Below are 143,490 nucleotides of genomic sequence, written 5' to 3'. Positions count from 1 at the left end.
TGATGAGATTTATTGGCATCCCCTTTGAAACGGGGTGGCGACAAATAGTCACCTAGCCTGCTTGATTTAATCAGGTATACTACACATGTTCTTTATCTAGCATTTTTGTATACCTTTTTCAAAAATTTAGCTTGTACCGCTGCCTATGATTTTAAGAGATCAGGTCGTATCCATCTTTTCCCTGCTTTTTTTCCACCAGTACTCTAATCGTCTCTTGCTGATCTCTACGGCTGATCTGTTTATGTTTCCTTCCACTTTAAACCCAAGCGCTTCTGGGAGTTGCACGTTACCTACAGTTCTCGCTGGGTGGATCCCGTCGCATTCCATTAGGATGTGCTGAGTGGTCTCTGGATCTTTACTGCAGCATACACATATCTCATCTAGTTCCGAATATTTGTTCCGATATGTTTTCGTCCTTAGGCAACCGGCTCGAGCCTCAAATAGCAAGGCACTGCCCTTTGTGTTATCGTACAGATTTTCCCTTCTAATTTCTTTCTTCTCATTCTTGTAAATCTCCATTGTCCTTTTCGTTTCCATTCTTTGCATCCAATTCACGGTCTCTATTTCTCTCACTTTCTTTCTGATGACCCCTGGTTGTCTATTTACAGTTTCGATTATCCTGTACTTGGTTGCCAACTTCCTTGACCTCTTCCTCCATTCTGTGTCCACGCTTTTCATGTAGAGATACTTGTGCACTTTAGCCGCCCATTTATTTTCATCCATGTTCCTGAGCCTTTCTTCAAAACTAATTTTGCTTTGTGCTTCTCTGACTTCAAAAGAGGCCCAACCCATGTCTCCATGCACTGCCTCACTTGTCGTATTACCGTGTGCTCCCAAAGCCAACCGGCCTACTGATCTTTGGTTAACTTCCAAACCCGCCAATATATCCGATTTTAAGCATATAATGGCATTTGCGAATGTTAGCGCTGGCACCATTACTCCTTTCCAGATTCCACGCACCACCTCATACTTATTGTGGCCCCACAGTGCTCTGTGTTTCATTAATGCTGCATTCCGCTTCCCCTTTATTTTCAGATTATCTTGGTGGTTGCTTGAGTAATTCTTTCCTTCGTTTATGTGTACGCCGAGGTACTTATATTGCTTCACTATGGGTATTACTTGCTGTTGAATTGACACCACGAAGTTACTCGTGTGTTCATTAAAGATCATAATCCCTGATTTCTCTGTGCTAAACTTAAGGCCTAGATTTGTCGCTGCGTTCCCACAGATATTCGCAAGTATCTGTAAATCTTTTTATTGTCCGCTAGTAGCACAATGTCGTCTGCGTACATCAATCCAGGGACCTTCTGTTGCACCATTTGTCCATTACGCATGTAGGATAAATCAAAACCTAAGTTCGCTGTTTTCCAGTCGTCTTTCTATGCCCTTGACGTAAAGCGTGAACAACAATGGTGACAGAGGGCATCCTTGCTTCAATCCTTGGTGAATTCCCACCATTTCATTTCCTTTTCGGCCTTCCCATGCCACTTGTACTTGGTTGTCTCGATATATCTCCCTCAGCAGCTCCACGAAATCGTCATCTATGCCTTCGTATTGAAGAATATCCCACAACAATTCCCTGTCTACGTTGTCATAAGCTCCTTTAATATCTAGAAATGCTACCCATAAAGGTCTTTTCTGAGCTACTGAAATCTCTATGCACTGAGTTAGTACAAACATATTGTCTTCTAAGCGTCTGCCTGGCCTGAACCCATTCTGTAGTTCCCCCAATACACCGTTTTCCTCCACCCACTTCGACAGTTCTAATTTTATGGCTTGCATTGCCATTCTATATATCACCGACGTTACTGTAACTGGCCTGTACGAGCTCGTCTTATCCTTATCTCCTTTGCCTTTGTAGATGAGATTCATCTTGCTTTCACGCCATCCAACGGGAATATTCTTTGTTCTAATCACTTGCTCTATGGCATTAGTCAGCAGTGCCTTGCTTTTTGGACCGAGGTTTTTGATTAGCTGTATTGGGATTTCATCGGGTCCTGCTGCCGTGTTGTTAGGGACATTTTCTGCTGCCTTTTTCCAATAGAAGCTTTCTATGCTGAATTTTGATCTCTCAAGCCTCTCTGTTGTTGCTGGATCGGTTGTCTGAACTACACTTTTTCTCGTACCGAAGTTATGCCTGATAACGTCTGTGATGTACCGCAGCGCATCATCGCCTTCATAGATGTTACCGTCTTCATCCCTTATAGCCGTTTGCGAGTTTCTAGTTGGAGCTCCGAGTGCTTTTATATGGTTCCAGAATCTTTTTGGGGCGCCTTTGTCTCTTTTGTGAATGTTATGCACCCAACGTTCACTTGCGCATTTAATTTTCTCTTGCACGAGCTCACTCGCAACCCTTTTCTTTTCTCTGTATGTATTCCATCTAAGGAGCACCTCTTCTTCTTGTAATCCCAACTTTTTGGCTTCTCGATGAACCCTAGATGCCTCTTTACGCTCTTCTATAGCTTGTTTAATTTCCTTGTTCCACCACTTACGTGGTTTCTTCTTTCCAATCCAACAATTGTATTGCCGTGTCCGCCTTATTTCATGCTGCATAACCTCCACCAGTTCCTTATATTCCCAGACTGCTGTAGGAAAAGCCTCAATTTTCTTCTCTATGTTGTTTGCGATCTCTGTTATTTGCTCGTCATTCATTTTTAAAAACTCTGAGGCTATTGGTTCATGTTCTGCGCTGGTATCTCTCCCAAACTTTAATGCTAAACGTCTATGATCGCTTCCCAGGCTATTTTTTCCATTTTCGTCTATTATCATTTGTTCCAGTTGTTCGTAGACCATTTCTGAGACTAAGGCGTAGTCGATACATGACTGCCTGTTTCCGCATTGCCACGTTACCTGTCCATGACACTTATTCTCCCTGTTAACTACTATAAGGTTTTGTTCATCACACAAATCCAGCACTAGAGAACCGTTGTAATCAGTATATCCGTCTAAATCGTCCATGTGCGCGTTCATATCTCCCACTAATATCACCTGGCCCGAGTTACTGAACTCATTAATATCGCTTCTAATGCAATCGACCAATTCCTTATTTTTTTCCCTGCTATCACTACCTGTCCATAAGTAAGCTACTCCCAGCCACGTCTTTTTACCTTGCCATGTACCACTAATCCATAAATGCTCTTTACATGTCTCGTTTACCCTTCGCCACTTCAGACCTCGCCTAATTAGTACGCCTACGCCTCCGCCTTTCCTTGACCCGGTCATTCTGTTGCACCCTTCCCATACAAAGTTGTCAATAACAGGCGGCTGCTCCAAATCTCGTAGATGCGTTTCGGTCAAGGCGTACACGCTAATCGCTTCATCATTCAGTTGCGTTTGAATTTCCAGCCATTTTTCCTGCTTACGACCACCCTGCATGTTAATGTAGCAAATTTTACCTTCTCTATTCTTATCCTTTCTGCGTCTTTTCCTGACTCCTGGTCGCCTAATTCTGCCCTTTACTGGTGTTTCGCTATGTTCAATACTCAATCCTGCTTCCTGATTGCCTGGGGCCCGCCTAAAAAGCTACAGCTCGTGCCGCGAATCGACTTCCGACCGGTGTTGCTACACTTTCACTAAAATGTATCCCGTCACGCACAAAAGCGCCTTCGCGGCCTGCTCGGTGCACTTCTCGGTTGATGTCAATGACCGTAAAATTCATTGCTTTAGCTAGAGTCCAAATTTCCCTGTTTACTGCAAGAACTGCCCTTTCAATTTTATAACCCTGCCTTTCAACCTCTGGCACCGTGCACACCGCGATTTGTACTTCTTTTGAAACATTCCGCAGGTCGGTGACCCCTTTGGCTATTTGCTTTGTGATTCCTGCTCCTCGTCCGTTCAGTACGTCAATCACTCCGCCCATTATCACCACTAGGTGTCGCTCCTCCATTGTGTCCCACATGCGTTCCTTGGCCTTCGCTATCACCTCTCTAATCGGCTTTCCGGGAAGCGCGCTAACCTGGACTCGTTCGTCTGCCCCTACCCTCTCTGCTATCGCCGGTTCTACTTTACGCATGTTGGAATCCCCAACAAAGACAACTCGACGCTTTCCTTTCCCCTCATCGCCGAAAGCTGCCCCGAAGTCACAATGTCCAGGACGTCCAGGATGAATTAAGGCACTCGAGCCCCCGACCTCTGGTGGGAGTCGAACGCACATTTGGTGTTAATGAAGGCGAAGTTAATTAAGGCGCAGTTGATTAAGATATAATTAATTAAGGCACTCGAACCCACGACCTTGGGTGGGAGTTGAACCCTCGACCTTTGGAATGAAAATTGATGACTAAGCGAATTAAGAGGATAAGAAAACGATTGAAGCGGATGAGTATAAGCGAATTAGGATGATGCGTCAGCGAATTAAGAGGGCTGACTAAGCGAGGTGGACTAAGCAAATTAAGGGGGCATGTGTACGTCATGTGTCCGTCTTTAATGCATTGGCACTTGGGCCGACCACTCACGGCGTACACTTTCGCACTCAGGTTCCACCCAGGTGAGAGAGAGAGCTCTCAACTGAGCGCGCGTGTGTGTGTTGACCAGTTGATGGTGTACACAAAATATCTGCTTGAATCAGTAACAAAAAAAAGAAAAAAAAAGAACGTTTTCTTTTATCTGAATCAACTCAGAAGTTGCCTTGAAAGGATTCCTGTGTTTCACGTGTGTTTGTCCTGGTGCGTCCACTTTTTACGAGTTCCTCACAGCCCCAGTTCTCCTCGTCACGTATGAGGTGAAAGGTATGGGTGAGCGATCTAGCTGACAAACTAATAAGACCCACAATATTTACAAGCCCGTTTCCCTTTGACCGGTACATGGCCAAAGCCAAGGGATTATATCGTATCCAAAGCAAGAAACCAACGTTTCACGCAAACAAGCAAGCAAGCACGTGCATTTGAATATAACGAAAAAGCTCGGCGTTGACCCTGAGCTCAAGCTTCCTCTTAGATGAATGGGATGTCTTGGTATCGCTTTACTTCGTATAAGAAACCCTAAAGGCGGGCTAGTCGCACCGGTGCTCAACATGTCATCTCGCCATCGTAATACACTACATGTCGTCAATCGCGCTTTAGCGCTTACATCATCTGTCGGCCCGCAAGAGCTGGCATCCGTGTCAGTGGGTATGTTTCCGTCTCAGCGCCGCGCCAGCCCTTGAAGCGCGTGCTGCCAAGTTCCTCCTCCCGCGCCTTGAGCCGCGGTGCAAAGGCGACAAAATCGTGAGAGAGAGGGTGAAATGAAAAGAGACCGTGGAGAAAGAGAGGCGCTCTCTGCGTCACGAGGGCTTTTGTATGCGTGGCCTCTACGGTGCTCAAAGGGCAAGCGTATGGAACCCTGCGCGGTGGCTCTTTCCATGGATATTTGGCCTTCTGCTATTGAGAAAAAAGTCGCAGGCCCTTCCAAGCTGCGGCTGCCCCGTTCGCAGGGGGTCCAATTAAATGCAATACCACTTAGTTATCCGGAGCCCCTCTATACTCTGATACGTCTCTCCTGTAGAGTGAGTGAGTGTACAAAATAGTTATCACGGTGTAAAGGGGAAAAAAAAGTCAGAAAGCAGAGCGACAGAAGCCCCACCTTCAACCCCCGCTTGAGCCTCTAGAGAGCCTTATCAGCAGCTTGCGCCTTTCAGCCGATGTCGATGTCCGATCCCGTCTCTTCAACACTGAGCCAGTTGGCAGACGACGCAATTAATCTACGGGCCTCACACCTCGTTATCCATTTTTACCTAACCGCTTACGCCAAATTAGCTTCTTTCTTTTTCGAAGACCAAATCTTATATTTAACCAAGATCGAACGTGGCGTGTAAACTACCGGGAAAGCCGGCCGGGTGCCCAAGGAAACGAGAACAATGGGGGCATTCTCACCAGTTCAACCGCGGCGTCCATTGTGCGTGCAGTAACAGCATCGGACATCAAACAGAGCTTCGTGTATGCCTCCCGCATTCGTTACTTCGCATCACCGCTGACTGCTCATGGCACGACGTTATCAGCCGTAATCTGAACAAAACAAAAAGCGGTAGACAAGATGCGCGTGCGTGCGTGCGTGCGTGCGTGCGTGCGTGCGTGCGTGCGTGTGTGTGTGTGTGTGTGTGTGTGTGTGTGTGTGTGGTGTGTGTGTGTGTGTGTGTGTGTGTGTGTGTGTGTGTGTGTGTGTGTGTGTGTGGTGTGTGTGTGTGTGTGTGTGTGTGTGTGTGTGTGTGTGTGTGTGTGTGTGTGTGACACATATACAAAGAGAATTGACCCCGTCATCAAATGACAACTGGAACGTGCAGTGTGAATAAATATCTCCAATTGAAGATGAACTGACGCCCACGACGCCCTCAAAGCAAGTGTGAATGGTTCCACGTCCGGACCCGCCAAGGACGAGTCCAAGGTGTCGCCGCTTGTGGAAACGTATCTCATAAAGATAACAAATAACTTAGATAATTTTTCTACGAGGCATTCCTCAAGACGATGAGGAAAGACCACGTACCCGAAACGGAAGCGATGAACCTCTTCTGAAACCTTATCTTTTCCCGCACATGGGAGGAGCACGTACTACGCGTCTGTGCAGAGCGCACTCAAAATATTGACCTCAGGAGGTTAGTGCGGGGCCCCCGGTGAGCGTAGATAAGGGAACAAGAAAAGCGCGAACCGACGAAAAGTGTAACACGCGACGGTGATAAGAAGTAAAAATGGCAGTGCAGATTTTCCGTCCACTGAGTTCGGTATAACGACAGTTAGATGAGTTTCCAAGAAACCTATATATTTTCAACTCGTCAGCAGGGAACTCGAATCATGTAGTTCACCTTGTGGTTGAGTATAGAATACGACGTATACCAGATATTTTGGCAAAGACTTCTCTTAAAAAACAGAGCAGTAGAGATGAAAAGGCCATTTCTGTGGTGATCATTGATTCGTGCCGACGGACATCGGAAATTGTGTGATAATCGCGAGCAACCCAATAATTAACTATATTCACCAATCATCACTTTTAATAAGTTAACCAAACCTCGTTGTCACGAGGTTTGCATCTGACAGAAAGAAGAAAACACTTTCTTTATATATACTACTGAATTATTTTTCTAAGTTATATGTGTTTAGTATATGGTCTCGGCACTGGGAATGTGCCGCCCTACAATTATGAAAAAAATATTCCTTAAATTTCCCCGGTGCTGTGAGGAATTGAACCCACGTCACAAGGGTTCTTCGAGGATATCAACCCGACGCTTAATCAGGCTGCGCACGCCAGCGCTTTAGCGAGCTGTGCCATGAATGCACTAGGTATGCGCTCTTCAATGTGTTCTTGGGTCATTGGGTATGTGCCATTGGATGTGTGGCAAGAGGGGCAACAATTGCCAGCGTTCGCAGGCGCCGGCACGCCAAGCTTCTCGTCTCGGAGGCCACGCGCGGTCTTCGCGGCGGCGGCACTAGATGGCGCAAATCTTAGGAAAGCGCTAGAGTTACATGCAGTAACTCTAGAAAGCGCGAAAGAGGAATTCCGCGGCAGCACACGCTTCTTACATAGGTCGTTTCGATGGTGGCAATATACGTTAACAAATTAAATTATGGGGGTTTACGTGCCAAAACCACCATCTGATTATGAGGCATGCCGTAGTGGGGACTCCGAAAATTAGGACCACCTGGGGTTCTTTAACGTGCACCTAAATCTAAGTACACGGGTGTTTTCGCATTTCGCCCCCTTCGAAATGTGGCCGCCGTGGCCGGGATTCGATCCCGCGACCTCGATCGTGCTCAGCAGCCCAACACCATTGCCACTGAGCAACCACGGCGGGTCGGCAATATACGTTGTGTCGCTATATTGATTTAATGCTAATCGCAATTACCTTCGACAGTATTCATCAATTTTTTCCACCAGGCGATCGAATTCGCTCTCAACAAAAGGGCCTATATTCTGCGCCCATAATTCTATCGGAAAGCAACCGTAGCGGCTATATTGGTTCGAACACGGCATCCTGCTGCTCAGTAGCCGAATGGCAAAGCCGCTGAGTCACTCGCGTGGCTGGTGCACCACACGTCCTCACTGGCGAGTCAGTGATGAAGATACAGTTTGAGGAAACATATGAAGAGACAGTTTGCAAGGATTGCCCTGGAGCGGACAAGATTCATTCATTCATTCATTCATTCATTCATTCATTCATTCATTCATTCATTCATTCATTCATTCATTCATTCATTCATCATCGTTTCAGCAACGAGTAGCGTGGATCAGTGAGGTAAGCCAACAGCGCATTCGAGGTGAACTCCATCCTTCAAGAGAACTAGGTCACGTAAGTGTGTGGTGGTTTGAGCGAATAGGTAATCCATACTGTTGTAAACCATAGGGTGACATAGACGCTGACAGAGGAGAAACACACATTCATATATCGCCGTAGTCTCTGCGTGCACGTGTTTTCATCTGTGTCTGCTTCGAGCTATGGTTTGCAATAGGTGACGGACTCTACGAATGTCTGTCATTATTCGTAGAGTGTGCCTTTTCTCTTTGTTTCTTTCTTTCTTACGTTCTTATTCATTATTGATCCCAGACTACCTGACCTGGATCCGACCAACTGACGGGCTTGACAAGCATGCCGTGTGCGACACGCTCCTGAATTTAGTCAACGAGTCCGCGGTCTGCTGATCAGACCGTGAGGCCAACGCAGGCACCTGGCTGACTGCTCGTCACATGCTTACCACTCCCTTTCCACCCATTCCCATACTCCACTTCCCTTAGCCTCCAACATAGACCGAAGCGGCTGCATTGTCAATAAAATTACTCTTTCTTTCTTTCTTTCTTTCTTTCTTTCTTTCTTTCTTTCTTTCTTTCTTTCTTTCTTTCTTTCTTTCTTTCTTTCTTTCTTTCTTTCTTTCTTTCTTTCTTTCCTTTTCCGTGCTGACAGTAGCAGCGTGGCTTCGACAACACGCGGCTACAAAGAACCGGACGGCATTACCTCGTCATTGCTTCCGGTCAAATTCCACCAATAATGCGGCTCGTACGTTCCATGCAATGAAGAAAGAAGAAGAAGAGGAAGAACAAAAAAAAAAAGGGGAAAGCTGCAATGCTATGAAGTGAGCTGATGCGTCACCGACTCCGCACGTATACTCCACCGGCGTTGCGTGACAATATAACTGCGCGAGGCGCCCTTCAAGTAAATAAACAACAAAGGCGTGAAAGGAATTCAATTGTGCTGAACTGGTGAAACACAGCGACTCAACAATGCACGAGTGAGTCAGCGTGCACGAGTGGCTGTGTGAGGGCGAGCTACTTAATCAGGCGGAGGAAATTGCCTTTGCACCGAACAACACCTGAGCGGCTAATATGTACTGTTCCTAAATGGACACGACAACGTCCAAACGCTCACGTTTCCTCGTCACCCCTCTTACGTAGCTTCTTTTTTTTAGCTCTTTTTTTTTTTCCACATAATAGCATTATACAGGACACTCGCTAAGCTTCGTTATTGGTGTCCATAGCTACACAAGATAAAGCGGACTGATCGCGCGCGGAGGCAGTATAATCAAAGGCGTCGGTGGCCAAATACTGATAACAGTGCACGATATGCGTGTCGGTTTAATCAAAGGCATGCGTGCGCGCTTTTTTCCCCCTTCTTTTTCTTCCCCTTTTCCGTTTAGTTTAATGCACTCATTATATTTAGAGGCCCTCCTGAGTAAGCTACTGCTGTGTGTTACATTTGCTGAGGCTGTCAGTTTTCGCCGACTACATGCATAAACAGGAAGAGAGAGAGAATGGAAATGTAGCGACGTCAAGCAGATGCTCGTCTAGTTTGCTATCCTGCACACTGGTATAAATGGAATCGCTGGAACTATTATATATACGCGAGCGTCGCGGTATGAACGCGATCACGTTGTATGTACGAATTCCAACAAGCCATATGCTGGAACCATGCACGCATATACTGGAATGAGGGGTGACGTCGCCGCAGCCGGCGTATGTTTCGATGTCAGCCGCGCTCAGTTGATCAGCGTAATACGCGTACTGTCACATGCACGGAGCGCCGGTACGCGATGTACATTGCGCGGAGGGCAGTGGCCTCATTTCACATTTTTTTTACGCTTGCTAACACGTTGCGAATATAGAGCGCATGTGGCTGCCCGACACATTTAGTACAAGCAGCGGTCGAAAAGATTGCGTATTTTACATTAGAAACGTCGAGAATGACTGCGGAATTATAGGTTAACATGGCGTTGCCATAAGAAGCGCAGGAGAAGGAAAACTCGGGGCCGTTTTCTTTTTCTTGTTAGTGAAGTGGCAATCGTAATAGTAGTAGACCTTAGAATGAGATTTCGCCTCAACCGAAACTGGTTTATTTATTTTCACGTCGTGTCCATACTTCAACCTGGCCTCTTGAGCTCCGTCTTCCTCTCCTCCGGTCCTTTCCGCTGTCTCCTTCTTCTCCTCCTCTTCCTCAGTTTTACTAGCGACAATATGTAGGGTTAAGTTGGATTAGCAGTATGGTCCATGCTGTTCTGTTTCAGTTATGCGGAAATATATAATTACTATCACACACTGAAGCCAAAGGAAGTATAGGATAAATCGGTGTATCTGTCGGTGCATGAGGAAGCGTGCATGACCTGTTGGTCATGCACGCTTCCTCCCGGACACGCAAAGGAAGTAGTCATAAATAATATGACAAAAAAAAAAAAAAAAACGCGCAACCTCAATATTAGCTCACTCACTGCACTGCTGCTTCTAGCCTGCTAGTATGAAATACAAGTATAGTATAACTGATGTACTTGTAGTATGCGGCTAGGCCGTTTCGGGAAAAATAAATGTTATCATCAATAGCTACACACTGTACACACTATGTTCGGTTCACATAGACAATCTAAAAAAAAATGTAAATCCTTCAAGCTAGTTTCAGTGTTTGATGGCTTATACGACAGTAATTGTCTCTTTTTATCTTTTCTTTTCTTATTTTAAAGGACCACGCTGGTCTCGTCTTTAACCTGTCCGATAAACCGGAAGGATGGCTACAAGCGGCTATCGCCGTCCAGATCTACACGCATCCCGAATGCACAAATAGCTGTTATATTAATTACACGCAAGGAGCTCCGCTGCAATTGATATTGGTTTTTAATGTCGCCTATCTATTCTCAAGTTCCCCCGCAGCGCGTAATCGAATGCGCAGAAGCGGGTTTGCAAACAAACGCCCCGCGAAGCTGACCTTGAGTAAACCGGGCTTCCGCTTGTTGACATCCTGCCGATGCGTTTGCCCTTGTTTTGCCGACTCCCTCCGTTAAGCCGAGGCTCGCCTCGGGAGCACTTATCGCGGCCTCGGCATCGCGCGAAACACAATTACTTGCCGATCTGCTACGCTACAGTGCCTAGACACTGTAGTTAAGCATAGCTAACCGACGGTGCGCCCAATGTCAAGACACCAGCTGGCAACACTTTTCAGTGCAGGCGAAGTGCGCAACCATTAAATCAATTCGAACTGGCAAATTGTTGTTTAAATACTCTGTTTTCAATAATTCGGCAGGACATTGTTGATTGCTAGTTGACAAACCAAATATCAAACTACCATTCTTTCTTTTATTTCCTGTCGGAACCTCCTCGCAGGCAAGTCAGTGTGACGTCACAAGTTTCAAGTGAATCTTCTCGTATTCGGGTCGTTTTGGCGGAGGAAAAGTTGTCAAAACTTGCTGCAAGTGCAGTCTCGAGTTTCTTCGGAATTCGACGTAGTCCTCCTTTACGTATAAACAATTAATTACACCCTGCGATCCATTCTGTAAAGATCAATGACGTCACAACGAACTGGTGCGAGAGCTTCTGGACGGCCTCGCCACCGGTCTCTGGTTGTTAAGTCTTGTGTGGCTTATGAACACTCCTCTTAGGGTAAGAGTGACCGTTTTGCTATCGGAGAAGCGAAAGTTACTAACACACGCTAACTCAGTAACATCTTTAGTATACATTTAAAGGCTAGACTGCTGGTATACGCCTGACTTGCGTCGCGCGTCGCGTGACGAGAACGTTAATGCACGAGGTATAGCAACAACACGGAATTAGCTGCATGCTGGCCTGAACCGACTGCAGGTTGCATAAACACTGCACGCTGTTGAAACAGTCACACTTCCGCATATCGACAGCCGAACAAGATGCCGCCTTTATTTGTTTATTTTCGCTCCTCTCAAAATCACCCGCAGTTAAGGTCCAAGGAACGTTCAAACAGCTATATATATATATATATATATATATATATATATATATATATATATATATATATATATATATATATACAGCTTATGTGAACAGAGCTGTCAACTACATGGTCTATTTTTCCTATATATTGTACCCTCTCTCTGTCATCTTTCGTCTCTTTCTCCTCCCTTATACTGACCGATGTCGGCCGAGCGCTTGACAGTTAAGGTGCGGTCAGCAGGCTTTCTATTCCCCTGCCAAACATTCTATACCCCGTCTCTCATGAGGGTGCGCTTGTCTGCTCGTGGACCGGGCGGATTGCGTTCGCTGCGCCAATTCTTTTCACACGGCGGCAATCGTTATAAACACGAAGGTGATTACTTCCTTGTCGATAAGGCATACATACAGTGAACTGTTGAGAGCAACGCGCGCACTGACCATATTTCAGACACGTCAGCGGGCACTCTCACCGTGTGCAGACCAGTGCATTTCGCAAACAGTGATCCCCAAGAGAGTTCAAAGGGGTCCGCGGAGACCGCTCTAGAAACAGGCAATTCAGGATAAAGAGCGAGTGAGTCGCCTTGGGTCGAGATGTCGTTTAACGCAAACGCAGGTGGAATTGGGGACGGAAAAAAAAAGCGTGCAGGCAGGGTTTCTGTTGAAGCGGGCTGGCGTCTTCGACTGCCAATCGAAATCGACAGCATTACTCTCGTTGACGGCTATCAACTTCAAGCTACTAACTTCAAGTTTAACCGGCCCTAAACAGAAGGGAAGGGTGATTGCCAGCAAACAGAAAGGGAGACCTCCAACTTTGTTTATGTCTTCCTCTAAGATTTTTCTCGTCCCGCTTTTTGTCTGCAGGTAATCCACCCCTGTTCAAGAGCGGCTACGGTGTTATCCTGCTCAAGGGCGGAAAATGATGTGAAAATGAGTCGTCATTAGATACCGCCCTCGTTGTTTTCACTGCAACGAAAAAAAAAAAAAAAACGGAAGAGGAAGCTAACACTTGTTTACGGAATAAGAGCAATAAAAGCGTTTATTAAACATAAAAAGCAACCCCTGTGGTGCTTCAGGTAATTAAGGTTATTCCACGCAACTTGCCGCGGTGTCTTTTCGAAGGCTTGGGCGTCGTTGAGCTCCGCGCTGGAGCGTCATGGCGGCGGCTGTTTGTGCATGCGGCGTAGCGAAAACGCAGTGACTTACTCCTCCAAAGCACTTATTGCACGAGACCGACCGGCAATATTACGTAAGTCTGCACGTTTCATAACGTGTACAATGCTATAGCTGTGGTCGTGCAAACATTTTAGCCATTTCAGTCTCCTTTCTGTGGAAATAGGCAGCCATATGTATAGCTAGACAAGATTAAGTGTACACGAGGCTAGAGCCAGAGCTTTCAGCTGCAGTACACGCTCGTTGGGTAAGACCTTGTATTTCGAAATCTAGCGACGAATTGTTGCGGTAGCTGCAGTTGAAGCTAGATGAACTAATGGCCCTCATCGAGCGCCGACCTACGCTCAAACACGGCTGCATCTGGCGCACGGCTTCACCCATTTGTCTTTTTTAACCTGCTGGTCTTTTAGGGCAACGGTCCCATTTATAAAGAGACAGATGGGTTAAAAAAACACCGACGGTAGCTCCCAATTAGCTTAACCTGCAGCCTAATTTGTGGTTTGCCTGAAGGCTGTTGGCGGGCGCGGTGACAACGTGCTATGTTGTCGCGCAGGGGTGCGGTGGCGAAAAGAGACGAAGGGGAAAGGAGCCAACTAATGGTTGCGACGCGGACCTCTCCCTCTCTTTTCGCCACACGGTTTGTCATAGGCCTACTATGATTGAATAAATGCCTGCAGTCCTTCCTCGTGAACAAACTGTCTAAGTGGTCTGTGGAACCTATCGTCAGTAAACTTCCGCGGTCTGTGAGCTCGTCTGCCCGTATCCCGGCACCTCGAAGCACTTTCTCTCTCTTGTGGCCTTTGTCCCCGGACACAGCCACAAAAGATGGCGAGCGCTCTCTTCAGACGCAGGTCCAAAGTACTTTGGGCACTTCACAAGTTATTCTGGTGTTAGAATGTCATCTCGCACGGAATACTAGTGAAGTGCAAACAAGGCGAGGAGACGATATGAGCAAATGAACATGGCGCTGTGTCTGTGTTGCATATACTATTTTGAGAGGGAAAACAACGCCAGCGCGTGAGTGGAGCCAAGCGGAAGTATTACGCTCTGCAGTGGGAACGAACCAAGACGCCGGGTTTGCGACGGCATGCACGCATCGAAGAGCGCGAGCCCAAGCGGAAAGATAGCGTTCGCGACGGGCAGCGAGAGAGGTAGGCTGCACAGCGACGGGGACGCCCACGCAACACGTGCATGCTGAGCCTTGAGACGAACCACTAACTTCTCGAAGCCTGTGCTGGTTTGGCAACGTCACGTACCGACAGTGATGTGACGTACGTCTGCAGCGGAAGCGCTTAATTTGCGGTTGATCGCAAGACAGTGCGCACAAAGGCGGAACACCCACACAACACGTGCAATTGCTGGGTCATTAATTACTAAGCCTCGTGACGAACCATTGGCTTCTCTAAACCATAGTCGGTCTGGCAACGTCGCTAACAGTGCTGTGACGTCTGCACGCAGCGGAAGCGCTTTACGGTTGATCGCAATTAGACAGCGCGGAAGTTGACATACCATTGGAGATAACGTGCGCAGATCCGTCAGTGCCCGAAGGCGTATAGGTCTGCCCCGTAAAAAAGAAAAGAAAAAAAAAAGGTTTCGACGTAATTACTTTGACTTCCGCGCACGTTTGCCTGTGTGACAGGTCGGGGCGCAAGGGCACATGACTGAGTCACTATTTCGATCTTCCTTGTTTTTTTTTTTTTTCTAAGCGTGACAGAGGTGTACAGGAAGATATGGAGGCTTGAGGTGATTGACAGTGATCGAACGGGAATTCTCCTCCCCCTCTGCCACTGAGCGTGAGGGAAAGTGAGCTACGCGTACATAAACGCTGCTAAGGAAAGTAACTGCTGACTTGACAAAGTCAGCTTGTCGGATTCCTTGTCTTTTGGCAATATTGACTTATCAAGTTGCAATGACTATTATAATTTTCTCGCGAAACACTGTAGTAGACTTCAACCAAGATGAAGGGATCACTGGAAGATGGAGACAAAGTGATCAACAGCGACCCGTTATTGGGAAACCTCAGCCTGATGGACTCGATGTTTCAACTAAGGGACTTGCCTTCGTCAGAGGCTTCCCCTTGTTCGGCTATACTGGTAATCACCATTAGTAGGGTGGCGATGCTCGCTAACACTAGCTTTCATTAGGTCGCGGCAAACACCCGCCGACAGCGTAAGATCTGTACCAGGTGTTTCGTTTTATGCGGAACGCTTTTTTGTAAAAGAAACAGTCATAGCTATAAGTTCCTGCCGTTTTTGCAGACAGACAATATATTTGTGTCTATAGCGGACATCACCAGAAAAAAAAAAGTCAAAGGATTTCGCTAATTAACTAAAACATGCTAGTTAACTTCTTATTTACTAACTTTAGGGCAGATGTTGTAATTTGGAAATTGAAGCAGAGGAGGAGGGAAGCCATGTCTGCTTAGCAGAAATCCTCTAACTAGCACCACTTTCTAGATGACCGTCCCCAAAACTTGCTCAAAAGCTTCACGTTCTACTTTAGATCAACCCAAAATATTAGAGGCGTGGTTTTAGAAAACTATTAACTGCGCCCATGTATTTCGTAGCAAATGTTTAGAGGTGAGCGAATATTTTAAACTTTCGAATAAGGAATCGACTAGTCACTATACGTAAACGCGAATATTTTAAAAATAATTTTCGAATATTTCAAAACGTTAACGGCGCCCAATTAAACATAAAATTGGAGTAAAGGCATGGTAAAAAGCCAGCACAGTATAGACATAAAGCATCAGAACTTGCGTAATGGGGCAGGCTACGTCGCTTAATTAGGTAGCCATGCTTTACAGGTTATACTGTACAACGATCATTCACACTCCCGGAAGAGTCCTGTGCATGCGATGAAACTACTTGTTTGCTCCTAATGCCCCATTTGTGCTTTTAATAAACAACGCTTCATAACGTACTATATAATGACAGCAACTTGCTAACTTTAAGAATACTAGGATGTGCGCACTACTGTTCGTTATACGAAAACTATTCGAAAACCATTCGATATTCGATTCGCTTCTGGCGCTGCCTATTCGCATTCGATTCGGTCTCAGAAATCACTATTCGCACACCCCTGCAAATTTTAATGTTGCATAGCTAGAAAGTGGTGCTAGTTAGAGGATTTCTGCTAAGCAGAGGTGACTTCAATACTCCCTGGTTTCAATTTCGCAATTAGATATATATGTACCCTAAAATTAGTATCCTTTAGTTCATTAGCGCAATCGTTGAAACATTTCTTGCTGCGTCCGCATATATAGAAACATAGTATATCGGCAAAAATGGGGCCTATGTAAGACAATATCTTCTTCTTTTTCTTTAACTGCTCTGCATAAAAACAAACATCTGGTATATCTATAGATGCACGCTTTGCCGTTTAAGCTATGTCGCGAATGCTCCATTTCCCGGTCACAAACAGACGCCACCGTCGCCACTTAATTGTTCATTCAGCGCGTCCGGCTCATTTACTTTTGCAGGCCCCAAGCGGCTCGAATCAAGCTGCCAGAGACTCGTGAACAAACTTCGTTTTGGCTTCTTCACAAAAGCTACGACGGACATGAACATCACGCTTTCAGCAAAAACCACGTGCACGAACACCCCTGTGGCGTAATTCTCTGACGCCAGACTCGCACCCTGTCGAAAGCATGCGGAAGCGAAGTAGGCGTCGGGTTGCGGTAAGTGCTTTTCGAGAGAAGACGTGTACGGGAGAACGCCCAGAAAATTTTCGTGCTGTAGCTTGGTTGCGCACATTCTAGACGACACCTGGGTACAATGTTTTTTGCACCGGACGTATAGAAAATCACCCGGCCTTGCTGCACACATTACGAAATCTCGAGTGTATGTATATCGTGCAGACCTACGTCAAAATCATCTGGCAGGTATGTTTCCTAAGCAGCAACGGACCATTACCACCCCCTTCTCTCTTGCGAAACCCAACAGCTAGCTATAGCACATGAGTCAGCTGATGCATACGTCGCAGAGAACCCGTTTCTCTGTGCAGAGACAATTACTGCAGCGTTAAACAATGGAACTTCCAGGCCGGCTAAAAGAATATAAAAACAAGAAAGAGGACCCCGGCGAATGTCAATGTCGCTCGAGCATTGAGGGGCACCGCATTGCGTCACGCACGGCTCGCACCGCGGGCTTTTCAAAATTGTGTATGCCGTTTTCATCAATCCTCCTTCACGAAATGTGCTTTCACACCGCGTGCACTTTCGATCATGGGTTGATAGACACAACTTTCATATTAGGCCATCTTCATGCCGCTTTGTCTTACTGTCGTTGAAAAGAAAAAAGTGAACAATAATTGCATTCTACCGGTGCTAATATATGGGGCAGAAACTTGGAGGTTAACAAAGACCGATGAAACGAAAAATGTTAAGCGTAACGTTAAAAGAAAGAGAGCGGTGTGGATAAGAAAGAAAACGGTGATAGCCGATATTCTAGTTGACATTAAGAGAGAAAAATGGAGCTGGGCAGGCCATTTATTACGTGGGGCAGATAGCCGGTGGACAATTAGCGTTACAGAATGGCTGCCAAGGGGAGGGAATAACAGTCGAGGACGGCAGAAAAGTAGGTGGAGTGATGAAATTAGGACATCTGCAGGCGCATGTTGGAATCAGCTAGTGCAAGACAGGGGTAATAGGAGGTCGCTCGGAGAGGCCTTCGTCCTGCAAAGGACATAAATATAAGCTGATAATTATGCCGCTTTGAAATGTTGAACTATCCCTTTTCAGATTCTCCATAGGCGGCTCCTGGACACACCGTCGCATTAATGGGGTCCCAGCACGGGAAAATGTCTACACCCGGCGTGTGTCAGCCTCGCGCGTTGAAATAAATTAACCTATCGCGCAGCCGGCCGTCTTCAGGGCCCTCGAGACGCCCGGGAAAGAAGGGTGCACTGCTTCGAGCAATCGGCCCCTGGATACGCGTTTAGCAAGAGCAACGCGAAGACGGGACTCGTGGACAGAAGTACACAGAAGTGTCGGCTTTGGACCCGTCTTGCCAAACACGTTCCCGCTACGACTAGCTCAACTTCAAGCCGCCGTGGATACGACTGCTGCTACTGCGGGCGCTGGCAGGACGTCGGTGAGGAGTGGGCCAGAAGACGCACGTCCCTATAAATACTTTCAGCAGCGGGAGGTGGCATCACGGGAGTAACGGACATGACGCAACCGCCGCCCGGCAGTTATTTTCGGGCCGACGTCGCTGAGACCGCGGGCATTTATAGAAGGAGGGGGGGTTTCGGCCAGCGACCTGCAAAGGCAGAAGCGGCCACGTGGCGCGCGCACCTTCGTTGCGACACGCTCGCCCGCTCGCACGGGCGCTGCGCGTGAACAGCACGGGCCTAAAAACCTCGCAGTCTGGGCCGGCCAAAGCTGCACTCGCGGTTCCGCAACGGCGCACGCATCACGATGGGGCGCTACGGTGGACTCCGAGATAATAAACGAGCAGCGCGGCCATCTCGGAGCTAGGCCATGGCGCCGTGAACGATAAGGCTATTCTTTTTTTATTTTTATTTTTTTACCCACACTGGTGTAGAAAAGTGTAGCTCCGCCCACCTACATGAAGCTACATGAAGCTACATGAAGCTACATGAAGCTGTAGTGTAGCATGAAAAACTACCCTTTCTACACTGCGGTTTTAATGAGTGTAGGCAGCAGACGACAAACAAGCAGGCTGGCGTTGCAAACCCGTGGCGCCATTTTGTCTGCGACTGTCAGCGCCCATGGTCAGCGCTGATATAGATATTCTTTTCTCTATGATATAGCGACGATAGTGAATATTCGCTGCAAAGACGGTAGCGAAGTGCTGGCGTGACCATGTGTCACAAAGGAAGCAAGTGTAACTAATCTTCATAAAATTATCTTACTCACGGATGGTGCGGGCTGTTTCAGATTCCACGCTGTATTATACGCATTGAGCAGTTGTCTTCGTGCACTGCGCATTCGCGATGTATTTCGCTGCAGTTTGTTTAGATTTGTTGATGAAAGGAAACTCGTAAATTTGCGTTTAGCTTGAGGCAAGGGCATATACGCCGCCAGTAAGTGCGAAGTCAGGCTAGCCATTGTAGTCAGGCGAAGCGCGGAGTCAGGCGCATTTCGTCTGCTTATGCAGAAGACGACGCGCAGTCTGCTCTAATTGACTACAGCCCAACGAGCCAAGTGCAGCACACAACGTCATATAGCCTCTGTCCGGCACTACACTCGCCTACACGATCCTGCACAATGTGTAGGCCAAATATATATATAGCCGACTCAGCAGCGCTCCCACCTGTTCTGGGCTTTGGCTAGTTGGGTGAACCACAGCCGGACTAGAGGCACTCGCCTCCAGTCTCGCCGTGGGTGGTCATCATTTAAGCCAACCGCGCGACAGTAAATATTTTGCGCTGTCAATTTAGTAAAAGTAAGCAAAGTACATAATACAAAACAAATTAATAAATGACTAAAGAAGAAAATGAACGATGACATAACGGCGTACTGACGCGAAAATTTGGCTATTCATTTTCTTTTGCTTTAAATGAAGGTACGGAACCGCTAAACCCTAGAAGAAATACTGGCAAGCCTTGTGCCATAAAAAAAATATTATAATAGCTCTCCTACAGCCGCTTTCAGTGGGCCTCTTCGATTATCCGTTCCTGACAGTCCCGGACTGCCCGAGACGGTGCTTTCAGCCAATGAGCGTTGCGTGTGCAGTCTTTCCGACAGTCCGGGACTGTCAGAGACGGATAATCGAAGAGGCCCACTGTCATGTCTACTGCATCGTGACGTACGTAGTGACATGTGACGCAGAAGGTGTTCAGGTAGGAGCAGGACATAGCGCCGTTTTGGTAACTCTATTACGGTGGCTAGATGGGTAGGTGTGCCGACCGAGCCTAGTTCCCCACTTCTCCGCATCATGACGCAGAAGTGGCGCTGCGGACAGTAGAACGGCTGAGCTGCGCGCAACGTCGGCTGCGCTGTGTAGACGAGCATCGTGTTTGATATATATCGCTGCCTCTGCTCTAGCTTTGAAGTACGCGTTATACAATGCCGTTTCGAGCAGAGTAAGCAAAGCCAGAATGGGGAATTTGTTACTGTCGTCTACTCAGAAGACACGATATGCTGAAGTCAATTTTCTAGCTTGACGATGTCCCCATTTACTGGTATTTACACATTTACAATTCTATGCATTTTTTCCATGCATAAAACAATACTGCAGTGGTTTTATACGGTATATGGAAACGTGTTTATGTGATATTTAGTGAGTTCTAATGTTTCAATTTCGAGAAATCCAGCTATTGTGTTTATTGCTGCCTCTGTTACGGTATTTAAATTGTTACGAGACGAATTGTGTTGGTAAGTGCATATGGTTCACTGTTTGGTTGGAATAAAATAAAGCAATACGTCTTGGGCTAGATTCATGAATATATTTAAAATACAAGAAATGCTCTCATAACTTCAGTCAGCAGACGCATCAACATAAATAGCCTAGCGCCAGCAAGGTCGCAACGTTGGTCCATCACATCATAACATTATTCACAGCACACGCCTTCCGCTTCAGGTGATTCCTCTTCTCCCTGTTGCTTTCGCGCGCCATGTTCTTGCACTTGACAAGAAAGTAAAGGCGTGTAATTGAATACAACTTCACAACATCGTTTGTGAGCTCTTTCTTGTGCCGCTCACAGCCGATCAAATTCGGAGGATTCAGCTGCAGAAAGGATGCAGTCGGCGATACTGTTCCTTCGTAACTCATTTAAACTGAAGCACAGCTTGAAGGCGTCTTCGAGCGATGCTACCAGGTTGTTTTATTTATTTATTTATTTATTTATTTATTTATTTATTTATTTATTTTTAGTGCTTCAAAGGGGAGCAACAGCCCTGACCTACTCATTCTGTTGAATTCAGTAATGTCCCTGAGCAATCGGAGCACTTGGTTCTTTGCAGGAACTTCCTTGCTACATAGCCTGCTATATAGAATATAAGCCTAGAGTCACTTTTCTTTTCCCTGTAGCAGCGCAGCGGTGCTCGATGTCGCAGGCGCTGAGCACTTCATGTGCTGCTTGCAAATTTCCAATGCCGAGGAGCTCATCGACGGACGCGTTTCGGTGTACGGCTTGCTCATTAACGTCGCCGATACTGAGCAAGCTACTGAGCAGCCCGGGGCGAACATTTCCGCAGTCAGACAGCGGAACATTTTCGCTGTATTTCTCACAAATTTAGAGCCCGACTTGCAGTTCGGAGCGAAGCACTAAGTCTCCTTGGTGGTCTTCTTTGGTGGAGCAATGCCGCCACTAATCTCGCTGGTCATATTTCCGACCTGAAACATTCCACATCGCTTAGGAACTTGTAAACAGTACGAGAGACGCGGAGCTCTTCACCTTCGAAACTGACACGAACAGACGACATACAACTATTCAAATACGGGCTTTATTTTTTTTGCTCGCCGCCAGCCCCCTGTAGCAGACGACGCGCGCTGCGGAACCGTTCTACTGACCGCAGCGCCAATTTTGCGTCATGACGCGGAGAAGTGGTGAACTACGCTCCAGACGCGCCGGTCGGCACACCTACCCATCTAGCTAGCCACCGTAACTCTATGGACGTTTTGACACTCATTCAGGTCAAGCATAGAGTTTCATACGATAATATCATTGTATGAAACTCTATGCTGCCAAGGACGTTAAAAAAAAAAAAAAAAGAATGCTGTAGTGGAAATAATCTCTTTAAAAGTGAAGCCGGATCGCCGTCATCTTAGAAGGGCACGATGAACGGTGAAAAGAAGCGCTGGTTTTGAGATGAAGCCTGAACGTTCTGGAAAATTTTTTGGGAGATATCGTCGCCGATACTTTCGTCGGTTAGAACGGAGCTAAAGCGCTTGATCTGTAAGCGGAGACCACGCGACAAGGGTCTATTTCAGAGGTGAAGTAAAAGCAAACATTGGCTTCACCCCGTCATAAGCGACGGGAGCTTCCACTCCAGTAATTTCTTAAAAACTCCTCGCCTTCGGCTCGCTCGGTCGTCTGCTATGCTGGTACATCGGCCCCCACAATCGAGTAGCAGCACATGAGGCGAATGAGCGAGCCGGAGCTGGTAAGGCTTTATTTTTTTACCTATACACTGTCTACACGAGTGTAGTTAGTGTATGAAGTCGCAATTTTTTAATCGGTGTATAAGAAAAGTGTAGCTCCGCCCAACTACACGGTTATTTTTATAGCAGTAGTGTAGTATTAAAAATACACTTTCTACACCGCAGTTTCGATGTGTGCAGGTAGCAGACGATAAACAAACAGGCTGGCGCTGCAAAGGCGTGGCGCCATTTTGTCTGCGACTTTCGGCGCTGATATGGCGACGACAGTGAAGGTTCGCTGCAGGGACGGCAGTCAAGTGCTGGCATGACCGTGTGTCACAGAGGAAGGCGAGCTAATCTTGCAGGATGAGTGTTATTTTACTCACAGATATTGCAGGCTGTTTGACTCCGCGCTGCATTATATGCATTAAGAGATTGTCTTCGTGCACGGCGCATTCGCAGTGTATTCTGCTGGAGTTCGTCTGGATTTGTTGCTGAAAGGAAATTTCTACATTAGCTTTCAATTTCAGGCAACGGGATATACGCAGCCAGTAAGTGCGGAGTCAGGCGCTTTTCGTCTGCTTATGCAGAAGACGTGCAGTCTGCTCTGATTGGCTAGTCCACTCGATCTGCCAAGTGCAGCACACGACGTCATAGTCTCTGCTCGGTGCTACAATCGCCTGCACCAAGTGTAGGTAGCCCTAGGCCGCGATTTAGAGCGATGCCTTCTCCCGATAATAATTAATGCATGCCTTTCGGCGCTTCCCGCGTTCGCGATAAGGTCCCTGTACTCCTCTCCACGCCGTTTCCTCCTCGCCCCTCCCTCTCGGCCGCGAAGCGCGCGGCCGCTACCGCCCGCTTCATATCGTATCGCATGCGGCGCGTTGAAGAGCTTGCTTGAAACGCGACTGTTCTGGGCGCATTTTCACAAGGCTGTTCGTGCGATATCTACGTAAGATATGTGGTACCTTCAATTATTAGTAGAATCTGCGTCACTCAGACGAGGAAAACGAAAGGTCAAGTTAAACGCGATCCTATGCAGTCTTTACTGCATAGCATTGTTTCTCGAAATCGAATGGTGTTCTGCAGGTTTACCTGACGCATTTACGAAAACAAAGAGCTACATCAAACTATGCACACACAACAGGGCGGATACATTTATGTGCTAAATACTTTCAACGTTTTTTTTTTTTTTTTTTTTAAATGCATCCGCGTGCTTTCCTTTCCCCCTCAGTTATATGCCTTGGTTCCCGGGTGTGGGCGCTATTTCTGCGTTTTGCTTTTTAATTGGCGACTCTTCCATTATGCTAATTTTTTGAGAAGTCATGCTGGTATTCATATTGCCAGAATGCGCCCTTTTGTTCGCCGCAGAGCATAAACCGGGACTTTTTTTATACTCAGCCGTTGGCTGATGGTGAACTCACGAGCGCACCCACCTTCCCGAGTTCATCACTAACTGGATGTGAACAGTGATCAGAACTTCCCTCAGTAATGACCTCCCTTGGTGGCAGTCAAATTTCTTTCTTCTGATACGGTGGAGCCATATCCCTCGCCGTTTGAGGCTTCGTTTGCCACGATTAACCGCAAAAAGCTTGCCCCCGTTGGCAATGCTATTCGAACATCCAACAGCACAGCAAATTGGCATCGTGCTGCTGCCAAGCGCGTCGTCAAAAATGTAAAAAGCCTACGTTCACGCACAGCGCACATGTGTCCCGGTGTTTCTACGCTCACTAATGGCGCCGTTTTCACGCGATAACGAAAGCCGCGCGGTTTATTCGTCACGTGCCAAGCCTCGTCCAATGGGAGAGCGGAAAACGGCGAAGTCAGGAGAGGGGTAGACGGCGGGGAGGAAATTCTCCTTTCCTGTTTGAACAATGGTTTGCGCTACCTTTGGAACATACAGGGAACCTTAGTTCGCGAGTGGTCAAAGCGACGCTCCGCCCTGGGCGGAGTGTTGAAAGGCATTGGCATCAGAAGGCATCGCTACAAAATCGTGACCTTAGTGTCAAAACGTCACAATGCCCTGCATCCACGTGACCTTTCTTCTGCACCATGACGTCACGACACAGTAACCTCCCGGGAATTGAAACCGAAATTGGCTGCAGAAAAGCTATATTAAATTACACGCGTCAGAGTAACGTCACAGATTTCAATTCGGGACACTGTGGCTCAGCAAAATTCCTGAAACTTGCCAAGTACAGTCTCTTTCAGAATACAATGAGGTCCATCTTTACCTAGGCCCAAGCAGGCGCGGTCAAAATGCATGATGTCACGGCTAGCTGGTAGCGGGAACTTGAAGGCGGCGGCGCCACTCACCTTTCGTTTCTGCATCATTTCTGGCTTACCAAGTAGTAGTAGTAGTTAGCGACTTTTAAACAAGGTAACTGCAGAGAAAAGTGCAGCACTGTTACTGTATCTCATTGTGAGTACACCTCAACGACACTGCATAGGGGAGGGGTAAGGGGAATAAAAGAAGAGGAAGGAGGTCTCCCCAGTCAATCGGCAGGGCCAACCACCCGAAGAAGACCCTTACCAAGTCTCCTCTCACAGTAAGAGTGAAGTTTTTTTGGAGTTGTAGAAGGATAATTTATCAATACAGCTTAACTTATTTTTTCTCTATAGTGTCCATTTAACACATTTTCACAAAGCATGGTTCTCAGTTTCACTTAGTGCGTTGGTCTTGCTACTAGCTAGGTCTTCACACCGATGAGCACATGTTGCAACAATGACCAGCCTGTGACCAAGAAAAGCGCTTGTTGCTTATTTTTTACCTCCATGAGCTACAAACACACAGATGAGTAAAAATGCGACAGTCTGCAGGAAAACATGGCCAACACGATGATGGTGCACACGAACCACACCCAAAAGTGTTCCTCCAGTGGCTAACTACATTGCCATCAAATGACGATTATTGTTCGTCATCTCATGACAGCCCCACCACAGAAGTTGGCTGTTGCTATCAGCTCACAAGAGATCATGCCTGTTCACACTTTCATATTCCTGAGAATCGCCACGATGTTGAACTGAACTTTCGAGCTGGTATGTCCTCCTCAAAGAAGCTGCCGACGTGCATTTGGTATAGAAACTTCAGCACAAGATTACTTCACTAAACAAATCAAATTAATGGACGGGCTTCAGAAAAAGCATTTTAGGGCAAAAAAAAATTATATCGACAAGATGGAAATTTCCTTAAATTGCGGTTCGACTGTATTCATTATCTGGCTGACCACGCAGACCACATGGAGTCTTGATGCAGTTGTGTCTACATGTTGCCAACACAGAAAAATTTCCATGCCAGTTATCACATATGCACAGTGTTCATGCATTTTTAGCTGCGTAATCATAAAACAACAGTCACTCTGCACTTCATTTTACAGTACACACATTCACTGACAAAGCTCATTAGTTCTACACAAAGGACATCTATTGATGAAGACAGGTACTTGCGAGTTACTTTAATTGTATGACGATTCACACACGAGAAACATATATTTACAAGAAAATGATCACTGTTGCTCCACTGCTCAGTTCACTTGACTTGTTATCTTTTGCGGCCGAACGCCCTCCAAGTGGCGACACCGCTTTCTTCTAGTAGTGCATAAACACAAAACGTGAAGAAACAAATGTCTACAAATGCCCACAACTGTTCGCTCTTGCCCGTCCCAAATTGAGCACAGCTTGTAGCTGAGATGGCACAGCTTGGCTGGAAGAGCAGCAGCCAGGGCACACCGATTGTGAGAGTTTTGGCCATCTCAGCAGGCTTATCACTTAAGTCCCAAACAAAAAGGGCAGGTGCAAGTTGTTCTTTGGTAGGATCCGGTTCTCCCCAAACAATAAGCTTACACCCCCCACTCACACACCACAGGTGTCCGGCAACAAACACAACTGATGCTATGACTCATCGGATGAAGATTCTTCCTCGTCGGAGCTCACTGGCAATTTCATTACAATGCAAGTGTCACCATCTCCTGAGATCCACTCTGAAGTGTCTCCCAAATCACCCTCATTATCGTCGACATTGTCCTCACGAGAAACTTGTTCTCCAACACATTCCGGCAAGCTGTCCTGACTGTCGTCACCACACGCAACCTCTGGCATTTCAACGTCTGGACTGGGTAGAAACTCTGGCTGAGGCAATGAGCCGGGTGCTGCTAGCTGCAACGTAGACACCTCCTCATCATTCCATGTTGCCAATGCTCCTGATGACAGAGGCTGGTCATTATCTCCGGCACCACCACTTGAGCAGTCTTGTGCTGTGGGTGCACCGTCTGCTGTGGGTGCACCATCTGCTGCGGGTGCACCGTCTGGTTGGCGATAGATAAACACGGTCTGGCCTGAACGCAGCTTGACCCGCTTGATGACACAGGGCCCAATGATGTGTTGCGCTGCGGCAGCAACCTTTGACAGGTCCCCGAGCACGGTGCCCTTGGCAGGGTACAAGGTGTACTTCTTGGGTGTGTCCGTGGGTGTTGGAATACTGCGCAAGGCGCCAATGTGGCCATCGTTCAGCTTGTAGGTAAGGCGTGCCGAGTCATCACTCCCAGTTGTTGCCGTTTCCATGTCGCGCTCCTCGCATGTAACTGCCTCTACCTTTGTTGGGCCAGTTGTTTTGGCAGCTGTGTCTTGAACCTTTTGTGGTGGTGGAGCTTTTGACTTGTGTTTCGAAGTCTTCTCTGCACCTGTGGGAGTTGTCAATGATGCATTACGAATACTATATTATGCTTTAGTCATTATTAAACGCTTTCATTGTGTGCCCACGGCTAGCATTCAGAAATCAAGATGGTTTCCCAGAGCTGACGAAAACTTGTGCCTGCTAGACCCTTTACCTCCTATTTTACTTTAAAGTTTAACTTTAATGTTTTTACCTGGTCCTCCTAATGCAGAATCAGTTTCGTGCAAGTTACTAGTGCATAAACAGAATTTAACAATTTGTGGTCTTTATCGCCCACCTGATAGTCCTAGTGACTTGTTCGATAATATTTCACATTTCGTACATGACCATAGCCTCGACAGTTCTAACTTAATTGTTCTTGGTGACTTTAACGTTGCTGGCATTCACTGGCCTTCGCTCCCAGATTCCGCCACTAGTGCCTCTATTTGTAGAGACTTAATTACATTTTCTTTGTCACATAACCTGATCCAATTAGTGGATAAGAATACGCGGCAGAACTCCATACTTGACTTAATTTTTATCAGTGATAGTCTTGCTCATCTAGGTTTTAAGTATGATACCTTGGAAGGAATCTCAGACCATAACGCAGTTCTCGTACACATTAACTGCCCTATCCTACATGAACGCTTTAGCTATTCCACATTTCGCGATTTTAACAAGGCTGACGATACATCTATCACTGATACTCTGGCAGATAGCTTTGACCATTTTTTGTCACTCAGTACCAAAAGTCATGTTGACAGTCGTGTTGATTGTTTTGAGTCGTTGGTGAAATCTTGCATCAATAACTACGTTCCATTAAAAACAAAAAGATAAATAATAAACTCCCTTGGATTAACTGGGATATTTTGCTCCTGTCACGCCGTGTCGGTAGACTACGTAAATTAAAGCAATCTAATCCTGCTTTGCGCTCCTTTTGAAAAAGCCAAGGAGGAACTTCATAGTCATACTAAAGACGCTTAAGATTTCTATTTTTCAGTGCAAGTTCTCATACTACTTAAATCAAATACTCACAGGTTCTGGACATCGATCTTACCTAGTGCATCAGGCAGCACCTCTTTCATGATAAATGACGCTACTACTAACGACCCCATCGTATATTTAACGATGAGGTCATTAGTAGTTTTTAACTCGAATGTTTTTAACTCGTACTTCCAATCTACTTTCACTCTCGAGGACCATGTAGTTCCAAAGTTTAATTATGATGCAAAAACTAATAAACTCAGCGATATCGTAATAAGTTCTGATGGTCTCTTAAACCTAATTTTGAATCTCGGCACTAAAAAGTGTACCGGTTTAGATGGTATCCCGAGTTCTTTCCTTGTAAGATACTCCTTATGGACAGCTCAGTACATTACCGTAACCTTCCAAAAATCCTTAGACTCTGGTGAAGTACCAACTAAATGGAAAACAGCCAAAGTTTTGCTTTTGTATAAATCAGGTGGTAAACCTCTCTAACTACAGGCCGATAGCTCTCACGCCACAGTCATGCAAGATGTTAGAGCACATTATTCACAAACACATAACCGAATTCCTTGACTCTAATGACGTTCTAACATCTGCGCAGCATGGTTTCCATCGTGGGTATAGCACGGTAATGCAATCAGTGGATTTTGTTCATGATGTCGCTTCTAACCTAGACATAGGTAAACAAGTGGATGCATCTTTATTGACTTCTCTAAAGCTTTTGCCTCTGTGATTCATTCTAAACTACTGGTAAAACTAAACGCCCTGTTCAATAATCCCCATCTTGTTTCATGGATAGCCAGTTTTCTTCACTGTCGCTCTCAATTTGTTTCTTTTAACTCAGGAGAATCAACTTCTGTTCACGTCACATCAGGCGTTCCTCAGGAGTCCGTATTAAGCCCTCTATTATTTCTCATATGATGATTTGCCTCGTAGCACCTCAACTAAATCAGACTTTATGCAGATGACTATGTATTATACGAATCTATTGACTCCATTGATGACCATCACCGTCTTGCACAATCTCTTATGTCTTTCTGCACTTGGTGCGAAATGTGACAAATGAACATCAACTGTAGTAAAACAGTAGTGATGTCATTTGCCAATAGACAGAGCCCCCTTCTCGTGTGATTATTCTCTGGATGGCATCCCACTTAAAAGAGTGTCTCAATATAAATACTTAGGAGTCATTCTAACAGAACATCTTTCTTGGTCTAAACACATCGAATATATAAACGGGAAAGCCTTAAATAAATTAGGTTATTTGCGCCGCACTTTAGCTAAGACCCCTTGCCATACTAAAATGTTATTATATACGAAGTTAAGAAATTCGCAGGCGCAAGTTGGAATCGGCTAGCGCAAGACAGGGGTGACTGGAGATCGCAGGGAGAGGCCTTCGTCCTGCAACGGACATAAATATAGGCTGATGATGATGATTATATAAAATGTTGATTCGCCCTGTTCTAGAATATGCATCTGTTGTCTGGTTTCCCTACAAACACTGTGAAATAATTTTGCTCAATAATGTTAAACGAAAATCTATTCGTTTCATTTGCCAAAATTATAGCCTCAGTTTCTCACCAACACAGGCTCGACAATCTCTGAACATCGAGCCATTACTTTCACGTTATCGCATTGAAGTCTTAAAACTTTTATACACAATTAATAACTGCACCTCTGGTCTTTCTGATTGTAACTATATCACATTTACAAACGCAAGTTGTACTCGTAGCTCCCACGCCTTGAACATAACACCTATCTCTGCTCGTACTAACACATTCAAATACAGTTTTTTTTCTACGTACAATAGAGCTATAGAATTCTCTACCCAGCAACATTCGTTCACTATCACTAAAAGGTTTTATAGCTACCACCAGTAAGCACTTCACTAACATGTAAAGCGCTTTTTTTTTTCATTTTCTTTGTGTATGTGTATGTTTTTAATGTGTAATGTATAGTGATGTATAATGCTCCCACTCCTGCTATAGCCCTATATTGGGCTGTGTATGTGTAAATAAAAAAAATTAATAAATACGGTCAAGCTGGGTTCACCCACGCCAAGAAAATGATTAATCTTTATAAGTGACAAGCTGATTTCAATCGCAGTCACTTGATATATTTATTTACTCCTGTTGCTTTGCCTGACAAAGTCACTGTCATCACAGTAAAGTGGTCTGTATATTATGGTTATGACAAAAAGGGGGGGGGGGGGGGTGAAGCCAAACAAAGGGTTCTCTTCAATCGTCTAATTCAGATAAAATGAACTTTCGATAAAAGGGTAATGCTGCAGCAAAAGATTCTTTCATTTATCTTTCATAAATGAAAATTCTCATGACGGTGAGTACACACACATGGTGAAAATAAACATAAAATTCGCAACCCCTTCATTCTTTATATTTTTGTTCACTGCTCTGACATTCATTACTAAGAAACATTTTCAGTGCCACCTCATGAAAAATAAACTCGTTCGTAGAGAAGCATTGCAATGAATCCGTGCTACTGCCTTTTATAATGATCTTTTACGTGTTAGTGCACGATACACTTTTGTGGTTTATTTTCCACTTTATTGTATAGTACATTTTATTAGGCAAATGGGGATAGTTGACATTTTTGCAGCAAGTTTTGTAAAATCTTTAGCATGTTTGGGTAAACGCAGTAGAACCCTGTTAAAAGGGCTCTGAAACACTTTTTGAAGTAATCATAGAATGGCCTCACTATTAAATGATGTCGTCTCAGCAATCTCATGCTATAAAAATGTTTTGAATCCTTCAAGTAGTATTTATCACACCAATACGCTGCTTTCTCTCTCTTTTTGTCTCCATGTTGGTGGGTCCAACTGTTTGCAATGGCACTGCATGACAACATTGCAAAATCGAGAGCAAGCGACCTTTCTGTTTTGGCATGAGATTGTAAATTCCCTGCTGTGAGAAGTGCTATTATTTGGCTCACACGTTCACAGCAGCTTCAACGACAAAACGGCAATGTTTTCTTACTATCATCAAGAGCATCAGGGTCCCTTCAATATGTTTCTATAGGAAACGCATAATAAGCAACGTCGGAAAAGTTCTGTGACAGTGACCCCTTTGAATGCCTAATATGTTTCATTGCATAACACAGGTGTATTACCGAGAAGCTGACTTTAGGAGGCCAGAAAAATTTACAACACCGTGACACGCTTATTGTACTTCCAAACTTGCCTCTGCATGCTAAATTTACGCGACTGCCGCATTTAAATGCAATGTAACATGCGGGAACATTACATAATGGTGACGTATCAAATGAGTACATAACACCTGTGTGTAAATGGGCTTTTTAGATTGGGACCACGAAAACAGGACGTAGCAGCCGGGAAAACACAACAGCGAGGAACTTATCAATGGGGTTCCGCTGTAGTTAACTAAAACCCATGTATTTATAAATGGTTAAATCATTTGCAAGGTTATTATCTTTATTCATTTTTTTTCCTATTGAAGAGCAGAACATTTTATAAAAGCCACACAATTTTCGGAGTTCATTTTTCGAGAATTGAGCACACTTTTCTGGGATTTTTATTCAAGATACAGTAGTATCTTTCTTTCTCAGTATCAATTCACATTAAATTAGAAGTGTTTTTCGGTGACATATTTTGTTCTTTTAAAAATTCATTATTGTTGAAATTTCAACCAAACATGTAATGTTACACCTGTTTTATTGGTAACACACGACATTTTCAGTAAGCATTCATTATGGCCTCGAGGACATACCCTTGAGGCAAGAATGGAAAGGTGCATTACAATTCAACAAAAATAGAACTCTATGCATCACGCACACCAAACGGAAAAGCATGCAAAGGAAGGCAGCACCTACCAGACTTGGAAGAATGCTTCTTTTTGCCATGATGTTGTTTGCTGCTAGTGGAACCTATGCAAGAGGAAAAAATTAAAATAAAATGATGGACTCAAGCAAAATATAACCAAATGCAAGTGTTGTTGACAATGGCCGGGTGGCAAAACAATGTAACAAATGGAAAATAACCCCTTAGGTGCCCAATTAATCCTGTCCATTGAAAATTTAGTTTCATCACATTTTTTTGTACCTTCAGAATTATGAAAACTGTACAGCTGCCAAACAAATTAGGAATGATCAATTCTGCAGTGAATTTTCCCAAGTTTACAGAATGTGGACCATGCGAGAACTCCTGATAGGAACCTCAGATATGAGAATCTCAACTATTTCATGTCTAGCATGCTTGGAAAACACTTATCCAGTCACTTGAAATATACGCCTGATGTAAAACCTTCTGAAAAGAATGAAAGAAGTGAACCCTCTACATGAAGACAAACTGACATTGCAAGGGCACCACATCCAGCTGTCTACCTTCCAACTCATTTTACACCTCATACTATACAAACACTTTACACCTTGCATTTAAGCTTGCAGCACAGGTCCAATCAGAAGTGATGTCTGAGACATGTATTTACAATAATATAATATATAATTTTAATCAGTGCTTTTGATTTTAATGCAGTACTTTCACGTGCACAACTGTTCACACAGCGTCTGAAGGGGATAAGAGGGGCCAAAAAGAAATGGTCCGCACTACAGAGTTTGAGCCATTACAGAAAACATTATGGCAGAAGCTAAGCTAAACAAAGTCATTCTTGACAATACCAGCCACACACTCAAGGGCAGCTCTGAAAGATGTCAACACAACACCAGTGCTACTGCCACTAATTGCAAGCATAGGGTGGGTAGTAGAAATAATCTCTTAGACAGCACAAATTTAGAGTGCACATGGCAACCTTTAAAGTTATATTTGCTGGAAACCTACGCAACTCTCAATCGTGCCTTTCACCGCACATGACTAAAGTGCCAAGCCAAGTAACCAATAAGAACTTCACTGGGATCCGTACGTGTAAGAACTCATGGGAATTGCCCTTTAGGTGAGGAAAGTTGAACAGCAGTCTCCTTTTAGGATGCTGTACTGCTCTGCAGGCTCTGCTTCTAGGCTATGCCGTGCCGTGTGTTAAGCAATTTGCACAGTTTTCATAATAAGAGTTTAAAAAATTCAAGCTTGAACCCCATTGTAAGACATCTGCTTGTGTGCACTTTCTTCTCAGCACATTATTTTGTCTAGTAGCATTTGTTTGAAATTACCCTATACCATGATTACACCAATCACCCCTCGAACACACACACACATGCACGAATGTGGCAGACTCTGATAGAGAGGACAGATATGCTCCAAAACTCCTCTCGACAGCTGATGCTTCTTCTTCTTTCTGGGGTTTTACGTGCCAAAACCAGTTCCGATTACGAGGCACGCCGTAGTGGAGGGCTCCGGATTAATTTTGACCACCTCGGGTTCTTTAATGTGCACACATTAACGCAAGCACACAGGCTTTCTTGCGTTTCGCCTCCATCGAAATGCTGCCACCGCGGCCAGGATTCGATCCCGCGATCTCGTGCTCAGCAGCGCAACGCCTTAGCTGACTGAGCCACCAGACAGCTACAAGAATGACTTCACTGATTGACTAACTGACTCATGGAGTTTAACGGCCCAAAGCAACCCCAAGGCTGTGAGGACGCCGCAGTTGAGGGCTATGTATTAATTTTGACAACCCAGGGTTCTTTAACGTGTGCGTAAATCTAACTAGACAAGCATTTTTGTATTTTGCCACCAAAATGTGGCCATGGGGGCCAGGATTTTACCACGTTCAGAGTGCACACGCAGCATCCCTGCCGGCACCATGATCACAGTAGTCCTCTGCACTTTCTCATTGTACTTGTGATTTAAGGCTACATTGAAGGGAATGCTGAGGACAACGCAGCGAACCTTATGGAGAAGTTGGGGGGGGGGCACGGAGATGAGTCATCTCAGCCTGCTGTAGATTGTTTTTACACTCGCCTCCCTGCCTTTTGATCTCGAGGGCGAAGCGAATTTGTCATGGTACAAGCACAGCATCCTTTCTGACCATAGCTGCCCTTGAGCCCACTAGGTACATTATGTGCATCATACTCATTTTTCTTGAGTCTTATGCGATGAAGCAGACTTTTGCCTGTCGTATCTCCGTGTGTGCATTATTTGATATGTGTAACTCCTTCATCTGTACACCTGCTCATCTCGAACTGCACTGCAGCCTCGTGTACGAGTTTGGAACTCTGTATATGCGTATATGTCGGGAATCAGCGTAGTGTGCGAAGCAACTTGTCCTTGCCTTTGGTCTCTGCTATTTTCGTGAATTAGGGCTGTATGCGAATTTCATTTATTCGTTTTAGCAAACTCTGCTCTAGATATTTAGAGCCTACGATGTTGTTTCTTATCTTCTAATATTTTAAAAATTACTTTTGCTATATTAAGTGAGAAGGAGAAGTCATCACCATTGTAGGGTGACTGAATCTCCTTATATTATCACTTCAACAATAATAAAAAGGACTGTTACTACTGGCATGCTTTGCAGGAGTGGTGACATTGTGAAACTCGTCATGGAATCGGTCTATTAAACATGTGACCTCGTGCTCAGCAGTGGAACGCCATAGCCATTGAGCATTCACGGCAGGTGAGAATGACTTGCACTTACTCGCATTCTCCTTCTTGCTTTTTGCTGGCAATGCAGAAAGTGCAGTAGGAACACTGCCACCATTGACCAATTCATCGGTCGCCTCCCGGATGGGAGGCACAGTGGAATCACTCAGGTCACACACTTCACGAACAGCGGTGGGCAGTGGAGTCGGCTTCGGCTCAGCCCGTGGCAGCAGCGGGGGCTGCTTGCCCTGATGGCTGGCCTGCAAGCACTGCTCAAGGGCTGCACGACGCCGCTTCAGCCAAAGCTTCTCTTCGTGCAGGTGTGCTGACAAAACCCTCAGGCAGCGGAGGTACTGGTTGGCCTGAAACATCCAGACAAAGTGGCCGCCACTCAGGTTTGCAGTCCACAACACTGCTGCACTCTTTTCTATCATTTCAACAGCTGCGAAAGGTGTTTTATGTAAATATTCTCAAGGCCGACAGGTGGGGAGCAAATAAGACAGTTCACAGTACAAACATGCGGTAATTTGATCAATTCTGAAAAATGATTAAGGAAAGGCATTTTTCTGACCTTCCACTCAGAAGAGTTGCCCAAACACCTGAGAGTGAGACAAAAACAAGACGGGAAGATTGCCTTCGTGTCTTCTGGTTTCTGTCTCTTAGTTAAATGTTCACGCTTTACACAAGGAATGATGCACCACCAACTAGCCCAATCAGTTACGATACTGAGAATGAGAGCATGTGCTCAGCCCAGCTGAGAAGATACAGCCATGAACCAATAAACCGAACACCGGTAATTTGAACATTTTTGATTATTCAGACAGCTCTGTGGCACCACGACGTTCTGCACATGAGTGTATGAGGAACAACGTTCTGACCACTCATGAAGCATGAAAAAGAATAGCATAAAAGGCATTGCTAAAAAATCACGGTCACTGAATTTCTTGGCTAAAAATGTACATGCAGCAACGTGTTGACAAACTTGGGCCTTATCCTTGGACGCTCACTTTCAAAGATACTTTCATTTTTGCAATATTTCGCATGACTTGCATTGGACACCTTGACGAGCGGCAGCGTTTCCACAGTCTGCCAAGAACACATTCACTCGAAGACATTGATGGGTCTTTCACTGGTCATGTGGAAAGTAGCATGCTTCACACTGTGCCAAAAATGCCGTCACTCATAAACTCTGATGCGTCTTGCATTAGTCACGCAAAATATCTGTCACTCTGATACGCAAGTTGTAGCTCAACAGTATATTTGTCCATCCGAACAGGAATAATTGTGTTTCTCAGAGCTTTCTGTGCCATAGTAGGAATAATATATATAAAACTCAATCTGGTGCTCATCAGGAATTCTGAAACTTACAAGTGTGGAACTTGTTGCAGAAATTCCAAGCTTGCTCAACTATGGCCCTTGCATTTGACACGTACAGTCCAGAATTGGCATGAGGAGACTTGAGCAACAAGACAGAAGGATATCCGACCCGTCTGACCACGGCAAAACATGTCAGTCTCGATAGGGAGCACAAGCGCAGGAGCCTCAATTATCTACGAGTGCAGCGGGCTCGAGCCGCATAGGGCAGTCTCGGGCGCCACCAGCAGGGGGGTCATTTCTATACCCTAGTGCTCAGAGACCCTCTGGAAAACAAACGGGCCTACTACGAATAGGGAGCAAGCACGATAGCAAAATTGGATCGTAAGACCACCACTAGCTGTAACATAAGATAGGCATGTAAGCTTTTTAATGCATGAATAAATGTAACTTGTGTATTTGGTTACATCTTTTCTGTACCCTGGTGCCCATACACCCTCTGTGACTGCACCCCTGATACAGCCTACCCAAATTTTTTGTGGGTTTTTGCATAGAACAGTAACTTATGGACGTAAAGCCTAGGCTCTGCACGCAACTAGCTGCCGCCATTAAAAACATATTGCGAGCACATGTAGCTGATACACTGCATGATCCGGTGTCTATCTTGTACCAAAAACTGCATAACGGTGATTTCCAATCGTATGCACTGTCCCCAGTGTCACCTCCGCCGACAGCCGCCAATCTCTGGTAGCCAAGAGGCCTAGCTTGAGGGCTGGCAGATCCGTGGCTGACAATGCTAGCAATCTTGCAGCAGCTTGTAATAAAGTGCTTCTGTTCGTCGACACAATCAATGCATGCACCGGATGTTCTTTCGACACCGTTGGTGGCGAAGAGCAAATAAGGCAAGCCGCTTTTCAAGAGGCGATCACTGAGGTGGCTGCACTGAACGTTTTGCTAGTCAAATCATGCCAGTGGGTTTGATAACGGGCACTCTTTCAACGTGACTTTATTCCATTAGTTATTTCCGGTCGGAAACAAATTGTAACTGATTTTTATGCTACTGTCAACAATGATAGAGGCAGGTGCCTCTGCCAATGCAACCGGCGACGAAACGGCCTGAAGGCCTAATTGATGCTGCATCTTTGAGTGTCATCGACTAAAGTTATGGCCTGGTTGCCAAATCAATGCAGATCTATTTGCAGCAGTCCCGAGACATTCAGGAAGCTGACTAACCACCTCACCAATAAAAGTAAGTGTATGGGATGACTGATGGTTCAGGGCCGCCATCCTTCTGAAACACTGTTCATCGGCGCACATCGGTCTCTTCTTGTAGCTTTGAGCGAGCCGTTATAAGACTAGCTTTGGATTTATATGGCAGGCTCAAAAATATCACATGACTATTGCGCTGACCACGCAGCTGCAGATGCATTTAATCAGACAGCAAACAAAAGTGAATTGAGTAGGAAAGGGGAGGAGGGGGGCGCCGTGCGAACTTGCCATGCACTTCCAATTTGAGAACCTACGACAGGCAGCAAACTGTGCTAAACCCGACAGTGAAAAGGCACCTGCGTTTTACTGTCGGTACCGACAGCAATCGACACGTGCTCTGCCAACAACCGAGCAGAGCGGTGCTGAGGTATGTGAAGCGCAATCTTCGCTTTTATCTATAGCACAGATTGGCCTTAATGAGCCGACGATAACCCACAGGAACCACAGCCAAAAAAATGGAAAAACCCTTCTGTTGTCTTCCACAAAACGGAAGATCGCCAGACTGTCAAAAAAAGTCGCAGTTTCGCCCAAAACGCAAAGCATCTATTGCGATAGCAAATTAGTGGAGAGCTGTATGAAGCAAGGATAGTAGTTTAATGGGCTGTATAAAGTTGTAAACATGTGCTTACTAACTAAAGACACAAGCACGGTGTCACACACACACAGGTAAACATGAACACATAGAGCTCGATGACTAAGAAACACATTGTGAAAACGCCGGAGTGAGAATGCACGCCAGCAGCAGCGGGCAAACTGACATGCGCACTGTCTCTTGTCTCACTTCAAAGCAAACGTTGAAAGCAGAGCGCATACGAAGCTACCGGCACTCGGCGCATGCACATTGTCCCCAATGTAGATCACTTTGAAGATGAGGCCTGAGCGGGCGTGCACTTCGCCCACATTGCAGATCGCTTTCAAGATACGGCACCCACGCGGCCGCGCTGTGAGCAGCAGCAGCAGCCAACGGAGCAAAGCGCACCCCCCCCCCCCCCCCTCCCTGCCTCTCCGTCGCCTCGCCCCTGTGACTCGTGCGCGAATGGAATGCATCGGCTTGCACGTGTGACAGCATTCTAAGCGCATTCCTCGCATTAGCTATGCCAATGCCAGACAACAGCCCCCGACATGTGGCGATGTGGCGGATCACACCGTTTTCGATGCACATGGCAGGCCGCATTTTTTTAAATCCAGCGGCCATGAAACAGTACACTAGGAAAATCATAGAAAACCTCAGTATTACAAGTCAGTACATGAGTACCCCATCTATCACCCTAACAAATGGTGAATAAGTGTTGATGCGAGTATATGACTGCCAATGAGAAAGCTCCCCATCAGCTCCACTTGTGGTACATTTGTGCAGCAGTTCCTTGTCAACGGCACATTTCCAAATAAAGAGCTGATAGTTTGCACTTGTGTGTGCCTTCCTTACGGTGCCTTTAGTTTTCATCTCCACCTCATGCAGTTAGCCAATATGAATACCAACCAGGTAATTTCTTTCGTTGCTCTGTTGGCATAAGTAATGCTTATACTTACCAAGAGAACTGCCCCATCTCGAGGAGCTTTTTTGGTAATGAAGCAAGGTGAAAAGGCAGCTAAGGGTAGTAAGAAGTGTGGAAAGGGAGGGCCAGACAAGGTGTTTCATTGGCATGTTCCCTCTGAAGGGCACTTGCCATGCGCTGTTACTGACTGCCAGATTTTGCATAAACATAACAGCCAATGCTTTGATCTCACCTGTGACAGGACAGACACCTTGGACACAGGCTTTGTGGAGGGTGTCCTAAAGACAACATTCTGAAGCTCCATTAACAGGTTCTGCATCTGCTGGCGTCGAATTCGTTCACGGCAGGCCTTGATCTGCATCGAGTTCTCCACGTCCTTGGCGCGAGGCTCTTCACCCACAGACAACTCCTCATCCGAGTCTGCAACGAAAATGGCCAATGCCAGGAAACAATCATTCTCCACAGTCTGAACTAGGCAAAACATGGTTGTTGCTACAGTCGCTGGCTGGCAAATTCAGACTCGGTGGGGACTGCCTATAAGTCGGAATAATTAGGAGTCCCAAATAGTCAAACCTCGATATAACTGTCAGGGTCGGTACTAGTGCACCGCAGTACCCGACTTACTGGTGGCGCCATCTGTCCTACTGACGCTAGTATATGTCAATCAATAAAGGGACAGTCTTCGTTCTGGTCTCGAACTGGCTGGACACCTCATTTTTCGCTCCCCGTCTCACACCTCGTTAAGCCTTCTTAATGTGTACCCCATGTCCCGACAATAACGAGCCTTGATTTAACGAAATTTGCAATGTAACAAACTATTCTTATTTCCCGATCTTAATTCCATTGAAGACCCTCTATATTATTTTGTGATTTAAGGAAGTAATTGCTTGACACAGTAATGATTTAACGAAATTTCTGGCCATTTCAAGCATGTATTAGGAGCCTGTGGCTCTGGTAAATCCAATAAAACTATCAAAACGTCGCCCGAGGAAAAAGTTATTTGCAAGCATCCTTCGGACATGAAAAGTTCGAGTGGCTAAAATGCCGTCAAAGTGCACGCGCCGGGATGCAGTATGCAGGAAAGAGTGTTGCGCCATTTGTCTCATAACTTACAGAGGCCACGGGGCGCACAGCAGCTCACAACGCTCAGAAAAACGCAAGAGCTGACGATTCCATCAGCGTAAGGGGGTTGGGAAGGGGCGAGCATGCACTAACGTGATCAAGCACAAGCTAGAGGAGGGATGAGGGCAGGTGACGCGCGCCTATCCGCCTTCTCCACCTACCGCGCGCTTCTCTTCACCTCTAACTTTGCTGTAGCTGCGCATGGCTGTTCACATGTGGGCCATGCGCTGTATTTTGGAGTTAATCTTCAGCAAGTGCAAAGGTGGAGCCGAGATGGTTGGTGCGTTCATGCGCATTTTGTTCCCGTGCATCTAGTGTTGGCAGCTGCATAATCTCGTTTCCGAAGCACAGTGCAAAGCATTCGCTTGTGTTGTGAAAAACAGTTAGTGGTCATCGAGTGAGATCTGTTAATGTTTGCCTGAGTGCATGTGACACTGATAAAACAACGATAGTTTGTGTAGCTGTCTCTCTGCTATCGCCATCAATGCTTCACTTTTCTGGCAAAACTATGACTTCCGTATCTTTTTACACTTTCATGAGCATGAGGGTGGCGCTGCGCGAGTTTCCACGTCGAATGTATCGAAAAATCGAGTAGATATTCGAATCGCGAATCGAATTATTCATACGCTCACTGTGTTGCGCGAGCTTCGCTGAGCTAGCGAATGTGCACTGAGCTAGTGAGGCTCAAGCGGCCCGAAACAAGTGTTGTCGCTTTTGCGGCTTTGGCAGGCTTACATCTGCAGTCCTCGAATTTGACCTGGGTCAGCAGCTTCTTCAAGTGGGGCATTTTATGGGAAGTATTGACGTGCCCACTTGACACGAATCATTGTGGCATGAGACGCCGTGTCAGGCTGATGTGGTGCGAGCGATCCAAGATGCACATTGTAGTTTTTCTATTGCGTAGTGTTTTAAAACGGCGACAAGAAACCAAACCGAAATTGCAGTGGTGGGGGACACCAAAATACGATGCCACGATGCAGCCAGAGCGAACCATGACACTCACTTTGCGCCACCTGCAGCAGGGAACAGTGGTGTATTTGGGTTATCACCTATTAAAAGGGTGCAGTATGCTTCTAACGGCACTATGCCCCACGCACTGTGAATCAGATAGGTGGAGACGCTTATCGCAATAGGGTTGGCGGTGATAGCTGTGAATTCGGCATGCAACGACCAGGGAGGAAATTTACTGGTCTCGGAATAGGAAACTGAGTGCGCGGCGGCATTTTCACGTGAGCTGGGTGGGCGAGTATTGCGGTGAAGCAGCTACAATGAATGGGCAGCTACTGTTGTCAATCGCAAGCCTCACGCTTTTTGTTTGCATGGGATCTACTGGCCGCAAAACGTATCATGCGATCGCAGTTAGATGACATATTTGTGACGTATTCCTTGTTGGCAAAAGATCGTGTTTCCCGGGAACGTATGAACTGCTAAAGGGGAGTGTAACTGTCGTGGGTAATTTTTTGTGTTCTCGATGGTGAACGTTGGCGCTGGGAAATCGAAGTCACCCGGAACAGTGTTGGTATTTCACATGTAAGGCAACAAACACAGGACGCTGGGAACACACCCATGGGTAACCACAAATGTAGACTTTACAACCTAGCAACTTGGTTTGGCTGTGCTTGTCCCATACTTTGGCCATGATCGGCGACCACTGGTTTGACTAGGCTTTGCTACTTTTGGTTTCAATGCAGAACTGGCAATGTATTGAAACAAAAACACCACTCCTTCTTGGTGGCCGAATTAATGCACGGTTGTGCAGGCAGAGTTCGAATTATTGAATGGTATGCTGTAATGTGTCTAAAATTTGGGTTGTCCTTGTACGTCATATCACTAGTCCCTCAATACTTTTTCTGGTCCCGAAACTCCGCCGTCACTCTATGGGACGTGCTTCATGCTTGATATGTCGCATGAAGCCACCGCGCTGCGGCACCACCTCAGCTGAGAGGCCACCTTTCTCCATGTTAAACCCGGAGAGACTGCAGATGCGGCCGGCGTGGGCTGAAAGTTTTGACGCGAACTTTATATTTGTGTGTGTGTGTGTGTGTGTGTGTGTGTGTGTGTGTGCGCGCGTGCGTGCGTGATTCTACATTTGCTTCAAATCAACCTCGCGATTCAAATGCTATTATGCGTCGCAGTTCCCCAAGAAGGTAGGGTACTGAGTGCAACAGACCGTCAATTCGTTACTCTGCTCATGCGAGTTAGTGATTAATAAGCGCAGTGCTGAGTCAGTTGGGCATATTAACCCGTTTGTGTTTTATTGCGATAGCAGATTTCTGCCGTCGGCGTCGCCGTCGCCGTGAGGTTCCATATGACGTCAATAGAGATGAAATCGTCGCCGCGAGCCGCCGAACGCTGTATGTGCGAGTGAAAGGGCGCGAGGGATGCGCGCTTTCACGGGGAGTGAACGCACGGCGGAGAACAAACACGCGTTCTGCGCCGTGCTCCCTTAAGGGCTGCAGAAGTAGGCGTCTCTGTCTCTTTCCTCCTTTACAATCACCATATATGTAGAGCAAACGCGCCCTTTTCCGACGTGCGAAAGGCCGGGGGGGGGGGGGGGGGGGGGGCGAGGCGACGTTTAGCTGCGGCACCAAGTGCCTATTTATATCAGAGGCTCCGGCAACAGTCACCAACGCCGCACGCATTTTGTGCGAACGCGGGCAAAACGCCGACGGCGTCGACAACAGTTCCACGTGTTGCCGGTGCTGCTGCATGTCCAAGCTTATACAGCTGATTAAGCTACTATCATTACTCCGTATAGCTCTCTACAAATTTGCTATCGCAATTGATGCTTCGCCTTTGAGGTGAAACTGCGACAACTTTTTTATAGTGCATATTGACAACGAAAATAGGGTTTGAAAACTTGGTCGCACATTTGGAATAATATGCAGGAAAACTAGCAAAGCTTGCGATACATGAAAATGACAATACTTTTCTTCAAGCAAGCGTTTCATTCACAGCTACGACCTGCCGATGTACCTGTTCCAAAATAATTTTGACGCGCTAGAACATTTTATGGTACGTGCAATTAGAATCTGTCACCATCGCCTGAATGGCTCGAGTGCAATCGGAATTCGGTAACAGCACACGACCGTGAAGTCAGGCTGTAGTTTAATGGCAACGCCACTCCGCTAATGTCTTATTTTTTGTACAGCGCATAAAAGTCGCTCAAAAGTTTTTAATCAAAGCCAGTTGGGCCAACTAATAACAGATTTACCAGTAACAAGAATTCTATGCGCTTCGTCTGCTGACACACGGAGCTGCCAGCTGACTTTGAGACTGTTTACTTTTTGTACGTGCCTCGATTTTGGTTAGAAAACCCTCTCAGATGTTCAAATTTGGATACTGTAACTGCTACGACAAAACAGAGTGTAAATAAATTCGAAAAGAAGCTGGGCTTTCGGCCGCAATGTGACAAGAGAGGAAAAAATACCGCTGCCGCCTGCGGCGGCCATTCGGCTAGGTGGTCTTTCTTTTACTATGGCGCCCCTAGCGGCAGGCGCTGGGTCTATATTAAACTGAGGCGGGAGTTTCGGGACCAGAAAAAGCTATTAAGGGACTATGGTTATATCTATGGGGCGAGCAGCAGCGCAAAACTGTCTGATTAGTTGAGCATGTCCAAATTATCACTGTCAAAATGATTGTTTGGCAAGTGTATTCATTTGCAATCGCACATACTATGGGGTTTTATGTGCCAAAACCACGATCTGATTATGAGGTATGCCGTAGTGGGGGATTCCGGAATAATTTCGGCCATCTGGGGTTCTTTAACATGTACCTAAATCTAAGTACAAGAGTGCTTTCACGGTTTGCCCCCATTGAAATGCAGCTGGCGTAGCCGGGATTCAATCCTGCAACCTCATGCTTAGCAGCCCAACACATTCGCAAGCGCATAAATTTGTGGCCACAGCGCAAGACTGGGGAGAAAAAATAAATAAAGAAAGAAATGCACATCAGTTTTTTACATGCATTTCAATCAGTGACTGACAAGACATGCAAATTATTGTATTTGTATACACAACTGCATGAGATGACTTTTCCAGGACTGAAAAACTGCAGAAACTGTACTGCAATCACAAAATTATAAACTGACATGGTGCATCTAAAGCAACTACAGCCAAGTGTTGCATTGAGTTCATTCAGTCTACCTTCTCTGCATAGCTAGTTCTCATAACCTGCAAGTGACAAAAACTAAGGACATATAAAGTTGCCCTTGCAAACTCTGCATTGCTGGCACCAATGCACAGTACAGGTTCACAGAAAGTTCATCTAGGAATACTGCATGAGCCAATTTGTTTGCAGCCCCACTGCAGTTTGCAACAGACTTCACACAGATTGCACCACCACTAAGTTGCACCATACCTCAAAGACTCCCACCCCATCCAACTCACCAGACAAAGAATCTATGTTGACATCAACAGAGCCTTCAGGTGTAGAGGAGGCCTGGGAGGAGTCTTGGATTGAATTCAAGCTCACAAAGCCATCAGTCTTGAGGCGTGTCAGCTGCTTCAGAGTCCGGCCACCATTCATAAGTAAAGCCTGTGCAAAGCAAGGTATCTGTCTTCAGTTTCAAGCCTCTTGGTATGCGCACAAGAGGCAGCTCAAGTTTAGGAGTGAACACATGCAGAAAGCATCATTCACCATGCCACCCGGATGTCAGAGGGCATTAACCCTCTAACCCCCAAATTAATAAAAACATGCCAAATTCCCAAATTTTTCTTTATCTAGTCATAATTTTTTCTATGACATTCTCATTCTGAAATGTATTCCTCGATTTGTTTCCTGTTAGAATTAACACAAAAATTTAAAATCTGCTCCCCCATGATCAGTACATTTCAATTTCTTTTACATATAGTAAACCTCATCAAATTTGGTGCAGTTGATACCAAGCAAAACAATTTCTCTGTTACAATGCACAGTATAACCTCGCTGATACATTCCTGTTTGTCACATTTTCCCAGCTCTAAAGGCCAAGATATAGTCCAGCGTTTCCGGCGCGCCAGGCTGTGGCAGGCGAAGTCGGATACGCTACGCCAGCCACGACAGCCTGTGGAAGAAATTTGCCTCCTCTACAGTTCAGCGCGCATGCCGCGCGAGGCTAGCGCCATTTCTGTGTGTGGGAGCGCAACTTCACGGCCGCGCGAACAGCTATTTCCATGGCGCATGCGCATTCTCGCTTTCTGACAGCATATGCCCGTGCCGTCCGAGTTGTGCGCGCTTTTTTTTTTTTTTTACAAGACAAGACACTTTATTTCAGTCAACCAACATACATAGTCGCCTAGGGGATCGGCGTAAAGGCACATAAAGCCTGGCAGAGCGCTGATCACCCGCTTAAACACACATGAATAACCAGTCATGCATAAATATGACTATAAGTTCGAAAAGCAAGCACATCATGATTTTTTACATACGCAAAAAAAAAAAAAAAAATACCTTATACACAGCTCTGCCTCCCTGTGCTGTTTGACTGCCTTCACGGCATGGCGTTAACTTGTCCCGACAGCCAGAAGATCGCAATCCTATTGCTAGTGCGTCGGATATGTTAAAAGCGGAAGCGGACCATGTACTGTACATACATCCTCACTTGCGCTGTCATCCTCCACGGACGTTGAGAAAGCCACAGCCGCGCTTTCACTACGAGCGCTGTAAGCCGCCATTTTGCCTTCTACCCGCCGCCCTTACAGCGCGCAGTGCATTCTGGTCTAGCGGCAGCCGCGTGAATTAGAACATGTTCTATCTACGCGCCGGCGGCGCTGAGTGCGCCCGACGCAGCTGCGCACGCCGGCTATGCCGTGATGCCAAACTGTAGACTGTGTACTTTTCACTGGCGCTGCTTAACCGCGCCGCGTGTGGCCGCCGCGCACGTTACGCCGGCCTATATCTTGCCCTTAATGCTCTGAAGCACTGGTCTCATTTAGTTTTCATAGGTTCATGTGTATTAGCTTCCGGTTTGTTGCATTCCTCGTGGTTCTTACGTCCAAAAACTGCTGTGGCACATTACTGCTGTGGCACCGTCCGTCAGTAGTGCCTACGTTGAGCGCCACATGTAAGCGCTGAAAACAATCACATTGTAGAACCTGCCATGTGGCACAGACGGATCGCCATCACCGTATTTCGATCGTTGCTCGATCTCAACATGACTCACGATGTCAAAAGCCAAGAGGAGGGGGGCAAAGGCACAAGAGGTCACCCAACGTCCACACTCACAGACGCTGTCTCGTGCCCTTCGATACCTCATATGGTTATTTCGATATACAAGGCTGCGTGGAAACTGATACATAATGGGTTGCGAGTTCCAGTCCAAGGGTCCAATGGAAATGATAAGTTTCATTTAGTATGATTTATGGCTAAAACCGCTCAAAAGAATTGTTTAGTGTTCAATCTAACCGACACGCAGCGACACTAACCTTTATTTAGTGCAATCTCAATGGTTTGCTGGTTCTCTATTCAAATTCAAGTGAACCTTATCTATAGTGCTACCGAAAGAGTTATTAGATGTTAGTTCTCCCGGATCTTATGTTCTTTTTTTGATAGTCCCTTAAAAATGCATCAATAGGGTTCACTATATTTACACAGGATCTCCCAAAATAAATCTTTCTTTTAAGAAAGCACAGGAACTTACAGGGCACAAATTGCTCTATACACTGCACTGTAAAATGCTCAACACAGGCTGAGTTCTTATGCTAAAATCTTGGGTATGACAGGCCAGGGCCATTCACACATGATACATGTACAACTCTCAACAGAGGGCTGTATTTTGCACCAAATGGCAATAACAGGGTAATTTAGCATAGTGGTACTGTTACAGCTACTAGTTGCCTCCAGCAGTGCATGCACAAGGTTTACTGTGCATGTGCAGTTGGCTGCAAGCAGAATCATTAATGGTAATGCTGTGCTAAAATACTTTGATAGGCAGTTACCACACACACAAGCTAATCAGTTCACTGCCCATTCTTAGGCTTCCATCACGCGAGAGAATATAGAGGTACTGCCAGCAGTGCACCCTTACCTTTGAGCCTTCGCCATTCTTTTTACTGGAGCCCTGCGAAGATGTGGCAGCTTCACAGCCGCTGCCACAAGGAGACGATGAGCGTGATGACGATCGTGACGAAGATGATGATGATGACGAAGATGAAACACACCAAGATGAAGAGGATGAAGAAGACGATTGCACTGCATCTGGCTGGACGGGTGCCACAGGGGGTGGCGGAGGCCGTGGTGGTGGCTGGGCAACCTTTGAGCTGCTGCACCAGTTGCAAAAACAGCTTCAGCACAGCCCCACAACTATATCGGTAGCCCTATGCTGCGATGTCTGACACACACTAATGTTACTGACAGTGCTGCCAACTAAGCCACCTTTTAAACTTCAGTGACCTACATCTAAACAGGACAGACGTTTACAGTAAGATGCAGGCTTGAAATGATGAACAGGGGTTCAACTAAGAATGTCGCTGGAGACAACGTTTAGACAAAGGGACTTGTCGAAATGTTGAAGAAGACAGTTCCCATTGTAGAAACCTTAACTCCTGAGACATTCCTTGTTCAACCACTGTTCATCAGTGACCTACATCTATTTCCTGGTCTGCAGTATTGAGAAAAACACTTTGCCTTTTTGTATACCTGGTTTATCCAAAACAAATTTAAGAAACATCATTGCGTCCACACCTCATTATTGGAGAAACGAGGTCTTTACACGGACTGGTTTCACAGCCTTTTCTGCAGTACCAGTCTGTTTACCCAATCAAAATGAACTGGCTAAACAAGGGTGCCAAGCTTTTCTTGAATGACGAGGGCAATAAAATGCAATCTTGCTGCAGAATCGGAGCAATAACAAAGCAACGGTAAGCTCAAAACCTTATTTGAATGTTGTCAGAATAAAAACACAGACTAGTGTAGGGCTTGCTGCTATCAGATAAGCTAGTTAACAAGCACACACTTTTGCCAATGCCCGAATTTCGAAGCAGCATGTGTCAACACGCATCACAAGCAGCAGTCATGCTGCATAGAACATGATGCAGAAGCACTGCAACTTCATTAAAAGTGAGGTCAAATTATATTATCAGGATCATTTATCAATTTACCTTCCACATGCAGTAAATGTAGCCGTTATTCTCAATAAATGAATTCACAAACCTTAATTACAGAATGTATGTCACGGCCTCTGCATCATGTACAAAAAGGGCGCCAATCAAACACCTACCTAGCTGCGCTCGGCGGACGACCTCGCCGGTGTGGCATGGGTTGTGATGAAATGTCAAACAGGTCCCCATTTGGCGAGAAGTACAACGCCGAGTCTTGAAAGCGAGCAGGAAGTCGGATTGGCCGACGGCTGCGGGTGCTCTGCGTAGACTCGGTGGGTGAAGCCGGGATTGTGGGGCTAGGGAGTGGCTTTACATTGGGCTTGCGAGGCGTCTTGGATGTCTCTGCAGTGCTCTCCTTTGTCACTGCTTCCTTAACCAAAGATCGGGCCTTCTTCGTCATGTCTGCTCCCTTCTGTGCACTGGATGCATGCTGTGAGGCAAAAAGTTGCAATGAGTAAACAATACACAGGCAATGATAAGCGGTGATGTATTCACACTTATCACTTCAGTAAAAGCCGCAACAAGCATGATGCAGTCTACAACTACCGTACATACGCAATCAAGGGCTGCACTCCTTAACGTATTATGTATTATTTCAACCACCTAAAGTTCTTTGAAGTAACACTAAAGAGAAACACAATGTCAGCTTAGATTAATAAAGTGGCCTTGAAGAACTCTATTTTTGTAGATATTGGGGTAATAGGCTGATTATTAGAAGAGAAAATACACGTCTATGTTCTATTTTTCAAATTTCGTGTCGTAACATAAGGCTAGTACGTCATTGTGACGCCACGGATTTCAAAGTATTTTTCCGCATTTTAGTAATGCTGGTTCAGCAAAAGTTCTTCATTGCTAAGTTCAGTCTCTGACTCTTTTAGAACACAATGTAGTTAATTTTTACTGAGTAGTTAACCTTTATCAAGAAAATCAATGGCATCACGGTGAGCTGGTGCATGAACTTCAAGGCGGTGTTGCCACCTATCTTTCATTTGCCACCGATCTTTCAGCATCTCCTCACGGCAAAAGTATTGAATTTTTCCATTTAGAACCAGCCGGAATGTGACCGCTGCAGCAAGGGAATGAACCCGTGACCATGTCTTCAGCAGCAGAACACCATATCCATTGAGCCAACCAAGGCAGGTTTCCTTCCTATAAAGTTTCGCCGAACATCTGTAATGAGTCTAATGACAAATTCTAAGTACCCTGCTTTGGCAACACAAACCCTGTTCTTTTTCTTTAACTGAACAAATTCCAGCAGAGCTCTTACGTGGCAATCTTTGTAAGACTGTGGGGAAATGACACGATAATCCAGGAAAATCCAGGAAAATCCAGGAAAACGGACCAGCCAAAGGTACTGCTATGAGTTCAGAGATGACTCAGTCTTTTGCTTTACTTTGTTACAGAGACCAACAGCCGATCAAACAAGTTAGGAGATGACAGTAAAAATTAGATGCATGTGGTACTGATAGAATCAAGTGCAATATTAGAAATAAAAAAACTGAAAGTCAGGTTTATTGGTCATGATTCGTCTTTAAAAAAATTTTTGTGTGAAAAGGACCAGAACAACCACGCCATAAACGCCAAGTGCCATAATCGGTGACGTTGCAAGCAGTGCATCTGATGTAGAGACGTTTACGCATGCAACCTTGATTATCTGGCAAGAAGTGGGGCTCTCTTCAGAAGAAAGGTGCATGGGCTTTCACATGAATTGACAGCTATTTTCATGTCATGCTGAAGTTCAGAGGAAAAGTGCAAGGCTTTTGTTTGAAATAACAGCTGTTTTCATGCCATGTTACAGTGTGATACTTTGCAAACATGATTTTGAGCACATGATCTATGCACTTTGTTTTCAACCCCTAAAGCTGGTGAGGGGGCCCCCTCTGCCTTTCTGTAAATAAATGTCTCTTTCTCTCTCCCTTTAAGCACATCATTCTGACAAAGGTAATGATGTTCATATGAGTCCCTTCACAAATGCAATAACTAATTATTACATGTTTGTGCACAAGATCATTTGTTCTCAACCCTACAGTTTGTTTCCCTTTACAAGATTCTTCTTGAGAGGTTTCCCGAAGTAACCGTTAAGCTTCACGTATTGCTCCTAGGCGCTCTGTCACACTGTGCAACAAGTTGGCCAAGAGTGTCTGTAAACAATTCATTGTCCGCAGCCCTATCATACTGCTACATGCATATTGCGTGTTTCTTGTCACTGTACGATGCGTGAGGGCGCCCCGATGAAGAAAACAAACTGCTCCTTGCTCTCTAGCTGTCGGCTGAACTGGCCAACGCTGCATTTGCCATTTATAAATATACATTGTAAATAGTCTTCAGTGCATAACCCTTTGTTCGAGTAACAATACCAAAGCAATGAATTGCGGTATGTGCATTCTTGTCATGTATCCAAACTATTGTTGCATCAATATGGCAGGGCTGCTGGCAACCTGTAATCTGCAGACAACACTGACCAACTTGTTTCCTCAATTAATGGCTCATCTAGAGCCGAAGGTGTTCTGGCTGTGTGCATTAGAGGCAGAAAGCCACTTATGTGAAGCCTACTCTTAGCATCCTGTGGTCATGCAATGGCACTCTGACTGCCACAACAGCAGCATGCACTGCTGAACACACTAAACATTGGTGATCACTTCACAATTGCATGCATACCATGCATAGCTCTTAGTTGAAAACATCAGTTTTGATGCCACTGGAGACGGTAATACTGAAACAGCAACCTCTTACAATTGAAAAAACCACTAATAAATGAGTGGAGGTGCTAGGCAACGGTCCCATCACCCTGTTTATGCATGTCGATCTAATGATATATCCCATCCCATTCCTTCATTACAACCTTCGAATTGTATGCATCCAGGGTCGGTTTAATGTAATTATTTTCGCTCAATTCTATTTTTTTCATATCTACTGTTCAAGGCTGGCTGATCCTGGACATGACGTGGGTGGAGTGCCCGCTGGACCAATGTCGAAGTGCAAGAAGAAATAGCATTGGAATAGAACAATTATGCTATCCTAATCAAGGCTTCACTATATACAGAACAACATCTTACAGAAAAATGAGAAAGTGTGACAGCTGACACAGGAAACAGAAACACTGGTTGCCCTCACCGCTTCTGCTGCCTTCTGCACAGCAGTGGCCGGTGAAGGAGTGCTCAGCTTGCCAGTGGCGGCCGAAGTCTTCTGAGGCGTGCCACCATCAGCTGGTGAAAGTGCTTGTGCAGCAGCAAGGGCATCCTGCTGGTCCAGTTGCGGGCACACAAAGCAAGGCTCCACAGGCAAGGCAACTGTGAGCGGCCGGCTACACTGGGTGCTTGTGAGCAGCGCCTGGAGCAGCCGCTTCTGCTCGTTGGTGAGCAGCACTTCAGGCACCAGCGGGTAGTCGCCGCTGTCTTCATAGGAGCCGTAAGGCAAGGGCTTGTCAGGAGACGCGGGTGTGGCTGCAACCGGTTTCTTTGTGGCTGCCACGCTAGTAGATTTCGAGGGTGTCTCGGCGGCAGCACACTCCTTCTTCTTCGGAGTTTCCTTTGGAGTAGAGGGCTCCTTCTTTTTGGGCACCTCCTTGGGCACCTCCTTGGGCACAACAACGGCCTTGTTTGAGGAAGTATCTGGTGCTGCCTGACCACCACGTAACCTGCGGCTTGTCATCGCCAGGAAAGGCGCATCTTCTTCGACTTCTGTCTTCACACGCTTCGCCGGAGGCTAGACAAAGAAAAGGAATGAACAAAAAGTTGATGCAAATATAGAAAGCACGTCCTAAGGTGCCCTTTGTGTGTGCTCTGTTGCAGGAAAAAAACCTGGGACGGTATAGCGTAAAACTATTCCAAATCGGCCATTAGCCCTTCATAATCGGCCAGAATGGTTTAAGTCCAGCCCATATGAAGGGGTGCCATGCCCATACGGGCAGAGCCCGAACCATTTTGACCTATCAGGGAGGGGTAATGGCCGATTTGGAATAAAAGCAGATTGCAATAGTTTTACGTTATACCGGCCCTGGTATGCGCAACTTTTTGGTCATGAGTCCAGTGCCGACTAGTTCTAAATGAAGCAGTGATCCAAGCCGACCCTGTCAGCTTTTCTCTACTTCGTTACCAATAAGGCTTTGTCACTGTAGGCAGCATTAAGCAAGCCTCAGGGAGGATGTGTGAGAGGTGCTCGGGCTAACTGGGCTCTGCAAAAGTGTCACACTAGTGCAAATGGTGGTGCACAAGAACAAATTAAAATACTTCCATACAAGACCAATGTTGATTTGGGATTTTGGTTGTCACCATCCTAGGCCAGAGGAAGATAATGTAAAGTTAATCTGGATGAGTAGGTTACACTTCTGAATCAGCAAATAAGTAGGTTGCATTTGAAGAGGACAGGTTTAACTCAGTGTTGCAACTCCCAGTGATGTCACAACAGACTGTAGCAAAAGAGTTATGTGACAATTAAAAAATATATATATTTTATGCAGCAGCTCAACATGGCTGTTTTTGCATCATGCTGTTCTGACCTAGAAAGAAAAAAAAAATGGGGGGAGGGAGGGGGTTAACTCCACATAAATCTTATCGAGTTAGGCCTTCAAAAACAATTTTGTCTGTTTATAAGCCACCTTTTGTGACTGTACACACTGCCAGAGGCTCCCAAATGGCTGAACATCTGTAATACATGATCTCTCCATCAAAATTAAAAATGTCAGCTGGACCTGCCCAGATAATATCAATTAAAGGAATGCGCTTATCCACACACTATAGTGCAAGCGAAGCTTTGGTGAGCGGGCAGGACGTAACACCACAGCATGATATGAGATGTGGTCTTCTTAGGACACCACAAAATAAAGCTTCACTAAAGGCGGCCTCCCAAATGCAACCAGTTTTGTCCCACTAAACTGTAGAATCGGTGTTCAGCAGATTTGGGTAGGTATAACGTAAAACTATTCGAATCTGCTTTTATCCCAAATCAGAGCTGGAGCCGTTTTGACCTATCACGGAGGGCTAATGGCCGATTTGCAATAAAAACAGATTAGGTTATGTTATACCGGCCATGGCTGCGAATGAATGGTAACGTGGCTGCAAGGTCTCCTTTTTCAGGCATGGAACTTCTATCCTTACTCTCAGCTAGCGGAGTGTGTGCAATGCAATGATCACACCAAGCATCTTGAAGCTCTAGCTTGCACGAGGGAAGGACTAATAAGGTTGTTATTCTGTCATTCTATGGATGTGTCTTCAAAGGACTTTTGAAAAACACTTTGATATGGTGCTACTTATGGGGCTGCACAGTTTATGAAAAACTCACATGTTAGATCGAATTCAGAATCGAATTCAGAACAAATAGTTTCTTCACAGTCATATTTCATTAAAATAATTGTACAGCTGAGAGACTTTTACGATCACAGTGACTTCCCACAAGACTGGTATCCACTGTTGATGAAGTGTATCTGTTTGCCTCGCTTTTGGAGAACTGTTTGCTTTATTAACCCTTTCCTTACTGTAGATGAACTGAGCTAGTCCACACAGTTTGTACCACTCCCACCAAAGAGGAGCTGAGTTTGTCCACGCTGAAACAAGCGCTTGTGCACTGCTGCCTTTAAGCTACCCTGATGAATTTTGCTTATTTCTCTTTGGCTTCAACAGATGGCACAGTAAAATAAATAAAAACGCGCTCAAAGCTTGAATTTTGGCCAAGAAACATTTCGATTCTGGCAACTGGGATTTAAAAATGACGTCCTCCTCTGTGCGTGCGCATGCCTACAACGGCTCCAGTCCGAAAAAAGAAAAAAAAGGGGGAGGAAAAAATGTTTGTTTGCAGACGTTTTGTCAGACTCAGACAGTGAAGAAGAAGTTTGGTTCTCCTCCAAGAGTAGCACCGACGAAACTGAGCAGCTTATCTTCTCGGGATCATCGGATTCTGACGATGACAGCGTCTCGACGTGTAGGCAGTGGACGCCAATAGATGTAAAGAACCCCACCCCCCATCTCCGCGTCCTAGGTTTGTTTTTACAGCCGCACCTGGCATAAAGGTACCCGTGATAGAGGATGGAAACTGTGCGTGGTATTACTACAGAAAGTCGGACAATCTCCACTGTGCAGTGCAGTGAAGCCAACCCTCTCTCCATATTTTCAAAACAATATTTTGTGTGTATCTTACAAATAAAGTGCCTTAAGGGATATATTTTGGTTGTTTCAAAATACGTAGAATTAATTAGGCAAATAAAATTGGTATTTTTGTATTATTTTTGGCCAACAATCTCGTTAGGAAAGGGCTAACTGTCCTATGAAGTGTTTGCTTTGTGCTTATAGGCGCGGCTACGGCTGTTTTGGCTGCTGTATATGTACTTTATGCACATAACTTTTTTATATTTGGAATAAATACCAGGAAAAAAAAAAGCATCTGTGGCCTATTGGGTTCTCCACTGGAAGACCTGGGTTCAACACCTACCCTTGGACACAATTTCTCTTTTAATTGAGTGGCAGCTTGTGATGAGTCATTGAGTTGAGAAACCGACTCCGGCATGCCAAACCTTCGGGAGGTAGGCGAAGCAAGGTTAGGTTTTGTTTTACACATCCACGGCAGTCAAAAAACACCTCTCTTACCATGATTCGCTCATCTGCACTTGGCAGTGTTCGTCGCCACACAATATATGCAATATTGTGTGGCGCTTGCACACTTGGTAGATATGACGAGTTGCTTATGCCTTCACGACGGCCCCACATCTTGCTTAATATATCGACTACAACACTGACCGCAACATGCTGTGCCGGCAGAAAATTATGTGCATGACGCTGAAATATAGTGTGCACAGAGTACTTCTTATTCATTTAGTCTGCAATAAATATTAAGCTTACCTGTTGAGAAGATACTTAAAAACGGCCAAAGGCTTTTTTTAACCCTCTATGGTGCCATTTATTAAAAAAATATTCCTGGCCCATTGCGCTTACTAAACCAGTTGTAAACCACTGTACAAGAATGAACTTGTTTATGTCATTAATAAACGAGAAATTGGTATGTTACCGTTTGATAATATTGCACCATAATGTAGTGCAAATCTATGCTCATCATTGTCACTAGGTGTGCACCGAAATCGTACTGATGGCCGTTTGTAGCAAACTCCGGCAATCAACTGTAAAAATTTATGAAGAACCAATTCTGGTTGCTATCAAAGAATGCATTTAGCATGCTTTCAGAGGTGTTTATTTGTGCCACTATATTGCACTATGTGTTATGGGTGATGTTATCGGTTTTATAGGTGGAGTACGATGGGTAGATTATTTATTCATTTAGTGCGCTGGCACTGCATCGGGTTAGAATTGGCCCTCGAGGAAGTGGTGTTCAAAGTAGTACTGGCTGTCTTCTGCGTTCGGGTCTGGTTAGCCTCTGTGCAATCTTCTGGGTGAGCCCACAAAAACAATTAGACAGTCATGCGAAATTGGGGTAAGCTCCCAGAGAATGCTAAACACATGAGATAAAACTGGACTGCACTGATTCAGAGAAGAGAGAGTCAAATCGGAACATTTGAGAAAAAGTCAAACGTTAAAACCACCCAGCGCACCATGTTACCAAGCGATCACAAACACAAATGTGAGTGCCTAATTTTCCTGTGAGAAGCTACGCTCTTAAAAAGTTTGGGCCTTTATTTCTAATTGGTGCCATCTCGTACAACATTACAGAATGCCTGTAGCCAAAAGCAGGGTTCGTACAGGTTTCCAAGAAAAAAATTCAAGGACTTTTCAAGGACCTTTCAAAAAAATTTTAATACTTAATACGGTAGCTCACACACGTTACATTTTATTGGACAGAACAAAGGAAAGTGATTTCACTTAGTGCACGTACAGTTTCATTCGACTAGATGAAATTTTGAAGCTCAGGGCAGGTCTTTCAGTTTCTTTTCTATTTGCGTCTTAATGCTGCTCAGTTCTTCAGCTTTCGCTTTTGCGGTCTTTCTCAAGCTGTTTGATTTCACCACATGCGTGATGTCACCAGTTCTCTCAGCCTTTTCTGCATATCCATCTGCAGAGGCCATTAAATCGGCAACAACTGCCTCAAGCTTCTTTTTCTTCGTCTGCAACCCTTCAACTTCTTCCATGATTGTGCGCCTTTTTGTGTGCTTTGAGTTTTCCTAGTACCATTACTTTTCGGTTTCCAAGTGTGCACCGTAATGCTGCCTCGCTGCGGACACGGCTATTCTGAGTTCTTTTGTTATAGGAACATTCAAAATTCCACCTGCCCTGTCCACTGCGTCATATATAATGCGCTGTGAAATGTATGACAAACCATTCAGATTCTCTACGGAGATCTGGCTTTACTGCGAGCACGCCATGGCTATGCTACAGGGTCCGATGTATCCGGCGCAATCCAAAGTTTGTAATCGTCGTTGCTGAGCCAGGCGCTTTGGAATTTACATTTCCCAGGCATTATTCTGAACTATGCGCACCACAACAGAAACGGGGGGGAAACGCAAACAATACTACCAAATTCAACTGTTCAGATTGTTGTAACTACTTTTTCGTTACAAATAAGCATGAAGGCACAACTTGTATTTTTTCAGAGGAGATCGAGACGCTCTAGCCTCATTGTGGCCAGCAACTTATGGCTTTTGGCCAACCCCGAAGTCAAAGCAAGCCAGAGGGGAAAAAAATTGTGCGGCAGACGTGCGCTGGCCTCTTCCTCGCGCAGGAAGTTTACTTCGCGGTCTCGGCGTTGCGGAAAGCAAGGAAGCTTGCCGGGACCACCCTCAACCGCCATATAATGTGAGTCGCACAGTCGGACCCCATGAAAACCCTAAGAATTCAAGGGTTCTCAAGGACAGAAAAGAAATTCCAGGACTTTCAAGGCCTTGAAAATGGAACTTTCAATTTCAAGGGTTTTCAAGAATTTCAAGGACCTGTGCACACCCTGCAAAAGACAGCCAGAAATGCAAAAAAAGTAGAAAACTTAAGACCTCTGGGCCGAATGGTACACACTATCACGCCATGTTACCATATGGTCACGGAACAAGAACTGGAATGATTCAAGTGCATAAGGAATGCCAAGGCATTCAAATTATGGTCATGTGTCCGATTTTTGTTGCTTTTTTTGTAGGTAATTTTAGTGTTCATGCAGCTAGGGCAGGCATAAAAATAGTAACGAAAGAAAACGTGAAAATAATACAAGTGCGCGAGCTATTTCCTAGATGGAAAAGTCGCAGGCACTGCTCCCTCGAGGAGAAAGCGTGAACTAGCAACATTAACATAATATGTCAAACGGCCGCTCGGCGCATTAGTAAAATGATACCAGCCTGTGGGTGTTTGAGCCTGCGTAGAACACGGTATGTTACCAAACGGTAGTGCCGCCCCATAGAGGTTTAAGTGAATGAACGAATAAACTAATCCATGTTTACTGAAAGGGATGCCACTTCAGAAGGATGCAATTGGGAAAGGAGTTTGACAATCATCAATAGACACTTAAAAAAAGAAAGCGAATTAACACCAACCAATAGCTTTTGTCAAATTCTTCCAAAATAATGCGTGGGAACACTGAAATTCTAGCTAGTACAGGCCAATGGCAGAGTGCCTGTTTAATTCATCTGTAATTTTTCCCCAAATGCGTGAGGAGCCAAGAAGGACTGTCACCTTGGGCAAAGAGGCTGCCACCGTTGCAGCGGCAGGTTTGGATGGCGACTGGGAAGGTGGCTCCAGTTCCTCTGCTGCTTTGTCGGTGGCCGCACTGCTCTGACGACGGCGCCGAGCAGCAGGAGTCGCACTGGTCTTCCAGTGCTCAGTTCGTGCAACGCCAGCTGTGCGCCCATTCTCTGCAGCCTGAAGGGGGCAATGAATGCCAGAGCATTACTGCATTTCCTCGTACAAGAGCCATAGTGTTTTAATATTCTGGAAAGTGTGCAGGGTGCGGGTTGTACATACATAGCTTATAGCTGTATATAGCTTATTGCTCGGCCCCGATCTATAATCGTTGCGTGTACAATCATGCTGTTTTCGCTTAGTAAAACTTAGTTGGAAATTCGTGCTCGTCCATATCTGTCATGCACTCCCCGTCTTGCTCTAGTGCTTTAAGTCTATTGCAAATAATCAATGCGTCAATGATGACTTATTCCTAAATCATTATTTGATATTCTTCATTGCATTTGCTGCTCCAGTCACGGCGCTTACTGAGCCTGCTCTGGTGCATGCATTGATGTGAAAGCCCTTTGGTGAAATGTTTATCCTATGACATGCGTACAACAGTGCCAGAGCTCAAGATCAGCTCAAACACACAAGCAGACAACTACTCTCCCATTTAGAGCGCAGCTCTTAGGCGCCCATTCCTGCGGCGAGCGGCGGCGTAACTGAGCGAACGAGCACAGCGAAAGATTAAAAGAGTGAATGCCGAGCGCAGCGGGGGATGAAAGACATGAGGAAAGCGGAGGAGGAGGGTATGGCAAAAGCGTGAGAAGAAAAGCTTAGTGCGGCAACGATGGCTACGAGATGTTGCCAGGGTAGCGCGCGTCATCTGGGATGTCTGTCTGCAGCGGCTGCTGTGAATGGCGTCCACGCGTCACCCACGTGCTGGCTCTAGCGATATCCAGATTGGCGAGGCAGTCGACACACTTTGCTCCATTTGCAAAGTGCCTCATGAGACGGATTGTCCACGCTAGCCAATCTATCGCGAAATGAAAACACCTATCGAGCTGCACTCAAATTTCGCATTAGGGAGTATTGTAATCGTCGGTTCATTTTTTATTTAATCATCATCTTGCACCAATGATGCACCGAAGATAAATGCAACTAAAAGCATTTTTACCGGGACTTCAGCAATTCCCGGTAAAAATGCTTTTCCACACAAGATGAGATCAAAGGACACCAACAAGATAAAGAACATAGGAAAACCCAGCACCACGTACATAATTATGTATAACGATAAACTTCGAAGCCAGGCCATGCAAAAGGAACAACACCGGACACAGCTGGTAAAGAGGTTTTTAGCTATGACCTAGGAGAGCCAACCAAGTAAAGATTTTGTATGCCACAGGTTCCAATACAAAGGCCTTGCTACTAAAGATAAGCAAATCTTCATTGGTAGTTAGATGGCCTCATGAAGATTATACAAACTATCGTATTTACTTGTGTAAGGCCAGCACTTTTTCTTTTAGGATCTTTCATTGGTTGTGGGCCTTGCACGAGACAGGTCTACGGCTACTCACTGAAGCTTCAAACTGCGCTAAGACTGCTATGCAGAATAACGCAACCACTGGCGGGGCCCACTATTAACGCATTTATACTTTACAGTCGTCGACCGATTTTTTGGACACAAACAATGCCATGAAAACGGCGAAATAATCATGCAGTTTGAAAAAACGAAATGCGATGGTAAAATCAATTTCATTGTTTTTTAGAGTGCCAGCAGAGCGGAAAGTCTGTTAACAGACATTTGCTCAGTGTTGTGCTTCATTACAATAAAGTTTACTTGAAATTTCGTGATGGCCAAGGCCACAGGTGCGTTTCACGTTCAGCTATCATGCTGCCCAACGTGCGTCGCCGGTCGCCATGAAGTGCACGACACTTTCAGTTGCACATGAATTCCAATAAGCTTTCAGGTGCCCTCTATGGGTTAAAGCAAACCTTCATACGCACTTTATGACTTCAAGCAAGCCTTCATGTGCGCCTTGCACAGTACGGCGCAAGATTTATGTAGCAAGTCTTGCCACCATGTAGAGAACTCTCCACACCGCCGCACTGCACACATTTGCAGAGCTAGTGCACTCCAGTGCACTAGCACTGCAAAGGACAAAAAGAAGCAAGATGCACTTGCCCGTGGCCTGCCGTAGCGTTGCGATGGACGAGCTGTCATCTCCCTGGTTGGGCCAACCTGCCTGGATGCCCCCTCAGGGGGCTGGCATGCAAGGACTGGGTTGCTGAGCGCAAGCACTCCCTGTCCCTCAGGCAATGGCACAATGTTGGGGTTAAACTGGGCCAGCTGGCCCACTCGCAGCTCTGACTGGTGCTGCAGGAACTCGTCCAACTTGGAGCTCAGGAAGGCGCAGCGCACACCCTTGGACAGTGATGCCTCAGCCGCTGTGCACGCACAACAAAGGGACTCACGTGAATGTACTTGACTAATATTTAAAAAATCAAATCACGGGGTTTAACGTGTCAAAGCAACACACAGGCAATGAGAGACACTGTAGTGGAGGGGCTCCAGGTGATCCCCTTACTGCATAAAAGTTTATTTTCTGGTCAAAAAATTAAATCTTTGTTTAGGACAGATACACCTAAACAAACCTTACTTTTCTAAAGAAATGCTTGGTTGCAATTTTGAGCCAAAGTTGTCGCATATCATATATGATACACCATGCAGTTATGGATATATGTAGCTATGATCGTACACTTAAAAAAGAGACATATGACTCACATTATTTGTAGTGCTACATTTCATTGCTAGAGAGGACTTGGATTACGGGTGAATATGTAGGATTTTCTTTTCGATTCTATTGTGCTAGAAGTTATATATATGTATTACACATGATACACCATGCGGAAAGGGGTTAATTTCGACCCCACCTGGAGTTCCTTAACACATACATAAATCTAAGCACACAAGCATTTAATTCCATCCGCATCAGAATGCAGACACTGCGATGAGGAATTGAACTCACGACCTCATACTCAATGCCATAACCACTGAGCCACCATGGCCGTCAATGCATTTAGCTAATGACAACAGACATTTGATGGAATTTTAAGGGCACAGTATTTGCAGTTATGTAGTTGCTCTGCTTTACGAAGCTGAAACATTTTGCTTTCCACAATGTGTCAACAACTCGTCACAATATGTTCTGCCATTTTCATTAGGAAGTCGACTTTTGCTTTTCATTAGACGTTTAATCAAGGCATGAATGTGCGGCGTCTGGTGCACATTTTCAGTGTGGACATTTCATCGGGGAGAGAACATGGGTTTGTTTTTACACCAGCACAGAAAGAGCTGAAGTTACTGTATCTGCACACCACACTATCACTTTTTCCTCAGTCATGTTAGCAAAGTGGAACAGCTTCCAAAGAGTAATCACACACAACTGTTGGAAAGCTTAACTGCAAATTATTAGCATTATGATTAGGCTTGAAAACTAGGAGTGTGCGAATACCAAAATTTTTTAACACAAATCGAATATGAACACTTAACCCTCTATGGGGCGGCGCTTTCGTTTGGTAACATACCGTGTTCTACGCAGCCTCTGAAACCCACAGGCTAGTATCTATTTACTAACGTACTGAGCAGCTGTTTGGTAACATACTTATTTTTCAATGTTAATAGTTCTGGCTTTCTCCTCCAGCTAGCATTGCCTGCAAATTTTCCATCAAGGTGGTAGGACGCGCTCCTCGCATTCTTTTCAAGTTTTCTTTTGGTAACTACCTAGCTGCATGAACACTATACATACAAAAGAAGCAATAAAAAATGGATGCATGATCATTGTTTTAATGCCTTGACATTCTTTATGCACGTGAATCATTCAAATTCCATGACCATATAGTAATATGGCACAATAGCGCTTAACATTCGGCTTTCTTTTGCCAGAGGTCTTAAATTTTCAACTTTATTGGCATTTCTGGTTGTCTCTTAGCTACAGGCATTCTGTAAAGTTGTACACGATGGCAGCAATCATAAATACAGGTACAACCTTTTTTAAAAGCGTAGCTTCTCACATGAAGACTAGGCACTCACATCTGTTTGTGACTCCTTGATAACATGGCGCATTAGTGGTTCTAACGTTCGGACTTTTTCTGAAATGTTCCAATTAGACAGTCTACTCTTCTCCGAATAAATGCACCCGTATTTTTTTTATTGCATTAAGCATTCTCTGCGAGCTTACCCTGATTTCACATGGCTGTCTAACCGTTTTTGTGGGACGACCCCAAAGATACTGCAGTAAAACACAGCCTAAACCTGCTATGGTTGCTTAGTGGCTTTGGTGTTTGGCTGCTAAGAACGAGATCGCGGATCAAATCCGGCCATGGCGGCCGCATTTCGATGGGGTCGGAATGCGAAAACACTCACGTACTTAGATTTAAGTGCACGTTCAAGAACCCCAGGCGGTCCAAATTATTCCGGAGTCCCGCACTACGGCATGCCTCAAAATCAGATTGTGGTTTTGGCACGTAAAATGCCATAATTTAATTTTAACACAGAGTCTAACCATACCCGCATGCAAAAGACAACAGGTACTACTTTGAGCACCACTTCCTCAAGGTCCAATTTTGGAATGCCGTGGAATGCACCCATACTTGAATTCTTATAACAGCGCCTTTTAACATACAGTCAACGACAGACTTTTCAGACATGACTTAAATTCAGATGCCTTCATGGCACCACCACGTACGTCATAGAGCTAATGCACTTTGGACATGGCTGTGGAAATTTGAGCACTTGTAGGCATGCATTCATTTTTTTTTTTTTTCAGACTGCCTGATTTTTCTAACGTTCTCACGGTCCCTAGGGAGTCTGAAAACTCATACGTTCAGTGTATTGCGTTATACACAGGCATGGTGGCAACACCCATCACCCGTGGCATCTGCACAAGTCCTGGGCCCCGCTCGGGTGCTTATCGTGGTAACAGATCACCCATTACTCTACGCTAAAATGTTATAACAGGAGCGCGATGTGCTGCACAGAGAAGCCAGATGGGCAGTTTGGCACACAGCAGGAAGCTGGCACGTTTGCATAGCAAGGCTGTGTAGATGGGCACTGCTTCACCGGATCGGCCAGTTGGGCCCATACTTCCAGAAACGCATTCTCGTTGCAGTTGGACTCCTTTACTCAATCGCCTCCATTCCTCTCCGCTGCGCTAGATTGTGCCCTTGCTGTTCACGGATCCGTGCACCTTGCAAACAAAAAATAGGCTTTCCTGCAAAGCTTAGTCCTCCAGCAGCTGAGCTTACCTCAAGCGCTAAATTCCGTCATAACAGGAACATGCTAGCACAAAATTGGGCACACATTTGCAGGTTAGATAGGAAAGGAAAAGAACTGTGTTTGCTTCTGCACGACTGCCAATACATTCAATTTGCTTTGAATACTCTTGTACTATATCGTATTATACTCGTATTATATGGAATATTAAAAATTTTTACAATACTTTGTTTTCAAATCAAGTATGGATATTAAAGATATATTCAACCGGTATTCAAAACTTTCAAGCACTCATGCACCCCTGTTGAAAACATTTAAAAAAAATCACATAAAGAAAAATGAGAGAGCTCCCCATCAATTGCCACCAGGAGGAGCACAGTGCCTGTCTGCTCTAAAGACAAAAGGGTTAGGCAGAAAAAATTTTGTGGGAGTTGAAAAATAATATAGGAAAATAGTAACAATAAAAATACAACATGGCACTTCATACACTTCTAATAATGCATGCAAGTGACAACAATCACATGCAGCTAAAGAGAGAAAAAGGAAAAAAGCAGCCTGGCAATCACAGCATGGCAGACGGTCCCACAACAATTCGCATTACACATCAATGAAGTCCAGATGTTTAGATTACAACCAATAGCATCCAACTCAACTGCAGATAAAAGCACATGTAAAGAATGCCCAACATAGAAAGGCTTATGCAACACAGAGGGACTGACCCTGCAAGTTCTCCTGTTTAACTTCAACCATCATGTTCTTTGCTTCAGGCTGTGGTGCTGCCTGGTTTGATGCTGAGCGCTGGCCTTCGCTCGCCGCTGCAGCTGCTGCGGCTGCTGCTGCCGTTGCCCTCCGCGTCATCAACGCAGGTGGCTCTGACTTCTCGTCATCCTGGTGGCGCCACGCCTGCTCGTTTATCTGGTCCATGACCCAGCGCGTCGTATGGTCCGCTGCCTGTTCTGAACCGAATGCCTTGCGGCGCCACCCTTTGATCTTGGTGATGTCTGTCGTCTTTCGTGGGAGCACAACCATAGGCTGCCGCTCCTCTGTCCAGTCCGACTCACGCCACTCCTCATCGGCTGCCCCAGACCGCGCCACAGAAGAAGGCGCCGAACCGTCCGGGGAGCGCGGCTCGCGATACTGCTCTTCGAGTAGTTGGTCCATGGAACGAGCAAACTCGTTGAGGTCCTCCACACTGGAGAAACTAAAGAAGTCCACACCATCAATACTGTCCACCTCCACACTTCCCTGGAATCGGCTCAGGAGAAGCTGCGTCGTCTGCCTGGACACCACCTCCTCAGCCTCCTCTGCAGGCCCCTGCAATGGAGTGTAATTCAGGCACAAAGCAACCACTCAAATGTTTCATTGCAATGCTTCGCTGCATGTGCCCAACGTTTCCAATGCAATAAATAACCTACGTTATGACCTTCGATGACAACATCGAAGATGCTACCGAGAAGCGAGAGCCGAGGGGGGGCGCCTAACAAATCCGTCTGAACAAGTTAATTGTGAATACCATCATGTCCAGTGTCCTCGACTCGACAGTGGCCACTGCACCCTTTCCACGGCACTGCAGATGCCTGACTCACGCCCTTTTACTGTGTTTCTTTACTTCTCTCTTCCCACTTTCCTTTCCCCACTCTAGTCGTTTACTACTGCCCAATAAACCAGTCTTGAAACGGATCCCAAAGAGCGAATTCTTCCTTCGTGGCTCCTGCGCGCGGCTGACGCCGTCCAGCCTAGTTAACGCGCAGCAAAAGTTTGCAGTCGTTCAAAGACGACAGTAATTAGATTCAGCCGATCGGCGCGAGTATTCATCGACCTATATTCTGTAAGGCACCACACCAACCAGCTGAACGCACAACCAGTAAGCTGAACATCGCCTCCCACCTAGAAAGTCAGCAGGACCAGTGTCTGAATAGACTGACAGAAAAATGCACAGTCCTTTAATTGGCACAAAAGTTGAAGTAAAACTAAGCCCAGTGCAGACATTACATTTAAACACAAATTTATATGTTAAGAGGAAGCTTTAGCTCGGGGGCTCCTATCTTAATACATGGGAACGGAGAAATTGTTTTTCTTAGCAGCTACTGCACCAAATTAACAAAATCAATTTAAAAAAAAGGAAAATCAAGTTTACAACTCTGTAGCTCAGCAATGAAAAGCGATATCACAATTGTGTAAACTGCACCTAAGAATACATCTAAAGCGGACAAAATTGATGTATTATACACCCCTCTTAAATAAGTATACACCCCTAATTCGCGAGTAAAACACTGTAACAAATTCACGTAAACTCTAAATTTCTATATCATATTTGTCCATTCTAGATGTTCCAACGGATGCAGTTTACAGAACTGCGATATCTGTTTTCTGTGCCAAGTTATGAATCTGTAAACATTGTATTTCCGATATTTTTTTGTTTTTGTTTTTAGCATACCAATTTTTGGCAACTTTTGCAAAAACTTCCAGGGTCGAAATCAAAATTCGGCTTCCTACAGTTGCTAAAATGAAACTTTCTCTCTCAAGTGTAACAGCTTTGATCCAAATCGGTCCAGTGACCTTCTTGCAAAAGCATTTCTGCATTTTACGTGTATTTGAATAGGCAGAATTGGCGCTGGTCCAGAGCTAAAGCTTCTTCTGCCACAGCCATAATACAGACTCTATACTTTCGAGGTCTATTAGAAAAGTATCCGACCTTTCGCCGAAGAAAAAAAAAAACTGGCATAACTGGAGCATTGGAAACCTAATCACCCTCAAAGTACTCTCCTTGGGACTCCACACACTTCTCCCAGCGGTGCTGCCATTGCTGAAAGCATTCCGAGAAGGCCTCTTTCGGAATGGAGTTTAGCTCAGCTGTCATTGCAGCCATAATGTCCTCTCTTGTCTGAAATCGCACTCCTTTCAATGGCCTCTTGATTTTGGGAAACAGCCAGAAGTTGCAGGGGGCCATATCAAGAGAGTAAGGAGCCTGTTGAACTACAGGAGTCTGGTTTTTCGCCAAAAAAAGTCTGAATAAAGTGCGAGGAATGTGCAGGAGCACTGTCGTGATGGATGCGCCAATTTCCTATTGACCACAACTCCAGTCTCTTGCACCGCACAGCATCACGTAGGCGACGGAGCACATCCCTGTAGTACTCTTTGGAGATTGTTTGCCCTTTGTTGAGCACTCGTGGTGTACCACACTGCGGGAGTCAAAGAAAGCAGTCAGCATCACTTTGACGTTGCTGTGCACTTGGCGGGCTTTCTTTGGTCTTGGTGACGTGGAATGCTTCAACTGTGACGAGTGGGATTTGGTTTCCGGGTTGTATTCGTACACCCAAGACTCGTCACCCGTGATTATGGCGTTCATGAAGTTGGGGTCACTGTTTATGGAATCCAGCATGTCCTGTGAGACTTCAACACGAAGTTGCTTTTGCTCCACCATGAGCATCTTTGGCACGAATTTCGCCGCAACTCTCTTCATGGCCAAATCTTCGGTCATAACAGAATGTGCAGAAAAAGTGCTGATGCCCACCTCTTCCGCAATTTCTCAGATAGTCACACGACGGTCCCACATCACCACAGCGTTCACTTCAGCAATGACCTAGTAATTTCGGCATGTTGATGGCCGACCGGAGCGTGGCTCGCTCTCCACCGATGTGCGGCCGTCTTTAAACCGGTTGTACCACTCCTTAATCTGTGTGCTGCTCATAGCATCGTCACCGAAAGCCGTCTGAACCTTCCGAATGGTTTCCACTTGGCTGTCGCCCAGTTTCTGGCAAAATTTGATGCAGTAGCGCTGCTCCAGTCACTTCGTCATTTTCCTTGCAATAAAAAAAAAAACGACGAGAGCACTGCACACTGCCTCACTCAAATGCTGCGTCCCAGCAACTGACGCTATCGGCAGGCGGGAAAAAATTTGCGTCTGTGCACGAAGGTTCAAGGTCGGCTGATGCAAGCGCGCTTGTTTCATATCCATCAAGTGCTCACAAAAAAAAAAAAAAAAAAATTAGGTCAGATACTTTTCCAACAGACCTCGTACAGTAGCTGAAGGGCAGCAATGAGCATGTCGGCACGTGAGTGCATTGACACACGCTCATGGGCTGACATGCTCATTGTGCATAGGGCCATACCCAGGAATTATTTTCAGGGGGGCTTCGCAGAGATAATGGCGGCCATCTTGAAAGATTTCGATTAAGTTATTTTCACATGTGAATCAGGTGCACTGTTGTCATAAGATAGTACAAACAAACAATGCGTATATTGAGATGCACTTATATATACTAAGTTGTGGTGAGTAGTATATCGCCATGGCGAGAACTTCAAGGGGTGTCAGGACACTAAAACCCTGCATCTGGTTATGAGCCTGATTGTGCAGTATCCCAAGAAGCTCCTCACTTAGAGAAGTACTGTATTCTCAAGTGATCAGTTAGAGCTTGTTCACGATCGAGAGCAGAGCATTGGAAGTGAGTAAAATTCAATTGCAGCAGGAATACAATGTTTTCCACACCGCACCGAAAAGGCTACACCCGGCTTTATACAGACAACTCGTGCCTTCCCAAACGCATCAAGGCATAAGCCACTTTCCACATGCATACTGAGCTCTAAGCTGCTCAGAACGCACAACTACGACCTTGCACTCCTCGTTAGCTTGCAGCAAACCAAATATCTTTACATGCCAGAAGTAAGCACCCAGTTGGTTGCGCATATCACTTGGTTTTCTGCCCTCTCTGTACAGCAAACTTCTCTTGGTCTTGTGGCACTGAGGACACTTTCACTGCTAAGTGCGATTATAGGAGGTGTTCAAAACACACAACATTTCGTCACCACTGCTTCCAGAAACATAGTCTTGTATCAATGCCCTGATTAACTGATGCCAAGAAGTGTTTTGGAGTTCGCTCTTGGCTATCCACACCTTTGATGCCATAAATACAAACTCAGCTGTCGTTCTGCATTTAAGCTTGTGCATAGAGCGTTCCATTTGCATGAATATGAGTGGCAACATTGCAGTGCACCAAAAGTGTGGGCTCCAAAACTGCAGCGCTATGTGCTGTTGCAGAAGTGGAATGCTGCAATTTAGGAGGCCATGCAAAACTTGATGCGCACGCAGAACTTTGCCACAATATTTTTAAGTTTTGACCGAGCTTAATAACAAGAAAATGCTTGCACGTCACTTCCTGATCTGTCTTACTGTTCCAAGCAAATTATGGCACCAATCCAGAGCCATCCATACAATTATTTTTCCTTTCTTCCTATGCATGTCATGTTGGTTTCCATTACTTAGATGGAGCCATTACTGGATAGGTATGATGTGAACACCTCCTATTCCCAGATACCTGCAGACAACTCTGCAGGTCAGCGCCGAAAGGGACACAATGATGTACTTGCTTTCATCATGGCAAACAGTGCAGACAGAACAAGAGATTTAAACAGGGCACATGCACTTTCAAGTAATGTTTGGGTTTTGACATTTGCTGTTATATGCGTGAACTTTGCCTACACAACTCTTGCGTAGTTTATATGCTGAATTTTGTGTATCTGGCCCCTTACCAGCCAGCTATGCTACTTAATAGAGCATTGTGCTTTTCAATCTACATTACTTCTTGATGCATTTCCAGAAAACATGCCAATGTTATGTACTATCAACCAAAAAAGTTTACAGACCACGGGATCTCAGAAAACACTAAATATCCGAGCAGCCTTTAAAAGTAGCCAGAAAAACCATACATCACAATGTTGTTAGCATATACCAGTAGAGGCTGGAAATGGGAATACCAGGCTGAGTTTTGAGGCTGCGGAGATACTCAGCTTTTTGTCAGATGCCTTGGCCTGTGAACCTTCTAACGCGATAGCGTTAAGGGCCCCGTGTCGCAGAAAATCCGGCATCTGTGTCAGCGTTAAGCATCAGCGTCTGGCGGAAATAATCATTACAAACCACATCATCCCGAACCACTCCAACCACACAGGCCCTCCACGCGGCGCAAGGCATTAGTGAAGAAAAACTGAATTCCTCAAAGTAAAATCCGTCAGAAAAATCGTAAAGTACAGCTTAACCACAACCTACAGGCGTGATAGCGTCGGACTGTAAGTTGAACATACGAGAAAAAAGCCTGATAAGCAGCCAGGGATCTTTGAATGCTATCGCGTTCCACTCTTAAAGGCGAAGCTTAAGCGTCCTCCGATTCTGATGGTGTTTCGCTGTACTTTGGTTCTAGGCAACATTGAGGGGAATGCTGAAAACCGAACCGTTCTAAATTTTGGACACGCATGCGCCTCGGGGCAACAGTAAACAATTAATAAAATAATAAAAAAAAGTTCCTAGGGCCTTCACATTTTCATACAAGATGGCTTAAATTGCTCCTGTAACAATGTCTTCCCAGCAATGCAGTTGTGTTTAAAAGTGAAGCCGACTTTAACGGGATCAGTGTAAGCTTGGTCTTTGTAAGCTGGCTTTCCCACGTTGTGTGTTGCAGTGAAGCCTACTCGTAAAGGCGAAGCTTAAGCGTCCTCCAAATTTTTGGCCGATAGTACATAACTGCTAAACATTACTGCTTTTCTGCACAAGGGGATACACATGGGGAAAAAAACACGTGCAAGCACCACTACCAACTGATTTAGAAGACAACAATAGGTAGAATCAGAGCAGTCTATTCCAGACACTTGCAAATATGCAACACAAGCACCACAATTGCCTGACACACCTTTGATGCATTGATGGGTATACCCAGAACAAGCCTGTCTCTGTAAATCTCTAGCACATGCATGTCTGCATTGGTGACATGCAGTGGCGCACCGACGGGGGGGGGGGGGGGGGGTTGTAACCCCCCCCCCCCTGAGGCAGACTTAACCCACCTCTTTTGTTTAACCCCTTTTCTTTCCTTGCACATTTGAGTACTGCAACTAAGATGTAAGACTTGCAATCGTCTGCACACTTACCAAAAGCGCATTTTTTGACAATTTCCCGTGAAGAAATTGAAATTAGTGCTATATAGATGGTATTGGCAAACTGTCAACCCCCCCCTGGCAGAGATCCTGGGTACGCTACTGGTGACATGTCTATCACAGAGGGTATTCCATAGGGAGAGACTTGCTTATACCCATTAGTGCATTAGAAGCATATCACGCAGTAATGGTATATGTTTCATGTGTGTCCCTGCATCACATGGACAAGCTTATTCTCTGATGCTGCACATTCCTGCCTTTCAATAAAACAATTTGGTAGTGGTGTATATTTTGTGTGTTTTTATTGCCATGTGCGTCCTCTCTTTGCATGGAAATAACGATGAGCAAATCATGCAGACCCTCCCAGTGACAGTTGTTCTGAGCTACAAATATTGCACCCCATCTGAATGAATTTGTTATACAGCTGATAACAGTGTCCTGTTGGTCTCCCTTATGCCACTGTCTTTGCTGTTCACCATGTTAATAGGGCAATTCTGGCAAACTTTTCATGGTGACAGAAAAGCAGTTGCTATAAGATTTCTATATGCCTCATGTAACAACATAAGACAGCTCAGTTTGTCTAAAATTGCAGAAATGACCTCAAATAAGCAAAAAATTGAACATTGGAACCAAAAATGGACAAGGTAGCCCAGAGATCTGCTTATCATGATGTCCGCTATGATGTTAGAGCAGGACCACACTGAGAACAAGTGCTAGTAGAGACATCTTGGGATGATGTGTTAAACTACAATGAATTCTGAGAGTTCTTGCAAAGCAGACTCTTCTTGCCAAAAAAAAAAAAAGTAACTGGAAAGACTGCTTTGGGAAAGCAATGTCAATGCTGAAAGCTTCACTCCAGAAAATAGGTTAAACACAGTCGTTCATGGCAACAAGTCTTGCACAGTTGTTTAAAGACAGCTTCACAAGATGCTGGCTACAGCACCCGCTGTTCCACGCTGACGTCATGAGCAGCAGTCACAGGGCGACAAGTAGAAATCATCGATTTGAGGGCACAGATTGTAAGCGTGCCCACCGATCTTAATTAGTCTGCTGAAAAACTACCTAACTCCCAACCATGTCATTGGGTACACGTGACTAAAGTGCACCGAGAGAATTGACTAAACAAATTTCGTTCAGATCCACACACTTCAAAAAAAAGCCAGAGCTGTCCTTTAAACACAAGCTAACTGGCCCAACAATGTGGTCCTCTGCCATCACTTGCCTTGCTTATTGCTGGCACAAGCATGGGCATCTCGGGCGAACGGGGCCCCCAGCGCTTGGCAGCACTACGCACAGACCGGCGCTCGGGCGAGGGCTCCAGGCACGGCATCTGCCAGTCGTCCTCTCGGCCAGCACCACCTGCCATCAGGGCACCGCTCTCCTGGGTGCCCGACACGCACAAACACGCACACGGTGGAGGAACCCCCATGCCAACAAGCACCCACCCGCCCACTGCCGTCCACCACTGTGCCTCCTGGATCTGATGTCCACTTCCCTCCACGGAGCTTCCTACAGATACCTATACTCCGTCTCACAAGACGTTTGCTGCACTGCTGAAGGTACAAGGCGTACACAGGTACTTGTGCAGCGGTATACAGTTCCGGGCAAAACTGATTATTGGCAGGATGAGAGAGCTCTATTTTTGCTTGGTACCTGATATGTTACAGCTATACGTGACATTTTGTGACCTTTGCGCAAGCATGTCATATACTGTAAATTACTGCGACAGTTAATGCCATTAACTGTAATATCCGCCCTAATCGTAATTACATAACAACATGGCAGCACCCGTACAGTGCAGAAAGCCCACTCTGATACGACTTCGCACTTGTTACTGGCTCTCTGCCCGGACAGCAAGAAATAAATGGTAAAATTCGTCATCGCATATTCTCATCTCAAGCTGAGGGCAAAGCATTAGGTATGTTTTGTCATAATTATTGAGATCAACCATTTATTTCGACACTTCTAAGACTACAGAAGGAACTGCTGAGAAAGTGTATATATAAAGCAAAGCCCAATTGTTGCATTAATGTAAACGCGGCTTATGGTTACACTGCCAAAACCTTTGTTGCGTCAATCTACCAACCGTGGAGCATGTATCAACAGGATAGCAAGCCGGTGCTGAGCAGACTACCGACGTGGATGAACACATCTCGAGGGGCATTTGGCCTTCCCATTGGCTGAGCAGTCCTGCAGCTTCCACAGCGCTGTAAGCGACTTGTGAGATGGAGTATAGAGAGAAATCTGGCGCCGCCGTCTGTGTGAGTTCCTTAGAAAGTGCTGCAATCACGGGAATGCCCGCAAGTCAAAGGTTTGATTTGTCCCGAATGTGCTTGGCCTACAACACTGTCACGGTAGTGCAAATACAGCTTTCTTGGAATTAAATACTCATAACAAGACTTGGCTCTCCCGTAGTACAGCTTGCAATAGCGTTTACCCACATTTACCTAATACAACATAAAAACAAAGAAAATGGAAACATATGATTGAAACTAGCACACTACAATCGCATACCTTATAGCATTTTTTCCTACGTTAGCAACCCACCTGTGGTAGCATTAAAATTTGATATAGTAGCAAACCCTAACGAGAGTGCTATTAACACAGCAAAAGCAGCGTCTTTCATGCGGATGTATCAGCGCCTAAACCACCGTGACAGACAGCCCCTTCATCACTAATCCCGTTTGATGAGCTAATTGTTTGCTAGATTTGTCACACATGTTACCAGTGCAAAATCAAATCGGACATATAATCAACAAGTGTCTGTGTCTTCTGTTTACGTCCTTCTTTATTTTGCTTCGGTAACATGTATCACAGACCACTTGCCACCAGTTACATCTTCAGGGTGTCCTGACAAAGACGTCAATCCAAAACCTCCCATAGCCGATGTTCCAGTGCATTAGACAGCACCGCAGCACCACTTTTCTCTCAAGGTGATTGCAGGAAGCCCTACACCTCCCTCCCTCCAACACGCAGACAGTGCAGGCAACAAATGCAGCCCGGCATGCAACACTATATGAGGGATGACAGCCGTCGCTAGCGTCTCGCCGACAGAAGATACCCCGTGGCATGCATGCAGACACAGGCAGGGATCCCCTAACAACCACGAGAACACCACCTGACCGTACTGTACAGCCCCTCTCACAGCTTTCAGTAGCCTCAAGTCACTTATGGTTGCAAGCAGCACAACTTCTTGCCCCTGCAGGGTGTGCATTTATTCACTGCTCTGAACATTTAAAAAAAGGCACTAAAGGCCAACACTGAATCAATATACAGACTTTCAGACTGTCTATTTGTAAAGCTTGCAACATTTGTCTTATACCAGGAGATTACTTAGATGCAGAGGAAATGGTAACTAAATGGGCTATACAATTATACACTTCAGATCACTCACAACAAATGGGCTGAGTTATCAATACCATCTTATGTCGTGTCAGTGACCTTAGAGACTGTGCTCTGCCAGGCATTACAGCCTGCTTTGAGTCATTTAAGCTGCACAAAGAGGGCACCATGTTCCTGAAAAATGCAGCTACTGAGAAAAGAAGGAACAGGTAGCACTAACAAGTTCTGCTACGAAGATCCAATAAAAATGACCAAACTGCACTTTGTTTCATGCCGAATCGAACATACTAACTTTTTTTATTATCAGTGACTGACATTCTGTGAGCTTGTACCATATTTAGTATGGTGGCACAAGTACTTTACTATGTTTATGCCATTCCCTTACATAAAGAACTGCTATTCTTAGTAAAAGTGACTCTCGCATTCACTTGTACCAAGTCACTTTCTTGTTCATAACTTTTCTCAAGCTAAAGCTATGAAAATTACAAGCAAAATCTTTGTGCAGAAGTGCAAATATGAATTTGATAATGAACTGATAAGCTTAAAATTTCTCTGTGTTTACTACACAAAGTGTCCTTTAAGAGTCCTTTTCCTACCACAGCTCTGTAGATTCAAACAAAGGAAGAGCAGTATGCTCTGAACGTTGCTTTTTACAGATATGCTGGCTGTGTGAAAAGTGAGTGTGCACTGAAGGATGAAACTCCAAAATGTATACAACTGAAGTACTTTATGCAAATACTGCTAACAGACGATAAAGGGAATATATACAACAAGATACATCTTGCACTACACGCAACTTTTTTCCAGGTCTGTTCCTCCGATGTAAACAAGACTGGAGTGCAGTAATTCTGTCTTGAGACACCACGAATATGCATGGGCGTGTGGCTGCATGCTGAGAGGCTGATGTAAGCGTGAGGGAGTAATTTTTTTTAATGCTTAGGTTGGTAATCTATGTGTCACACGCAACACCAACCTAAGCACATCACACAGTGCCGTATACAATGTGCCAACATATGAAGTGCTGGGTAGCCCTGCAAGTGCAACTAGGAAAGGAAACCTGAGGGTTCACTCACCTTACCCTGCGAGCCAGGGTTTGAATGCCGTGTCACCAGGCCAGTCATTCCTTCCTGCAAACTCTCGGTACAATTGCTCACACCAGAGGGTGGTACACTGTGGTTGATCACTGGAGCTTGCAGGCCCTGGGCGGCAGATGGTTCACTCGGAACGGCAGGCACTTTCCTGGAGGAAAACCTTGTGTGAAACCCATGTGTAGACTCACGGATCATGCACAATGGCCCCATTGGCTGTGCACAATGCCCAAGAGCTGCATGTTATAGGCATATTTACAAATGTGCCTTGACTTGAAGATCCTCCCTGACTCCACCGACAAGAAAGCAGCACCACTCGTCAACTGAAGTGGTCAATGGGCTTCAATAACACACCTCAGCAATTCCTAAACTACTGTTTCATAACCAGGTGCTTCCAGCACTCAAAGTCACTGAAGTAGAGGAGAATTCCTCCACAAACTCAGCATGAGCTGCTGAGCTATCATAGCCAGCTAGCACACAAATTTACACAAGGACTGAAAGACGTAAACACGGACGAAGCACTAATTGTGCTTTGTGTTCCAGCATGCTTAGTCTATCTATTGTGTTGATCTCAAGCAAAAGGCATACCAGTAGGATGAATAATTGAGCTAGTTGCTATTGTTGATTACCAGGAAATAGAGCACTGGAACGATGACAAGTTGGAGGAAAAAGAGTACAAACATTTTATGTTACAGTTGCTAGCCTGCTTCTTCCTCTTTTGTGCAGTGTTTAAATGTTTGGATAAAGCAATATTAATTCCTTGTGTTTCATCATCCCAATGCTCTATTCCCCAGTAATAAGAATTCAGTTCATTCATCATCACTCATGAAGTCCATTTTTACATTCATGTGTTCAGCTGCTGCCTAGATCCCCCAGAGCCACCAACTCCTCAAATATCACTGAGATTACTTCAAGGGCTCCTCACCTCGCCCCACAGAATATTTTGATTAGAGATAGGAAACTGTAAAGTGTCGTCTGTGGAGCGTTTTACCGCAGAAATTTTTCTAATTGGTTCATTATTAGAGGAGATCGGAGAAATTGAAATGTTGTAATGCCATGTCGCCACGAGGCGAGTTTCACAGCCAACAGAGACACTCTCCCTTTGTCTCGACTAGCGTCCGCAACCGATACTCCTCCTCTGCCTTCTCCCATACTGGATTCCGAGGGACCCGTCATGTTTATGTCACCAGCCCCAGCACCATTTTTTTTTCTCCTTTCTCTGCTTTGTGGTACACTTCTAGTGGCAGTTTTGGTGCTCTGCCACAGCCAGGCTAGAGGAGGAGACACGCACTGCTGCACGTTTCTTCTTTACCCTTGCGGTAGCTCTGCATTGAATTATTTACCGAAATCATATGCCATAATAGGCGACGTTACAGGCAGTGCATCTTACATAGAGGTGTTTATCCGTGTAACCTTGATTCTCCCGCAGGAAGCGGGACTCTCGAGAGAGCAAGGGCGTGCAGACTTTTGTTTAATATATCAGCTGTCCTCGTGGCGTGCAGCACTTTGACACTTTAAATAAACAATTAATAGCACGTGATGAATGCACCACTGTAGTCTGTTAGCAGTTACCAGACCTCATGAGGGGCCCCTTAGCACAGTGATTACTAAAGCTGGTGGACAATAGCCCCTCCCAATCAGCAGAAGACAAGCTTTAGGTTGAGACACCTTCGTGAATCAGGCATCTTCTGGTCCAACACAATAGGGCGAGTGGCTTTGCCATCAGTGCTTTCAAGGTTAAATTGCTGGCTCACCTGAGACTCTGTTGAAGTGAGACGGCCACTGAGGCAGGTGCGACCCCAAGTGGGGCCAGGGCGCTGGTCACTATGCGCTTGTGCTGCAGCTGGCTAGGGGGGCACGAGAAGAAACGGCCGTCAAGGGGGGAGCACACCAGTGCTGACTGCATTGCCCAGCCCCTCCTGGGCTCTGCCTCCCTTCTCTGCACTCACTGCTCACACAAACACTGCGGGGAAAAAAAAAACGGAGTTAAGCATCCCAAAGCAACACATGATCTATGAGAAATGCTGTAGTAGGGGGCTCTGGATTAGGTTTCAATCACCCGGGGTTCTTTAACGTGTCCCCAAGTCTATGTACAGGAGTGCTTTAGCATTCCACCCCCATCAAAATGTGGCTGCCACAGCCATGAATCAAACACATGGCCTTGGGCTCAGCAGCAGAATGCCATAGCCACTGAGCCATTGCAACAGGTGGCTTCAATTAATTAATTTATTTATTTATTTATTATTATTCAGTATGAAAACATATATACAAATAAAGAGGCAAAGAAGAGAAGTAGCAAGCTGGTAACTGCCATCAGAGCACAGAGCCTGTGTGCTCAACTGGGAGGGGATAGAAACAGAGATGGATTTAAGGAAGAAATGCAAACAATAAAGACAGCAAGGCATTTGCTCACAAAATTTGTTGCCAACATTGATCCGTGATGAAGCACAAGAAAAGACCACCAATGGCACAACACTCGAGATGCTACTTCAGACCAATATTTTCAAAAGAGTGGGGCCTACTATATGCTGTAAAGCGCTAAGTTTCACGAGAATCTGGCCTACAGTTTTTGCAAATCCAACACAGTTCTAATTAGTCTCACGTTCTGGAGCTACAATGCATATTTGATATGGTACTTACTTCGCGTGTAAAATTTCATGCCACTCAATCATTCCAACACTTCATGGTGGCAAACTACTGAGTTTGTCAGTAACAAAAAAAAAAAAAAAAAAAAGAATTTTCACTACCTGCTCAGAGCACCGACCTGTTTTCATGCCTTACCGAGAAATTGTGTCCAGAAAATGTTCTTTTAGGGGAATATAGAAGAAACCCTAACACACAGCTTGGCTCTTTTGGTAATACTTGTTTTACTAGTCTAACTAGTAATCTTCTGTGGCTCTTGGCAAATGAAATGACAATGCAAAAATTCAATGCATGCAATGTTACCAATGGATAAAAAGATGGTATCCTTAAACACTCCTCGCTCACTGGTCCACACTGTCAAAGTTATTAATATACATTTCTGTTGCCAAAGTCTCTGAAGATACTAATACGAGAAGTAGAACACTGCAATCCAACTGCCACTGTACTGACGTCACAATGGAAAGTTCTCAATGACACACACACACTAGAGGGCATGGAACCAGACACAGTTTTAAAAGTTATCTTGTGACTTGCCATAACCTCACTCGATGCCCTATCATACCCAGAAGCCTACAACTGTCCATATCCCATGCAATTCAGAGGCACGTAAGAGCGAGGTAAAAAAAAAGGTTTTAATTTAAAATTCGTAAATTGTATTGAGCTCGTAAACATTCACGCTGCCCCAGCATCTTAGGGCAATATAAACTTTGCCATTCCACAGCATTTCTTTGTTCATGCATTCAGCTTCAGGACTTTATTCAAAAATGATATGGACATCAATCGCTAGTTTTCTTCAGTAAAATGTTCCAAAGAGTTAAACTTTTTGAAGCATCAGAAATTTTTACTGCCATATGGTTTGCAGTTTACCCAAGTGGAGTAGTACACTGCACAATGAGATACCAAGTAGTCAAAAAAAAAGCTTATCATTACTTAATTATTTTTACCCATCTTTCAGGTTAATGCTGTTGAATTAGCTCAAGCCAAATCAAATGCAATAATCATTCCTTGAAAAAACAGAAAAAGAAAATTATTTTCATTGGGACCCAGGACGCAGAGTTCTCTTTTCCAGTTGCTTGAACCTTTGGTACATCAATTAATGATGTACAATGGACACATATTTTCTATTTAATTAGTATGAGTCTTAATTTTTCTGCAGCAGCACATCAAAATAGTATATCACCAATGGGACTTTCCAACACTGTCAAAAAGCTTTACTACTTGTATAACTAGTTCTTGACACAACATTTTTTTTTTTACTTGACGGTATGCTTTGCATGTGGTCGTGATATCTTCAGAGCTATTTCTGACTCAAATGAGGAAGAGTGATTTTGTTCCCTCACAGTCTGCTACCACCAACTGTCACACTGGACAGAAAAAACTTCATTAAAATCATTATCAAAAAAGCTGCCTACATTTTTCACCCCTCTGGTAAATGGTGTAAAAATTACGGTATGATACACATGAACACACAAATAAATTGACATGGTAAGAGCACTGCCAACATTACTGCCATAGATGTAAAAAGTCCCGGTCAAAGGAAGTTTTACAATTCTGCCTTACAGTGCCCTGCAGCTATTTTTTGCTCTGTGCTAATGCTGCTGCCATAATGCAACTACTGGAGGTAATCTGAAAGGTGTCTATCAAGTATCTTTCAGAATGTCAGTATACAAAAATATGTTGTAGCAAGGTATACAGCAACCAATCATTTCTATATGCCTGTGACACCAGTGGGATAAATATTATTACCCCATAATGATAACAGAGCAATTAGTAACATGGTAAAAATACAAATATTTAGTGAAAACACTGGGCCATTTCTGATGTCTAAAAGATCAGTCATGTTTCAATGTTATCTGCAGGCACATGGCTGCACACAGCTATGGTGGAACAATAGTCAACCAGTTCCATTCCCAGACAAAGCTTTTCCCACATGAAGGTAGAAGCCAGTTTGTTCTAAGCAGTTAGGATTACGGGTCATGTACAACATGCACATTTAGAGTCACATAAAAGCCCTGTAATCAAGGAGTACAGGAGGCATACATGAATATTTTGGCAAATATCTACAAAGATTCCACAGCTACCTTGGTTCTCCGCCAGAAAAGTAGAAAGTTACCTATCAAGAAAGGGGTCAGGCAAGGAGACACAATCTCTCTAATGCTATTCTCTGCATGCTTAGAAGAAGTATTCAAGCTCTTAGACTGGGAAGGCTTAGGAGTGAGGATCAGTGGCGAATGTCTCGGCAACCTTCGGTTTGCAGATGACATTGTCCTATTCAGCAACGATGGGGACGAATTACAACAAATTATCGAGGACCTTAGCTGATAAAGTGTAAGAGTAGGGTTGAAGATGAATATGCAGAAACAAAGATAATGTCCAATAGCCTAGCTGGCAAGGGAACAAGAATTCAGCATCGCCAGTCAGCCTCTAGAGTCTGTAAAGGAATACGTTTATCTAGGTCAATTACTCACAGGTAACTCTGATCATGAGAAGGAAATTTACAGAAGAAAAAATTGGGTTGGAGTGCATACGGCAGGCATTGCGAAATCCTGACTGGGAGCTTACCACTGTCGTTGAAAAGAAAAGTGCACAATCATTGCATTCTACCGGTGCTAACATATGGGGAAGAAACTTGGAGGTTAACAAAGAAACTCTAGAACAAGTTAAGGACCGCACAAAGAGCGATGGAATGAAAAATGTTAGGCCTAATGTTAAGGGACAGGAAGAGAGCTGTGTGGATCAGAGAACGGGGATAGGAGACATTCTAATTGACATTAAGAGAAAAAAATGGAGCTGGGCACGCCATGTAATGCATAGGATGGATAACCGGTGGATCATTAGAGTTACAGAATGGATACCAAGAGAAGGGAAGTGCAGTCGAGGACGGCAGAAAACTAGGTGGGGTGAAGTTAGGAAATTTGCAGGTGCAAGTTGGAATAAGCTAGCGCAAGACAGGGGTAACTGGAGATAGCTGGGAGAGGCCTTCGTCCTGCAGTGGACATAAATATAGGCTGATGATGATGAAAAGCCCTTTTACTTTTCACTGGTATAACAAAGTCAACTCCAATGATGAGCTCACTATAGGTTTAGGCAGTGCTTAAAAGTCAATGGGGGGGGCTTGGGGAAGCCCGGCCCCCCCTCCATTTTTTAAGGAGCGGCTCGCACACCAACCCCCCCCCCCCCCCTTCCACCCCTTCGGCAGGTTAAGTGTAGCACTGCGGCACCCATTTGACAAGCGCTGGAAGTGATTCATTACCAGTAGTGCCTTGTGCGGGGCGATTCTAACTCAAAATTTTCATGATTTATCGCGATATGTGTGTGTGTGTGTGTGTGTGTGTGTGTGTGTGCGCGTGCGTGCGCGCACGCACACGCTATACTGGTCACCGCCATATCAGGGCCCCCCCTCCACTGAAGGGAGACTTAAGCCCTGGGTCTAGGCCCCCCATAGCCACATGTCGAACCAGTTAAGCTCCAACAGATGGTATGATGAATGAAAACAAGCTTCAGCTAATTGTGCTGCTTGACAAAAGTGCCTCAAGAACTGTTCTTCACGCTTAGCGATTACAGCAACTATAAAAATATACAAATTATATTTAAATAACAATAACACTGACAGAAAGAAATAACATAAATGACATCACTCAATGCACTTGTTTGGACTAGTCCTGGATAATGAAAGTTGTTGTTGCTACTTAAATGCAACTGGAGTCACTCTTACTGGGCATCAAGCATTGAGGAATTAACTGATTTATTGATTCATGGTGTTAAATGCCTTAAAGCAAGGCAGGAGCTGTGATATGATGGCAGGGTGAAAGGCTCCAGATTAATGTGACCACCTGGAGTTTTTTAATGCACACTCAAAGCACGGTACATGAGCGTTTCTAAGAAAACGGGAACTCTATGCACTTACTACAGTTACACACAATGTTATTAACACTTGGGACCTTTCTACGCTCATTTTACCACAAAGCTATTAAAACAGGATATGAATACAACAGACAATAAGCAATAAACATTCCCATGAAGGATACATGCACATCACCTGGAGTAAAAACTAACGTATCGACTTTTGACACATTAAATAGACCTGCTTAAATTACAGAATGACATAGCTGAATGTTATGTAAGTGAGAATACACCGATGGCTATAGGAAAGCAAAACACATTGGTAGACTTTCATGACAGCGAATTTCATCATGTTAAAGTCATGCTCAAAGCCCTAAGATGGATATCCTTTATATTAGACCCATCAGTGTCAGACCTTTGATGAACAGGTAGCAATAATTCGCTTTCTGCCAATATAAACAATTTCAAACACGTAAAGAAATATTAAGCTTTCACATAAACAATACTTGTAGTTTTGTAAAAACCTAACAATTGCAAAACACATTTTACAGTGTCAGTACTTCGTGAATGCATTATGTCCTACACTACTCACAATCTTACTTAGGGCTCATTCACACTTGCGACTAGGCGAGGTCACACAACCAAGTTAGTCGCAAAGCAACCAGCCGCAAGTAGTCACAAATGGTCGCTTTTCTCGAAATGCGACCGTTTCGGGCCAGTCGCCCACTGCTCGATTTTTCAGTCGCGCAACTGAAGTTGTACAACAACATTTCATGCAGACGTGAACGGCATATCGTGAGACATTTCGGTTTAGCGACTCGTCAGTCGCATTTGTCAGTGTGAACATCGTTCGTCTTGAGTAGCTTTCTGGTCGCCAGTCGCAATCGGTCGCACGACCTCGCCTAGTCGCAAGTGTGAATGGGCCCTTAACACCTGCTTGCACGCACACTCCAGAACAAAAATTATGTGAGAACAACGAATATGTGAACAACTTTTCTTTCCTCATGTTGCACAAAGCATTCAATAAAACATCACAATAAACCAAAATAGGCAACTTGCAGCAAAATACATGAGCTACAATTTTTATGCTACAAAACACTGTTATCATCAACAAACCATGCTTGCCATATGCATTTATACTCAGCGTCACGCAGTAGGAGGTACGACAGTATTACATTTCAATTTGCATGTTACATCAAAACACGGTTAGCATAAAAACGTTGATAGCAACAAACGATGCCCGTCATATCTTATGCACTTATATATACTCAGCGTCACGCAGTGGGTGACAGGAGAGTCTCACATTTCGCGCAACGGCTTTGGTAAAAGCCGCCATCTTCAAAGAAGACGTGCGTAGACAGTAACCACAGACGTCCACAACAGCGAGCGCACGCGCGCATCACCGCGACCGCAGCCTAACGTCGCAGTAACGAATAAACTAATGCGCAGCAACAAGAACTTAGCAATGTCAATTTTAAACATTTCTTCCATGGAGCGCGGCTGCAAGCGGTGCCGCGGACTACGCAGCGACGCGCGACACAGGTCCTGGAGGTCGCAGACCACGCTGCGCGTATTCGGCAACGCCGCTGAGCTAATATGCCTAAAATGGCACTTTTCGTGTACACAATTGTTGATTCGCTTGTGGGCTATCGTTATGTACGTCGCCTAACGCGATTAGCAAAACCTTAACCTTACCATTGCCACGTGCAGTCATCGCCATGTCTTGTTAACCCTGACGGCTCAAACCACTCCGCAACTACTCTCGCGTCGGATGAAACCACCTCTGAACACAAAATGCCACAAGGTATTTCTTGATGGTCGTTATCTACACTATGTCAAGACGTCCTAAACAATTCGGAAGAGAGTTATTTTTCTGTGGTCTATGACGCGCGCTATGTATGCATGTCTCCGGCCATATGACGCATCTTATCAGGTGCTCCTTTGTACACAGAATGGAAGCCGCGACTCCGCACCAGCTAAGTCTATACACAGGGCGTGCAAAAAAAGCTCCTGCTTCTAGCCCACGCGACAGATCACGTCCAGTTGGTCAAGTATGGAATGTAACTTGAGCGAACATCAACGGCAATTGGGATAAGAAAATATTCACTAATGCTCATGAACGTTGTAAAAATATCTGCCAAACATAAGATCCACCAAACATACAGAGTTCCCTGCAAGAACCAATAAGAAAAGAACACTTGCTGGGCTACAGCGAAAAAGTTAACGGCAAGAGTGGATGTGGTCTATACATCAAGCACGTCTCGCCCGCATCGCAATTGTATTCAGCGCGTAGCGGAGATAAAAAGCCAAACGGCTGCCGCAACGATTACACACGGGCATATGATCACGTTACTCAGCACACGAAATATACCAACTTTGGACTCCACGTACCGGGACAAATCGTCCGGTGAGCGGCGACTTCCCAATGTAGGCGCCGCGCGCGAACACAACACAGCCGACGGCGGCGACACTTCGTTAGGCCTAGACGCGAGATCGGCGGCCGACCGCTCCCGCGGCGTCTCCTGTCGCGGCCCGGTTCCGTTCCCGCATCATGGTCGGCGTGCTACCGATTTCGCGGCTTGAACAACGCATCCATGTAACGACGGAAGCACACACGTCGTCCGCACACGATTTCATGAGCCCGCACACCACTCCACGCTGCGTGGTGCACGGCGTGTCAGCTCGCGCACAGCATTGGAGCATCGGCGACCCCCCACCCCCCGGTAGCTGCGCATGGCTTGCCATACTTGTGGAGGCCTGTGCGTTCGCGCCAGCTCTTTGTGAGCCCGTGAACGACTCCTAACTGTGTATTTCGCGTGTTGTTAAAGTAATTTCGTTCTTGTAAAGCTTTTTCGGCGGTTTCCTTTCTAAGATTAAATCTTTCCGCATCATATTCCCACCGCTGTTGCGCGTGCTCCCGTTCTTCGGTGGGTCGGAACTGATTGTTAAAAGCAAAGGTGTTTAATGCGCGAATGTATTTTCCTTGGCTTATTTCTTTAATCAGAAGGCCACTAGCGCACTAAATTCAGACGGTTCCTTGCATATAACAGTGCATTATCCAGACGAGCTCGCGAACAAGCCAGGCGGCACAAGTACGTACACACAATGTGCGCTGCGCTTCTGCATGTGCTTGTCAATTCCTACTGCCTGCTGTTGGCCGATTAGGCCATCCATAACCAATTTGACTGGATATGTTCTGCATGTCCTTGCTATGCTCTGGAACACAGTATATGCCACAAATATTCTTGCGGGTAGCACAAACAAGAAATTGCCGATCCTGCTGCATCTCGATCAGCGCCTGCAGATCACGCGCTGTGAAGTAATAAAATGTGGAATACTGCCATCGACTCGGTAAGGTATCTTCATATCACCGGACTGTGGCGCAGTGCAACCCACTCATCAAGGAATAAACGCAAGAGCCGTTTGTGCGCGTTCAAAATGTGCTCCGAATATACAGTGCCACATAAAGCGCGCGTCACACGTGTCTCGCACCGTGCGCGGCAATTAAGCGATGTATCAGAAGGCAACGACTTACTATATTGTATAGAAGATTTGTAGCCACCACGTTGGGGCATGGCGTCCAATACGACGCTGTCGTGTTGCATAAGTAACGGCCAATTTATTAAAGATCTAGGACGACTCAGTGCGTATTAGTTTACAGATTACGAGTCGATTTGCCAAGATATGCTTTTATAAATTTAGCGCTTTACCCAGCGTCACGAATTAACTCGCCGCGAGCAGAGTGGGTTTATGCGGAGTCCATGAAAGAGTGTAATGCCCTCGGAACGCTGTCAGTCGAACGAGCCTTCGCACGGGAACCGGCGGCATTACCTCCTACATTAACGCAGCCTGTCGAGGTAAACTAATAAAGTCCCTTGCCATCAACCACGATGGTTGTGCGCGCACACAAACGTGTACAGATGCACTCGGTAGCTATAGCAAGCTAGGATGTCCTGGAGATTAAGTTCCATGATATGCGTTCAAGGTACCTAAAATGCATATGACATTGTGGACACATCATGCCCACTGAAGTTTCCCTCCTGAAATATAAACATCTGCATGGTCACAATCATACAGGTACGCACACAAATGCCCATGCGAATGAAAAACGAGCGTGACCTAAACCAACGGGACAGCGCCAGCACACAAGTGGACCTCGTGCAATTCATGCCCTGCTATGTACTACGTGAATACATATGTAATTAAGCTTAACAATTAAGAACCAGCTGAGACGTGCTCGAAAACCCCAACTTGCTCCGCAGGCGACTATACCTTGACCGTATTTCACCTCTGTCTGTCCGATGTTAAAATGACATAGCTCTTAAAAAAGGAAAACAAAAGCTGCGTGGCGCGTGATGCCTATATATCTTGCGTCATATAAGCCATACATCTTGTCCTGGTCAGCACGGGCACGTCTCGCTATGGTACAAAGGACCTGGCAGGCATTGAATGTTTCACACAACACAAAACACTTTCCACCAGCGCGTATTCGCGATTTAGCTTTTGCTGCAAATTACCAACTACATACGCTAGGTGGCAAAGTGCTTTATACGCTTGTTTCTTACCAAAATACTACCTGTCCTGGCGATTCTTTTACAGGCCCACGCGACTGCGTCTTCTTGCGAACAAGAACACTCGTATCCGAGCTCAACAGAAAACAACCAATGATAGCACAGGCACCTCCCCTGCCGCCATTTTTTCTGTCACCCTAGCGTAAGTTGACCGCACCCTCTGACAACATTCCAACTCTGCCGGTCCGTTCTGTCGATGCCCACGTAGTTAAGCCTACATCGCACATTGAAGTGTACAAAATAACGAAAGACTATGCCTTATTACTGGAAATAATTACAAAATAAACGAAGGAAAAGAGCCTTCGTTTGACGCTCAACGTATCGATGGGTCTCAGGCGCAATAATTATGCCTATTTACCGAGCAGGGCTTGAAAATCCAGGACGTGTGTCACGTCGGCGATGCGGAATGGTGCACGAAAGCAGCAGTTGCCGTGTACGCACAACGCGCTTCGCGTCCGCTAGCTGTGTAAAAGAATTGCTAGCAGACAGCAGGTTATTCCGGATATATTTGTAAGATTGCGAACGCTCATGAATGCGAAAAGCCGGAAAAGACGGGGCTATGAATACGCTAAGAACTCGACTGTCTCGGCTACTCGAATCTACGTAATTACGCGTAGACGCATGATAACACGCAAAATATGGAATAAAAATTGTGCCACAAGGGCTGAATGCACATCTTTTGCGGAAGTTTAGGTCATACTAACATGTGTGCATGGCGCGCCAAAGAGCAACACAAGTATGAACTTGTCATCATACGCTATTGCTTCGCGTTCAAAATTTAAGTGTGGTGCTCCGTTAGACATTGCATTTGCAACTTTGTGTATGCGTACGTGTGTTTTATAATGTCCTAGAAGTATGCAGTTGAACACTGGTCGCGCAAAGGACATGCCGTGATTGATATGTAGGAGAAACTTTCGTGATTGATCGATCAGGACGCGTACGTATAGTCCCGCATCTTTGGAGAGAAATATATGTCGCAGTTACTCTCAATCCATCACGACCAGCGAGAATTTATCCATGTCAAATATGCGAACACAAATGTGTTCATTAGTCCTGAAGTTGAACTGCATGGTCTAAACAGTTGATTTGTTGTATGAAGAAAAATAAATGAAACAGGTTAAGAAAATAGCCGTCACACCAGCAGAAGGTAATTACGTAAATTGAGCTAGTAAGATAGGGCGGCGACCAGTATAGCGCGTGGACACGCACACACGCTCATATATATATATAAATGAGAAGCACAACTTCGCGGTTATCTTCGGTTTATTTACCCAACAGTTTCGGTCGGTGGACCGAAATTGTCTCTTGACGTTACGCCTAACATTCTTCGTTCCATCGCTCTTTGCGCAGTCCTTAACTTGTCCTCGATCTTTGTTAACCTACAAGTTTCTGCCCCATATGTTAACACCGGTAGAATGCAATGATTGTACACTTTTCTTTCAACGACAGGGTTAAGCTCCCAGTCAGAATTTGGGGTTGACAGCTTGCCAATACCATCTAAACAGCACTAATTTCGATTTCTTCACGGGAAATTGTAAAAAAAAAAAATGCGTTTTTTACGAGTGTGCAGACGATTGCGCGCCTTACATCTTAGTTGCAGTACTCAAATGCGTAAGGAAAGAAAAGGGGTTAAACAAAAGAGGGGGCTAAGTGGGCTTCGGGGGGGGGGGGGGGGGGGGGTTACTCCACTAGCTTCACGCTCCACTAGCTGAGTTCAGCTGTTCCACCATACTTTCAGTGCGTTTCTTTGCAGACACGCGCAGAAGCTACGTGGCGGCGCTGTATCGAACGGATGCCGCGAGGTGTACTCGGATGCCGCGAGGCAGGAAAAATCTGAGGAGAGGCCTTACCCCGTCCGCGCGCTAGGAGAAAAGTGAAGTGTGGAGGAAGTGACGTAGTCATGGTACTTTTCTTTATTTGTTCACGATTTTTGCGCTGTAGCGGCCATGTTGTCGTGGCACAATGGCGGCGTTGTTATGGTTTGTGCGCTCACACGTGTTGCGCCGTAGGTTTCGTACCGTGGCAAAGGCGTCGTGTGGGCAGGTTTGCGTTAGTCTGTGTTTTGTTCCGCTGTTCTATTTGGACCGTGCTCTCCCGGATGTTTCTGTGGCTGCAGGTGGGACTGAAGGAACTCAAACGCGTGAGATGAATGCGCATGCAACGCTGCAGTGTACGCAATGTACCGCGCCACAGCAATGGCCACGGACTAAGGAATATCTGCGGGAAATTTTGCCCTCCTCGGCGGAATCATAGTAACGTGCCATTGTAGACCAAAACCACTGTGTTTCAGAATCTGTACAATGAACGCCTTGCAGGTCAGTTACAGTAGTGCAGTATTCCTGCTTTTGACAGCGGGTGATAATAAGTAACGATCGATGATAACGTAGAACGTTATGTAAGAATGCATGATCCTGGCTTTAGAACTTTGTGTTCAGTAACAACTTGCTTTTGTACATATTAAAACACATGTTGCTCAACTGTTGCTTGTTTCTCGCAGTACTCGCGACAGCACGAGCAAGTTTGAGGAGAGCGCTTTCGAGGGTCATACACACCTGCACAGGTGTGCCGGTGGAGTTTTACGAATACCGTATGTGCCTCATTTTGCCGCCCTCGACATCGGCATTCTCAATGCCTGCAGCTTACCCACCTGTAGTGCTTCATGACCTAGATGTGCACATCATCTTTCGGTTTACGATCGCTGCGGAGCACGTGCGCCCGAGCAGCCAGGTTGCGCGCAGCGCGGCGTGGTTTCGCGAGAGATGTAAACAAGAGAGGAGAATCTGCCACGACAAGATGGCGGAGTAACGCTAACTTCCGGTACAGTGGCTGTACTTGCGGCGTCACTTGGCTTCGCAAAGAGTGACGTCAGGGCCCCTCCTCAGTTTTTTTTTTTTTTTTTTTTTCCCTTCCTCCATGTGAGGAGGTCATCGCAAAGGATCACGGAAAAATCGTCTGCTCTATCCGCCGTGGTTGCTCAGTGGCTATGGTGTTGGGCTGCTAAGCACGAGGTGGCGGGATCGAATCCCGGCCACGGCGGCCGCATTTCGATGGGGGCGAAATGCGAAAACACCCTTGTAAATAGATTTAGGTGCACCTTAAAGAACCCCAGGTGGTCCAAAATATTCCGGAGTCCCCCACTACGGCGCGCCTCATAATCAAATCGTGGTTTGGCACGTAAAACCACGTAATTTTTAAAAAACCGTCTGCTCTCGCCGTTTCCGGCTTCCGGAAGTTGCCTTCCCCGTGTTCACATCGCTCGTCGTTCACATAGTGTGGCCCAGTTGACTCGGTGTTATGCACTTAATCTCCTTCAGTGTATGCGACAAATATGAAAAGTAGTAATCGCGTCACTAATGCATACTGCCTGCTTCGCATAGCTTCACCCGAAATTCCTGGCCGATTGTCTTTCTCCGGTAACATATCCACCTCATAGCTTACTTCGCCATTTAACCCCGTAATGCCCAAACACAGTTCCACATCAAGGAAAACTGGAACAAATTGTTGACATTTATTTCTGGCCATGTCGAGTACATCAGTAGAAAAAAAGTTTTTTTTTCGTTACAACTTAATTACTGTACTAATTAATTATTTAGCAAATGGTTTGGTACACTGTTCACTGCTGAAACTTCACTGCAGCATATTATACACGCAACTATGGTGGTTTCCCGCACTTCAGTCAGCATTTTGAAGGCATCAAACTCGGCGCAGCGTATATTATACGTATAAGGACGAATCGTCATATACCACGTGCGTTACCTTGATCCTTCTTTCTTCAGGTCTTGGATTGTCGCCGTCATTACATTATACATCCTGCGTGATGCAAAGGCCTAAACAAAGCGGGATCGCAAATGTGTCGGTTCCATTGGTCCAAAGTTTTTCCAAGATGTACCAACTAAACCGATCTTAGATCTAGAATGCTGTTTGTAGCGTTTGGTGCTACGATCTCGTTCTGGCAATCACTTCAAATGAAAAAGTGCGGGAAGATATGCCGCGACAATTATATATACTTAAACGATATATACAGGGTGTTTCAGCGAACACTTTCAAAAAATTTTAAATGTTGCCTGTGGCAGATAGCCCAATTCTAGTTTATGAGCTGGTCTACTCGAAGAGGCGGACATTACTTGGACAAATATTATTTCCCGAACTTTACGGGGAAATGGATTGGCGTTCCAGTTACTTTCTTAACAAAACGTCGTTTTATGCATTGAAGCACAAAAGTAACTGGAACACCAATGCATTTCTCCGAAAGTTCTGGAATTAATATCTCGAAACTGGGGTCATCCTGAGAATTCGTTCCAAGTGAACTACACGGCTAGAATTTGTAAATTGCAATATGGGTCATAAGGTAATTAGTTAAAAACATAATTAGTGATTTTTTAACTTATTCGATTATGCATTTCAGTCTTTTGTTCAAGTAATGTCCGCCTCTTCGAGTAGACCAGCTCATGAACTAGAATTGCGCTAAACTGGAGAGCAATACGCACATGAACCACAAACAATGGTTCATGTACGCGTATATGGTGTGCAATTTCAAAAGAAAGTAAGCGGAGCTGTTGTTCATACCCATATGCGAGGCCTACGGACGACACGCTGGAAGAAAACATGGCGCACTTTATAGTGACGTGTCGACACCAATCGTCCCACCCAAAGGCAAGATCAGCAAACACGCAAAAGAGAGCACTTTTTCCCCCTAGCTTCTATGGGCCAAAATGAACAACTACAGGGGATTAGAGGTGTCGGTATAACTACTACGCAACGAAGTCGAATTACGTTTCGTTGTGAAAATTATGTCGTGCGCAGTACTTACCTGGTCATGCAGGTTCGAATCGCCGTTGCAGTGGACAGCCCGTGTCTCACAGTCATTTCGCACTTGGTGCGAAGTTATCCCCTTTAGTAGTCAAGACGTGGAAAATACCGCATTCTCAAACATTTTACGAGTTGGAACGAAGATGCTGACGTACGCATGCGCATCGACAATACATCAACGGTATAGACCTCGCGCGAAAGAACGTTTTACCTCCTCTTCTTCTTTTGGAAATGCAAATGTGCAGGAATGAGCTTACATTCGGGTCGATTATCGTGCCGCTGGGTAGCCGTGCAACGCCGTCTTCTCTCAGCGTTCTAGTAAGGGTCAATCCACGCCAAACACACCAGCCGGAAATTCGAAGCTTTCCGATTTCTTATTGAAATATTGCGGACATGCACATGATATATATCACAAGAAATGCATCCCCAAATTATTTCGCGCTGATTGGGTGGAATTTATGCGTAATATACAGCTTATTATCCTATTCTTTTAAATACGGTTTTAGAGTCTGTATATTTTACCTGGTTATTTTTCTGTACCCTCTGACAGTGAGAAAAGCAGGGTCTCTTGTGCAAGGTTTGAGTTTTATACAGCCCTAGGACAGTTATAAAATAACATGTATTGCTTCTCATGAACAAATAATTGTAAGAAAGCTCAAAAATTATTTTCTTTTAGCTTTAGTATTTGAAGACAAAAATTATTTTTAACTACAGTTAGTGAGAATATTTATGACTGGTTTCCTAAGTTTAACATGACCAAAATTGCAGTCCCTGCATTCTACACATCCTTGTGCATATGCATGCAAAATTTTACCAAGGTTGAGTCATATTAAGCACGATAACCTTTGCGCACAAGTAAAAACAGTGTAACGTTGAAAAAATAGAAAAAACGAAACTGAAAGTGTTTCTAAACGTGTTTTTTGCTATTGCAAGTGATCAATTTGCATGAAATTTGGCCAGAATGCGGACCAGTATTTCAAAAAAGTGTAAAACTTCAAAGTTCGCCTTCCGCCTCAGAACCCTTGCGAACTTCCTCCTCCAGCCGGACTTTCTTTGCTACTCTGGAAAGACGAGAGTTAGCTTCAGCTATCTATATTCCGAGATTCTTTTACAGTGAAGCTGTTAGGTCTGGATTTTTCGTGATCGCGTGCGAGGCTCTCGTTCCCACAAAAAAATGGACTGATCCCGGAGACAGTTCAAAGAAGCGGGCAGCGAAAATGGGGGTAAGCGAAGCTTAGTCGTCCGATTCTAGCGTAAGGGCTTCCGAAGCTCCAGCGAAACGTCAGCGAAGAGCCGCGGACCCCGAGTTGCGGGAGCGCGATGTTGAGGCCAAACGTCAGCGAAGAGCGAACATACACGGCCAATACCACATCCAACCCCTACCCAGAAACACGCACCCTGAATTTCACGTCAAACGCCGGAAACTTCGAGCCAAGGCGCTACAACGCAGCTATGGACAGGCGGAAGGAGTAATATACTATGTGGACGTCGCATCGTTATGCTCTAGCGGTCGTAGACAAGCAGGGCAACACTGTTCGTTCAGCATCAGTCAAGACCACCTCAGCGGGCGACGCAGAAGAGGCCGCCATTGCACTCGCATCGGGGCTACCTGATTGCGATGTCATCATCAGTGACTCGCAAGACTGCTATCCGGAACTTCAGTAGCGGCTACATTACCGACCTCGCGCACTCTCTACTTGTCGCTCACCCGCCGAAAAACTACATCGCTCGCATCTGGACTCCAGCACATCAAGGACTACCAGGCAACGAAATGGCTCATGCCGCTGCTCGAGGATTCACGGACCGAGTGGACGGAAATGTGGGCCTTACCCTAGAACCCAATGACTTCCAACAACAGACCAATAAAGACGCACTCATCACATTCCATGAAATTTGCACACATTACAAACACCAACGCCTAACGCATCTACCTCTCTCTGTGTCGAGCACGCTCCAGAGAGAAATATTGTGGCGCCAACTACAAACTCGCACTTTTCTTAATACCCCATGCACTTTGTACTTATTCTTTCCCCGACACATACCCGACACCCAAGTGTCGCTTCTGCCCTGTCCAGACAGCAGATCTCTCCCATATCATGTGGAAATGCCCCATCAAATATCCCCCCCCCCCCCCCCCCCGCAACCTCAAACCGTTAATTAGTAGCGAGGAGCTGTGGGAGACTGCACTGCGCAGCTCCGATCCCACCCTGCAGGACCGAGTCCTGACGTGGGCTGAGGAGGTAGCGGAGGCCTACCATGACGGGTAGGCGGACGTCTGGCAGCAGAAGGTGCTAAGACTGGAGCACACAGCCTCCCCCCCCCCCCCCGGCCCCTCCCCTTTCTTAAAAAGGGAAATAAAAGTTCATTCATTCATTCAGCGAAGAGCCGCCGACCCTGAGTTTAGGGCAAACGAAGCGGAACGCCTACGACAGCGTCGTCTTGCCACAAGCTTCGCTTACCCCCATTTTCTCGACAGGAGGAAGGGCTGGCGATTCTTTCGTGCACGTTTGTTTTATCTATCAATTCTCATTTTATTGCGATAGCAATTATATGGACACTTCAAAGCAGACTTCTGCCGTCGTCGTCGCCGTGAGGTTCCGTATGACGTCAATGGAGATGAAATCGTCGCCACGCGCCGAACGCTGTATGTGTGAGTGAAAGGGCGCGAGGGACGCGCGCTTTCACGGGGAGTGAACGCAAGGCGGAGAACGAACGCGCGTTCTACGCCGTGCTCCCTTGAAAGGCTGCAGAAGTAGGCGTCTCTTTCCTCCTTTACAATCACCATATATGTAGAGCAAACGCGCCTTCTTCCGACGAGCGAAAGGCCTTGGGGGGGGGGGGGGGGGGGGGGAGGGAAGGGAGGCGACGTTTAGCTGCGGCACCAAGTGCCTATTAGCTGCGGCACCAAGTGCCTATTTGGCGCTGAGCCGTGCTCCCTCAAGGGCTGCAGAAGATAGCGCCAACCTTTCCCTTTCCCTCAAGAACCACTTATCATCATCATCAAGTGCCTATTTATATGAGAGGCTCCGGCAACAGTCACCAACGCCGCACACATTTTGTGCGAACGCGGGCAAAACGGCGACGGCGTCGACAACAGTTCTGCGTGTTGCCGGTGCTGCTGCATGTCGAAATCTATACAGCTGATAAAGCTACTGTCATTACTCCGTATAGCTCTCTACAAATTTGCTATCGCAATTGATGCTTCGCCTTTCAGGTGAAACTGCGACAACTTTTTCAACAGCTAAATATCATGCACCTGACAAAAGTGTCTTCTATTTATCGTCCTAAATTATGTTAGGATGCAGCAGTCAGCACTTAGCCAGTTGTAAGCAAAAATGAGTCCCTCCTACAGCACTCTTTCACAGGTGGCTTTTCTGAGTTTCAAACCTAGCTACAATAACACTCTTAAATGTGTGTTAAGCGGTTTTAGTTAGACGTAAGCAGCGGGTTCTGGTGGCGCCATCTTTTCGTTACAGACAATGTGTGCTACTTAAAGGGCGAATGAAAACAACACATACACTTATTTTGGGCTCGCAAAGTATTATTTAAACTTAATTTATTTGGCAAAGAAATGTTGATTACACAGGCCAACTTCCTTTCCTTGCATTTCTCGGTGAAACCTCAGCGTCGGTACGTCAGTGAGACGTTATGTATTTCAAAGCATTTCTAGTATTTGCGCCGTTTTGACGCAAATACTAGAAAACGCGAAAGCCTTACATGTCTCATGGTGAGGTCTCCGTTTCAAGGCCGCTTCAAAACCGCGGCACCGACACGAAATGGTCCTCTTAGGATCATCATCATCATCAGCCTATTTTTATGTTCACTGCAGGACGAAGGCCTCTCCCTGGATTCCAATTTCCACTTGCAAATTTCCTAATTTCATCACCCTCAGGAGAAGGGTGGAAGAACGTAAATTAAGCAAGTGAACTGAAGTGATAATGGGTATACAGAGAGGTGAATGAGGTGAACTGACGGTGAATTAGGAGTGAATCGATGGTGGTAGGATCGAGTCAAACAAAAGGCAATGACGCGATAGAATGAGCAACGATAATCAAGAGTACACGAGAGTGAATCAAGATGAATCAGTGGTGATAGGGTGAATCAATTAAGAGTGATGAAAATTGGAAATTTGGAGTAATAGAGCAAACCTAGTGTGAAAGAAGTAAAACCGACATGATAGAGTGAATGAAGGTGAACCAAGCAGCGATAGGGTGAATCAAGTGTGAATGAAGAGTGAATCAAGGGGTTATGGAGTGGGGGAGTGATTTGCAATAAAATATATGTGAGATTTGAGGGTCCAAGTGAGAGTGACTTAGCCAAAAAAGTGCTGAGTCAGGGTTTGAGTTTGGTGAATTAGAGGAAGGGTGACTTGCAAAAATAACTAAATTGTCGTTTCTGAGTGATCATGATTGAGTAAAAAAAAAGTGGTCGTCGTGTCGTTGAGCTAGCGACGCTCTGGTTCGACTTCAATTCGTCCTAGTTGTAGCATAAGGGACCCCTAGTAATATTTTTGAAGTTTGCTAGACTGATTGTTCGATTCTTTTAGAATGCAATTCAGTATAGTCCTTTATCGACAAACAATGCATCTTTTAAATGCGATAGCAATCTATATGGACACTCAAGGCGAACTCCCGCCGTCGGCGTCGCCGTGATGTTTCTCATAAGGTCCAGCCGCGATAACATCGCTGCCGCGTATGCTGTAGGTGCGAGGGAAAGCTTGCGAGGCCTGATGAGCCAAGAGGAGTGGAGGCTTGACGCGGCGGCGTTAGCGGCGTCTTCTCGCGTGCGCAAGGGGGGGGGGGGGGGCGGCATGTTAATGCGCATTTTCGACTCCAGCTGCGGCGGCTGAGCGCGGCAGCACGTGCTGCGGAGGGCTCGAAGGCTAGGCGGCCCGAGAGAGGTGATGGCTTCACGTGCGCCGCTGCTGCCGCTCTTCATCACGCCAACGTTCTGTAGTAGCGAGTGTCCTCGGTCATCGAGTGAGATGTGTTTGTCTGTGTGCGCGTGAAAGCGCGCTTATTAAGGCGAAAGCCTTAGGTGTCTATGTTGGCGGTGACCTGGCGAAACTGCGCTGTGACGAAGAATGGTTGACGCCGCAAAGATTAAAAACGCGTCTAAAATACTTGAAGTGACGTCACATTTCTCAGGGAGGTTCCTGTAAACAAAGTAAATTAGTGGCTTTGAAAAGAAAATTTGGTAAATTTCGTTCTGGGTGTGAATCGAACCCGGGCCTCGGCGGTGCGAGACGAGCACGCTTCCCTGAAGCTACGAATGCTCCACGATTGTGGCGTACTAAAGGAGTGCTTAGTCAACGCCTCCTATAAAGACTTTATAGGAGGCGTTGGCTTAGTGCGTGCCCGATTGCACACGTCACGTGGTCACAGAAATGCGCTCGTGCCACTGTTCGCGCGTTCATCGTCGTCTTCCACAGCGTGCCCGATTGCACACGTCACGTGGTCACAGAAACGCGCTCGTACCACTGCTCGCGCGTTCATCGTCGTCTTCCACAGCTGGCAGGCTTTCACCTTCACGTTTTACAAACGTGGAACACTTGCTTACTTTTTAATTTAGTTAGTAAGCAAATGTTTACAGTAGTTCATGCAGCTGACAAAACTACTAAATTTACTTCGTATAACTGTCTAATAAGAACTGTCACTATCACCCCTGCTGTTTAGGTATTCCGTAAATATGCGACGTGCCGCGGATAACCACGTTGGTATCATAGAGGTGAAATGCGTATAAAATGAAGTCTGTACCCACTGAGTTTGGCTAGGATTACAGAGCGTTCATGTCGCCCCGTGAAATGAATGCACCGATGCGATGACGGGAGATGTCACGTACAGTGAACCAACAACGCGTTGGGAATATATTCCACACTTTCAAAATGTTGCCGCTTTTGTCATCATTCGCCTAGGCAACTACCTGTCTGGAGAACTACACGTGCCCCTAGCACGACTGAAAGTATAGAACAAGTTGGTAGGGATCCATGTTTTTGAACGGACACAAGAAGGAACGAAAAAGGACAATCCAAACGCTGGCTATCAACTGAAAGCTTTGTCGCACAATGGCAGAAAAGAAGGAACAGATAATTTGTACATGCTCAAGGGAAGGCAGTGCCAACCCGTCAATCATGGACACGTGCAAGCACATGCGAAATATAACTGTTTAGGCATGACAATCCTTTGTGCAAGATAATGCATGGAGGGCTGACTTAAGCTCGCGCTACCGCTATTACGCCAAGCATTGACCATAACGTGAACTGGCTTCCCTCTTACGTTTGAACAAAACTATGCTGTCGGAAAATTTTGGGTAGTTCCCTTGCAATTGCGACCGCACAACGAAAGGTGACGGTGTTCCACCGGCCAACAAATGTTCTATGATGAATTATCTCTGATTGACACAACACCCTAGCGCTCCCGATAGGAATAAGAAACAGAAATGCGGCGTTACACAAAGGAAATCACAATTAGTGCGCCGCTCCAGCGGAGGTGGAAAATACACCCACGCGCTTACCATGGTCAAAAACTGAGTGGCTGGCATTTTGCGCAATTTGCTTGGGTTCGCGTTATTTGAACGTTATAGCCTGAATGGCTCGTTCACGAAATGATCACGAAAGCCAGAGTTCGCTTCGCGGTATAAAATTTTTCTGCATCGAAGTTGTTGCTCCACTTTGCTGTGGGCATTTGCACAAGGCAACATCGTGCGCAAGAGGGTACCGGCAATGCGCAAGAAGCTATTGGTGACGTCTAGTGACGTCCTGCACGGACACCAGCTAATCCAAGTATTTAATTTGGAGACTGACTCTGCCTACTAAATGTAACAACTGTGAAAACTTCCTTTAACAACAGACAGTATAGCATAAATACAATCAACCTGAGGATTTACAAAAGATTCACGATGAGAGAGTTGCAACTGGCATGTAGCAGTAATTGTGGCAACGTTCATGAAGACACCGTGTTCAAGCTAGAATGGGCTGATACATTCTTCTGCTGGGTGAGAAACGTAACAGCGCTTTAGAACAGGCCACACGGCTGACGACACACATGAGCGCTGCTGCACGTCGTCCGTTGCATGACCTGCGGTAAAACTCAAATTCTTTCAAATTAGCACTCTGAGGCCGTATACAGTAGAACTTCGTTGATACGATCACGTTGCGTACGATTTCCCGGCGTCAACGTTCGCGATCAAGAACACTTCGTCGGCCCTTCCACTCCGTGAAGATGTTAACCAGCGAAGCTGAAACGTGCGGCCCCGGTGTTTATCACTGGATTAATCCCGATGGTTCATTAAAGTATTTCTCAATTATGAGGAATTACACACACGTTCGGCTGCAACGGAGAGAATGACGTCCCTGACGGTATGCCTCAAGTCCACCGTTGTCGCTTGCGTTCGACGTATCGAGTTCGCTCGGCGGCGTGGTTAGCAGCACCCGCCCGCCATTGCCGCTTGCGATTCTTCCAAATTAAATCCGTCCGCCACGTAAGACAATGAATGGCTCATACCCACGTAAACGCGGCCTCCCCATTACGATGACAGAAGAGAAATTCTACGCTGGAATGAAGAGCGACAGCGCAGCCAGCTGTGGAAGACGACGACGACGAACGCGGGAGCAGTGGCACGAGCGCGTGCCGAGCCCGAACATGAGCGCAACCCGAGGGGCGCCAACGAGCCAGCTGCGGAAGACGACAACGACGCTCGAGCCAATGCTGATGATAGTTTTTTGTACACAGGCGATTTCGCCTAGACATATATAGCTTCGCTTTAAAATTAGATATGCTTTTCTTTTACCGGTTCGCATGTTCCCGCAGAACGCGATCTTCCAGCACCAACGTTCAATACATCGCCAAAATGCGATCGTATGTAAGGTCTCTGTAATCGTATGATACGTTTTGCCACCGCTAGATAACATGCAAATAAGATAAGGCGCGGGGCGCGCGCGATCGAGAACAGTAGCCGCCCACAGTAGCGTGCCGAGTGGCCATGTCAAAACTTCCCGCCATAATACCCCGCTAGAAGAAGCTGCTAACCCAGGCCGAATTCGAGAGGAACGCCTCAAGAACGACAACGCGCGCCTCGGAACGCTCGGGCACCATCAGCTCGGCGCACGTCGGTGCCTCGTGTTGCAACGATACGCTCAATGCTTCGCATTACATAGATGTCAACTAGAGTTGAGTCTGCCACTTTTTTTTTATAGTTACGTCGGATCGTACGTTTTGCCGGTTAGTACGTTTCTTTTTTCGCGTTTTCCCCCCAAAAAGGTATGAACGAGGTTCTACAGTAGTTCTGTTACGCGACACTTGTTTGTGAGGAAATGTATAATACTATGGTTTTGTTGTAGTGAAAACATTTATGCTGGCAGAGGTTAAGTTTGAGTGTTACGCAACTCACTCTGCAAAGCCAGAGCAGCTGCACTATCATGTTGCAACATGTTGCCACAGCCCCATGAAAATCTTATGCACACCACAAACAGTTAGGTGTAAAAAGTACTGAAGTTTTAGTGCAACAAACAGGCAGACTTATCAAGCACATCAAGAGAAGCACCAACATGTTTCACAACTCTAAAGACGCTCCGACAGACATCCAGTAATTTGCTCACACAACCTAATACACTATTTCACATTCACATAAAAACAGAGCCAAGAACACAGATATCTACAATTATACCACTTGGGCTTCATTAAAATCACCACTAACAGGCTTTCAGAGTAACAAGAAGAAAGGAAGAAAAAAAAAAAAAAAAAAAAGCACTACTTCAGGCTTCCATACAGTTGGCGAAACTTTTTTTTTTTTCTATTCATAAATGCAGGGAATTCACTTAGACCTACTGCAAACTTTTTAGTGTGTTCGTGCCCATACAGATATTGTTATTGCTTGTTACAAACTGTTCATCTGTACAGCACTTGCGTAACCAAATCAATTAAAACAGAAGGGTAAGAGCCACAAATTTTGTGCATCCTTTCGCTTGTCACAGCTAGCATACAAACCCCAAAGTTATGAAAGTAGTCTCATGTAGGAACTGCACTTGTATCCAATAATAAATTATAAAAATAGTACTACAGGACAAAGTACGATGATTCACAAAAATATTCATGTAGAGAGGAACATATGCTTCAATGTGAACATATAACCTCAAGAGTGCCTTAAATTAGTTCAGTTATCACAGACTACTGAACAGGTGTGAGATATCTTGATGGATCAACCATCAGACCAGATGCGTTAAACCAGATGAATGACAGCCGAAAAATGCACTATGTCTGTGTCTGTGTGCACATGCTCCATATAGACATCAATAAAACGCTGAATTATTATTATTTTTTTTTTTTGTGAGTGCAAACTTTCAGCACCTGCAACATTCATTGTCACATATAGAAATGCACTTGCTCAAAGGATAAAAGCGTTGCCCAGTGATAAATTTTTGCTTTTCCTAACAGCTTACAAATAATAAGTGGTTCAAACAAGGGCCACGCAGAAGTAAAATCAATGCTACAATGTACAACACATTACACAGTTTTATGATGTAAAAGCTATTCGTTGTATTTTCGCTCATGTTTATAACTACAATCAGTTGTCAGAGTAATTTGAACAGTGATATATGTACTTTAAAAAGAATCAATTTCACATCTGTAGCAACTTCTATGGGATATCTATCCCGCCAAACAGTGCAACCACTTCCTTCAATTTTGTTAGTTTATTGAAAAAAACCTGCATGATTTCTTGCCCAGTTTAACTGAACTACATCACCCTATTATTGCGATAGCAATTATATGGACACTCCATGTGAATTCCTGCAAATTTTGAGAATGGCAGCCCGCAAACAAATGTCATGAAACATAACACTCACAGCGCATGCCTGTTATCTTAAATCTTTCAAGACTATTAAATATTAGAAGTGCAAAACAATAACAGTGCTCGAAACTGAAAGCAATGTAATTTTAGTAGCATGGCTCCTTACGGGCAGCGTAGTGCCGCCGGTGCGATGTCATTACAGGCCCTATGCGGCGTGTTCAAGTTTGTAAGGGTACCAGAAATTTTGCCGCACCCACACCTGCCTTAGTCGGACCCGTGTAAACGCATAGTTAGAACACCGTCCGAGAAGTTTAAGTGCAATATTAAACTTGGCTCTCGCAGTCAGTGCTTTGCCTTTCGGGCGAAACTGCCAATTTTTTGTTATTAGGCCGAGTCAAAAGACATTGATATATTTCACTGTGACTAAGGCTGATTTAATAAGCTGGTTTAACAGGTTGATTAGTCAGTTGATGCCAAGCAACAGTGGCTGGTGCGAACCAACTTTAACACATAAAGCTTCTGCTGCAATCTATGCTGTCTTATGCAAGCTGTTCTTGTTCCACATTTGGTAAATTAGGTAAGGGTGTAGTGACAGCAATGTTTGATGCCATTAGAGGATCTCAACTACCATTAGTTTAATTCATGATAATTTCAAATGAAAGCTGTCATGCAGCAGTGCATTATCAATATCGAATTTGATGCTCCATGGCTTAACAAGCATTGAGAGTGCCCAAATGACCAAGAGTTACAACCGAGGCTTGCTAATATGTTTTCTCGGTTATGATGCCACTGGATGCCGACCATCACGACGTTGACACATTTGGCATCTTGCATATTCCTGGCTGCTATATTTTATCGCTACAGTATCAAAAAATAGAATGGGTCTACTATTATGTGCATAGCGGCCACAAGCAACCACAGCTACTGTGCTGACTGCACTGCTTGGCATGGACAACCGCACTTTAAACCACCAACTGGCACCTCCAAGTGGAGGACTGTCCTTTTTACATTAAATATGTGTGAAATAAGATGTCATCTTACAAGATAGTGACAACTCCCCAGGAAATTTTGTTGCAAGAACGACGTGCGCGACCTTTTTTTTTTGCGTTGGGAAGTCACAGCTGAACTTTTACTGTGCCATCAGCCAGAAAACACAGTGGTTTTCTGTATATATGCGCCAATTTTGGGGCTTCATTGCTCCAAAACTGCGCCGTGGGCTACGAGGCACAATGTAGCAGAAGATTCCAGGTCAACTTTGACAACCTGGCATTCATCAACACACACTTAAATTTAAGCACATGAGCACTCCTGCTCCCCAATAAGAACACAGCTGTCACACAATCTCAAGGCATAATCACCGAGCTACCACAGCGGATGTCAAATTGCCTCTTGAATGCTTCACAAAAAGCATGAAACTCCACATTTTCAAAGGTTTACAATAGCAGGCGGGCCCATAAATCACCGGAACATCAGCAGCATGTTTCTCACCAGAGAAATAATGAAGAGATGTGTTCAGCCATCACACATAAAATGCCTGATACAGTAAAGAGCACCACTGTTTAGGCTGGCCCATAAGCTGAGGTATTCGTTATATTTTTTTCAAGACACTGGCACACACAGCCTCTCACCAGGGCAATGTGAGTATGTGCCTAAGGAAACAAAGCACACATACAGCTGCACATTACTTTGGGCCAAGGTTATGCAGGTGCAGCATCATGACTGCACTGCATCGTGCATGTGTAGATGAGTCCTATTCTCATATTGCAAGTGACTCAGCACATACTACCCAGTACTCATGTAAATATTGTAAATGTAAATTGTGTAAATTATTATCACAAGACATGAAGTACCAAGTCTCTATTGTTCCTTGCTGCCCACAGTGTGAATATGAACTCATGCAGAAGCCACACATTTTTTTAAGCTACAAGTAAAAGAAAAGTATCCTAATGTTTTAGGGCCAAGTCAATCTATTTTAAAGAAAAGCAGAACATTCCGAAATGTCCACGCATCCATGTCTACTATCAACACAGTAAGCCAGCCAGGACAAGTTTTCCTGATGTGAAAATTCTGGAGAAAAAAAGAAAAAAGATTCAAGTACATTGTGGCCTAAGCCAGGTGATAAGATGTGCACTTCATGGGTGCACCTGTAGAATGCAGCCCTCCATAACTGGCCTTGTGCTCAGATTACAAAGCATTTGAATTATTGTGCAGTTTACATATTACAAGAACTTCCTTGGGCTGCTGTAGGTGCCATGTTCAAAGGGCCAAGGGATTGTCGTTAGGTAAGCCCCTTATAACAAAATGGCATTGACTGCCATTGCAAAGAAAACAGTAGTTTTAGAACTTAAGGACATCCTTTCTTAAAGGGACACTAAAGTCAAACATTAGGACAAGCTAGATGGACTAGTGCTTCAAAATGTCCAAAGCATTACTTTAACTCAGAATGGAGCTTTTGGAAGAAAAAATATGATGTAAACGTAGGATAAATATTGTACTGTCAGTGTGAAAGTAGGGTACCTGCTTCTGATGATGCATTGTTTATAGCTAGCAAATTGTAGTGAACACCTGATAATAAAGAGGCAATTACACTATATTTCAAGAAGAAAGAAAATGCAGGTTGGCTAACTTTATAGAATTTTACTATAGAAGCGATTCTCTCCACTACCTATTCCCAATACACCCTACCATCATTATTTGTTCAAGTATAGCGTTCACCCCATGAGGCTCTTTGGTTCAAAAGATAAGCAAAAGTGGTAACATTGCTAGAGAATGATGTCCGAGATCGCCGACACGTTTGCACAAGTAATATGCTAAGGAAAAAAAAAATTAAGCTCTGGGGTCTTACATTCCAAAACCACGATATGATTATGAGACATGCCTTAGTGGGGGACTCTGAATTAATTTTGACTGCCTGAGGTTCTTTGACGTGCATCCAAAGCATGGTACACGATAAGCTATGGGAGCATCGTCAAGAAGGCCCACTGTAATGTGAGTTCAAAGCTTCGTCAACTTTTTATGATATGTTTATGCAGACAGCCGTTCAATTGCTATGTTTTGTTTTTTCACTTTACTGTCAGCTCTGCTTCCTGGTCATTTGGCCTTTGCCCATAAACAATGCAGCACCCTTCTTGGTACACGATGAAGGGCAGTGTCTGGTCACGCACACCACCCCTTTCGTAGTTGGCAATTTGAATTATGGAAGCACAGCCCAGTTCGTTGCGATTTTTTCTACCTTTTAGTCACCTATGTGCAAGGTTTCTAGAAGGGTAATTCAGCAGTTTAGAGTGATTCAGTGTTTGCCTTCAGTGTTTCTTTGAACAAACTTTGTGGCATTGGCTACAGTACAGCTGCATACCAAGGAAACAAATCGGTTTATCAATCATGGTGTGGTTGTTGGGTAAGCTAATTGACATGCATCTCTGGCTAACAGTTTGCTTTCGATGAGCAAAGAAACATATTACCGAATATCATATCGCTCAGACTCCACCTACATAATGCTAATCAATAAGTGTAGCGTTCGAGCATACTTTCTGAACATCCCCTCTTGTGATTGCAGTGGAACACCAATTATGCAACTGTTACAGCAGCAGTAAAATGCTGTGAAATACAGTAATAGTATCGCAATACTCCAACCTCTCTAAAAAAGAGCAAGCAACAATTACAGATGTGCTGCTAGGCACTGTATGAAAATATATGTGGAAATTCTAGGTTGCCTTTGTGCTAATAGGTAATCTGTGGCACTCTGGAGAAACCACACTTATTAGATAAATGCTGCAAACATTAAGGTTCAAAGAAAGAAAACACTCAGCAGTCCATGCCATGAGTAGAACAGATAACTGGTAGTTTTATAATAGCACCAGTGGATACCAAAAACGTGAAGCACAGCAGAGGGTGAAAGATAATTATTTAGGAGGAGTGGTAAATTTGAATGAACGAATGGAATGAATGAATGAATGTGTTTTATGTCCCAAAGCGGTTACCCCTGCACTGCACTGTTCCTGCTCAAATTTGGATATTGCATTTAGGAGTCTACGTCACTTAGTATAACACTTGGCACAGTTACTAATCTGGTTTTAAAAAGAAAAATGCAAAGTTGATTTCATTTATGGGAATGCAAGCTGCTGCTGCTGCTGATGATGATGGTAGCGATCATTGGCATCCCCTTTGAAACGGGGCGGGGACAAATGATCACCTAGCCTGCTTGACTTGATTTAATAAGATTTTGCTACTTCTATCGCCATCTAGACTTCTGCCTATCTGATCTTGATACAGCATAAGGGCTATGAGAGATGCCATACTGGTGGGCTCTGGAATAGTTTTAACCTGGGGCTATTTCATGTCTGTCTAAAGCCTGGTACATCGAGTTCTTTGCCTTCCACTCCCATCAAAACTTGACCACGGCAGACATAAATCGAACTTGCGACATATTGCTCATCAACAAAATGCCGCAGCCACCAGGACATGTCCTCCATGATGGGTATGAAAATATGAGACTAGGAAATTTGAGGTTATAAGGTTAGCTTGGTTAATGCCGGACATTTGGAGATCTCTGGGTGAGGCCTTTGTACTAAAGTGGATTCAGCGTGATAATCTCCAGAAAATGGGCAGCACTACTGCGGCGAGGGGTGGCAGGAACAAAATCTGTGCCCTTCATGCACCTGGTGCTGCCACAGCGAACAAGCTGTTATGCAACTTTACAGCTGCAATCACGTTGTTGCTAGTGTCATTGTCAAGGGTCACAGCTGTAGCATAGCCTCAGTAAAGACAACCGCCGGGTTGTTGCTCCAGGGGTAGAATAAAACACAAATAAAATGTGAAAGGAGAGAAGGTTCAATCCAGCCACCTTTCAACAAATGACTTCTCTGGAAATCTGCGCAGGGATTCGTCTGACATTCGTCTGAGACTGACACAAAGTTACAACTGCAAAGACTTTCACAAGGATGGCTTGGTGGGCTAGTTGGTAAAGCATCTAAGGGGGTAACAGCGCACACAGACAGGGACAGAGTGAAGAAACAACAGGACGCAGCGCTAAACTACAACTCAGATGCAAAGACGTCTTTCTAAGGAAAATTTATCGGTTTCCTCCATAGGTTCATGCTACTTTTCAGTGGACGCCAACATTCCTTTTCAGGGACCGTTTGTTCAGCTAGCTGACAATCCAATCAGTGGGGCAACCTGGACAGCGGCAAAGTGTGGGCACCCAGATGAGCTATCTCTCACGATTAAGCCGCTGCACAGCGCACTTTGGTGGGTAAGATAACACATAAACTAGACTCGAGATCACAGAAAACGGGCAATAAGAATTAAAAAAAGAAGACAGCAAATATTAAGAAGCGAAAGCTGTGGTACTCCAGAGGTGCAGAAAACGGGACAGCTGCAGGATTGGCACACAGCAGTGGGCGAGAGAATGGACAGAGCGGAGAGAACTAGAGAAGTCTTGCGCAACGTTTTGTAGTCCTTGGTCCTTTGTACAGCACACCTCTGCACATACTTGGTATGGCCTGTTTAATTCTCCTTGATCTCAGATGTCAAGAATAAAGCACCACGCTTTCCGATGGGCAGGTTACATACAAAACTCATGCTCCTGACTAACAATGATGCTCAGATTATCTGTGCATTGCTATGAACAATCACTGCAGTCAGTACTCCCTAAAGCACTGAAAGTCGTAATTCACTTAATACTGCTCTAGACATTATACCCACTGCTTCTTTACTTCAGGTGAAACTGAGTGCTTTATTTTGGTGCTAGCTGACTATAATAAAAAGTATGATGCACATAGCCTCACTGCTGTACAATTAATACATTTCGTGCGTTTACAAAAATGCAAGGATTTCTTGCATAGCAGTAATCCATAATGTAGGTTGCCACGTAAACAAGGGGTGCATAATGAGCGTTCCACTGTGTTATACTTTCATGTATGGCTGTTGTAGACTTCATTCTGTCAACCTGCATGTGCTTTCAAAACAAACCTTTAAAAGAATACAAGCGTTAGACATACAACACGCATTTAAAATATCATTCAGTAGGAAAAAAAAAAAGAAAATAAAGAAAGCAGCGTGTGTTACGTTTTGGTGCAGCTAAAAAGTCACTTGGGCATCAAGAAAGGCAGAAAGGCTCAATAAAAGCCACGAATTCATGTGAACTATGCAGCATGGAAACTAAACAGAAGGGACAGGCAGAAGCCAGAACTACATTGAAACACAATGATTACTCAGGAAAATGTAAGTGCATGTTGAGTGTGCAGAGCCCTTTCATTCAATATGCACCACAAGAACAAGTCAGACACAACCACTTGTACCCATGTTTTTCCAAGTAAATGTTTTGCTTGTGTCAGCACTACGTCTACTGCTCTCTTACCACTTTCATGCTGCACAGTTCACTTGAATTCAAACCGACGAACTCATCGTCATTCCTACTCTATGCAAAATAAACTCTGGTTCCTTATATAAAAATGAAGGCAGAACAGCTATAGTAAAACATCAGGACATGCATAACAATCATGAAAAAAAATAAGCAAAGTTAAGAACAAAAGGAAATAAATGTTATGACACAAAAACAAGCTCACATGCTGCAGAAATGCCTTCCGCTCCATAACAAAAGCTCCACCTCACCGGTTCCACGCAGTGCAGTGAAAAGCTAATGATCGTGTCAGCCGATCAATAATGAGAACTGGCTGTATCTCTCGCCCATTCTCCACTGCTCAACCACGTATGTGCAACTGTGGCTGACTGGAGAGATCATGAGAAATTAGAGGTGGGTAATGAAACCAGCCCTTGTCTCTTTATGAAAGATGTGCAGCTGATTCTTGTTATTGCCATTACTAGTAGGCTGGCGTGCCCCACAGCTTTCTCTGCAATGCATGGAACTGGTGAGACGGAGTACGCACGTAGCTCTTCTGGCTCTGTTTCATCAAATTAGATCACATAATGAGTAAGAAACATGGTAAATAATAGCGGCTGCTAAGGAAACTGGTGCAGCCCAACACCAGACATGCATTAATGAAAAAGGCAATAATAATAGTAGTAGCATAATAATTAATAATAAAAAAAGAGACTGAGCAACAGCATGAAGCAGTTGCTTTCCCATTCGATACTTAACATGCCATGCTGTCAAAGTTAGCTTATTCTTTTCAAGCATATTTTTGCTATACTTCAAAGCAGTGTGGTACTTGATAATGTGCCATATTACACATTACGCAACATGCAACTCGAATGCGCACGCAAACATAGGAAAACAAAGAGTGAGGCGTTAGAGCGTTTTCCGAAGAAACACACCAGCATTGTTTTATCTAAATATCACCACAGTGTTAAAGACCTGTTAATCCAAGCCTCTGAAGCAAAGCACAGAAGCAAGATTATATTACTGAACGTCTTATCTAAAACTAAACTGTATAACGTGTCATTCTGAAGCAAAAATGCAAACTGCCGTGGTGCATGCACTATTCTGCGTGCAGAGCAGCCTAACTTTGTAAGCATGGCTTGCCAAGTAAAAGACCGAGAGCACATGAGAGCCACAGTGCCCACATTCAGGCGCTCTTGCAGGTCTTGACTAGTTAAAAATGTGTTGCTCGGAAACTTGCACATTTCATCCTGCGTCAGCATGACGAGGCACGTCGTATAAAGGCTAGCTCGCATCACAAATCAGGGAAGCTAGTACAGCCCAGAAAAGTGCTTTTGTGGAGGGAAACTGATTGCACATTTTTCAGCTAAAAACATAAAAGTCATTCACCAGTGACATCATCTCAGTAAAAACATACCGGGACCATGCAGCAGCTTGCGTGCCACACCAATTCATATAACAATGTTCTACCCAACTGCAAAAGTTTTCAATGCAAAGCACGAGCGGTAGGGAAAAAATATCGTTGAAGGTGACATATCCACCATGGAATCGAAAATTGCACTGCATTTCATGCGACCACAACACTGTGCCTTTGAATTTCAGGCAAGGCAGCAAACTTGTCACAAAATTTGACTTTCGATGTGTTTATGCTTTGAAAGCTTCTGCAGTTGGTTGTACAGTTGGCACAAAAAGTTCATGGACCGTGGGATCTGAGAAAAACCTGAATATTTTTGCAGCCTGGTATTTGGATTTCCCACCTGCACTAGTACAGGTAAACAGCACTGAGCTGTTCTGTTTTACTGGCTAAGGTCACAAACTGTTAGAAAATTCAACGTTTTCTCAGACCCCGCGGCCTGTGAACTTTCAATGTCGACTGTGCATACTATGTTACGTGACATCAAACTGCCAAACTTCCCACCACACCATGGCCACGTGGAGCTGCACTAGCCGCACTGAGTGCAATGTGAGCCGAGAGTCCAAGGTGGGAGCTACGGTCTTTTGCAGGGTAGTGTGTGGCGAGAGTAGCACTGGTGTCGTCCACACTGTCCATATGCACTCGAGACTTTGGTTTCGGATGATCAGTGATGTTCGGCAAGCCTCCCTTGAAGTGTGCATGTCAATGCTCCAAGGTACAGGCACATATACTTTAAACACCGGTGCAGTTGAAGGTCACAAAGCTTCCCAGTGACAGTTTTTTTTCCTGTTTCCCGATGGCACTACGGAGATGCCAAATGCTGCAAGAACGAAGACCAGGTGGGACACAGGACTCGGCCACGGTGACATCATAGCAGTTTATGGAGCGACCTACTACTAGGTGGTCAGTTGCTTTAAATTTCTACAGGCTGTCAATCAAATGTAATGCTGCACAATAGCAGGAAAAAAAAAAAAACCCTAGAGTATCTCGTTTAGGCTACTGGCTGCTAAGATAACAAACATAAAATTGCACTGTAATGCATCTCAAAAGTGACATTTCTGCGCTGCATTATGTTGAAACTGAAAGCACATCCTTTTATTTTTACACTAAATCAAAATAACTTATAATTCTCACACAAAGGATGATATTGCAGTCATGAAGTGAAGATTGAATGCAGTCAAACTGGAGCTGAATGTGGAGAACAAACAGCTATTGAAAGGCCCACATGGTAGTAGTTTTTCAACCATTGAAGTTCTGGGTTAATATTCACAATAGTTTTCTTATGCAAGTGCCATCTGTGACCAGCTATCAGCGAGGAGGTTGTCCCATTACCATGCTAATCCCCACAAATGGATGGTGCTTGAATGCCAGCTATGTGGAAGAGCTCTTATGTAAGGGAAGTTCACTTTGTGAATACAGGACCTCATGCATTGAAAATCCGCACCCTGCTAACTGATATTAAAAAAAAAAAAGTGCTGGTGTTGCTCCTCAGAGGGAGGTGCAAGAAGATGCACCAATGATCCAAGTGTCGTACCTGAGCATCCACAGCATGCAGCTTTCTTCGTGCTGACCAGCAGTAGCGTCAGGACTGAAAGCAAGCAAGCAGACGGCATTCCTTGCACAACCAAAACAATGATGCCAAAACAATGACGCATACCATCGAACCTTCACTCAATGCGAATGTGAAATGAACTTGGACCACGTAACACTAATAGTTCCTAGTAGCGTTACTCTATATACTCCCATACAGAGCAGAATTCCACATTTGCTTTTTATTAGCTGCTAGCTCATCCACTCGCTGCGTGTGGTCACATGGGTCAAGCAGCAGCTGTGCAGAGCGAAGCCACCACTAAGGCAGAAATACAATGCTGCCGATAGCAGCACCACTGTGTCACCACAGTTTGGCACCTTTTTTAATGACCAATGCCCAGATAACTACTTATGAAATTGGTCTGTCCTGTTTTTCTTATTTTGGTGCAGGATTTGTATGATAAACACTTCTTTCTTTTTTTTCAAACAAGTTATTACTCTTTCCCTTCAGGTGCCTGTGTCCGCATTTGTGAACGCAACTTGTTTTTGCTGGTTCTGTCGAGTGGTGACCAAGAAAAAGCAACAGACATCGAGCTTCAGGTGAACTGAACACCCTGTATGCTCACCATGCCTTGATTTCATTTCCAATATGCTCCGTACTGCTACAGACCACTTTTCTGCAGGTACTACCATGTTGGATGGGACGTTCAACAAGGCACATTCTGGTAGCAACTTAGAAAGAATAATTTCATTTTTGCTCGTAATGCAGTGCAGTCAATAAAAAAATTCCGCATATGCTTCAAGCCTGTGACTGAACTTTCTCATCCAAGAATGGAGAATTACTAGTAATTATTAAGTAAATAATTATTACTATCTAATTATGATGACTCATCAGGAAATACACAATGCAACATCCTATTACCTTGCATTTCTTGCAGTGGAGTGTCGAGTTCTTTGGAATGAAGTTATGAAAATTTGATCACATTTATAGACAGTCCTTCATAATTCGCCCCTGAGAGGGTTATTCAGGATTGCCGAGTGGACTGTTTTAACAGATGGCGCCACAATGTTGTGCACAGCAAAGGATCTCGCGTACAGAAAGAAATCGAACAATTATCATAAGTCAGTGGTGTTCAGTAATTAATAAAATGGTCCTTGGATGTCCCGGAGAAAGCAGGTTGACCATAATTTTAGTATTCACATCGTTGCAATGAACTTGGCTCCTGCGAGTGTGACATGCGGCTTTCCCTCACAACCTTGGCTCATTTAGTGTGCAAGATGGCGAACCTCCACATAACTCTGCTCTGTGTTCAAGTATACATTGCAATTCTGGTTCCTATGGCAGCCTACAATGAGCCTTTTTCGTGACAGGTGACAGGAATAGTTCAGTGAACGGAAACAGTGACACTTGGCTTTCTTACAATGTTAATGTGTCAAGAGCAGTCATTATTCGGAGCTCAGGATATCAAAGCAGGTGCAATCCTCTTTGGCATCTGAGATATTAGAGGTTGGTGCAGATATGAGGCAGAACATGAAGTCGAAAAGTACCACACAACTCCAAGCACACATTTGTTTTCCACCAGTTGAAGCATGTGCATCGCTTCTTGTTGGGTTTGCTCACCCCGTGAGGTCAGCAAGAGACTCATGCAAACGACACGCACTATCCCTGTTAGAACCAAGGAAATAGGCTGATTATTAAAAGGATATGGACACAAAATGTGAAAATTTTACGAAAATGCTGGAAATGAATCCTCAGTGTGTGATTACACCGAAAAGAAGTAGTCACTTAGCTCATTTTTGAGCCAATGGCTTTATTTTTGATGTTTTTGTGAGCGCGCGCCTCGCCGCCCGACCCGTGGGAGTTGGAAGGCATGACTTCACGACACCCTCGTCGGATAGCCAGTCGGCCGGCCGCAGTCATTCGAAGCACGTCGACGCCGCCATCGTGCGCATGGATTCGAGTTCTGGTGCGTCTACCAGCGATGAGTACACGTCTGAAGATGAGGACCATTCCAACTTGGCAAGAAATATTATCGCTTATGGTTGCGAGCTTTCCGCGTCAAGCGACGAAGAAGAGCAGGCGGCCGTGGAAGTGCCGGTCAGGTTTTCGCGAACCGTAGCGTGAAGATTTCGCTCTGCACCAGACACTTATGCAAGAATTATTGGCCATTTCCTGGTGTAAATTTTCGGCAGTGGCGTAATCGTGTTGCTGCCGAAGATTTACACTAGCAGTGAAGTAGAATAGACTTGGTTACTGCAATATTAGCTGCTTTTGTCTGTTTGAGCTCTGCGCCACCAGGTGGCAGCACCATACAGACTACTCACATTTACAGTTCCGCCCGAACGCCCCCAACGCCCGCGTTTACCCAATTACCGGACAAGCTAAAGCTCTCTAATAGGCAGATATCCAAAGTTTCCGCACCTTCTCGTCTCTGGGAAATGTGTGCGACAGCGTGTCACGACCAACAATGCTGTTATAACAGCAATGTCTGGGCATTTCCTTCCGTTGCAACGAACGCGTCAATATCGAGCGACGACCGCGGGAAGCCACATGTAAGACACACCACGTGCGAAGATCGCCGAAAGGGGTTAAACAAATGCTGCAAGGGACCGACACCCCTGGAAACACTGCGACAGCTGTGGCCGACCTTGGCCGCAGGTGGGTGTTATGACGTCAAATTTCAGCTTCTGCCGGCGGCCGCTTGGAGGCAAGGTGCAACAGAAAATTGAAAAAAAAAAGAAGATGTTTCTTGTTCTTTTTTTCAAAGCAGCTTGTTGTATTCGTCATTTTCAACAGTTCAACTTTTGTTGCGATGCCAAAAACCACCCGCCAACTTTTGTGTCCGTATTCCTTTAAAGATATGGAATTCGAGATAAAATATAATTTTCCCTGGGCAAGGTTCATAGCGGCGGTGGACATCAGAAAGTGAAATAAATGCAAATAAGTTCATTGATAAACTAAATTTCACTAATCAGCTTTTTAATTACTGACGCCAGCAATCGTGGAATTGAGCTAGTCAGCGCCCGAGGCACGTCCACATAGCAGAAGCTTTTATACAACACCAGTTTTGAGATATGCATACCAAAAATTGTGGGGAATTGCATTGGTGCGCCACTTAATATTATCCCAGAAAAGCTTCCTTACGCACTGAGACAAAACTGTGTGAATTATAAATGCACTATATATTAATGCTGATTAGGAACAACTATCCTGAAACTGGTGCTAGACTCGGGATTCCTATGAAGAGGACATACTTTCTCCCCCCCTAGAACTCGATTTCAGGCCCGTGCATGAGCCATCCACAGGTCATCGTTCTCCCCCTTTTCGTCATCACATCAGGTGCTGCTGTTGTGACTTTTACTTTTGAATTTTTTTTTTGCACTTGTGCCCTCAACATCGTCATATCGAGTGCTGCAACTGAGCTGAAGTGAAGGGGAAATCAATTTCATTGCTAACTGACTTAATATCCTTAGAAGTGCTATTCCTCTACCCTCACCCCCCCCCCCTCAAAAAAAAAAAAAAAAGAAAAAAAAAAAAAACTGCCAGGTTTTCACTTGCTCGCCCTCAACCGCAACATGTTTCTTGATATATTCGCACTTCTTGGTGGTACTATGCCATGCTCTGATTCCTGTGCATGAATTCGAAAGGATATGCCCCGAGTATACCACAAAGTTAACAAACAGTGGCAGGCTCGCAAAGATAACAGCCACTTGACAAGGACAGCCTGCAAAAGCAGTGTACAAGATACTTACCATGGCTGACGACAGTGCACCAGCAGCATCTAGGCTGGAACGTGGCCGCTCTTCAAAGTGCAGGCCCACTTGCCATGCGCCAGACTGCCTGGTCGCTCCACTTCCCTGAAAAGAACAGTGAACACACCACACCATTGTACAATTATTATTTCAGGCAGTGGTCCTGCAGCTGAGGCAAGGTGATTAATGACCAACTGCAACAAAATTTCACTTTGGTCAAATTGTTCATAATGAGTAGTACATACAAAAGAGCCCTGGCAAAGCTGCAGGACTGCCAATCGCGTAGTTTTTAATAGCTTTCAAATAGTGTCTTAGAAGGTGATGCGGGCACCTGGTGGCAAATGGCTGCGGCTCAGACCCCTGAACTGTGACCATGGGCACATGGTCACAGCTCGGTGTCATGCCCGAGCGCCCTGGCAGTTGCAGATTCTAACTGTTCGCCGTTCTGGGTTGTTTCTGGCGAGCAGCAAAAGCAATATTACTTTGAATCTTTGCTCTTTTTCTGGGGCAATATTCTAGGTTGATCGCTGTCGGGGATCTCAAATTCAGTGCACACTCACTGGATAAGCCAGTGGACAGCAGGACACTTGTTGCTCGAATGAGGTGTTGCACTGGGTGTTACGTCATGCAGAAGTGAACGCATCTCTGAAGTTCATCGACTGAAATTGCATTCCCTGTTTGTGCTGTTCAGAATTTTTAACATGAAGAAGTTAAGCTACATGAAAGCCCACAGAAAAGTGCATCTGTGCACATCTAAGTGTTCACTACACCATAAAAAGCAAACAGCTACTCTGCCACCCAAGACCTGTGCAATCCTGCGTAATTTTGTGCAAAAGCTACCGAATACTGAGCAATGATTTGTGAGGAGCTAAAGGCACAGTGCTCCAGTATGCTATGATATAAGACTGCTGCTGTCCCTCTGCATCCTATTAGGTTGGCAGTCAGGATGGGCAGAGGATAAAGGGCATTGCTTCTTATGGGCACAGCCACACTCTGCACACAAAGTGACTGACAAAAGCATTGTTGGAAAATATTTGCAAGGAGATGAAGACATATTTCACACTTTCATATAAAGCATCGCAGGGTTTCTTTAAAGCAGGCCATACAAACATGCAGTGGCAGTAAAGGACGCAAGTTCGAAAAGAATGTTCAGCACTTGCCTGTTGCTGTAGCCAAGGATGTGCAAGGACTTGCACTGCACTCAAGCGCTGTGTAACGTCCACCTGAAGCATGCCTCGGATCAAATCCTGCATGACGGAATTTAAAATCCCATATGCATATCAAATCCCCTTAACTGCTTTGAAGGCTTTTTATTTCTTTTCAGCAGCAATCAACACAAAGACACAAAGTGTCAACATTACTTTGAGAGCAGTGAATAGGTGGCACTTGAGAAGAGAAGGATTCAACAGTGAAGAGGAAGTTCCACCTTTGTGCTATCTTCAACGCATGCTCTTACAACAAACAGTGCAACTTAAAATTGTATCAGTGTTAAACTGAACTAACTTGTCTTGCTTTACTGAAGATGGCTGGACTTGGCAAAAAACAAAGCACAATTACACACCATAATGGCATCAAAAATGGGTAGCCCTCTGTACTAACTGCTCACTAAAGCAATGCGTGCTTCATATGCTACTTCTCCCTTCCTGTTAGATTTTTAACAAAACAAATCGCCCCACTTGTACACCACTCTTAAAACGCCAACACCTCATTACTACTCGAAGCTACATAATTTGAAAGTATCATCAACTTCTCGACGAAGTGCTTGACGTGACACATTTGATGGATCTATATATATTTATAAAATATTGCCAAGGCCTTCATGTTAAAACTGAGCTGTAGCCAGCAATACTCTTTTACGGAGACTAAAAACTCGATTAGTACAGGATAATGAATTCCGGTGTTGTAATGCGCATGAAAAAAACATACTTGAACGTGTTATGAGCAAAAGACGGTGTCTTCTAAGCATGAAAATTACGAGTAGAATTTGCTTTAGCAAGTGTAATATGACTACAGTCAGAAAAGCCAGAGACGGCGTTGAAGTGCAGAAACTTTAGATTCACTGTGATAACGCAGCAAGAGTAGTCGGAGGTTCAGTGATTGCGACTGTAATAACGGCAGATGAAACGAATCTATTTTCTTGGCATGATTCAAGTAAACTTATTTCACACTGTTTGTAAGGGTACCAAACCACATTCAAGAACGGGGCTATTAATTTGTAATGAAAGAACAGCTTAGTATGACGTGGGGCTTTAGTTAAAAGTGCGGCGCAAGCAATCTAGTTTTTAAAGTGTTCTTTTGTTTACATGTTCAATGCGGTTAGATTGAGAAAGATTTTTTGCACAAATAACCCCTAAATACTTATAGTGAAAGTGCCAGAAATATTAATTCAGTGTTTTGTTCAAATGAGGCAGCAGTGCAAAGTTGAGGACACAAAAACGTTAAACAGACGCCACTGAGCACTGAACTAACAACAGAGTTTTATTGCTGATGAACCGACATGTATAAGTACAAATAATTGGTTTGATGAGCAAAGGAAAAGAACAACATCAGAAAAGAAATACCGTTTACCCGAATATACCATTCACTAAGTACGATTTACCCAAACGGATTATTTCTGCCTATAATCGTCGGTTCATCAGCAATAAAACTCCGTTGTTAGTGCAGCATTCATGACAGTCTGTTTTATGTTTCTTGTGTCCTCATCTTCCCTGCATTGCTATGTTGAACCTAGCCCATTAACTCATGCTCCGCATATTCCCTTTAAACAGTGGACCGTAGTGCACTACGATTACACTACTGACAATTACAGGTTCTTATGGAGCGAAAGAATGTGTTACCATTTCCCAACAACTGACAGAAGTTGTTAGCAAGCCCCCCCCAGTGAAATTTTCACAGCTCACAATTACAGTCAAGGACCGATTTTCTGGACGGTCAATTTTTTGGATATGCCCAATAATTTGGACGCCTTCACGGCACTGTCATGTACCCTGTAGAGTCAATCTATAAGAATGTCTGAAATTTTTGACACAAAAACCCTTCGCCGTCTGATTTTTTCCGTGATTGCAGGTCCGAAACGGCATTAATTGAGGCCACCACCACCACGATTTTGATTATCTCGCCACCTCGAAGAGGCGCCCTCGCATGCAGATCCATTAGCAGCCGTAGCCATCACTGCGGCAAGGCTAGGCCTAGCTGCTTTGACATTCGCTACCAAGCTTCTTGCTCTTTGGTGCCGTGTTTTTCATTGGCGCTAAAGCAATGGTGCCGATTCCACCTTTGTAATCCTCTCCAATGGCTTCAAAGCTCTGAAAGCACACGGCGTGTTGCATAATGGCGGTTTCCGAAAATCAACTTTGCCTTGATACAGCCATGGCGAAGCATTTACGAGTTATTACGGTGAAGCATACCAAGAGTGGGAAAGGGCAATTGTCACGGGACACAGTCTGTACTCCTTAATTATACACGCGTGCACCCACTGTCTCCTGTCACAGTACGAGCACCGATGTGCCTAATACCTAAGTTTACCGGCATTCCTTCAGAGCTATTTCAGACATGCCTGTGGTGATTTGAGCCCTTGGGGGCAGTAAAAGGCATTCATTCATTTTTTTCAGACAGACCGATTTTTTGGATGTTTTTGTGGCCCCTCCCTAGGGAGTCCAAAAATCGGACGATGACTGTAAATCAATTAATACTTGACCTAGCAGCTCTATTATTTAACTATCCTTGAAGAAGCTTTGGTGAATTTTGAGCTAAAGAGCACACTGTGGTGACTTAGTACACCCACAAGTATTCCAAATGCACCCACCTGAGCTGATGCAGATATACTGTCCCAGTATGGAGCCATAAACTCGAACCGCCCACTCAGAATCTGGTCAAACAGTTCATCTTGATTGTTAGTTTGACTGCAAGAATACAAAAAAAAGATGGCATGTACACTAAAGGAATTCAAAGTACACTCAAAGTTCAAATTACTTGAAATAACAAAATCAACAAAGCGGCTATTATCAGTAATGAAAACGTTAATCACATTGAAGGACATTTATGGCTGTACTGCAGACAAACACATGCTGACATAATAGGCCAAGATTCTGGTGCGCGCTTGTGACATGCCCCAACATTTATTTCTTCGGATTTGTCACACAATGCTGGTGAATTATTAAATTCACAAGGGGAACATGTCTTACTCAGGGGATATGTTGAAATGCATTATTATGGTTATATTACTGTGAAAGCAGTATAACTCAATGTGAATGCCATACACACCTGACAAATGGTGGAAAACCGCAGAGAAGGATGTACGTGATCACACCCATAGCCCAGACATCAACCTCCAAGGCATAACTGCAAAGGAACAATGAAATGGTCCTCACGATTAGCCACCAACACCAATACTAGTTTACCTGCCAGCTGAAGTGAAATATAGGAAAAGCACCTATTGCAAGCAAAGGAAATGGTTATGCACAAACTAAACACAGACACAGTATGTTTAGTTTGCACATAACCATTTCCTTTGCAAGTATGAACCAATTCGCCCAACAGAAAGTTTTACTGAGTGCAAGCCTGGCTTGAACCTGGCTTATAATAAGCCTGGCTTGAACTGCAGCATAGATTCAATTGAATGCAACACACATTCACTGGAAGTCCTGAATACCTCTGCAAGTCCATTCCATTGGAGCATGAAGTTTAATGCAAGAGGGACGGATGTGCTCACCCTGTTTCGGCCAGTATCTCGGGGGCCACATACGTCGGCGTGCCACACACCGTCGACAGCAGGGATCCATCCCGGGGAAGTTCTGTTGCGAGGCCAAAGTCAGCCAGTTTGAGTGCGCCTCGCACACCCACAAGCAGGTTCTCGGGTTTGATGTCCCGATGGACAACACGCAACGAGTGAAGGTGCGCAAGTGCACTGGCCAGGTCGCTGACCAGACGACTTGCCTCGTACTCTGGAAACTTGGTCGCCGCTGCTATGGCGTCAAACAGGTCGCCCCCCTGTGACCCACAAAACAAGAAAACCATTCTTTGATGTGAATTTGCTTTCCTCAAACGCTATATTTCTTTTCCTTGAAAGCTTCATGGGCACAGATACAGCAAGCCCTAACCCGAAAGCGCAAGTCTGAGCCTTTCTTCCACTGGCTCAGGTTGGCACAGCGCAGAAACGAGCACTAAAGCACAATAACGCTCAACATGTATGTTCAAGAATAGCAGCAAACTAAAAAACTAAGCTAAAAACTACTAAGCTAAAATACAGCCTATGACAAATAACAAGTCAGCCTTTAAAAGCCTGAATTAAGTAAGCAATAAGACAAGAAAAAAAAAAAAAAATAGAAGAACCCTGCCAAATATTACATGACTTAATGACAACACAAATTCTGTCTAGCTGTCATCTTTCTCTACAACTCCCCACCCATTTTTTCCCCTTCATCTTTATAACTGTGACCCAACTCATGCCGCTCAATAAATAAAATGGCATAAGCACAAATTTCATAACAGTTTGTTATGTACCCAAAGCAAGTAAAGAACATCTTGGCGATGTCTAACAGTTTGTGATGTCTACCCGTTCCTCATTATTTATTCATGCGAAAGCATTATATGCCCCATTACGTGAAAATCCGCTGGTGCGACTGATAGATGGTACCAAAAATGGCTGACGCTGCAAAGAGTAAAACATGTCAAAAAATGCTCGGATTGACAGCACATTTCTCAGGGAGGTTCCTGTAAACAAAGTAAATTAATGGCCTTGAAAAAAAAAATATGGTACATTTCAATCTCAGTGAGAATCGAACCCGGGCCTCTGGGATGCAAGACAAGCACGCTTCCCCGATGCGCCGGTGGCTCCACAGTTCTGGCTTACTAAAGGTATGGCCTAATGTGCGCGTCACTCGGCACGTGATGGCGCAGACAATGCAGAGGAAGTGGCGCCATGTCACGAGTGTATAAAATGAGCGCATTCATGATATTCAGAGTTCTACAAACAGTATAACGCTTTCACATTCCCACACGTAAGCAGTCTTAAATGTCAAAGCCGAATGTTTTTTCAACTACAGTCGAATCTCGATAATTCGAACTCGAAGGGGCCCGAAAATTTCGTTGAATTAAAAGAAGTTTAAATTAAAAGAAGAACTTATTTTGAAGTATTCGTGCACGACGTACGAACGGTGCGGGTCGTGAAATGCGGCACGTAAACACGTAGCGAGTGAGGGCCACGAAACTGCCCACGCGGGCCAACGCTCGCTTCCCAATAACTGCGGAAAAAACGAAATTCAGGGAGCAGCCGGCGTCGGCATGGACGGGGAAGTTGGGCGGATTGGGCCTCCACCGTTGCTTCTCTCTGCGCCGCAGCCGCAGCGTTGACTGAGACGTTGGCTCGTACACGCGTGTTCCGGTGCAACGTGTCACTGTCGAGTGAAATTTCCGCCGCATTTTTCTTTTTCATTTTCTTTTTCTCCGTGTAGCGTTGAGGGGTCTCTCCTACGCTTTTGTTCTATGGCGGTGTCGGAGCAATGCTGGTCGGAGGCGCCGTCGCGTGATTTGGCACGCCGCTGAAGGCATCGTAGAGGCCCGTATGTTCGAATTAACTGCTGCAAATGCTTTCGCGTTCGAATTACCAGGCATTTTCGCCCACAGGAATACACATAACTTTGACGGGACCACAGCGTCAGTTCGAATAAACCGGAAGTTCGAATTAAGCATGTTCGAATTAACAAGATTTGACTGTATCTTTACTGCGAACAAGTCAGGCACATCACATACCTTGACCAGTTCCATGACCAGGTAGAGCTCAGTGTCAAAATTGAACTCTTCAACTAGCAGAACCACATTTGGATGTTGAACCCTCCGCAAAATGGCCACCTCGTTGGCGATCATCTGCTCCTGTGGGCAGAATATACAAGCAACACAGTTGCACAGAGCAATCACTGTCGCACACAGTTGGCCTCCTAACGAATGGCTTGGAAAAAACAGCACAGCAAAGGCGTATTCAAGTAGCTAAATGCAACAGTGTTGCAAATATGCGCTATGTGAAAAATGAGCCCAGAAATTAAGCTATCAATGGGCTATATAATAAACTACAAACTACAAGTAGAATGTTAACATGACATCTGTAATTAAGTAAGCTAATAACTACAGTCAATAGAGCAAGGCAGCAAATGAAGCCCCTGATATTTCGTTTAAGATGCACTAAAAAGTTCATAAAGAATGTTAGACCCCATGCCATGCTCATTAGAAACCTTTTCTGGACCAAGATACTAAGGCTCTGTTGCTGGCAGCAGCAGTTAATGAACTGATTATGTCATGGCAGGCCAGGTGGTTCCTACAGCTTGCATTCATTATAGCTTGGTTGTCCCGTATGGTATTTTGTTTCTTTCTTTGTGTGTTGTCCTGAATTTTGCAGAGTCAACACGAATGCAACCTGAACTCATAATGTTGACAGTTTGATGCACATGGTTTAACATTCCAAAGCAACAGCTGGTCTATGAGAGAAACCATAGGAGCTACAGGTTACGTTCGATCATCTGGGTTTACATTATGAACCACCGAAATCTAACTTTCCTAACTTCACCTAACTAAATCTTTTTGACAAGCCTATATGAATTTCCTTTGTAGCTTCATGCTACTGTCAGCTGAATGACAAATATTCCCTTTCATATCTATGTGAGCGTTTTTGCATTCCACACACCTATTAAGACATGTCCACAATGGTCAGGAATAAAATTAATGACCTCATCCTCAGCAGCAGAACATCACAGTTACTAGGCCGCTGTGGTGAGTATGTGTAGATCTCAAAACTAGTTCAAGCCTTGTAGAGATGCCGTCATAACCTGCTTTGTTGCTTTTGTCAAGTCACCGACAACTAAAGGCCATCTTTATTCCTCACACTTTCATCGTATCAAACTAGACAAATAACAACTACACCACACTGCACCATTAAGATATTCTGCCTACTTGCATCCCATGAACTCTATGAATGCTATTGATATGTGAGCTCAGAGATAATAAAACTCAATTATATGCGTCTATTTCTCTGTTTAGTGTATTAACGTGAGGAGTAGCAAATGTCAATTACAAGTGCTGGTATCTTCTGACAATATACAGTCGACTTCCGTTAATTCAACCCGGACGGGACTGGAAAAAAATGATCAAACTATCCGGCGGGTCGAATTTTAAACAAGATGCAGAAAAAACCGCTAAAACACATTGCTCATTCATGTGACAGTATTTACTCGAGTTTAACACACCTCCCAATCAAACGCATGCCTACTTTCTATGTGTCCAAAGTAGAAAACTAATGCAGAAATGACTTCAAGCTCCTAACCAAAGTAGAAATCTAACGCGCACCAGATTTTTTTTAGAATGGCGGCCCATTTCCTAAAGTCAGCTGCACTGCACTGTTTTTAATGTCAGCTTCATCACAATACAGCCATGTTTTGCAGTAAAGAGCATGAATTCCATAAAGGCGGTTTTTGTTCTGTATTCGACTGCACCGTGCAGGAAATTTTCGGCTTAATTTCTTTGAAAACAAAAGGCAGCTGTTAGAATCGGGTAAATAGCGTAATCAGACATCGTGAGCTACCAGTATTGCTTGAAAACGTTCCTAGGGCAGGCCGAAAATAGGCATTTTTGATGGGAGAAGAGATGTGTGCAAAGCACTCACTGTCTCCTAAGCTCCGTCGAGACAGACGCTGCCACTAAAGGGGTCGTTATTGGTGTCACCCTATGTGCCAGGTGCATGCGTGTGGACTGATCAAGTTCGAATTATCTGGTGAATGCCAATTTTAGGACTGAACGAACGAACGTTTGCACCCATAGAAATCCATGTGCACTGGCCAAGAGCTTCGGTCAGGATCGAATAGAAAAATCTATTTACCCAGAGTCGAATTAAAAGAAATCTACTGTATAAGGTAACCCCTCAATATAATTAAGTACAGTAAAAGCTCGATGATACGAATCTCACGGGGTCACGAAAAATATTCGTATTAGCCGAAATTCGTATCATCGAAACACAATTAAAACTACTGTCGAATCTCCATAATTCGAACTCGAAGGGGCCTGAAAATTTTTTCGGATTAAAAGAACGTATTTTTGAAGTATTCGTGCACCATAGCACGATGCACGAACGGTGCGAGTCGTCAAATATCGCAGCGCGCAAGCGCATAGCAAGCGCGGGCCACGAAACTGCCCAAGCCGGCTAACGGTAGCTTCCCGATAACGACAGAAAACGAAGCTTCAGGGAGCGAGCGGGTGGCGCCGGCACACGGGTGCGCACGGAGACCGTCGAAGGTGAGGGAGGAGGGCGGCAGGGAAGCGGATTTGGCCGTGTCTACTCCGCCGCTTCGGTGGCTCCCCTCGCCCTCCCTCTAAACTCCCTCGTAGCTCTCTCACCTTCGACTCCGTGCGCACATCTCCGTGCCGCCCGCCGCCGTGCTGGCGCCAGCTTATTTTAGCCGCCCCCTGAAGTTTCGTTTTCTGCCGTTATCGGGAAGCGAGCGTTTGCGGGCGTGGCAGTTTCGTTGGCCCGACTGTGCCTCCGCCGCTGCTTCCCTCTGCGCTGCTGCCGTAGCGTGCAAGGTCAACATGTGACTAGAAAATAGAGGAGAAGGGTTCACTGCCATTTTATCCGCGTGGCTGAGACGTCGGCACTAGTGTGTGCTAGAACACTCTAGTCGGCACGTACACGCTTGTTCCGGCGCGATGCAGAAACGGCGACCTTGCAATTTGAGAGGGGGAAATTTGCGCCGCGAGTTCTTTCTTTTTTTTTTTTCTTCCCGTTCCTTCGCGCGTGGCATTGAGAGGTCTCCCCACAGCTTTTGCTCTATGGCGGTGTCGGAGCAATGCCGGTCGGAGGCGCCGCCGTGTTCTTTGGCGCGCTGCTAAGAGCATTGTCGGTGAGCGGTATGTTCGAAATAAGCATATTCGAATTAACGAGATTCGACTGTAGCTAAATTAAAGAGCCAGAGGTGAACTCACTCAGGCACATGTACGTAAAAAGCATTTATTTCTTGAAGCGCTACTGCTTCAAACTCTTCGCGCCCAGTCGCGGAGTCCGCGCTGTCCGGCGCCGCGCCTCCACACCAAAAGAGAAGGAGAGAAAGCGCGTGACTGCGCGCTGTTCTGTTTCGCGGCCGTCCGTGGGGCGGCGTTTATTCGTATCAACCGACGCAGGCTGAAAATCGATTCGTAACAACCATTCTCTAGCACGTTGCAAAGTAATGGGGCTCGGCCGGGACCACAGAAAAATTCGTATCATCCGGAAATTCGTATTAGCCGTGATCGTATCATCGAGCTTTTACTGTAATTTTATTGGAAATTTTTCGTGGCCCTGACGCCAGTGCATGCATCTTACACCAGATCAGTCAAAGTTCACTGGTGCCAGACTCAACTTAGTACAGAATGAGAAGCGGAAAATCAGTGCAGAACCATTTGGTACAGCAACTGTGGTGGCTCTTTGCTCTTTTCTTTTATAGCCAAGCTGTTAAGGGGAGTTTCACAACAGTTTTTGTGCGGCGGTGACCGGCCGGTGGCATGTGGCAGCACAGCTGGTATCGAATGTCCCCCACGGAAAAGCCAATACGGCCTGCGTTGGAGCCGCAATGCAGCTGTATGACCAGGCCACTGGTGAGAAGGCACAGCTGGATGCTGGCGTTGTTGATGAATCATCACTAGGATCAACCAGCAACAAAGCGTGCCTCGCAGCCCCGAAGTGGCTCTATGACCAGGCCAATGATATGCGTATTGATAGAGCGGGTGCAGAATACAGGAACATGCATCGGTTATAGTGAAGACTAAGAGAGAAGTAGTAAACTTGGATGTAGTGAAGCATTTGAAAAGACTCAGGTATAGCAAAGGAACTGCACCGAATATAATAAAGTGCTTACAAAGTCTTAGGTAGATTTCAAGCAGTGGCAAACCAGACCATTCAAATTTCGAGAGTGAGAACTCTCTCACACAGCTTCTCTGTCTTTAATCTAAATGTTGCTTGGACTTCGGATACCCCTGCAAAGGATTTTTTTCTTTTGGAGGCAGAACCTGGAGAGGCAAAGACTACTCTGAAGGCCACTCTGCCACATGGTGGCAGCTCCTTAGAACTAACTGCATCATACAATGATAACCAACAGACGAAATAGCTGTTCATGGGTGTCAGCAGACTTTCACAACCATTGTGTGGTCACTATCAAACACTGCTTTGTTCCAAGACAAATTTTACAAACTCCCGCCCTATTGATTCCGCATTAATGGCTCAGAGAATGATGGAACAGAGGTTGAAAAAAAAAAAGAAAGAGAGAGAGACAAAGCCAATTTCCTGTCCTAATGACTTCATCATTATGAGGGCTTAACATCTTGTAGTAAGCCATCCTGTGCAGTTTTGACAGGGTACCATGACAGATTCTGCAAAATCTTGCAATGAAATCGGAGATGCAGCAAATCAATCAAAATCTTGCAGCCACTTACAGCATTAGTTGCTTTCATATAAATTGTGAAAACATTTTCTACCTCTTTTAGAAGCCACACAAAAAAAAGAAAAAAAAAAGTAACCATATTTACTTAAAGGGATACGGACACAAAATCTGAAAATTTTACAAAAATGCTGAAAATGAATCCTCAGTGTGTGATTACACCGAAAAGAAGTAGTCACTTAGCTCATTTTGAGCCGATGGCATTATTTTTGGCGTTTTTGTGAGCGCGCGCCTCGCCCGCGGGAGTTAGAAGGTGTGACGTCACGATCCCCTCATTGAATAGCCGGCCGGCCGTGGTCATTCGAAGCGCGCCGACGCCGCCATCGCAAACATGGATTCGAGTTCTGGTGCCTCTACCAGCGATGACCACACGTCTGAAGACGAGGACGATTCCAACTTGTTAAAAAATATTACCGCTTACAGTTACAAGCCTTCCGCGTCAAGCGACGAAGAAGAGCAGGCGGCCGTGGAAGTGCCGGTCAGGTTTTCACGAACCGTAGCGCGCTCTGCACCAGACACTTGTGCAAGAATTATTTGTCATTTCCTCTGTAAACTTGCTTTTTCAAGAGCGCACGAAGGCGAGGCAGCTGCGGGGTACTTCAGCACTACGTTGGCGTGAGCAACTGCTGTGAGGTATCAGTACCTCCGAGACTCTCACGTCCACTTTACCAGCTGCCTGACAGATGGCAGCACCTGTCCGGCGTTCTCCCCAGTTTTTCTCGCTTTTAGCCTGTGGAGAAGCAGAGCTGTGTGTGGGTATGCCCCGCTGCCATGTAGGACTGACCTCGTGAGTCGTGCTCGCACGTGCTAGCCTTGTATTGTTTTACTTTGCTTTGCCAACAATTTTAAAGACATTACTGCCTTCGTGCCCAGCCTCGGACATCTTGCCCCAGCCTCGCCCTCACACTGCTCAAGAAGGCTGCAAGTGAGCGAAAACGGTACCGACATCTTTTCGCCTCCTCTTTTCAAATGCGCCGCTGATCATTTCTGCGTTGCCTTTTCGGGAGAAGACCGATAGCACAGCGTCAGGCTTTAGGCGTTGCCTTTTGAGCGGCATACCGAGGCTTTTCAGCACAGCAGGGTTGGTCACATAATCAACGTCGACGAAGTGGTCCGCGCAAATGAAGTCATTTTTTAGAGGTCTCCAGGCGGGGCGTGATGGCTAACAGGCAGGTATCCAAAGTTTACGCACCTTCTCATCTCTGGGAAACGTGTGCGACGGCGTGTCACGACCGACGATGCCGTTATAACAGCAATATCTGGGCATTTCCTTCTGCCGCGACGAACGCGTCAATACCAAGCAACGACCGCGGGAAGGTGCATGTAAGGCGCACCATCTGTATGGAGCGCCGACGGGGAATATGTTTCAGGTGGACTACGTGCGAAGATCGCGAAAGGGGTTAAACAAACGCTGCAAGGAACCGACACCTCCGGAACCACTGTGACGTGACGGCTGTGGCCGACCATAGCTGCGCTGGCCGCGCGCACGTGGGTCGGTGTTACGTCAAATTTCAGCTTCTGCCGGCGGCCGCTTGGAGGCAAGGTGCAACAGAAAATCGCAAAAAAAGATGTTTCTCATTCTTTTTTTCAAAGCAGCTTGTTGTATTCGTCATTTTCAACAGTTCAACTTTTGTTCCGACGCAAAAAACCACCCGCCAACTTTTGTGTCCGTATCCCTTTAAACCAGAAGCATATGAGACACCACCACAGCACAAATGTTTTTCATGAGGAACATTGTTACTGTAAGCACTTGCCTTGCCTCTGCACTTGTCTTTGTCGATGATTTTTAGTGCATACTCGACACCAGACTCTCTGGAGTAAGAAAGAAAAATATATTGAATAATGTACATATGTGCAACAGTCAAGTCAGGAATCTGAATCTTACAATAACCGATAAAATGTTTCATTCTTAATCAACTTTGGGATCCCAGAAATTTAGATTCGCTGGAATTGCTATCCACTAAAACAACTGTTTATAAACAATTATCTTGCGTTGGCCCAATAACATATTAAACGCAGACAAGTGCTAATAGATGGTGTAAACACAAGAAGAAAGTGACCAGTTAAAAAAGGAATTCAAGGAGGAATTCAATAGTAAGCAAATTAAAGGTGTCAACCAGCCAACCTCTATTCAATCCTAACTGAAATCAGGTATTCGGGCACCAGAATGCGTGAGAACACCTCTCACCTGGAAACGCACTGGTAGACTCGAGCAAAGTTGCCATCACCCAGCATTTCCCGCACCGTATACAGCTGTCCAACTGTCTCTGGTAGTACCACCTTCAGAGCAATGGAGGAAAAACAGTTGAAAAAAATTAAATTCAGGAGTTTTACGGGCCAAAACTATGATATGATTATGAGGCATGCCGTAGCGGGGAAGTTCGGATTAATTTTGATCACCTGGGGTTCTATATCATGCACGCAATGCATGGCACACAGGCGTCATTGCATTTCGCCCCCATCGAAATTTGGCCGCCATGGATGGCATTTGATCCCAGGAAGAATGGTGCTGAGTTAGGCTAGCAATCTGAAGGCTCAGTGCAGTGGATGGATGGATGTAAAACTTTAATGAAAGTCCTGAGGTACGCAACTCAGCACGCTGCGGGCCGCTCCCACGTTGGGAGAGTCAGGCCATGCCCGACCGCCGCATCGTGGGCCCTCTGGACAGCCCATAGTTGCACAGGCAACTCCAAGCAGGAGCTGGACCCACACATTCCGCATTACAGCATAGGCTCAGTGCAGTGGCCATATTTCTAAAGGGTTCTCTTTGTCTGATTCTATTCCCTTTTTGTCATTCGTAACACTTGGGTGGCTGATGGCAGTGATAGCTGGAGTGTTGAGAAATTAAATTCTGTACGTACAGGTGTCTTTTCCTTGTTTGTATCGTGAGTTGATAGACATCAGACACTCTTCCAAAAGAGAAGTTAATGAACTTCCCTCCACTGAGAGTTTCCCCCCCCCCCCCCCCCCAATATCTCCTGAGACACTCCTCAAATTTACTGCTTGGTTTAAGCTTCCTGGGGGAACATCTCGGAGGAGTTGGCAAACAAGCATAGTACAAAGGCCACACTGACAAGATCTTATGGTGTTAGTGAAAGTGTTCTTTATGTAACTGTAATCAGAAAAATCAATGACAATATATGCATCAAACTACAGTGCCTTCCTCAATGATCAACTCCAGTAACAGGAATCATATATTCATGCAAGCCTTGTTTACGCAAGGACAAAGAGAATGGAAATTGAAAAGATTAAAAGACAACGGCCCCAGTTCAGCCTTTATACCAGCAGTGAGAGAGAAGTGTTTTGCAGAAATGAAGAAGGATGTCAGTGTTGTGTGCAATTTTCTACGACTAATGCTGTTCTAACCCTTCACGCTGTTGATCATTGTGTACTGAAAGTGTGCACGATTCCTTCATTGGATAACTGATAACATGTCCGTATTCTCCCTGCACTTCGTGAACCAGCTCCGTTTTGGTTCTCGCTAGTGCAGAACCACTGATGCACCTCCTGCACGAGCCATTCACTACCTCTCCCACGCTTGCAAGTAATGCTGTGACTACATCCTGCACTAAGCCTGCACTGCAGGGTAACCAAAGGGCCTGATATTTGTTAGCCACAACCATATGAAGCCGACTGACAATAAAAACAAAGCTATGAAGGCATAAGAGAAATTACGCTGTGCTTTTTAATTGAAATGTAGAAATAATAAGGAAAAGGGAAATGAAAGTGGATAAAAAGATAACTTGCTCCCAGCAGGAGCTGGACCCACACATTCCGCATTACAGTAAAACCTCGTTAATTCGGACTCGTCCTCTGGTCCCGGCAGGCGTATGCATTATTCAGTGCCATCAAACTCTCGTTAATTCAGACGCATTTGGCCGCACATCGGTTAATTCGAACAACTTCTAGAGCCCAGCGAGCGAAGTGCGCCGCAGATGTGCGACGCCAAAGAGCAAAAATGGTGCTAGCGTCCAACTGAAACGAAACAGCAGAGTCCGCATCGCCATAGTCATCAGGGAAAATCGTACGTGAATGACAGCAACGTGAATCGGTTAATTCGGACAACTTCCGGAGCCCGGCGAGCGAAGTGCGCCGCAGATGTGCGACGCCAAAGAGCACAAACGGCGCTAGTGTCCAACCGAAACAAAACAGCGGAATCCGCATCGCCATATCATCAGGGAAAATCGTAAGCTTTCATAATTGCGTAGTCGCCATCAATGATCGCGTTGATAGCGGCTGCGGTTTTTTCCGCAGCTGTTGCAGCAAACAGTAGTTTCGTATTTACTCGGGACGTGCGTCGGCCACATGCCCAGAAAACTGCATAGTTGCCATCCACAATCGCGTCGATAGCGACTGTGGTTTCATCCGGAGTTGTTGCAGCGAAGGGTGCTTTCGTTCCGACTCAGTGCGTGCGTCAGCCGCGTACCTTCAGCATTGTAAAACTGCCGTTCATAATCACGCCGATAGTGGCCGCGGTTTCCTCCGCAGTGGCTGCGGCAAACAGTTGTTTTGTTTTGACTTGGTGCAAAGCTGTCGAGGATGAAGAGCACCGGCTACATCGCGATGAACGGACGATCCGTTGGCGGTCAGCTCACTGGCGAAAAATTAATCGGAATGTGCACGCAGTAGTGCAAAACGTGTCGCAAACGAAGGCGCGCGCCGTGGCCGTGCTGCAAAGGAAGTCACGAGGCCTCGATCGCCACTGCGAGACCCAATGAGACACGAGATGATGAAAATTGCAGCTTCTGCATTGCTTTTGTGCAATATAGTAACAGGATTTGCTCATTAATTCACTAAATAAAAGCGTGTTGACGTGAGTAAGCATTTACTTATTGTTTTCTGGATACCCTCGATAATTCCACATTCGGTTAATTTGGACATTTCTTTCGGTCCCGTGAAATATGAATTAACGAGGCTTTACTGTACGTGTGCAATGCTCTATGGGAGTGGCTTTCCTTCCATGCACATTCTGGGGTATTTGTGCATGCATGTGTACGAGACCTTACCCTAGGAGTATTAGCCCATGCCACTCAAGGTCATGGTGGCTGATGTCCCACCACAGGCGTCATGCAGTACGTGAAACATTCGTAAAGCTCAATTGGAATTGAGTTTTACAAATGGCTGCTAATTAAAATTAGGAACACACTACTTTCCAGCCTTGACCTTTATGAGTGCTACTACTGTACTCCAAAACACAGTTTGACATTGCTTCAGAAGCAAAGACGCACAGTGATCCACAACACCACAGCAGGACTTATTTTCCAAGCACACAATAACATTCATGTGAACGGCATCCACTAGACTGGTAACTTATGCGACAGCAGAACAAGTTTAACTACTTGCACTGTGTCATCCAATTAGTGAATGTCTCCAAGGAAACTGCGTATGGGAATCAAAATCGCAATTAACCACACACACAAAAAAAACATTCCTCCACTTCTGTTGGCTACAAACCCTACTACTTACATGATTCGTAAAATGAAGCTTTTTGGATGCCTTGGGTGAAATGGAGTGGGAGCTCTGGAAACTCAGGTTCGAAGACACTGGAAATGCAGAACAAAAAATACCAGTGATTGGTCACCATGGCTGTCCCGGTACAAACAATGGTGTTTGATATTAGCAAAGAACAGGTAAAACTGTATGACTGATGCGAGCGAGAGACACACAAGCATGCACAGAAAATGACTAACTAGACAAGATTTTGCCATAGACTCCAAAGAAGCACAAGCTTCAACAACATAAAAGATCAAGGTTCCGCACAGTTCTGCTAGTTATTTAAGAAACAAGTGTTTGAGTTAGTTTAAAGGGACACTGATGAGCAACACTAAATTAATTCAAACTGGTAAAACTTTTCTTTCAAAGCTCCACTTTCATTCTTTAGTCGGAAAAAGGACTCAATTACTAGAGAAAAAAAAAGAAAAAAAAAAAGCTTTCTTGAATTTTGTTCAAAACCGCAGTGTAATCGTGTCAGTGTGACACTATGGATTTGAAAGTATTTTCTCATACATGACTGGCCTTAGTGCAGAAAAGGTTCTGAAAAGTTGATAAGGTGGAGTCTTCAGTTCCTTTAGAGCATAATGTAATCCTTTCGCATCGGTCTTTCACACCTGTCTTTCGATTTTGCGTATTTCCTGGCTTACTGAGCGTCCTCTTACGGTAAGAGGAACTTTTATCCTATTTTTAACAATTTACTAATACAGCTCCACTCAATATTCTCCTTTTAGTGTCCCTTTAGGAAACAAACGAACACCAGGTCGCAAAACACTGGATTTAATGAAGGTGCCACAAAAATAAGTTAGGTGGGTGCTTACCGTCTGAAATGGGAGACATTGGTCGACCACATGAAAAACGCTGCTCTCGGCGCACTCGCATAGCGCCATTAAGATGCTTACACTCTGCAAAAAGAAAGAAAATATATGTACAAGCAGCTTACACGTGCAAACAGTTTCCACTTGCCAACACAAACACTATTTAAAGGAAGGAAGAAAAAAAACACATGACCTTTTTCGGCTCAGAATCCTAGTAATTCTCATAAACAGCGCAGTAGAAATAAGTAGGTTGCTTTTACTGGCAAACTACCTATCATGTAGGTTGACATCAGAAATTGTAAAATAACAATCAATAGGATATTCACTAATTAGCTTCTTACAGTAGAATCTCAATGGTACATATCTCTTGGGACGACAAAAAAATCTGTACCCTAAATTCGTATCACCCAAGAAAGTAAGGAATCAGAAAATTAAGGGGGGATGCTGCAATGAATGGCCAACTTTCCTAAAAATTCCTATTGTTAAATATTTTTCCCCCCTGCTATCTTAGGACTTCCACCTTATCTCATGGCGAAATATTTGGAAGAATTACGCAGCAGAATTCGCGAAAATTGCATTTTTTTTAGTGCATTGACTTCAAAATCTGAAAGAAAATCGGGCTTCAGGAGGTGCTATTGCACGGCTTTCCATCAAAGAAGTGCCGCCATCTTGGTACTGCTGTAAACACGAGAGATCGAAGATTCTGATAGTCGCAGCGCTGTATTTCTGCGTTCAGAAATAAAAGCAACAAAAATGAGCGCAAAAAAGAAAAAAAAACTAGCATCGTGATTCATTACTGCGGTCGCGCGCAGGGAGCGCTCCAATTGGCTGACTCACTGGTGCGCTTGTCTCGCGCACATTTTGGCAGCAGCGAGCTGCGCACTTCACGCGTTCCGAGGCCGACATTTCAAGACCTGCCTGGTTGTCTCGAGTTTCTTTCGTTGCTGCGTCCTAGCTGCTGCATGATGGCGATAAGGACATAATTTGCCCAAGATAAGGAAATCTGTTTGCCTTTCTTTGGTGCAGCAAAGCTACTTCGTATTGCGCGATCTGACTGGTGCAAAGGTAGAAAAGTTTTGAATTGTCATCAGGCACTGAAGATGACGGAAGGCGTGTAATACAGAGATAAGGCTACCCATGGAAGCAAACGCCGCTGATCTTGCTGATGCAGCAAGACTAGGTCACGTATGATTGCAGGCTCCTGAAACAGTTACAAGGTGTTTGAAAATGGCCCACAAGTTCCATGATACTGCACAAAGCAAAATCTTTTCTTTTTTTTTGGAGGGGGGTTGCATGCACATGGGTGGAGTTATGGCGAAGTGACGTAGGTTGCCTTGGAAACAGAAATGCGACCGGCGCATCAGTGCGGCTGCTCTGCAGACCACTCTACCTGTGTGCTGGGACCACCTCGCCTGCTCTGCTAGGGATCACATGGCGGCTAGATTGTTCTTATCATATGCCACGGCATTAAAGGACATTCGCAACATTATAAATTTAGCACGTTGTAAGCTAATGGACTTGGGCCAGGACTTTTGAAAAATTCATATCATCCTGAAATTTGTATTAGGCGTGATCATATCATTGAGATTCTACTGTGCAATAACTTTGGCATGCACATCCCATTCTGGAATCAAGGCCCGTGAGTGCTCAAGGTCTAGGCCAGTGTCTTAGCAGATGTTCACTTGCACCAATTTCCATGACCTTGTGCCTCGATTTTTAAGTCCTTAATGCCACAAACTCACTGCATGATACTACATTCAAAACTGAGCAAAGAAAAAATATCAACAGCATAGTAAAAAATGTGATACCAATGGCACAGTGCTGCACAGCAAGAAAGAAAGTTGCACAACTTCTACACAATTTCTGAACTGTGCTTCAAGGCTGACAAGAAAAATAATCGAAGGAGCGCCAACCTTCAGAGTCTAGATCGAAGTCATCATGCGAGTATTTCTCGAGGCCGTATGCAATGAATATGTCATCTGGACCAAAGAAGTCAGCCAAAGTGGTCACCTGCAATGTATAATACAATATATGGTTTGCATAAGGACAAAGATAATTGTGTAGTTTCACTCATAAGCCGTGTGTACAACACAGAAAGAGCGTAGTGCTAAATGCTGCATTTACTGCATTTTTGTGCGTATAACACACACCAAAGGTTTAAAAAATGCAACAAAGTTGGGGTGCGAGTTATAGGCAAATTCCACCTTGAAGTGTGGCTTCACGGCAGCGCACTGCCAAGAAGCAACACCTTAAGGCAAGGTTCTCATGTCACTCACAGCTTCATTATTTCATTTCAGTTGCTTATAAATGTATTGTTTTGCCTACCTTAGATTATGCTGCTGTCATTTGCGACCCATTCACTAAGACTAACACAAACAAAGTAGAGAGGGTTCAAAAGAGGACTGCTCGATACATATATAATAATTACTGACGTACACCGGTAACACATCTTTTAATCAAAGCTGGTCTGCCGACAATAAATGAGTGAAATCGTTCTGCAAGACTTAAATTTATGTACCAATTAATTAAAGGACATTACAGAACTGCACTCACCCATTTAATTCATTTTTCGTCTGGGTATGCGACCCGACAAAGACATCAGCTATCTTTAACTCCTTTTCGCACCCGTAATAACTGTTTTAAATACTCATTTCTTCCACAACGATTACCGATTGGAATAACCTCACTAACAATGAAGTGTTGCAACCTTCACTGACGTTATTCACAGAACATACTACTTAGTGTGGGTTACTGCATTTCATCACTTTACTGCGCTATTGTGTATCTTATTTTTACTGTTTGATATCTTGTTCAAATGTTGTATTCCTGCTGCTGGCTGCAGAGCTTCAACCTGCTCCCTTGTTTCATTTGTTTACATTTTGCCAGTTTTGTGAAACTGCTTAATTCTTCTTTCCCACCCTGCTATAATCCCGATACCGGGATTGCAGCATAAATAAATAAATAAATAATAAATAAATAAATAATAAATAAATAAATAAATAAATAAATAAATAAATAAATAAATAATCTCCTAGGGAACCCCATCCCTGCATGTTGAAGCTCCCTTCTCCCCTCCTTCATGATCGCCCATTCTCATCCTCTTTATGGGTCACCATTCTGCATTTAGTAGTTAGCGAATAGTGCATGCCGCTCTGGCAAACTAGAACTTTGATCATGATGAGCTTTGCTCAATGGCCGTCCTTTAGGCTCGATTCACACGACAAATAAGTCACGTAACATGTGACGTGAATCGGATCATTTCGCAGCTAGCATTCTCACGACCGAGGATGAAAGCGCGGATATGGCAGCCCTTGCATGGGCGATGGCGATGGAGCAGAAAACCCCAATGCCGATTTGACTTATGATCACGTGATATGCAATCCACAAGCTCAAATTTCAATTTGCTCTGTTGTGTGATTACAGCATACATAGCGCTGCAGAAGCTCAAGATCGCCAAAGAGGGGGAAAACAGAGCAGCTCCTCAAGATACAATGAAGACTGTTTTTTGCAAAGATATGAGCGTTGTATGCATTATGAGAAGACGAAACAGCACTGAACAACAGGACGAAGGGAGAGCACAGACAAGGGAACTGCCCTTCTACCATTGTATGCAGTTACTTTCACAGTTTGTATGGGCCGATTCTTCTTTTTTTCTTTCCAGGCTGTTGTAACTGGGTTTGCTGGTTATATGCAGTAGCAAGTTATACGTAGAAAATACAGTACATAAAATGCTGCCATCACCTTCAACTAACACCTACCATTCATATCTGAAAGTGTACACACAAAAAAAATTTTTTTAAATTACAAGGCTCTTTGCTTTTCGAGAGCAAACCAGATGTAATGACACTATACTTGCGCATAACCTTCTGTGGCAATGAAGGGAAGGCTACAAGGGTGGAGCATCAGCATATGTGTTACCGCGTCATGTAGTCCGGCAGCGTTTGGCAGCACTTTTGGGCTTTGGAGTAGATGCTCAATCGACGTGCCACGGTTTCGCAATTTCCCAGGCGCGGAAGGGAAAAGCTGAAAATTAAGTTAACTTTCAACACTCAGTGGTGTGTTTTGTCTTTTTTAGGTGTTGTATATAAGGACTTTGTTTTCTCTTCCCCAGCTTAAACAAATGTGAATGAAAATGTGAGACTCTTTTTTTTAGGAGAGCTCTCGCTTGGAGCACTTTGCCTCCGTAGCTTTCCCTTCATTGCCCCAGAAAGTTGTCCATGAGTATAGCTGAGAGGAAGCCACATTTCCTCTGATAAATATGCTTGCACAAGCACTTCACAAGGCATTTGTGCCATTATTTATACAGTGTGTTGACACCTCATTACAAGAGACTGCTCATTCACTGACATGTGTTCCAGGTTTATTATTCATCACCCAACGTATCCGGTTGCATTCACAAAGAAATCTGCCTTTCCATTGCTGCACATAGCATTTCAATGCTTGTAAGGTCAGGCCGTAGTGTCCCTGTCTCTTCACTGTCACGTGTAGCATCCAATGAATGCAATGCGAGACTTTAGCGCTCATCAAAGTGCATGCAAATTGGTGCTTCTCAATGTATCTGCCGTTTCACTGTAGCATATAGCGTTTAAATGCTTAAAACTGCAGGCTCTAGGCCTTTGCGAAGTACATGGAAAGTGGAGCGTCTAGATGATCTGATTGCTTCGCTGCATATCGACTGAGCTGCGTAACATGCTCCCACTATTATGTCACTCTAATGAAACTGTGATGGTGGAGTGGTCAGAGCACCTGGCTTGCAAATGCAAAGTTTGTGAGCATGAACCCTGCTCAGAGACAACAAACATCAGTGAAATTTTTGATGGCAAACAAACTGGCAGACAACCGTTATCACTGAGTATCATGTTTGCAACTTCATGCATGGCTATCGCCATTAAAAGAAGTTACCGGCTTTCCTGTAAGAGTGAACACCTTGCGCACAGCACCGGAGTCAAGCTTGATCACTTGTGTGACATCATCGAGCACCTGCTCAAATGATCGGGCTGTTTTGTGATTCAGCAGTACCCTCACTGCTTTCCTTGGACGCACTCCATTGCGAATAACCTGCAGAGAATGCCCAAGCAGCAAATGTTTAGGGAAGTAAGAAAAAGTTGAACTCTACTGGTAAACATTATATGCAAGAGGGGATAACACGGCAATAAAACAGTCGCACAATGACCATGGCTGCAACAGTGATAGCACAACTGCTCTGAGCTCTGTCACCAAATGTTTCTGTATCTAGCAACTGATGACAATCACCTCAAATATTGTCACGCTGTAGTGACGGTGAACAACCACAGCGGCACAACGCAAATCACGAAACTCACTGTTTATTAGGCAAACCTATGTCCAGCAAAACAAGTAACACACAGCACTGTGATAGCGGTGAGCACACTCGTTGACCTGTGATAGTTGATCTGCGGGCCAAGCACGTCAGCTTTCAAGCACGACTTGTCGAAGGTTCCAGCGTAATCGCTGGTGCCCGCGTGCCTTCCCGAAAGTACTACACAATTCGTGTCGCGCATGCAATCTTATTAAACAACGTTCAGTGACAATAGACAATGGATAGAACCACTAATAACATTGTAACAGAGATTGGCTCATGAAAAATCTTCAACGAACTCATAAACAATTTATACGTGTCAATATCTTCTTTTAAAACAGTCATTATGTGACAGGAAAAAAAAAGAATAATATTTGTGGTTGAACTAATACCCCTGTCACATGGGCAAATGTAGTGTCATTTTGAGTGAGTGCACTTTGCCGCTAGTGTCATTCGCAAGCTGTCACATGGGAACGCTTAGTGAAACACGCTGAAGAATGCACTTGGCAGCGAGCATGTTCTGCGAACTCACTTCACTGCATTCAAGTGTGTAGCCTTAGTAGCAGTGCTTAAAAGATACATAACTAATTGAAAGCAGATTCGGTAGTATAATTTTAAACCACCTTTTTCATGATTGGAAATGTTATATGCTAATAAAATGTGCTATATTGTAAAAAAAAAAGTCACAGTTTCACCCAAAAGGCAAAGCATCAACTGCGATAGCAAATTAGTAGAGACCTATACGGAGTAAGGATAGTAGTTTTATCAGCTGTATCACCTTGGACACATTCGCTTACGAACTGAATTAACAAGCATGGTGTCAGCGCGCCCTAGCAAACATGAATAGATCCCACTCCGATAACCACAGACAACCGCTGTCAAAACGCTACGTGAGCAAGGGCGTCAGAAGCAGCGAGCGAAAGTTCGCGCGGTCTATCGCTTCAACGGAAACTGAGCGGCGAAAACACAGCGCATACAAAAGTAGGAGCCGTGTGCAGATCGCTCTCAAGATACGGTGCGCGTGACCACCCGCAGCCGCGCAAAGTACAAGTACGCAGTTGCTGGCAGAGGAGTAGAAGCTGCACCCCCTCCCCCCCACGCTGCCTTCCCGCTTTCCTCCTTTCGCGTGCGAGATTTAGTCCCCAGTTCCCCTTGTGCCCGGTCACACATTTACATTCACACGCCCATGCAGCCGGTTGATTGCAGCGCACCCATGCGGCACTAAAGGCAACTACAGATCTAAGTACTTGCTGGGGGCGTGTCTCCGCGAACGTCCTTAGCTCCACGAGTCCCAGCGTACTTCGCGCCCTAGCGCCACCGCCTACCCAGCTTCTGCATGGCTTCACGGAGCGCGGGCCAGGCGGCCACGTTGCCGTGGTCCGTCAGAATGATGCATTGAGTTAACGGTGTTTAAAACTGACTGAACACAATTTGTCACTTAATTTGGATCTCGATTTCTTTCCCCTTTTAGTTTTACCATACGTTACCGCATACGGTAATGTGCGAACCATGTATTGCGAGCCAAAAAGGACCAAGCCTAAACATAGCGAGCAAGTGGTGTTAGCCACAGAGCCCACGCCGTGCATGTCTGTGTTTCCCGTGCGTTTTTGACCGTGGTAGGACCAAGATACGAATTAAATTTATTTCACCTTCTGCGACGTGGCAAAGCAGCAGCAAGTATGACAGCCCATCTAACCGGAAGCATAAACATGGCGACGGCGGATGTCTCCGCTGTCTCCGCCGTCGCTCCCGTATTCCCGCACGTGGTTAGTCAACTGCGTTCTTGGCAAACGCCGCGTCCCCTCCTCGTATTCCCCAGTTGGTAAGTCGGAAGCCCTTGTTTACCTAGTGTATTATTCTCTTCGAGGGAACCCTCAGCGATGTCAACTATATCTAGCTGGCCTGCTCGAAGTGTTAGTTGCAGTCGTAATAAATGCTTTCCGAGTGTACACGTGGTTGTCGTCTATTGTTTCCTCAAGCTTGTACCGGACCGCGGTTGATGCGCAGGTATGTGCCAACCGCGGGGCTCGGTGTGTCGAGGCAGAGGGCCATTGGCATCCCCCCCCATATCCCGACACATTAAAATCATAAAAGTTGGTAGATATGCCATTATATCACCAACAGACAAGCATCCAGGGCCAAAGTGTGTTGGATTACCATTGGATTAGCATGAAACAGGGAATACTACTAGTAACAGGTTCCTGAAATCTGGCAGTAGTTAGCAATGACTCTGGACTCAAAGCCAGTTATTCAGCTATTACAGGACCTCACACTTGGAAACGAGCATCCCTAAATCCAAGGGACCATTTGACAGCTACAAGGATGCCGCACGAGAAATCATCCCAATGGAAGTGGCATACACCACGGGAGCATGTTTGCAATTATTACACCGAAAGGTTCCCGGTGGCAGTTCTAGTCTGCTACCCACAACGCAGGCAGGTGCTCTTCTACAAAGTCATCTGCAGTTACAGAAGGGGCACCCAGAGACCAATGATATAAAATCCCTATAGGGCCTTTTTCTGACATGTGAACTCCTACACATAGCTAAGCACCAAGCCATTAAACATCTTTAATCAATAAATTTAAAAAAAAGAGAAAGAAAAGTGCGGATCCCACACACTGTGGGAGTCAATGTAATGCGAAGCATTTTGCAGGTGCCTGGTTACTAGCATTGTTTGGAGTTACACAATGCGATACCAGGTGGACCAAAGTGTTTGCGTAAATGCAGTAGTTGTGTGTTGGTCATGAGCATACGTGTCTGTGACGAAAACAGCACGAGGACAACCATGTTGAAGACGTTCATATGGCAGCAACAGCATGATTTCTACACCGGCCATTTGACACGAACTTCCGACATAGAAATTGTTGGTTTCTACATAGGCGACGTGCAGCATAAGCGAGAGAAACACGGATTGTGATGTAATCAGCAACTATATATTGTGCAATCGTACATACCTATGGCTATGTGATGTGGTGTATGTTAAAACAACGATGACATTGGTACTTCGGTGAAGAAATGTTAGAGCATGATTACCTTGGGCGACTATGAAGTCAGTACAACACTGCACAATTTCTACATAGCGTGCTATGAGGAAAGTACTGAGGAAAGTCGGCCCGTGCCGGAGATAGTGCTGTCTAACACAGCACCTCAAAGTGTAAGCTGTCACAAGAAAAGAAGACGAAGTGGCATGGGGCAAACGAGCCGAGCATTTCAAAGAGCTGGCTGGCTTTGGAATGAGAGAAGTATGTGTGGGATCGTGGTCTAATGGCACAGCACTAGGCTGCTGTGCTCGAAGGTTCGATTAGACCGTCAGTCACATATTACAGTTTCTTGTTATTAAAATGAGGCGAGACAGGAACCTACCTTCCGACCACCACCTACCTACATGCCGCGAAGTGCCAAATATTAGGCAAGGAAAGCTTCACATTAAAGGAGAAAGAAAACCACACCAAAACTGGGTATTTGGCGGTACCCCTTGCACACTAGGCAGATGCTACATCCAAAAGCTACCGCTGCAGTTGTTAACAGTGAATATAATATGTGACTCTTTAACTGGTGCATTTTATCTTCAGGCCATGGCAGTCCTCAAGGTATGAAGCTAGACTGGTCTATACCAGTGGACTCAGACATTCCCAGCGACCCAGGTACAACTCGCAAAGCCCTTGTGTGTGGCTTGCACAGCTTGACGTGTTGTCTTTTCTGCATTTTAACCAGCCTAACGACTCCTCCGTCAACACTCTCTGGCTCCCCCCCAAAAAAGTCACGAGCGAGCCTTATGTTCTGTGTGTGGGCTGGTACCAACGTTGAGTTTGAGAGCATTGGGCTGCACTTACTGTAATGAGCTTGGGCCGCACGAAGCCATGGTGAGTGGGCAAGGTGTCATGGTGTGCAGGGGGTGTAGAGGATGGAGTTCCTGGAATGCCTCGAGTGCTGCGCCCCAGGGTCCAGTGGGGACGAGGCGGCTCCTGGCGTCCGTATGGAAGTCGCACGAAATGGTCTGTCGAGGAGCACACATAGACACAGCCCTCACACAGATGCTCCAGCTGGGACACCTTCTCCCGCCCGTCCTCGGAAAAGATGAACCGGACGCCCTACAACAGACGATTGCACCCGTCAAGAAAGGTTAAACACGAGCCACATGGGAAAACTTATGACACTCGGCCTATGAGGCCGTGGCATCAGTTTTACTATCATTCACAGGATGCCACATGTATAAATTTGATGGCATTGCCCTTAGTGCCAACTACTGAACTCATAATTCCATAGCAAAGGCTTAGGTACATTAAAATGGTGAACTCCCCCTGTCATGATCGGGCATTTACCTCGCGATACCAGTCGCTCACGGAGATCACAACGATGATAAACGAGCAAATAACCAGCTCCAACGGTGGTGATTCAAGGCAACCAGTTGGACACCACCAAATGGGTTTGGAAAATTTGCAAAATGTCATTCCTGCAAACGACCCTGTGGTGCTTTTGTCCTTTTCCCTCCCATCTCGGGGTGACTAAAAAAGGAGCTAACCAGGTGCAGACGGCCTTCTGGAATACCAACGGGTCCAAACTGCCATGTTCGTGTTGGACATGGGGTCATTGTGTTTCCCTCTCCCTGTTTGTGTCAGTGACATATGCATTTTGAGCCAAGCTCTCCTCAGAGGGAAAAGACTGCAGACATCTAGGTTGACCCGAGGATGATGTCACCCATCTCCAGACACTGGATTGAGGGGAGGTGACGTGCCTGGTACGACGGAAGAGGTAGAAGAGAAGACGGACGCTTGGTGATAGGGTATGAGCAACTACAGCTTGAACCAGGTCGCATTATGACGAGTGTTGTATTTTTTAATGTTCTTGCGTAAGCTAGATAGTTGCTCAATAAAGTGACTCCCTTGCTTTTGTTCTGTAAGGTAATAATGTAATAGGTTCGTATCACCACCTTTAAAAATAACAGTAACTTTCGCTTTTAACTTTTAACAAGTCAATAGCTCTTTTTATGGTGTGCCTTTAGCTCACCATGGGTAGGTCCACCATTATGCGTGTGAGATCCTCCAGGAGGGCTTCAAACGTGCGCACTTTCTCCAGTGAGAGCGCGTACACCAGGCCCCTGTCGAAGCGGTCTCCATTGCGGAAGAAGGTGAGGCGCCGCGCTTTCCTCCCCTCGGACAACTTCTGCAGGCTGGTCCGCATCACGGAGGGTGATGCCACACCGTTGGCCTCGAACCGGCGCCGAGGTACGGGCGGCAACCAGAGCTGGGAATGCCGGGGCACCTCTTCGCCAAAGGACGGGGGCCGCTCGGCTGCTGTGGCCATCTTGGGCTCACCAGAACCTGCGCACACCATCATTACAGCTAAGCATTGCATTACTATAGTAATGCTATAGTACAGTGGAATCTCGTTGATACGATTATGCATAATATGTTTCTTTTTCTTTTCCCAATAATACGATTTCGTTGGATAATACGATTTTCGAATGATACGCTTTATTTTCTGGTTCCTGTGAAGATCATATCAACGAGATTCCACTGTAACTAGAAATTCCCAGCATGTAACACCATTTGTAGTTCTAAATGTTGCTTTCACAAACTGTTACCAGACTGCGCTGGATGATTGATGGCAATGTAAAAAGAGCACGCGCTAAGCAATCAGGGAGACATGTGGATGTGGGATGAACATGATAGACGAGAAGCAATTGTAGTGGTTTGCCAAGGGTAGGCTCAGAAGTTGAAATTTAAATGTCATGGTGGTGTGACGATTTCTTTGATTTCTATTGTTATTTAATTTTGTTGCACAAATAAATACTTTAGTTCACGTTCACAATGCCTTGGAAACCCATGTATACCTGTAAAGCAGGACTGCTGCGCAACTGAAAAATGCAGCTACATCTGTGTCTTACTTCTCTGTGCACAAGCCTGTCATCACTAGTCTTTCCTCAACAGGCATTATATATCACCTTAGTCCTCTCGACATTGCTCTGCAGTACTCTCACACTGTGCATTCGCCTGATTTGGTGTTTCCATTTCGGCGTGGTTCATGAATAGTATGGTGCATCAATATAAAAATTAAAGTTGTGACCTTTGCAGTGCATAAATAAAGATATGATGAGACTAAATGTCTCACAGGATAAAGCAAAACACAAATGTATGCATCACTGTTAGTTGTATAGCATTTAATGCATGGTACCACTAAAGCAGGCGCGTAGCCAGGATTTTTTTGCAGGGGGAGGGGGGGGGGGGTAAGGTTGCATACGCCCATTCCTTGGTTTCCAAGAACTTTTCAGGTGTCTCTATGATTACGGCGTTGATTATTATGCTTATGTAATGCCAGGTGTAGCTGTAAACTGGACAAAAATCACAATTCCGCGTAGTGAAAATCCGTGCATGTGATGCATGTGTGTATGGTAAAAGGCAGCAGGGAGCTGGCCGGGAAAATTTTGGGGCGGGGGGGGTAAGGTAACGCCCAGCAGCCCCCACTGGCTACGCCACTGCACTAAAGCTTTGCTTCACACAAGATTCCAACATGTACATTTGATGGTAATTTTTTTTTTTTTTTTACCTACAGTACATTTTTTCTACCTGTCCACCTTTCCCACTGGACATCAATTAACTTAGTCACGTGGAGAAAACACAGCAAAATAAATAAAGCCCGACTTTTTCAACCCTGGTTGCTATTCAATTCACTAAGGACCGGTGCCAAGGAGTGAGCGCCCACAGCAGACTAAATGATGTCTACCCACTGACATGCACCCAAAGCATGGTACACAAGCATTTTTGCATTCCACCCCCATCAGAATGTGGCTGCAGCGGCCCGGATCGAACCCGTGCCTCAGCCAGTGAGTCACTGCAATGCGCATCCTGGATCTCTGCCAGGAGGGAAGGGGGGGAGGGCTAAATTTTAGTGTGTGTGTGTGGGGGGGGGGGGGGGGGAAGCAAACACTTTGCATAATAACACTTTGCTTTAGCCAGAGGAATCCAACAGCAAATGAAATGCCTAATAATTATAATAATGATACCAAAGATGATGACGATGTTTAACTCTTCAGCGTTTTACTCAAAGTAATTTAAGAGTGAATAAATAAATACAAGACAGTGATAGAGTGTACGCTTTTGTTAATCAGGAAAATTCGACCTCAGGCCACCTCCTGAATTGTAATGACAATGTGAACAGAACGCTAGCTCAAGGTGCACTTTGGACTGGTGGGGCTGGACGCGTGGGGAGGGGGGGGGGGTACAACACCAGAACCCCCCCCCCATCGTTGCGCCACTGGTCTGGACTATACACTGAGTGTAGACTGTAGTCTAAATGTTTCAGTAGTTGTCATGTCACCACTTGCATGCACATGTATATGCACATCTGTCATGCATGTATCTGCCAACAGTTGAACAAATTGGTTTGGTTTCCGGCCATGGCAGCAGCATTTTGATAGGGACAGAAGGCTGACACAGCTGCAAATCAATGTTTTGGCATATGTAAATGAACTCGAATCGGTGAAAATTAATATGCGGCCCCTTGATTCAACGTCTAAACAGGCTCAGTTCTGTGATGTGGAAAACAAAAAGAAATAAAAACATTCAACTGATGCACAACTGAATATATCTATAAGAAGGACAATAATTTCGCTTTCGCGAAATTATTACACGACACCACAAAACATGGGCCACTGACCCGAGTGAATGCGATGAGAATGACGGCTGTATGCAATGACGGTCTGCATACTTTCGAACTTTTCTGCATTTAGGCCGCATATGTGCACCATACGCAAATGATT

At 45.2% G+C, this 143,490-nt stretch overlaps 2 protein-coding genes across 7 annotated transcripts in view; both read right to left on the bottom strand.

The window, feature by feature from the left end:
• Positions 1–25,777: 25,777 nt before the first annotated feature.
• On the bottom strand, positions 25,778–85,108 carry LOC119449797 (nascent polypeptide-associated complex subunit alpha, muscle-specific form-like). 6 transcript variants are annotated; one of them, XM_037713063.2, is made up of 15 exons: positions 85,018–85,108; positions 75,721–75,929; positions 73,952–74,117; positions 70,759–70,917; positions 63,335–63,929; positions 59,526–59,788; positions 57,353–57,538; positions 50,874–51,464; positions 47,879–48,189; positions 46,688–46,922; positions 44,070–44,217; positions 38,792–38,979; positions 34,536–34,842; positions 31,822–31,875; positions 25,778–27,016 (listed from the first exon to the last, which is right to left on the bottom strand). In XM_037713063.2, exons 2-15 carry the CDS (start codon positions 75,870–75,872, stop codon positions 26,229–26,231), a joined length of 4,143 nt encoding a protein of 1,380 aa, XP_037568991.1. In that variant the 5' UTR covers positions 75,873–75,929; positions 85,018–85,108; the 3' UTR covers positions 25,778–26,228. The 6 variants fall into 6 exon arrangements, with proteins under 6 accessions (XP_037568991.1, XP_037568990.1, XP_037568993.1 ...); XM_037713062.2 differs by lacking the exon at positions 85,018–85,108 and adding an exon at positions 82,844–83,171; XM_037713065.2 differs by lacking the exon at positions 85,018–85,108 and adding an exon at positions 82,844–83,171 and having other exon boundaries at positions 46,688–46,919.
• A 13,193-nt stretch (positions 85,109–98,301) lies between these two features.
• LOC119449802 (serine/threonine-protein kinase DCLK1-like) overlaps positions 98,302–143,490 on the bottom strand; it is a 46,866-nt gene continuing 1,677 nt past the window's right edge. Inside the window, exons 2-17 of the mRNA XM_037713071.2 lie at positions 140,739–141,052; positions 139,565–139,822; positions 135,316–135,471; positions 132,327–132,423; positions 130,417–130,500; positions 129,572–129,648; positions 126,294–126,385; positions 125,860–125,917; positions 119,406–119,525; positions 117,367–117,644; positions 116,919–116,996; positions 116,461–116,557; positions 113,816–113,902; positions 112,656–112,760; positions 108,907–108,960; positions 98,302–108,192 (exon numbers count right to left, since the gene is read on the bottom strand). Of these exons, the coding sequence (XP_037568999.1) occupies positions 108,955–108,960; positions 112,656–112,760; positions 113,816–113,902; positions 116,461–116,557; positions 116,919–116,996; positions 117,367–117,644; positions 119,406–119,525; positions 125,860–125,917; positions 126,294–126,385; positions 129,572–129,648; positions 130,417–130,500; positions 132,327–132,423; positions 135,316–135,471; positions 139,565–139,822; positions 140,739–141,035 (1,890 nt within the window). The 5' untranslated portion in view covers positions 141,036–141,052 and the 3' untranslated portion in view covers positions 98,302–108,192; positions 108,907–108,954. The remainder of the gene's footprint in view (positions 108,193–108,906; positions 108,961–112,655; positions 112,761–113,815; positions 113,903–116,460; positions 116,558–116,918; positions 116,997–117,366; positions 117,645–119,405; positions 119,526–125,859; positions 125,918–126,293; positions 126,386–129,571; positions 129,649–130,416; positions 130,501–132,326; positions 132,424–135,315; positions 135,472–139,564; positions 139,823–140,738; positions 141,053–143,490) is intronic.

Source organism: Dermacentor silvarum, chromosome 4 (genome assembly GCF_013339745.2).
Source record: "Dermacentor silvarum isolate Dsil-2018 chromosome 4, BIME_Dsil_1.4, whole genome shotgun sequence".
NCBI lineage: Eukaryota > Metazoa > Arthropoda > Arachnida > Ixodida > Ixodidae > Dermacentor > Dermacentor silvarum.
This window is presented reverse-complemented; position numbering and strand designations above follow the sequence as displayed.

Bases quoted from the DNA above. Each gene is read 5' to 3' on its own strand.
- LOC119449797 (XM_037713063.2), bottom strand. From the start codon at position 75,872: ATGCAGTCAGCACTGGTGTGCTCCCCCCTTGACGGCCGTTTCTTCTCG. The intron at 51,465-57,352 runs GTGACAGTCCTT...TTCTTTGTCTAG, and splicing joins TGGCAGCCTCTTTGCCCAAG to CCTCCGGCGAAGCGTGTGAA. The intron at 34,843-38,791 runs GTGAGATCAAAG...TGGATGTTTCAG, and splicing joins AGGTGTCTGTCCTGTCACAG to GCCAACCAGTACCTCCGCTG.